The sequence below is a fragment of the Neltuma alba genome, unplaced genomic scaffold (assembly GCF_004799145.2).
Source record: "Neltuma alba isolate B1F8T4 unplaced genomic scaffold, ASM479914v2 tig00011337_pilon, whole genome shotgun sequence".
Lineage (NCBI taxonomy): Eukaryota > Viridiplantae > Streptophyta > Magnoliopsida > Fabales > Fabaceae > Neltuma > Neltuma alba.
Window position 1 is genome coordinate 951 of NW_021636039.1, and position 115,212 is coordinate 116,162.

General features: G+C 34.9%; 11 protein-coding genes, 1 long non-coding RNA gene, 1 other non-coding gene and 2 pseudogenes across 22 annotated transcripts; 8 read left to right on the forward strand and 7 right to left on the reverse strand.

The window, feature by feature from the left end:
• Window positions 1-1,352: 1,352 nt before the first annotated feature.
• On the forward strand, window positions 1,353-2,902 carry LOC114712114 (probable glutathione S-transferase parC; annotated as a pseudogene).
• A 7,939-nt stretch (window positions 2,903-10,841) lies between these two features.
• Window positions 10,842-20,327, reverse strand: LOC114712120 (uncharacterized). Its single transcript, XR_003737202.1, has 3 exons — window positions 20,255-20,327; window positions 18,755-18,763; window positions 10,842-10,852 (listed from the first exon to the last, which is right to left on the reverse strand). It is a non-coding gene; the product is annotated as an uncharacterized LOC114712120 (long non-coding RNA).
• On the forward strand, window positions 20,264-21,859 carry LOC114712113 (probable glutathione S-transferase). The gene is made up of 2 exons (XM_028896580.1): window positions 20,264-20,632; window positions 21,328-21,859. The coding sequence occupies exons 1-2, from the start codon at window positions 20,318-20,320 to the stop codon at window positions 21,670-21,672; spliced, it is 660 nt and encodes a 219-aa protein (XP_028752413.1). The 5' UTR covers window positions 20,264-20,317; the 3' UTR covers window positions 21,673-21,859.
• Window positions 21,860-28,254: 6,395 nt separating this feature from the next.
• Window positions 28,255-34,046, reverse strand: LOC114712110 (protection of telomeres protein 1b-like). The gene is made up of 10 exons (XM_028896578.1): window positions 33,807-34,046; window positions 33,143-33,279; window positions 31,579-31,768; window positions 31,086-31,153; window positions 30,780-30,868; window positions 29,509-29,790; window positions 29,335-29,411; window positions 29,167-29,225; window positions 28,801-28,953; window positions 28,255-28,504 (listed from the first exon to the last, which is right to left on the reverse strand). The coding sequence occupies exons 1-10, from the start codon at window positions 33,928-33,930 to the stop codon at window positions 28,283-28,285; spliced, it is 1,401 nt and encodes a 466-aa protein (XP_028752411.1). The 5' UTR covers window positions 33,931-34,046; the 3' UTR covers window positions 28,255-28,282.
• Window positions 34,047-35,942: 1,896 nt separating this feature from the next.
• Window positions 35,943-37,024, reverse strand: LOC114712112 (glutathione S-transferase U19-like). Its single transcript, XM_028896579.1, has 2 exons — window positions 36,685-37,024; window positions 35,943-36,482 (listed from the first exon to the last, which is right to left on the reverse strand). Exons 1-2 carry the CDS (start codon window positions 37,006-37,008, stop codon window positions 36,138-36,140), a joined length of 669 nt encoding a protein of 222 aa, XP_028752412.1. The 5' UTR covers window positions 37,009-37,024; the 3' UTR covers window positions 35,943-36,137.
• A 3,109-nt stretch (window positions 37,025-40,133) lies between these two features.
• On the forward strand, window positions 40,134-43,634 carry LOC114712127 (leucine-rich repeat receptor-like serine/threonine-protein kinase At1g17230). The gene is made up of 2 exons (XM_028896599.1): window positions 40,134-43,062; window positions 43,238-43,634. The coding sequence occupies exons 1-2, from the start codon at window positions 40,134-40,136 to the stop codon at window positions 43,624-43,626; spliced, it is 3,318 nt and encodes a 1,105-aa protein (XP_028752432.1). The 3' UTR covers window positions 43,627-43,634.
• Window positions 43,635-44,671: 1,037 nt separating this feature from the next.
• Window positions 44,672-49,767, reverse strand: LOC114712119 (kinesin-like protein KIN-14Q). Its single transcript, XM_028896592.1, has 17 exons — window positions 49,638-49,767; window positions 49,474-49,548; window positions 49,296-49,370; window positions 48,880-49,182; window positions 48,732-48,793; window positions 48,434-48,644; window positions 48,274-48,350; window positions 48,079-48,178; window positions 47,893-47,991; window positions 47,632-47,806; window positions 47,244-47,531; window positions 46,947-47,108; window positions 46,478-46,693; window positions 46,366-46,403; window positions 46,117-46,280; window positions 45,919-46,044; window positions 44,672-45,840 (listed from the first exon to the last, which is right to left on the reverse strand). Exons 1-17 carry the CDS (start codon window positions 49,726-49,728, stop codon window positions 45,025-45,027), a joined length of 3,078 nt encoding a protein of 1,025 aa, XP_028752425.1. The 5' UTR covers window positions 49,729-49,767; the 3' UTR covers window positions 44,672-45,024.
• Window positions 49,768-52,134: 2,367 nt separating this feature from the next.
• Window positions 52,135-54,661, forward strand: LOC114712118 (small nuclear ribonucleoprotein Sm D2-like). Of its 3 annotated transcripts, none has more exons than XM_028896589.1 (6): window positions 52,135-52,231; window positions 53,484-53,543; window positions 53,649-53,667; window positions 53,815-53,892; window positions 53,974-54,078; window positions 54,153-54,661. In XM_028896589.1, the coding sequence occupies exons 2-6, from the start codon at window positions 53,539-53,541 to the stop codon at window positions 54,267-54,269; spliced, it is 324 nt and encodes a 107-aa protein (XP_028752422.1). In that variant the 5' UTR covers window positions 52,135-52,231; window positions 53,484-53,538; the 3' UTR covers window positions 54,270-54,661. The 3 variants fall into 3 exon arrangements, with proteins under 3 accessions (XP_028752422.1, XP_028752424.1, XP_028752423.1); XM_028896591.1 differs by lacking the exon at window positions 52,135-52,231 and adding an exon at window positions 52,439-52,518; XM_028896590.1 differs by lacking the exon at window positions 52,135-52,231 and adding an exon at window positions 52,806-52,901.
• LOC114712159 (small nucleolar RNA Z159/U59) lies at window positions 52,373-52,461 on the forward strand. Its single transcript, XR_003737204.1, has one exon. It is a non-coding gene; the product is annotated as a small nucleolar RNA Z159/U59 (small nucleolar RNA).
• Window positions 54,662-55,371: 710 nt separating the features above from the next.
• On the reverse strand, window positions 55,372-58,725 carry LOC114712117 (uncharacterized). 6 transcript variants are annotated; one of them, XM_028896584.1, is made up of 8 exons: window positions 58,612-58,702; window positions 58,142-58,252; window positions 56,925-57,031; window positions 56,775-56,837; window positions 56,571-56,618; window positions 56,362-56,415; window positions 55,757-55,811; window positions 55,372-55,669 (listed from the first exon to the last, which is right to left on the reverse strand). In XM_028896584.1, exons 2-8 carry the CDS (start codon window positions 58,143-58,145, stop codon window positions 55,629-55,631), a joined length of 372 nt encoding a protein of 123 aa, XP_028752417.1. In that variant the 5' UTR covers window positions 58,146-58,252; window positions 58,612-58,702; the 3' UTR covers window positions 55,372-55,628. The 6 variants fall into 6 exon arrangements, with proteins under 6 accessions (XP_028752417.1, XP_028752421.1, XP_028752419.1 ...); XM_028896588.1 differs by having other exon boundaries at window positions 58,182-58,252; window positions 58,612-58,701; XM_028896586.1 differs by lacking the exon at window positions 58,142-58,252 and having other exon boundaries at window positions 58,612-58,725.
• Window positions 58,726-60,131: 1,406 nt separating this feature from the next.
• LOC114712111 (cold-responsive protein kinase 1-like) lies at window positions 60,132-64,272 on the reverse strand (annotated as a pseudogene).
• A 5,621-nt stretch (window positions 64,273-69,893) lies between these two features.
• On the forward strand, window positions 69,894-71,936 carry LOC114712116 (photosystem II 10 kDa polypeptide, chloroplastic). Its single transcript, XM_028896581.1, has 5 exons — window positions 69,894-70,097; window positions 70,202-70,260; window positions 70,793-70,848; window positions 71,457-71,509; window positions 71,709-71,936. The coding sequence occupies exons 1-5, from the start codon at window positions 69,941-69,943 to the stop codon at window positions 71,801-71,803; spliced, it is 420 nt and encodes a 139-aa protein (XP_028752414.1). The 5' UTR covers window positions 69,894-69,940; the 3' UTR covers window positions 71,804-71,936.
• A 4,104-nt stretch (window positions 71,937-76,040) lies between these two features.
• LOC114712124 (NAC domain-containing protein 21/22-like) lies at window positions 76,041-79,847 on the reverse strand. Its single transcript, XM_028896596.1, has 3 exons — window positions 79,671-79,847; window positions 77,552-77,832; window positions 76,041-76,857 (listed from the first exon to the last, which is right to left on the reverse strand). Exons 1-3 carry the CDS (start codon window positions 79,843-79,845, stop codon window positions 76,387-76,389), a joined length of 927 nt encoding a protein of 308 aa, XP_028752429.1. The 5' UTR covers window positions 79,846-79,847; the 3' UTR covers window positions 76,041-76,386.
• An 8,976-nt stretch (window positions 79,848-88,823) lies between these two features.
• LOC114712146 (uncharacterized) lies at window positions 88,824-90,258 on the forward strand. The gene has a single exon (XM_028896609.1). It carries the CDS (start codon window positions 88,914-88,916, stop codon window positions 90,081-90,083), a length of 1,170 nt encoding a protein of 389 aa, XP_028752442.1. The 5' UTR covers window positions 88,824-88,913; the 3' UTR covers window positions 90,084-90,258.
• Window positions 90,259-96,270: 6,012 nt separating this feature from the next.
• LOC114712123 (transcription initiation factor TFIID subunit 4b) lies at window positions 96,271-103,494 on the forward strand. Of its 3 annotated transcripts, none has more exons than XM_028896593.1 (15): window positions 96,271-96,489; window positions 97,644-97,730; window positions 97,838-97,943; window positions 98,526-99,049; window positions 99,143-99,238; window positions 99,345-100,247; window positions 101,173-101,291; window positions 101,381-101,468; window positions 101,572-101,707; window positions 101,801-101,856; window positions 101,933-101,989; window positions 102,071-102,211; window positions 102,383-102,448; window positions 102,531-102,792; window positions 103,021-103,494. In XM_028896593.1, exons 2-15 carry the CDS (start codon window positions 97,692-97,694, stop codon window positions 103,191-103,193), a joined length of 2,766 nt encoding a protein of 921 aa, XP_028752426.1. In that variant the 5' UTR covers window positions 96,271-96,489; window positions 97,644-97,691; the 3' UTR covers window positions 103,194-103,494. The 3 variants fall into 3 exon arrangements, with proteins under 3 accessions (XP_028752426.1, XP_028752427.1, XP_028752428.1); XM_028896594.1 differs by having other exon boundaries at window positions 96,271-96,437; XM_028896595.1 differs by lacking the exons at window positions 96,271-96,489; window positions 97,644-97,730; window positions 97,838-97,943 and adding an exon at window positions 98,022-98,443 and having other exon boundaries at window positions 98,471-99,049.
• Window positions 103,495-115,212: the final 11,718 nt, after the last annotated feature.

The following is a 115,212-nucleotide window of genomic DNA, read 5'->3' on the forward strand; positions in this document are numbered from 1 at the left end:
AAGTTTCAATTATAATGAATATGTAAGTTTTAGATACAACTGTTAGTTTATGATTGAGATCTGCAATTTATTTTTTAGGGTAAAGTATATTTTCAGTTTTTTAATTTTATAGAAGATTTTAATTTGGTCTTTTAAGTTTTTTTAAAAATTTTTTTTTTACTTTTTAACCTTAACTGTTTAAAAACACAACAATGATGTTGAGATTTTGAATATTGATAAAAAAATTTAAATGTTTATTAAATTTATTTTAAATCAACCATGTTTAATACAAAAAATCATTATGAAAACTAATGATTTTAAGGTTAAATGTTTAAAATTAAGAGGCCAAACAAAAATTTATATAAATTAAATATCTAAATATATACTTTTTCCCTTTTCTTAACACTTTTAAACTTAACTATTGTTAATTTAATATTTTAAAAATCAATATTATTTCCTATCAAGCTTAACATAAAAGAAAACATTTTTCTCCTATGAAAAAAAGGGAGAAGAAAAGTCAAAAAGGGAGAATATGCTGACGGAAGCCATGACACAGAGGTGCAATTATCCAAAGTGGTGGCGACATGGAACTCCGTAGGACAGGTCAAGACTTTTTTGGGGAGGGATCCTTTTTTTTTTAATAAATTTTTTGGATAATAAAAGGGAAGTATCCTCCCAAGGCGCATCTCTCTCCATATTATTAAATGACAATTATAACAGTTTCGCGTTGATAAATAAATTTGCCTCATAACTCAAAAAATTGTATTAATTCATAAACAGTTATAATTTTTAATCATTACTTCTTCCTATCTTATTTAGATGTTTTAAATTCAGACAAGAATGTTATCTATTTTATAAGTTTTAATTGGATTTCTTTTCTCTTAATATTAATATTTTTTTTAATTTTACCCTCAGTGATTTATTTCCTCTTATTTGTCATAATCTATCATACCATATCTTCCTACATTTTTTAATATTTTTTCTCATTTATTATTAAATTGTATTTAGCAACAAAAGTATAATATTTTAAACATATTTATAGTTTTTATCTAATTTTTTATTATTTGTGAATTAATTATTTGAAACTAAATGGGACAAAAAATTATTATTATTATTATTATTATTACTTTCCGTCTTATTTATAATACCTTGTTTATAGACGGTAAACGAAATGTATACTTAAATTATTATTATTATTATTATTATTATTATTATTATTATTATGAGTCTTTTTTGAGTATGTTGTTTATGCTTTATTGACCTGGAATTCCCCGCGCCGCCTCGCGCATACGTTGGGATCCCCAGTGTGACTGTTCCGAGCCTATAAATTGAGGCATCCAGGCCCTTCTTCCTCAGTTCTCACCTCTGCATTTCTCTCAATCGTTAGTTCTTCTTGAGCATTTGGTTATTGTTTTATCTGGCAGCAATGGCAAATGAGGTGACTCTGTTGGATTTCTGGCCAAGTCCCTTTGGGATGAGGGTCAGAATTGCACTTGCTGAGAAAGGCATCCAGTATGAGTATAAAGATGAGGACCTGAGGAACAAGAGCCCTCTACTTCTTCAAATGAACCCGATTCACAAGAAAGATCCCTGTTCTCATTCACAATGGCAAACCCATTTGTGAGTCTCTATTGCTGTGCAGTACGTTGATGAGGTCTGGAACACCAAATCCCCTCTTCTCCCATCCGATCCTTATCACAGAGCCCAAGCTCGATTCTGGGCCGACTTCGTTGACAAGAAGGTTCTTTTCTGCGCTTCATTTCTTTTCAGATTCTTCACTTTAACTTCTTTCAGATTGCTGTTATTTCTTCGCATTTTTGATCAATTGATGGAACGTTTCCACTGGATTACTTCTTGTTTGCTCATTAGCTTGATCCGGACGATTTTGATGGAATATTAGAAGTGAAATTGGCGATTTTTGCATGGCTGAGTGAATATTGAATAAAATATGGATAATATATAATATTGGAGCTCCTTTTCCCCAAAAGATTCTGCAAATCGTGTCGATTTCTCCTGTGTCTGAATGCAAATGGGAAATCGTACTTGCTGAATCTCACCAACTTATGGGGCTGATTTCTCTCATTCAGAAAGTCCTGTTTTATATTCCTCTGCATTATTTTACAGGACAAGAAGGAAAGCATATTCGGATAATTATTTAAATGTCAAAATGTTTCTGGTTCAGTACTAATAATTGCATGTTTCTATAAAGTTTTAAGGTGTCTTTAAAAGTCATCTTTGCCATACATATATAGATGCTTTTTTGTTTTCAATTTTGGCGAGAAAGCACACTAACCTGTGAGCGGCTGATTCTTTTCCCATCATAGTATTGTTTCTTTAAGAGAAAATAGGGCATTGTTGCTGTTTGATTTTCCTTCGTCTATCATTTCATGACCAAGTTCTCAACTTGAAACAGATACATGATGTGGGAAGGAGACTATGGGCTACCAAAGGAGAAGAACAAGAAGCTGCAAAGAAGGAGTTCGTGGAGTACCTGAAGTTGTTGGAGGAACAGTTGGGAGACAAGCCCTACTTTGGAGGGGACAATCTTGGATACGTGGATGTAGCACTTGTTCCATTCTTCAGTTGGTTTGAAGCCTATGAGACATTTGGTAACTTCAAGATAGAGGCTGAGTGCCCCAAATTCATTGCTTGGGCCAAAAGATGCATGCAGAAAGAGAGTGTGTCCAAGTCTCTTCCTGATCAGCACAAGGTCTATGAGTTTGTGCTTCAGAGGAGAAAGAGGCTTGGAATTGAGTAGCTTCATTAGGAGACAAATGATCTTCGAGGGATCATTGGCTTCACGTTCTGAATAGTAGTGTTATAATAATATGGCAGTTTGGTGGGCCATACTACATTTGTCTGTGAGGTGTTTGTAGCTGTTGTATTGGTACTTGGTCTCTTATACCCATTATGTGTTGTCAGTCATTATTACAATGTTGTAACTTTACCTGCATGCGTAAGAAGGCGTGGGAAGGCGGCTCCTTCGAATTAGCCCCGTAGTTACACATCTTGAGGGCTTTGACGTTTGCCGTGCGCCTGTGCCTGAACCTGCATTCCCTTCTGGCTAAAAAAGAAAAAGAAAAACAAACCCCGTATTCCTTATCGACGCAAGTTTCAGGGTACCCTTTCTCAATGAATCTTGACAAGGAGAAATAGGTATCTTTGTCATGTTTTCAAGTTCTCTTATCAGTATTACTGCTCCGGCTTTCATTTTTAATTTAGTTTTAAATATAAAGTTTTAATTTATTTTATCTCTCATGTTTATCTATTTTTTTAAGGTAGTTTTTATACATGTTGAAATTTTATCAAATGATAATTTTAATCAATACACATTATTCACAAGGGTATTTTAAAAAAGAATACATATTTATTATCAATAACTAAATTAATTCTCTTAATCTATTCAAATTACTTAACTAGAGAATCAGAAGTAGTATCACTACACTCAATAGAACGACAGTGTCATGAATAAAGGACAAAATTAAACAAAGCATGCAAGATAAGGAAAGAAAATGGGATCACAGAGAAATGCTACCTCTGCTTTTTAATGTAAGAGATATTTTAATTTTGATTTTGTTCTAAATATAATACTTAAATTTACGTTGTTTGTCATATTTATCTTTTTTATACTTGTAGTAGTTGTATATGTTAAATGTTTTTGACTTGTGGCACCCTCAAATTGCAACTTGCTTGTTTTCAGGTCCTTGTCTTAGCAGTCTCTAATCTCCGATAGTGCATATTGAATTGATTAATGAGTAATTAAGTTTTTGCTTTGAAATTATCAATTTCTCCGCTATGACTTCTGTGATTTGATAATTAGTGGGGATTGTGTGGTTATTTCAGTTGGAATTTAGAAAGGGCAAGATAAAATTTGATTTAAAAATCGTGTTATTTTTCAGTTATTGTACGTATTACTTCCATTCCATAATATAAAAGTTAAATAATTAATTTAAAGATGTTACAAAAAATTAAATTAGTTAATTATAAAGTATGTATGTTGATTTTCTTAAAATCTAAAAAAAAAAAACACTACACATAATTTACAGAGGTGCTGACAACAAATATGATTGGACTGCTTTTTTTTTTTTTAACTCAAAATGATATCATTTCAGACTTGATAATTAATATATATATATATATATGTATGTATATAACCGATCAATCCATATAAAATGCCTGATTAGACTAGACCGGTTAATTCAGTTGGATTTTAATACCATGGAAACACAAAGCCAATATCTTTTATTTTATTTTTAGTGCAATACTTATGTTAAAATTTTTTATATTTATTATATCAAATTCTCTAATTATATATGACTATGTGTTATATTTTTGAAATGTTAACATTTATATAATTTAATTATAAAGTCACATGAAATTTAAAAAAAACACATGTTTAGTACAATTGAAGAACTTGACATAATGATACAAAGAATTTGACCTACGTATTTTTTTTATTTTAAAACTTACGAGTTTACAACTGCTTTGTTAATATGTGAAACTATTTCTCTTATTTTTGTTTCAAACAACTTTTTCCTACAATATAGAACAATAACCTTAACCTTGACATATCAATAAATGTAGTGCGGTTTTTTTCACTCTGACCAAACAAATGCAATTAATTAAGTTAAGAACTAAATCTTAACATGATGCGGTAATTTCATTCACAGTTTAAAGATTCACTTCAATGATAAAGAATAATTAAATAAAAAATATACTATATTTTTAAATTATAATTATAATTTACTCAAAATATTAAAGAATAAGTTAGTGAACATAAAATTAAACACAAGGGCAAATTACTGTGAGGTCGCAAAGAAGAAAGATAATTACTAAAAAGTTCTATTTTTTTAAATTTGTACTCATTTTGATTTTATCCCTTAAATTTCAAACTATAGATTTTAGTCTCTCAAATTTACATTTATTTTGATTTGATCTCTAAAATTTTAAATCACGGGTTTTGGTCTTTCAAGAGGCAAAATGAGACAGGTTTTTATTAAATTATAGAGACCAAAACATATGATTTATGACTTAAAAGACAAATTAAAATGAAGACAAATTTGAAGGACAAAAAATTGTATTAATTTATTTTTAAAATCAAAACTACACTGTACTATGTTTACAATGAAATGATTAAACTGAGACGAGACCAGGAGGTGAAAAGAAAAGTTGTAAATCAGTCCGTCAAAGGTGAAATGGAAGCAAATTTCTCCTTTTCCTCTTCATATAATACTAGGATTTCTGACGGAAGCCATGACATTATAGGAAGGTGAACTTTGTAATTACAGTTAAATTCATGTTTGAAAACGATGCCTTCGGGAGGCATCATTAAATTATTTAGGAACTAGCGTGTCGTTTAAATATTAAGATGTTAAAAAAAATGAAATAATATTTATATTGTCTTTTTTTTGTTTATGTTTTTTTAAAATAAATTTCTTAATTCTTTTCAATCTTTAGTCAAATTTTTAACTCTATATTTTGGGAACATATACCAGAAAGTTTTATAAAATGTGAACTATAGAAAAAATTATAATATATATATTGAAAATGAAAAGAAATCATGTAAATTCATGAAACTTAAAAGATTTATACAAATTAACTTGATACGATGTGATTTACAAAATTATTAATTTATAACAAAATTATATAAGGACCTGCCAGAAGACTACTTTATGTCCCTATCTATTTTTACTTTATTAAAATAGTTCGTCCTGTAGGTATTTCGTCTTCTAATATAAGTAAAATAGTTGTTATTATTAGAGTAGTTGGTAGTGTGTGTCATTATTAGGATGGTTGTGATTATTAAATGTCAGGCCATTATTTTATCTAGTAGATGTAAGAATCAGGTATTAGGGACCATAAAAAATAAGTCATATTATCCATAACTTATAAAAAGTACTCCCTTCGAGTCTTATTATAAGTTTTAAATAACTAATTCATGAATAACGAATGATTAATTAAAATTAGCTTAAAACAATAAATATGTTAAAATATATTTTTATTTTCAATATACTCTTATAATAAATTAAAAAAAAGAATGAAAGAGAATGTGTGAAAAAAATATGACAAGAAGAAATAATTAAAAACAACATTAAAAAAATACATTAAATGTTAAGACAAATCCAAATTAAAATTTATAAAATAAACTATGCTCCTTTTCAGATTTAAAACTCATAAATAGAACCGGAGGAAATAATTTCTTATTGATTATATACTCCTCCGGTCCTTATTATAAGACCCCATTTGACTTTTTATTTGGTCCTAATTATAAGACCCCAATCCATTTGTCTCTTATATTTATGCATTTTTCCAAGATAATCCTTCTAATAATGATAGTTTTAGCCAATATACTTAATTAGCAAGGATATTTTAGGAATGACAACACTTATTTATTATAAATAACCAACTTAACTTACTTCCTTAATCTCCTCAAATAAGTCAATTGAGTCTTATAATTAGGACCGGAGGAGTACATTGATGTCGGAAAGGTACATTTTAAACTCTAAAATCAAAATTGGATCAGATTTAAAGCGTCACATTACTAATTCGGGTCTTTGGGTCTAACCCAAAAGCTAGCTCCTAAATAAAATATATTTAAAGAATATTTAAATCCTGTGAGTGTCAAGGCTTCACACAATATGGGACTAGTATTCTATTGTTATAGGTATTTTTCCTTTTTTTGGCTTGTCAAATGAAGATCGTAATGCCTAAATAGTGCGTACATGATTAGTGCAATCTATTTTTTTTAGCAAGTTGTTACAGTTAATAAGGACAAAAGAACATATATTTCAGAAAACCTTTTTTTTTTGGTTTGGTTTTGGCCTCGCCTTTTTTTTTTGGCCAAATTGGCCTCGCCCTGTTGAAAGAGCTGAATGGGAGTTCTTTATTTCAATGAAAAACTCCAAATTAGGTTCCCAAGTCGCCCTAATACAAATTGACGAATCGATGTATTCATCAAAACGTCCGAAACCCTCACTTGCTCCTCAGCCCATGCAGTGGGGACCCTCATTCATTTTTTTTTTTGGGGACCAAAATGAGAGTCCATTTTATTAATACTCAAAAAAAAAAAATCAGATACACACACTAATAGCCACTTAAGGCCTGAAAAAGAAAAAGCACTCGGAGAAAGCCTAGAAGTACAACCTAACATACAAACTAAACCAAAACACAAAGAAGAACCTAAAGTACAAGCTAGAAGAGAGAAGAAAAAAACAAAAACACACAGAGGCAAACTAAAAGCAAGAAGGCACCTTAACCAATACTAGATCTATCCAAACTGCCAAGACAACCAGTTGCATCAGTACTCCTTCGGCCAACTTCCTCCCCAACAAACTCACCTGATCTTGTAGTGCAAGCAGTACCAAACCAAGACCCCTCATCTGATAATAAGAGTTTGGCAAGAGGGGGTGGAGGTTGGATAAACAAGTTTTCTGCCATAGCCAAGCCGTCATGTGTTGCTCTCCAAATAAAATGCTGAACTTTAGGAGGTACTTTAAGCTTCCAAATTTCACTCCAAAGTCCACCCAATATCACATAGGAAGACTCAGGTCTCATCCTCCTAGTAACACACTTGCCATTTTTGAACTCAACATATCCAATCTACACAGAATAGGTACTATTCCTGCTACCTGACCAAATTGGTTTATCCCCTCTTTCCAATGAAGATAGAGGGATTTGTAGTATTTTCTGAACTATTTCAACATTAAACAGTTCATAAAGGATCTCATTCTTCCACTGTCCATCTTCCATGAGATCACTAACCAGCATTTCCGAGTCAAAAGAATTATTTTCCCCAGAACACTTCAGAGCACATTCCCCTACCCATCTATCTTCCCACACCCTCACCTTCCTACCATTTCCAATTCTCCAGGCTAGATTCTGTTTCAAGAAATCCCTGCCTTCTAAGATGCTAGACCAACCCCATGAAGCTCTCCCACCCTTGCTACCATCTAGAAAATCAGAATGAGGAAAGTAGAGGCCTTTTAGCATTTTAGCCCACAAAGCATCAGGATTTTGGACTATTCTCCACGCAGTCTTTGCTAACATGGCTAGATTAAAATCAGCAAAGTTGCTGAATCCTAAGCCACCTTTCTTCTTTTGTGATGTCATGATATCCCATGCTTTCCAGTGGATCCCATCTCCTTCCAAACCCTTCCCCCACTAGAATCTAGAGATAAGCCTATCAAACTCTTTGCAAGTTTTCATAGGCATTTTGAAGCAATCAAGCAAGTCATGGGGTAAACAGGAACAGCATTAGCTACAGCCTTAATCAAGATTTCCTTTCCAGCTTGAGTAAGATAGTTCTGTTTCCATAATTGAATCTTCTTTAGCATCTTATCACGAATGAAAGCAAGTGACTTAGCCTTTGACTTGCTCCAAATAATAGGGAGGCCAAGGTATTTCCCTGGATCTCTAGTTTCTTTAATTTCAAGCCATCGACACACACGGTTTCTTCTATTTTCATCAGTGTTTGTAGAGAAGTAAATTCCAGATTTTTCTAGGTTAACCAATTGTCCAGAGGCATTGCCATACACTACAAAAATCTTCTTTAACCTTCTACAATTTTTCCTTGAAGCCTTCATAAAGAATAGAGAATCATCTGCAAAAAGGCAATGCGATAGAATGACTCAATTTAATGCCTTCAAGTTCACCTCTTTCCACATTCTTCTTAATCATGTTGGATAACACATCCACAATCAAGATGGAAAGATAAGGTGACAGAGGGTCACCTTGTCATATTCCCTTTTTTGGAATCACCTCTGCAATTCTTTTCCCATAAAGCATTATTGAGTACCTCACTAATCTAACACAGCTCATGATACATGCAACCCATCTTGAGTCAAAACCCAACTTCAACATAACGTGCTCAAGAAAATCCCATTCAATTCTGTCATAGGCTTTGCTCATGTCCATTTTCAAGGCAAATTCAAATTTGTTGACTCCCCTCCTTCGTTTCAGATAGTGGAAAGCCTCATGTGCCAAAATAATGTTGTCATGGATCATTCTTCCTTCAACAAAAGCACACTGATTCTCAGAAATTACCTTCGGCATCAAAGACTTCATTCTATTAGTCAAGACCTTCGAAAACACTTTATAACAATAATTACAAAGTCTTATAGGTCTATACTGAGTGACTACTTTGGGTTTATCAATTTTTGGAATCATTACCAAATCAGTAATGTTGACAGGATCAATCAAGACACCATTTTCTACACAATTTTTTCACCAATTCAAACACCTTATCTCCTACAGTTTCCCAAGATCAATGGAAAAAATTGCCCAATAAAACCATCAGGACCAAGGGCTTTCCTTCCTTCCATCTGGAAACAAGCTGTCTTGACTTCTTCTTTAGTTACAGCTCTCATTAGGTGCATATTATCAGTCTATGAGATTTTATAGTCAACATAGCTGATTGCCTTAAAGAAATTCTACTCCCCAGAATTTGTAAACAAGCTTTTATAGTAATTGGTAAATTCTTCTCCTATAGCAGAATCCTCTTCCAACCATCTCCTACTTTCATTTTTCAATCTCAAGATTTTGTTTCTTGCCCTGTGCTGGACAGTCGTGATATGAAAGAATTTTGTATTCCCATCACCTTCCTTTAACCATTTAATTCTGGATCTCTGATGTCAATATTTTTCTTCCAATCTCCATACCTCTTCCAGTTCACAAGAGATTGCCTCTCTGTGTAGCAAAATTTCCTTAGTAAGAATTTGCTTGTTGCATTCTTCAAGTTTACTCATGAGAGTTTCAATCCTTTTCCTCTTATTAGGAAAAACTTTTCTACCCCACTTCTTCAATGCCTTGCTACAATTCACCAGTTTTGAAGCCAATTCATCTGCAACACTACAATTCTAGTATTTATCAGAATTCCAAGTTCTATAAACCACCCCATCATATTCCTCATGCTCACACCAGTAAGGTTCGAATCTGAATAGTCTGGGGCTTTTTTCCTGTCAATAGTTTAGGTCTACCACTAATAATTGATGGTCAGATCCCACAGGTTCACAATGACAGACCATCGCTCTTGGAAATTTTTCTCTCATGTCACCATCTCCAAAAACTCTGTGTATCCTTTCTTTGATATGATTCACTCCTAGTCTGCCATTAGCCCAAGTGAATCTTGAACCTTTAAACTCCGAATCCATATATTCACAGTCACTAATCATTTTATGGAATCCCAAAAATCTTCCTAGCAGCTCTTGGATTTCCCCCCAATTTCTCACTCTAGTTCAAAATTTCATTGAAGTCCCCAACACATAGCCAGGAACCATTTATAGAAGGAGCCAAACTCGCCAATCTATCCCAAACTCGACACCTCTAAGCTTCTTTTGGAGGTCCATAAACCAAAGTAAGGAAACCAGGTACATCTTCACTTGTGTAAGAAATCTTAGCGTGAATAATATTTGAACTGCGAGATATTAAATCAAATTTCAATTCAACCTTCCACCAGACTGCCAACCCACCACTTCTACCTCTGGGATCCATATAGAGTTCATTATGAAAGCCCAACTTCTTCTTAATTCTTCTCATGTAACTTTGATGCTTTTTTGTTTCCATAAGAAACACTAAAGAAGGTCTATATTTAATGCAAACCTCCTTCAGATTCCTTACTGCCATGGAAGCACCAAAACCCTAGCAGTTCCAAGGAGACCCTTGTTCATGTAAGTGTCCAAGAATCAATATTATTTCCATTATTTTTCTCAAAAGTAAAAATACCTGCTGCGCCATTACTTATATTTTCATCATGTCTTCACATTTTCCTCGTATCTGTGATCTTAGTATTACTTTCGATTTTTAATATAAGAACTAGTTTGGCTTTTGATTTAATCATAAATATAAGACTTCAATCTATTTTGTTTCTCATATTTATCTTTTTTTTACAAAATAATTATTGTAGTAGTTATATATGTTAAATATTCAATTAAACGGTAGTTTTAGCTAATAATATCTTCCGTCCTTAACGTAAGAGTTAGTTGACTAATTTGAATAAATTAAGAAAACTAGTTAAGTTAGTTATTTAGTTGACTAATTTGAGTAAATTAAAAGAAACTAGTTAAGTTATTTGTAATAATTAAGTAGCTGTTCTCTTTCTAACATATCCTTACTAATTAAGTATATTGGCTACAACTACCATTATTTCAAAAACTACCTTAAAAATAAATAAATATAAGAGACAAAGTAGATTGGGGTTTTATAACTAGTACCAAATAAAATTCAAACAAGCTCTTATATTAGCAAAGGTACTTTAGAAAAGACAACACCTAGTCATTGCAAATAACTAACTTAACAAATTTTCATAGTCTACTCAAATTAGTCAATCAGCTCTTATATTAAGAACCAGAGATAGATTTACTATACAAATATCCAAAACACAATAATTCCATGAGAAAATAATACCCCCTCCCACCTTTAATATAAGAGTTGGTAAAGAATTAAATTTATTTGCATGTTTATCCTCCCCGTGTGTGTTCTAATTCAATTTGTTACCTTGTTGATCAAATTTTTATATTGAAGGACCAAGGTACACAGCAAGCTTATAATGATGCTAGATGTGCCATACCCGTTGTTTTAGGTAATAAATTAAAACTGCTATTATAAGCGACATATAATAGATTTTTTAAAACAAAAACGGAATCCAGAAGAGACTCAAGTAGCTAGCTAGCCGTAAAAACTTGTCTGCAATGAGCTACATTTTTCAAAAATCATAGTTAACAAGTGTTAGATGTAGTCTAGTAGGATCACAACAACTAATTAATGTCACGTTTAATTAAACTATGTAAAGAATTGTGACTGGTTATCAATGCAAGAACTTTTTCAGTGACAAGTTACAAAATCATCAAGCACAAAACTATAGTAATGGGGACCAATAAATGAATTAATTAGAAGTTGGAGGGGCCTTCACGTGTCAACTGGAAATGCATGCCAAACACGATGGATTCTCGTAAGCATGACGTACGTGCGATTGGTCTCTCTTGTGGAGATACCTACTTCTGTATGCGCTGTAATTAACACACACAAGAAGCTGCATTTGCATGGATCCACTTACACACACACACACACGCACGCAACGAACATAGCCCTTAGGGGTGTATGTATGTACAAGGAAGGCGAATATGGAAGGGGGAAGCACTTTGGGCAGAAAATCATAGAAGACAACGATATGTTGGGGAGCGAAAGGGCAGCCGCATCTCCAAAAGGGTTTTGAATCCTTAATTGTCGGATATATATGCCCTTTGGCTTTTGGGACCTAACAAAAGGTCACATTACGTGAGCCTCCCTCCATATATATCCAATTCATCTTCATTTATTGCGCCAAACCTTTTGCCGGATCCGATCGAAACTCTTTTTGTGTTTTCATTACGTGCGCGCGCGCACACGCTCAGTAATCTGTGAGTATATATGTTTGTGTGGAGGCCGGCCGATGGAGAGAAGTTTGGAGATGATGGATGATGAAATGAACACAAGGGAGAGGGTGCCCATACAGAAGGCAACCTCAGCAAACTTTCCCCGTTGTTTGCGTAGGCATGCATACATAAGCAACCTTCAAATAAAATTCAAGTGTTGAAGGTAGCTACGTACCTATTTCCTTCACACTTGGTCCTCTCTAACATATGATTCGTGTTCCCTTTTACGTCTATATTATTATCAATGCCATGTCACCACCAAACTCAATCTCTGCTTACCCGAAAAACCGAGTTCAAACTGTGTCTTTTTAATATATGTATCATTCAAGATTCGTCTAACAGATAAATCATCTTCTCCTATTTAATTATTACTACCTCCTTTCCTTAATATAAGAATTAATTAACTAATGTGATCATATTAAAAAAATTAGTTGAGTTAGTTATTTGTGATAAAAAGATGTTGTCTTCTCTAAAATACTCTTGTTAATCATATGCATTAGTTAGAACTATCATTTTATAAAATATTTAACATGTGCAACTGCTATGAGTGCTTTCTTAGAGGAAAATGGATAAATATGAAAAACAAAATGGATTGAAATTTTATATTTATGATTAAATTAAATGTCAAACTAGCTCTTATATTTAAAATCGAAAGTAATATTTTATTTGTTTTGTAGACTCTTTCTGACCATGCGTGCAGTGTTTCTCTTTGCTTGGTGAACTTTATATGCTTTTTGTCAGTGCAACATCGATATAAAACTGATTTTATTTAAATTTACATGCCAAGACAAGGTATATTTTCTTAGAATTCTTTAAGAAAATAAACATATACAAAGCACGCAATTTATAGTTAGTGATCTATAGTCTAACAATAGTTATTATTTCTTTCTCTAATTTTTTGTCTTATTGATATTTGATTACTTGTGTCAGCTTTGAGGACAGTGAGGTAGGATTCAATTTGCACTTGCACATGCATGTTGCCCATTGCTTTCTTCGTAAATATAAGGTTCTTTAAGGGTTTTAGTTTTGTTCAAAATTCAAGGTCTCATTTCTTCTATTTCCGATATTAAATTTTTTTCCTCATAGTACCCTTGTTTTTGAAATAGTTGTATTTTTACGCATTAAATTTTAATCATTTAATGGTAAGATTATTTTTGAAAATCAAAATAAAATCAAATTCTCTACATATTAATTTCAAATAATCAACTTATAGAGTCGTTTGGTATTTACGATTTAATTGAGAGAACATTATATTTAGAATTGAAAGAGTATTATGAAGTCCAAGTGATTAAGAGAGGGAATCTCAAACATTAAAATTCCCTTATTCAAAAATTGTTTTCACCATAAATAACTAAATAACTACCACAAGAATATTCTTCTACCCATTTTTTATTTTATTACTCCCTCCGATCATAAGTATAAGACCTATTTTGTAGTATAATTTATATTAAAAATATGTTTTATATTTAAGACCAGAGGTATTAAATAAGACGTAGCTAACAATAAAAGAATAAAAATATGTTAACGATTATAATAAGCCTGGGCCTTCGTAATAGGCTTCTATACGAAAGTCGCAATAAGTATCATTTGTGGGCTGCTTTTTCTATGTTTCTTCCATTTGTGGGCCTACTCTGTCTCCTTTTATGTTGGATTTGTCATGGGCCAGACTAAATGATATCTATCCTTTGAAAACACAAGATGCTCCACCGAAAGCTAAAATGAAAAGAAGAATGTCTGTGCCTTTAAGTTTAGACATGCAGATGTGCTTACCTCACTTTATTTTTCAAAGAAAATAATTTTAGGAAGAATTTCAATTAGCCCCCACGGTAGAAATTATTTTCCAACAACCTCCACAAAATTATGAAATTTCAATGCACCTTTTAGACTGAAATTAAATTAAATTTTATGGGTGAAAACCCTTGCAAAGATAGAAAATAGAAAAGCAAATTCACAAGTGGAATGAAAGAATTCACAAGAGGAATAAGGCTAGTTATAACTGAAGTAAGGCTATTTACAAGTGAAGCAAGCGTTCAAAATAAGTTAGGGAGTTAGAATTTGCTAGTGGAATACAGAAATTTGCAATCAAGATAAGATAAGTTACAAAAGGAATAAAATATTTTACAACGAGAGTAAGGCCATTTATCGGTGGAGCTAGCATTTCTAACAAGTCTGGGAGTTATGATTCAAAAGTGGAATATGAGAATTTACACCCAAGATAAAGTAATTCACAAGAGAAATAAGGCTAGTTACAATTGGAGCAAGGTCATTTACTAATTGAACCACAAAATTAGGATTCACAAGTGAAAAAAAAATTTACAACTGAGATTAAGTGATTCATAAGAGAAATAAGACTGTTTACAATTGGAGAAAGAGCAATAATGTCTTTTCACCCATAAAATTTAATTTCATTTTCATCCTTGGAATGTAATGAAATTTCAGAATTTTGTGGAATGTTGGAAAATAAATTTCTTCTACGGAGGCTGACTAAAATTCTCCCATAATTTTAACCTTTTTAATCGTCACAATACATCTTAGTACCTTTTCTGTTGTCCCTTGGGAGACATTCGATCCGATAGTACCTAAAAGTAAACAACCTTGACTCAGATGACGTAAGGACAGAGAAAACATCCCTAGATACCACTACATTTTAGACCTGTAAAAGACTTGGTTAAATATAACACATCATCATATAGTCTGCCATAACCAAGCGGTTGAACCCGGAAAAGTGCATGCCCAAGGGAAAAAAAAAGGAAAGAAACCGAAAAAGTTTCCCTTCTTGCTGCCTTGCTACCACAAGGGTAGCTTCATCAATTAAATGCTGCAACATATCAGATGAATGCAGCTATGACAAGACCTGGCTAATACGCTCTAGCTCTGCTACTTTCCTGCAAGAAAAACTACACCTGTACTGTAGAAGGATTTGACAAACACACCATTATGAATCACCAGGACTTGAGAATTGGCTTCATTGACATGTTGACGTTTGCAAAAAAAGAAAAAGAAAAGAAAAAAAGGTTTCCAGACAATGAGCCAATTATGTGATATCAACGGGTCTTGTAATAAGAACCAATTTTTCCCTGCAAACGTTCTACTTGCTTCACCTCGATAGCTCTTCTATATTAAACTTGTCATCCCATAATTTTAACTGAATCCTTAAAAATTATGTTTATCTTAAGTCTTTTTGAAAAATAAAATTGATCAAGTTAATCTCCAAAAATTTCGTTTTATATCAAATGGATTGTGTGGAGAAGTACCTGTAGCTCCACAATGCATGCATTGCGAGCGATCTCATCATTGTGTTGGAAGTATTGGACGAGAATATACTCTATCTTATTCAAATAACTAAACTATGTAATTCAAGAAGTTGATTGAAATAAGGTAAAAATAATATATATGTATAAAAAATAATTTTCTAAAATACTTTTATTTATAGAAAGGCTAAGTGGGAGAGAGAATAAATGAAAAAAGAAATGAAAATAAATGAGTAAAAAAAAAAAAAGAGATACATATAATTAACTTGGAGTAAAAAATAGAAAAAAAAAAGTGCATCAAATGATTGACAATCCCAATTAACACTTATAAAATAGTAATTCTTTTTAAAGATTTGATGCTTATATTTTAAATGAAAATGAGTATTATTAGTCATTAGGGATTACGTGGGATTTCATTTGTACTTAGCAAAGGAATCTATTCAAACAGAATGTTTGTTTATTGATAGTTTAAGCTTTCAAGAAATTAAAATAAATTAACAATTGTCGTTAAGTGTCACATGTAAAGTTTTCTCTAATGTGATGTGTATTGTTGTTGAATAAAATAAGGTTGACGCTCCATAATACGCAAGCAATGGCGATGGATGTCGGAGTAAGGCAACAAGGAAGCCTAATACTCCTCCGGTCCTTATTATAAGACTCCATTTGACTTTTTATTTGGTTCTAATTATAAGACCCCAATCCATTTTGTCTCTTATATTTATGCATTTTTTTCCAAGATAATCCTTCTAATAATGATAGTTTTAGCCAATATACTTAATTAGCAAGGATATTTTAGGAATGATAACACTTATTTATTATAAATAACCAACTTAACTCACTTCTTTAATCTCCTCAAATAAATCAATTGGGTCTTATAATTAGAACCGGAGGAGTACTACTACAAGAAACAGCGCCAGCGACACACCCAGAAGTCTAAAGAAGCATTTGGGAGAACCAAAATGGTTGTCCTCCTCACAACGTGTCCAACGACGTCGTCGTCATCATCATCATTATTCATTCAAGACGAAACCTCGTAATAATTTGTCAAATGACCATTGATTCACAACAAGGTTACAGATGCGCGAGGAATTAAAGCAGAGTAAGTAGCGTATGTGTGTAAGCTTTGTAAGAAGACAACAGCATATAAAACTGGAGACGATCGACGATGGGTCATGAGCCACCTGGCGAAAACCAGTGAGAGATTGAAGGAGGCAGCAGGCATGGTGGGTGATAAGGTGAGGTGGGGCTAAAACAGCTACATTCAAGTCTTACCCATTACTAGTAGATCTTATCAAAGGGCACCGTACGTCAATATGTGTGCTTTGTTCAGCAGATTTGACTTTGGTGACAAGAATTAATGCTTCAATTGCACCCCTTTTCCGGTCTTAACCGCTATTGCACTTCCCAAAGCAAGTGGTCTCTATTAATTAGTAATTACGACCCACTTATTTAAAGCAGTGAAAGCCAGATCGAGACGTTGCATTTGGACCCCACTATTCGAAACATTAGCCTTTGCGTGGCATTTTCAGTCATATACCCCCCTTCTATCTCAAAATATGTCTAAAAAGTTAGTTAAAATTAATTAAAGATATGTTGGGAAAAAAATAATTAAGGATAGTAAATATATATATAAAATAGAACTTATTTTCTTGTAAAACACTTTTACTTATAGAGAGGGTAAGTAGAAAAGAGAATGAGGGTAAAAAGATAGATATAAGAAAAAACGGGTAAAAAGAAAAAGATGAGAAAGACCTATAACTAATTAGGAATAAAAATGAGAAAAATGTATTAAATAGTTAAACAAATTCAAATTGTGGCTTATAAAAGTACCAAGTAGCTTTGAAAATTTGATACTCATATTTTGTTTGAGGCAGTGGCGACACAAACACATCTTAATTGGCCCTTTGTACAAAGACCTCACCTTCCAAATTAAAACTCTGGCATCCAATTATGATATTTTCTTGAATACCCTTGTTTAATTATAATGCCTTTAAATGCGTCTAATTATTAACAAAAATCTAAAAAGGAAATTATGTTAAAATAAAACCAAACTTTTGACATGATAGTTATTTTGGGATTGAGCCAGGATAAATTTATATTATCTACATGCAAATATAACAGTACATTCTGTTAAAAAAAAATATAGCAGTACATTTTGAAACGCATGGATGTATATGTGAAGTAATTAAAGAGTTTTCAATTAATTAAGCCAACTAGAGCTGATAAAAAACAACTAAGCCAACTAGAGAGTTTTAGTTTTTTTGGTTGCCAATATGAGGTAATTAAATTGACAATGGATCATCAATGTGCATAGATACACATATGATAATATAGGGTTTTAGTTCTTTTATAAAAAGACAAAATGATCGATATTAGAAAAATATGTACAGGTAAGTTAAATAATAATGTAGAGCATTAACAACGGAGAGGTAGGACATGAACGGCACAAGCTAAAGAAGAAACCATCACTTTTTGTTGTAACAGGAAAAATTAAATAGTATAAGGATATGTATATGCTGCTGAAGATTAAAGTACTGTTTTATTACGTTGAGCAAATTAGAATCTACACATACAGCTTAAAGCAGTAGTACTCGTAGGTATAATGGTTTAGTAATGAAGTTAATGAGGCCGTTGAAGCCGATGATCAAAGGCCAAATTGGTGAAACTGAGCAGTCTTGATATTTTTCTCATGTAAAGCTTTGTTCCTCTCATGCCACGCCACATTGTGAAAAGTGATCATACTCCGATTTAGGGAGTGTTTGGATGAAACCAAACTATGGTTTGAAGAATGGCTTCTGGAGAATAGATTCTGAAAAAAAAAATAGATTTTGTGAAAAAGTGATTCTGATGTGAGAGTGTTTGGATAGTTGTTATCAGAAGCACTTTTTATATGTACAAATTATTAAAAAAAGCATAAGTTAATATGATAATTACATAAAACATAGATTGTATGATATATTTTTTATCAACATAATTAATAATACATAAAATAATTTAATTAATAAATAATTAATATGTGCATATTTATTTATAAGATATAAGATTAAATATGTTTATAAAAAATTAATTAAGGGGTATTAAGGTCATATTATTGTTGAGATTTACTCTAATAGGCACAATCATACTCTCTAATTTGAGTCAGAAGTAGAATGAATTCACTTCTTCCGAAACCATGGTTTTGGGTTGCAAAACTATGGTTTTGACCCAAACCATGATTTCAGATAATTTATGTCTATTTAGATGATTTTATTCCCAAATTATAGTTTAGAAACCCAAACTATAGTTTGGCCTGTTATTCAAACATGCCCTTAACCATCCTTTTACGAAGCCCGTTATAATATGAGTTTTAAGAGAAAGCGAGGAAAGAAAAAAGAAGAATATGGTGACGGAAGCCATGACATAAAGGCGCATATTATCCAAAGAGGTGTGGACCATGGAACTTCGTAGAACGCGTCAAGATACATTTGGGGAAGGATTTTTTTTTTTTTTTATTTTTTTTGTTGGGTAATAAAAGGGGAAGTATCGTCTCTTTGTTGCTTAGGTGTTTCCCAAGGCGCATCTCTTTATTATTATTAAATGACAATTACAAGAGATAAAACATTTTTTATCCTATTTATAAGATATTAAAAAAATTTTTATATGGATATATAATTTTACCTTTCATTTATTATTGTATTGACTTTATTTATATAAAATATATTATATATTAAATAGGGACAAAATTAAAAAATTATTGAATTTTAAATGAGAGTTAATAAAATTTAAAATTTTTCTTGATTTGTATGAAACATATTGGAAGTGTGGATCAGAGGAGTATAACACTTTCATTGATAAATAAATTTGCCTCGTAACTGAAAAATTGTATTAATTCATAAACAATTATAATTTTTAATTATTACTCCTTCTTGTTTTATTTATAAATTTTAAATTTAGATAAGAATGTTATCTATTTTATAAGCTTTAATTGAATTTGTTTTCTCTTAACATTTTTTTAAAAATTTTGCCCTTAATGATTTATTTCCTCTTATTTGCTCTAATCTATCATATCGCATCTTTCTGGATGTTTTCTTATTTGTTAGAGTATATTTAAAAGTAAAAGTATAATATTTATAACATATTTATTAGTTTTTTCCTAATTTTTTGTTATTTATGAATTAATTATTTAAAACTAAATAGGACAAAACGTTATTATTATTATTATTATTCACAAAATTATGCGTCGTTGTATATACTCCTCTGGTCTTTATTATAAGACCCAATTTGACTTTTTATTTGGTCCTAATTATAAGACCCAATCCATTTTGTCTCTTATATTTATGCATTTTTTTCCAAGATAATCCTTTTAATAATGATAGTTTTAGTCAATATACTTAATTAGCAAGGATATTTTAGGAATGACAACACTTATTTATTATAAATAACCAACTTAACTTACTTCCTTAATCTCCTCAAATAAGTCAATTGGGTCTTATAATTAGGATCGGAGGAGTATATTTTTTTAATGCTTTATTGACCTAGAATTCCGTCACCGCCTCGCGCATTCGTTGGGATCGCCATTGTCGCTTCCAGGCCCGTTCCGAGCCTATAAATTGAAGTATCCAAGTCCTTCTTCCTCACCTCTGCATTTCTCTCAATCGTTATTTCTTCTTTAGCATTTGGTTATTGTTTTATCCTGCAGCAATGGCACATGAGGTGACTCTGTTGGATTTCTGGCCAAGTCCCTTTGGGATGAGAGTTAGAATTGCACTTGCTGAGAAAGGTATAAAGTATGAGTATAAAGATGAGGACTTGAGGAACAAGAGCCCTCTACTTCTTCAAATGAACCCGATTCACAAGAAGATCCCTGTTCTCATTCACAATGGCAAACCAATTTGTGAGTCTCTTATTGCTGTGCAGTACGTTGATGAGGTCTGGAACACCAAATCCCCTCTTCTCCCATCCGATCCTTATCACAGAGCCCAAGCTCGATTCTGGGCCGACTTCGTTGACAAGAAGGTTCTTTTCTGCGCTTCAATTCTTTTCAGATTCTTCACTTTAACTTCTTTTAGATTGCTGTTATTTCTTCGCATTGTTTGATCAATTGACGGAACGTCTCCACTGGATTACTTCTTGTTTGCTCATTAGCTTTGATCCGGACGATTTTGATGGAATATTAGAAATGAAATTGGGGATTTTTGCGTGGCTGAGTGGATAGTGAATAAAATTTGGATAATATATAATATTGGAGCTCCTTTTATTGTTTTTATCTTCTTTTCCCCAAAAGATTCTGCAAATCGTGTCGATTTCTCCTGTGTCTGAATGCAAATGGGAAGTCATACTTGCTGAGTCTCACCAACTTATGGGGCTGATTTCTCATTTTGAAAGTTCTGTTTTTATACTCCTCTGCATTATTTTACAGGGCAAGAAGGAAAACATATTCGGATAATTATTATTTTATTTCAATATCAAAATGTTTCTGGTTCAGTATAATTTCATGTTTCTATCAAGTTTTGAGTTGTTCTTAAACGTCATCTTTGCTATACATATATTGATGCTTTTTGTTTTCAATTTTGGCGAGAAAGCATACTAACCTGTGAGCGACTGATTCTTTCCCCGTCATAGTATTGTTTCTTTAAGAAAAAATGGGGCATTGTTGCTGTTTGATTTTCCTTCGTCTATCATTTCATGACTAAGTTCTCAACTTGAAACAGATATATGACGTGGGAAGGAGAGTATGGACTACCAAAGGAGAAGAACAAGAAGCTGCAAAGAAGGAGTTCGTGGAGTACCTGAAGTTGTTGGAGGAACAGTTGGGAGACAAGCCCTACTTTGGAGGGGACAATCTTGGATACGTGGATGTAGCACTTGTTCCATTCTTCAGTTGGTTTGAAGCCTATGAGACATTTGGTAACTTCAAGATAGAGGCTGAGTGCCCCAAATTCATTGCTTGGGCCAAAAGATGCATGCAGAAAGAGAGTGTGTCCAAGTCTCTTCCTGATCAGCACAAGGTCTATGAGTTTGTGCTTCAGATGAGAAAGAGGTTTGGAATTGAGTAGATTCATAGGAGACAAATGATCGGCTTCACGTTCTGAATAGTAGTTTTATAATAATATTGCACTTTGGTGGGTCATGCCGCCTGTTCTGTTAGTGGGGTGTTTGTAGCCGTTGAATTGGTACTTGGTCTCCGTTATCCCCCTTTGTGTTGCCAGTCATTTTTATATTGTAGTACCTTTCCCTGCATGTGTAAGAAGACTTAGCTCGACTATAAAATTCGAAGTGCGTCTTTTTGTGACAAAAATTTTGTCTGAAGTGCGGCTCTTTTTGAGCCCCTTGGTACATCATGAAGGCTTTGACGTGTGCCGTGCGCCTGTGCCTGAACCTGTATTCCCTTCTGGCCAAAACGGAAGAAAAAGAAAAAAAGAAAAAAAAAACCCGTATTCCTTATCGACGCAAGTTTCAGGGTACCCTTTCTCAACGAATCGTGACAAGGGGGAATAGGTATCTAGTCATGTTTTCAACTTCTCTTGTCAATTTTTAATTTGGTTTTAAATATACAGTTTTAATTTATTCTGTGTTTTATATTTATTTATTTTTTAAGATAATTTTTTAATTCTAACTAATCCACATTATTTGTAAGGGTATTTTAAAAAAGACAATACGTATTTAATATTAATAACTAATTTCATTATCTTAATCTATTTAAATTACTTAACTAAAGAATCAGAAGCAGTATTAACTATGGTCAACAGGACACATGGCAAAGCACGGTGTCATGAACAAAGAACAAAACTAAACAAAGAATGCAAGATAAAGAAAGAAAATGGGATCACAGAGAAATACTATCTCTGCTTTTTAATGTAAGAACTATTTTGATTTTTAATTTAATTCTAAATACTACTTCATCCCTTATTATAAGATCTTTTTAACTAAATTACGAGATTTAAGAAAACAGTTAAAATTAGTTAAAAGCAATTAATATGTAGCAAATACAGTTTTTTTTCTAAATATACCCCTATATATAAATGGATAAATGTGAGAGAGTAATGAGATAAATAAAAAAAGAGAATATATTAAATATATTAAATTAGGGATAAAATAGGTCATACTGCATTAAATGCTCAGACAAACCCAAAGAGAATCTCATGAAAAGGGATAAACCCATTCAAAAAATTAGATTTTATAATAAAGGACGGAGGGAGTATAAGACTTAAATTTACTTTGTCTGTCATATTTATCTATTTTTTCAAACTTGCAGTGGTTGTGTATGTTAAATGTTTTATCAAATAGTAGTTCTAACTAAGACAATACTCCTCTGGTCCTTAATATAAGACCCATTTAACTAATTTGATTAGATTAAAGAAGTTAGGTAAGTTAGTTAATTATAAGAAAAGTGACACATTTTTCCTAAAACACCATAATCATCTTTCTTAATACCTCCTCTCCCTATTCTACTTAATTATGGTTGAGGGAGTATCTATAGGGGTAATTTAGAGAAAATTGATAAATATGATAAATGGGTCTTATATTTAGGACCAAAACCAACTCAAGAATTGGGTCATATATTAAGAATCGGAGGAGTACCTATTTATTATAAATAACTAACTTAACTTCTAGGAGAGACAATACATATTTATCACAAATAATTAATTTAACTAATTTTCTTAATCTTTTCAAGTTAATCAACTAGGTCTTATATTAAGGACATAAAATAGTATATAGGAGTATTTTTCGACTTGTGGTACCTCAAATTGCAACTTGCTTGTTTTCGCGTCTTTTGCCTTAGCAATCCCTAATCTCCGATGATGCATATTGAATTGATTAATGAGTAATTAAGTTTTTGCTTTGAAATAATCGATTTCTCCGCTCTGACTTCTGTGATTTGATTATTAGTGGGGATTGTGCGGTTATTTCAGTTGGAATTTGGAAAGGGCAAGATAAAATGCGATTTAAAAATCGTGTTATTTTTCAGTTATTGTATGTACCACTTCCATTTCATAATATGAGAATTAAATAATTAATTTAAAGAGATTAAAAAATTAGTTTAATTAATTAATTATAACATATGTATGTTGATTTTTTTAAAATCTGAAAAAAAAAAAAAACCACACAATCTTACAGAGGTGCTAACAAACAACTATGATTGGACTGTTTTTTTTTTTTAAACTCAAAATGATATAATTTCAAACTTGATAATAAAAAATATATAAACTGATCAATCCATATAAAATGCTTGATTAGACTATATCGGTCAATTCAGTTGGATCTTAATACCATGGAAACACAAAAGGGAAAAAGACAGAAAAATACAATATTAATTTTATAATGCCCAAAAACATCTGTTCAATTTAAAAAAATCTCATTTGGTCTTAAGAAACCAAATTGGGATTATCATATTAAATAAAAAGACCAAATTGCCCTTCAATTATTTATTATTTTTAAAATACCAAATCCCCTATTGGCCGGCCGATCACCGGAGCTCTGGCGGCGGCAGTCACCAGAGCTCCGTTGGTGGGAAAAATGTTTTTTGAAAATTTTCACAACTTTAGTATAACAGTTAACAACTTTTGTAATGCTATTAACAACTTCAATATAATAATTAACAACATGTTTTCTAGGAAATTCAACAAGGTCCGGTAGCCAGAAAATTTTTTTTGAAAATTTTCACAATTTCAGTATAACGGTTAACAACTTTTGTGACGCTATTAACAACTTCAATATAGCAGTTAACAATGGGTTTTTTGGGAAATTCAACAAGTTTCGGTGGCCGGAAAATTTTTTTTGAAAATTTTCACAACTTCAGTATAACGGTTAACAACTTTTGTAATACTATTAACAACTTTAGTATAGCAGTTAACAACAGGTTTATTGGAAAATTCAACAAGTTTCGGTGGTCGAAAATTTTTTTTTGAAAATTTTCACAACTTCAGTATAACAGTTAACAACTTTTGTGATGTTATTAACAACTTCAGCATAGCAGTTAACAACAAGTTTACTAGAAAACTCAACAAGTTTCGGTAGCCGAAAAACAATTTTTTTGAAAATTTTTACAACTTCAGTATAACAGTTAACAACTTTTGTAACACTATTAACAACTTCAGTATAGCAGTTAATAACAGGTTTTTTAGAAAATTCAACAATTGGTCGCCGGAGTTCTGGAGGCCAGAAACAATTTTTTTGGAAATTTTTATAACGTCAATATAACGGTTAACAACTTTTGTAACGCTATTAACAATAGGTTTTTCAAAAAATTCAAAAAATAGCATTTTTACAACTTCAATAATGCCGTTAACAAACTCCGTAACTCTATTAACAACTTCGGTGTAGCATTTAACATGTTTTCTTAAAAATTCAAAAAAATGGCATTTTTAAAACTTTAGTAACTACTTTTTTTTTTGAAAATTTTTACAACTTTAGTATAACGGTTAACAACTTTTGTAATGTTATTAACAATTTCAGTATAGCAGTTAACAACAAGTTTTCCGAAAAAATTCAAAAAGTAGTATTTTTACAACTTCAGTAATGCTGTTAACAAACTCAAAAACCTGTTGTTAACCGCTATACTGAAGTTGTTAATAACATTACAAAAGTTGTTAACCGTTATACTGATGTTGTAAAAATTTTCAAAAAAATTGTTTCTGGCCTCCAGAGCTCCGGCGACCAATTGTTGAATTTCCTGAAAAACATGTTGTTAACTGCTATATTGAAGTTGTTAATAGCGTCACAAAAGTTGTTAACTATTATACTGAAGTTGTTAATAGCGTCATAGAAGTTATTAACCGTTATACTGAAATTGTGAAAATTTTCAAAAAAAATTTTCCGGCCACCAAAGCTTGTTGAATTTCTCAGAAAACCTGTTGTTAACTATTATACTGAAGTTGTTAATAGCGTCACAAAAGTTGTTAACCGTTATACTAAAGTTGTGAAAATTTTCAAAAAAAAATTTTCGGTCGCCGAACCTTGTTGAATTTCCCAGAAAACCTGTTGTTAACTGCTATATTGAAATTGTTAATAGCGTTACAAAAGTTGTTAACTGTTACACTGAAGTTGTGAAAATTTTCAAAAAAAATTTTTCCGACTGACAGAACTCCGGTAAATAATTGTCGATTGGTCGCTGAAGCTCCGGTGACTACCGTCGCTAGAGCTCCAGTGACCGACTGGCCAATAGGGGATTTAGTATTTTAAAAACAATAAATAAATAGAAGGGCAATTTAGTCTTTTTATTTAACATGATAATCTCAATTTGGTCTCTTAAGACTAAAATGGGATTTCTTAAATTGAGCAGATGTTTTGAGAATTATGAAATTAATATTGCATTTTTCTGCCTTTTTCCCAAACACAAAAGCCAATATCTTTTATTTTTACTTTGGTGCAATACTTATATTAAATTTTTTAGATTCATTATATTAAATTCTCTAATTATACATGACTATATGTTATATTTTTAAAATGTTAACATTTAATAGAATTTAATTATAAAGTCATATAAAATTTAAAAAAAGACACATGTCTATATATAATTGAAGAACTTGACATAATTGATACAAAGAATTTGACCGGCACATTTTTCTTTATTTTAAAACTTACGAGTTACAACTGCCATGTTAAATATGTAAAACTGTTCCTCTTATTTTTGTTTCAAACAACTTTTTCCTGCAACTTTTTTACTCTGACCAGAACAAGTTAAGAACTAAATCTTAACGTGATGCGATAATTTCATTCACAGTTTAAAGATTCACTTCAATGATAAAGAATTAATTAAATAAAAAAATCTACTATGATTTTTAAATTATAATTATAATTTACTCAAAATATTAAATAATAACTTAGTGAACATAAAATTAAAAAACTAGGGCAAATTACTGCGAGGTCACAAAGAAGAAAGATAATTACTAAAAAGTTTTAATAAATGAGCAACAAAAACTGGCTACTATTTTATATACTGAAGCTTGTCATTACATATTGTTCAATTGTTAAATTATGATATCTCTTTTTTTGAATTAATACTATTATTAGTTTTTTAAATTTGTACTTATTTTGGTTTTATTCCTGAAATTTCAAAATGTAGATTTTAGTCTCTCAAATTTGAACTTATTTTGGTTTTGATCTCTCAAATTTTAAATACCGGGTTTTAGTCTTTCAAAAGGCAAAATGATACGGGTTTTTATTAAATTATAGGGATCAAAACATATGATTTAAAATTTCAAAGACAAAATTAAAATGAAGACAAATTTGAAGGACAAAAAATTATATTACTTTTTTTTTTAAATCAAAACTACACTGTACTATGTTGATGCAATGAAATGATTAAACCGAGACCAGACCAGGAGGTGAAAAAGAAAGTTGTAAATCAGCCCGTCAAAGGTGAAATGGAAGCAAATTTCTCCTTCTGCGCTTCATAATGCTAGGATTTCTGACGGAAGTCATGACATTATGGGAAGGTGAAATTTGTAATTACAGTTGAATTCATGTTTGGAAAAACGATGCCTTCGGGAGGGCATCATTAAATTATTCAGGAACTAGCGTGTCGTTTAAATATTAAGATGTTAAAAAAAGCTTTTTAAAAATAAATTTCTTAATTGTTTTCAATCTTTAGTCAAATTTTTGAATTTATATTTTGGGAACATATACCAGAAAGTTTTATAAAACGTGAACTATAGAAAAATTACATTATATATATATTGAAAATGAAAAGAAATCATGTAAATTCATGAAACTTAAAAGATTTATACAAATTAACTTTGATACGGTATAATTTACAAAATTAATTTATAACAAAATTATACATTCATCTTTAATATCAATTAATATAATAATATAAAACACAAAATGTATTGAGTCATAATAAATCCAAACTCCTGACCACGCGCAAAACAAATATCTAGTTAAACGCTATAAATAATCAAATCAATTTATCATTTTACCGAAATAAAAAAACAAAATCAACTTATCAATTTATCTAGTAGATGCAAGTATCAGGTATTAGAGAGCATAAAAAATAAGTCATATTATCCATAACTTAGAAAAAATGCTCCATTTGATTCTTATAAGTTTCAAATAACTAATTCATGAATAATAAACAATTAGTTAAAATTAGTTTAAAATAATAAATATGTTAAAAATAATTTTTTTCCCAATATACTCTTATAATAAATGAGAAAAAAATGAAAAAAATGTGTGGGAAAAATACGACAAGAAAGAGATAATTAAAAACAACATTAAAAAAATACATTAATTGTTAAGAAAAACCTAAAATTAAAACTTATAAAACAAACTACACTCCTTCCTAAATTTAAAACTTATAAATAAAACCAAAAAAATAATTTCTCATTAATTATATATATTGATGTCCGAAAAGGTCCATTTTAAACTCCAAAATTAAAATTGGATTGGCTTTAAAACGTCATATTGCTAATAGGATCATTTAAAAAATTGGCATGCTCGCCGTTGTATCCAACCCAAAAACTAGCTCGTGAGTAGAAGATATCAAAGAATATTTAATTCCTATAAGGGTTAGGACTTTACGCGATGTGAGACTAGTATTCTATTGTTATACTTTTTTTTTTTTGGCTTGTCAAATGAAGATCGCAAGGCCTAAATAGTGCATACATTAGTGCCATCTATTTTTTAAAAAAGTAAGGAAAAAAAAGAAGCTATTTTAACATCATTTCACACTCCTCCCACAATTTTAGTGTCGAATATTCGATATTTTCTACTGCCCCAAACATCATGTTTAGAAGTGTAATAAGACTTGATACACAATTGCACCCATGGTGGGTTTCTTAAAACACAATTCGTTACTGTACTATCATCACATGACATTACTCCCAATAACATGTTCATCTTCTGCATCAAAATGCAAGTATCAGGATGGCCATCAAATAGGGTTACCTGTCATCAATTATGTGATACTAAATGAGAAATGATCAGGCAAATAATATGGATGACAAAGTAACAGATGAGACTTGGTCTTTGGGAAAATTCCATTCCAAATTCTCAGGCAAGAACAAAGTCTTCCCTAATTGCAGCAAACAACCAACCTCTAAAAAGGAAGACAGTAAAGGATTATTTGAATGCAAGTAAAATCCTTCATGCCAATAAATAAATACGAGTAAAATTAACCAGGAAACTAGGGGAGTTGCCAAGAAGCTACCATGATGAAGAGGTACAAAAGAAATATTTCTTACCCCATCCTCAGCATACACATAAGCATGTATTCTGGCTGTAGGATCCTCTAGTGTCAGCCGCATCCTATAGATACCATGCTCAGAACGGAATTTTTCAGCTGGCCATGGCATTGCTGCTACTACTCTAACAATGCACTTAAACTTAGCTGTCACCTACTCATGCACAGAGAAGTGGGGGAATGTAACATCAACAAACGCAAATGTCTAAGATGAGAGTTATTCTTTAAGAATTAAGAACATTAACAGGCAGTAAAGATAATTTTATCAAGGAGGAAAAAGGGGAATGAGAGAAAATAAAAGGAATACCCAAGCATTTTAAACTGAATGATACCACTATTCAGGACTGAAGAAAATGCAATATGGTACCTGTGAATGGGTGAGGACATCCATTAAGGTAGCAAATGGGACATCATTATGATCAACCACTGTAGGGGCAAACACAATCATAACTTAAATTGCAAGAAAAATATCCAATATATGATAACATAATATTTAGGAAAAATCAGAAACAATGATTAAATGTGCAAGTGATACCTGTAATACATGAAGTCCAAGGTAAGCTCGAAAAAGGCATTTTTCCACAGTTTAATGACATTCGCTCCCCATATAATCTGACTCAAATAAATACAAAAGAGAATGCATCAAAACATCAACCAACTGATCTACTATATTCAATCATCTAAAGAGCCAACAGATTTGAAAAAACACCTTTCCCGTTCTTGTATGAGATTATCATCTTTTGGTGTGTACCTAAGCTTCGTAGTAGGAATAAACACACCATGCCATAGTCCTGCACGCACTTCAAGATGCATATTGACAATTTTGACCCACTTAGAAACATCTAAAAATTTTAGATGGTTCTTTTCAATGTCTTTGCCGTAAGTTATCCTCAAGATGGACCCAACAGTAGGAAAACTGCACAATAACTCTCTTGGAAGAGGTTCAGGCTCAAGATGCAAAGGAAGAGGATCATGCATTTCATCTTCCGGGCTGAAATTTATAAAAATACCATTAAATTTCCTTGGCAATAGTGCAATACAATCAGTAACTCATATATACTACACTAAAATATAAACTGATTGTGTTATTTCACATCTAGCCAAAAATTTTTATGGAAGAAATGCAGAAGTTTCTACAAGCACAACATCAATTCACCCTAGATAAAATCCCTAGTCTGTGGAGAAGCAATTGTTAGTCAAAACTCACTCGTACACGGAAAGAAAATCGAATGTAAAATTAAATAGATAAATATCTAGCAATCACCAAACTTGCAAGAACCAATATAAGTTCCTAATGTAAAATTAAACTAATTTGGGACAAACTTGAGATGCAATATCATGCAAAGCTTCTAAGACCAAAAAAAAACATTGACCCTTACAATGCAGACCTCCCAATGTGATAAACCATGGAAGACTGAAGAAACAATTAGGACCCTCGTAAGAAGTATTTCATTTGCTTTGTATTTGTGTATAGAGAAAAGTAGCTTTAAATCACTGTATTTGAACTACATCCAATAAGAAGCATGGTGCAACTCAGCAGCACTGAGGTGCCTCAGTAGCTGGTAGAGATCATCCTTCTTGAAGGTTGAGATAAGAAATGTGATTGCTTCAGATAGATGATAAAGAAGATTCACTTTTTTATGTACAGGCAACAAACATTTGCACATAAACACCCACATACACAGACATCAAGTATCCTATTACACTTTCCACAGCCTGTCAGCTATCTCAATGTTGAGCAAATTGGCATGCAGAAGCATAAAGTAGATATAAATAATTGGAAGTGATGCCCGTTGATGCCAATATCGAGCTTCTTACCTTTATAAAGACAGATAATGCAGCATAATTAAAGAGAAACTTTTTTCCATTGGAACAAGAACAAATACCAATAATAGACTTCCGTATGATTTATCCAAAATTCACACTGACATGGGACCAGGATTAAAATAGCAATATAAAACTAAATTTAAATTAACTCACTTTGCACTTATACTGTTTGGCGGCAAATCAGTGCCATCCCAAATGAAGACCATCCATTCATGATTTGCAGTCTCACAGCAATGAAGTATCTTAATTTGCAAAACAAGAAGGAGTAGATTATCACAATTATGTAATTGTGAAAATGATAAAGGTGTTTGCCTTGTTTAACCACCACAGACAGGAGAAGGGATGTAAGAGAACATTGGCATGTCCTCACAAAGCAAGCCCAAAATGTGCGTAATTAAATATTTCAACCATACAAAGGTTTCTCATAATCAGATACAAAAATCATAACACGAAAGATACCTTGCATGCCAGATCAACAAAGCAGTCTCCTTCCTTGATTTCTCTTAACATTGGAAAGTTACTGGAATCTACACAGCAAATGCAAACCTTATTAAATATTGACCCATGAAACAAGCACCAACATAGCATGTAAGGTGATGAAATCAACAAAAAACCAGAAGCTATCATCAAACCAATGACTTGTCACACATGTATTTTAAGTAGCAGGTAGTTCTTGATCGAGCAAACCTAAAGGGCTATTTCATAGTTTATCGGGTTTTGAAACCCATATGTGCACGGGCACTCGTGTGCGGGCAATTTACAGGTATTTTGGATTATAAAATTTACATTAGTCTCATTGGAGTACTGCACCACAATGTTACAACAACGCTTGATAGGATGAATTGCGAGCCTTAAACAGTATGTGCATGCATATCAAGTATAGTTTGGAGTAAACTACTTAAAAGCAATCAGATGCTTTCAAGACACATTGAATGTTACAATCACAGACTACCTTCAATAAGCTTAAAACTGACCAGCCACTTTCTGAGCTTGTCTATGAGTGCTTTGTCCATATCTCTCGGATGAAATTTTGATGAAACTTGGTAAGGGACAAAATAATCATTGTCTTTCCCATTATATAATGCAAAAGAGGAGATCCTTTTGTTGAAGATGGCATTTACTTCATCACCATGAGTTTGTATCTGCAGAATTAAAAAACATATATTAGAAATTTTAAGAACTTTGGTGTGGGGGGGGGGGAGTTGATACAATGATGCAATTAACATGGAAAACTGAATTTAAATATAAGATAATAAACCATTTGTAATCAAACAAGACTGAAATTTGAAACTAAAGGATTGAATTAATAAGGTGAACATTTTTCAAAAAATGAGTTATCAGCATTCAGTAGGATAAAGTTAAAAATAATTAATAAAGCTGAGCATATTATAGTCATCCATGGACCTTCTTCAATCAATATAAGTCCGAGATCAATGACGTATAGGAAAGTCATATGCTGATTTTATTTTTTTTTGCCCCCTTTAATTTCAACTCGCATCCCACCCATTGGATGCTCGTATGATCTTGCAATTCCGTATTAAATCATACTGTAAAGCAGCGAACATGTTTTTGTAAACTGAAATTATAAGAAAATGCATGATTAAGTAGATTTGTGTTAATATACATTCCTCATAATAAAAGATTAAATAAATAGCATGTAGTGATGAAAAGACATACTTTTAATACAGCATGTCAACAAATTAAGTAGATTATATTCAACGCTAACCTAAAACATCATCTACAGTATTCTCAAGAAGTTTCACTACAATATACATGCAAAAGTCCCCAAATGTATGTCTCTGGGATATTGAGCTTATCCACCAAAAGGTTCTCACAATTTCGAAATCTACACCCACCTACTGAACTGACAAGAATTTAATGAGTCTGTCAAATTTTGATTATTAAATTTATTTGAGGGGTTTAACCAAGCAGGCCAGTTGCTTTCTTTCACTCTTATCATTCCTTCCCCCCTTCTGTTTACTTTCAGGGGTAAGCTGAAGCATCCTCGACTTCACTAGGATAAAAACCCTCCCCATGACCCTATCACAAGGGATAAGCATCTGAGTTGCATCATAAAGCTTGCAAATCTAGAACACTAATCCTAAGAATTTAGAAAAACCCCAATTTCTTTCACGTGATATAATCTAAGGAAAAATTTCCCTTCACATAACAGATATTTCCCACCACAAAGTCCAACTCCATGCTCTAAGTCTCTCATCATCATTACCAAGCTTCAATTCTTTCCCTCAAATGCCAGATTCCTTCAAGCAGTCAAAACATGACCAACATGAGAAAAAAGCATGTGATATGGCTAATGTTGCTGCATTCATTATATAAACGACGGGGAAAACCAGCACATTGCCAAACTTCACTTAAAAGTAGGCACAATGTAACAAATACTAAATTCACAGAAACAGTGCATAAAAATATTCCATGGCCAACATTGATCCAGAAAAACAAAGCAAGCATATTTCTATAGAATGTACTATCAAACCTAGGACTAAGAAGACACTTACCAAGACATTACAAAACTGAACTACATCCCCACTTGCAACAACACGAGGAAGCCTCTCTGAACTTTCAGCAAAAATATTAACTGATATCCCAGGTTTCCCATATGATTCATCAATTATTCTTAGTGTACAACAGTAATCTGCAGAAATTATTCAAGTAAGTCAACCAGCAAGAGAAGGAATAACCTAGAACTTCTTGTTTTCAAACTTAACCAAGAACAAAAACAAAATCCTAGCCTTTTCGAGTAACATTCAGCGAAACTAAGGTGGCCTAAAAAGACATAAGCTTGGAGAAGCACAAATATGCAACAAGACACAGAAGAAAACGGTAAGGAGGAAAAGTTTTCGGAGAACCGAAAACAATCACCACTTGAACACTACTCAATGAAACAAAAGACTTTTAGTATATATTGGCATCAACCAGAGCATAATCATGAAACTGGCTGAGAACTTACACTTCTAAAAAAAAAAAAAAAATCGTCAATAAGTGGCAGCCGAAGTCCGGCCTTTGATTCATCATTGCCAGTTAATATCTAAACCGACCAAACTTCACCCTCCAAATACTGTAAAAATCCTAACGAGATGAAACTGGGGGGGGGGGGAAGAGGCGAAATTTGAATAATCCTTGCTCTGTTTTAAGCAGAAGTTCTTGGAACAGAAAGTTTACCAGTGCCCCTAGTACGCCTTGGGAAGCCAAGATCAAGTATAATGCCTGCTATGTTCACTTTTTGATTGATAAATTTCACAGCATCTCGTATGGGAAGATATTTGCAGTGGTCCGGCGTTCCCATTTCTCTCTAATTCGTTGTGTGCGCACCTCCGCACTGTGCACAGGAGGAGCAGCCCCGGCGCCTCGTTGAATAAATAATAAAATAAAAGTATGTAAGAAAAGGGATAAAATAAGAAGAAATAAATACCAATTTATTTTTCCATGGAAGTTTGACAAAATTTTACAAAGCTAGCTGAAGAGGACAGCTCCTGTAAACATATATCGCAGCACAACCCTTGACGATGGATTGCACAAATGATATTAGAAAGCATTATCGCTTTCAGAAAAAGATTAATTATCGATAGGGCATGCGATGGAGAAACACATGAAGTGCAAACATAATATCACTGTCTTCAATGCTAAGATTAATATGGAAATAAAAGGATAGACAAACTTTCAACAAAAAATTTAACACGAAACAGAGACTCATGGTCTGATAAGCGTCACAATGATGAAAGTAGGGCATTACATAATATAGCTGAAAAGGCAGGATGTGCGTAATTTGAAGAAACCAAATACCAAACAAGTACAAAATTTCAGTTTGAATCAAATTATAAGATTACACTCCACATCTGATACGACATGCTAGAGTAGTAATAGGAAGAGAAGTGAGGAGTCAGCAGGAGGAAGTTTAACTGTTTAACTTGTTCCTCAGGAAATAGAAATGGTAGCCTTCTGCACAGACTGCACTTACAAGAGCTCTTCACTTTTTTCTTTTTCTTCTTGGTGGGGGGCATCAGAAGCCTTTACTTCATCATACCTGTTTATAAGAGAATCCCTGGCAGCTATACCATATATTGATGAAATGTGGGAACATAAACTTGACCCCTGGTTGAAAGCCCATGTTAGATTATGGGCAGACTATGTCGGCAAAAAGGTTATTTGTTTGTGTTTCTGTTATCCTTCTTCGTTCCTCATGCTCTGTTTAATGATTTCATTCTTCTTCTATCTTTTCATGTCAACGTACCGTTGTCTGAAAGGCTATGTGGTGTCCTTTGCTGTGATTTTCGCGTCGGGAAAGATATACGTGCCTGTAACAAAAAGTTTTCAGGTCTGGTTTCTGGTTGGGGAGAAAAAGTAAAACTACATGAATACCAAAAAAATCAAACCCTCTGACACTCTGAGCTCGACTGGTAAACTGATAAATTATCTACTTTTGTTTTCAGTAATACTACCTACTATCCTAATTAGGGATGTTCGCAGGGAGAAAACGAGAACAGGCCCGTTCCAGTGAATAGAAACGGAAAAAGGTTTTAGTCTCGTGTCCCGTCCTATCCCGATTCAGTCCGATGGGACCAAGACGGAATCGGGACGGATGGGACGTCCTGTTCCCCTTTTTTAAAAAAAAAATTATAATTTTTTATATGAATTTTTTTTATGTTATAATGCTTATTTTTTATTGGGCTTCTAAAGATAAAAACATTATAAAAAATATTATGTAAAAAGCTCAATTATATAGTATAAAAAAAGTGTAAAAACAATACTGTAAAAAAAAATACAGTAAAAGAAACATTATATAATGGTTTTATGAATTATTTTATTGAGGAAAGAGATATTGTTGAGATAAGACTACAATTTAAGAGCTAAACATCACTATAAAAATAATTATTATTATTAATAAGTAAATTAAATAATCTAATAATAATTATTAATAAATAATTTTTTAAAAAAATACCCCGGGATGGGACAAACCCATCCTGCGTCCCATCTCGTTCCGGTCATTGTCCCGTCCCGTCCCGTATTTGTCCTGTCCCGAATTTTTTTTATCCGTCCCGAACTCATCGGAACCGGGCGGGACAAATTGAACACCCATAATCCTAATTATAAGAAATATTATAAAACCGAATGTAATAAAAATTTATCTACTTTTACTAAAAAAGCAATAAATAAAATATAGTGCGAGATATCACGTTCTCTTTGACCAAAATTTTAAACTCGGTGCACCTAGAAAGTAGGATCATAATATTTTTGTTTTTAAAATTATTTTGAAGTTGCTTACCTGTGCACGCAAATTCGACCCAATTGGCTTTGATCTTGAACTGAATGTCCTAACTTGAAAGACAAAGTGGCCAACCTTTTATTTATATTATTATAGGGAAGGACTCACAAATCACAATAACTCCAAATATGCTCAAATACACTGACGTGGACATTTTATGATTCTTTATTTATCATTTATCACAATGAATTATCAGAACAAGAAGAACACTTGGAATTGATTCAGAAATTTTACTCAACTCCAAATCTTTTCTTGATCTGCAACACAAAGTCATAGACTTGATGTGGATGAGGGAGTGCGTCTGAAACGCTCTGCCTCTGATAACACCTTGTCACCCATTCCATGAACCTCGGGCACTCCTCTTCCACGCTGAATTTGCACATCCTCTCGTACGTATAAAACCTGCAAGTGATTGGTATCAAAGCGATATCCAGGAGTCCAAAATGATGGCCTTCAAAATAAAGCTTGTCTCCCAGTTCATTTTCCAAGAGCTTCAAGCAATCTATGAACTCCTTCTTCCCACTCTCTTGTTCTTCTCCCTTGCAAGCCCACATCTTCCTACCACAATCCGCTATCTGCAAACATCAATCCATCGCTCCTCACATTAAAAAATGACCCTACATCACAAGATCTGATTTGAAACACATTTATTTTATACAAGAAATATAACAGTTCAACTCCAGAAGATTGGTAGCTATGTGATGTTGGATGCAATATTACTAGCCGAATTCTAACTATGTCAATTCATATTGATCGATCTGAGAGAGACGACCTGACCTTTTTGTCAAAGAAATCAATCCAAAACATTGCCCTGGCTCGGTTGTGAGCATCATCAGAGCAAAGACGGTATTCGTGCTTCCAAACCTCATCAATATATTGAAGGATGATGAGGGACTCGCAGATGGGCCTGCCATTATGAATGAGCACTGGAACTTTCTTGTGGATGGGATTTGATTTGAGAAGCAAGTGGCTCTTGTTTCGATTCTCAAATATATCTTCTTCCTCCTTGTACTTAAATTGAATTCCCTTCTCCAGCAGAGCGATCTTCACTCTCATCACATAAGGACTAGTCCAGAAGCCCAAGAGTATTACTTCTTCCATTTCAAGCGTCACCACATTCCTGGTTCCTCCTCTTATGGATATATAACAGAATAAAATGCCAGATTGATAGGAACCAAGTCATTTCATTAATTAAAGAAAAAAAAAAAAGTCCATGATGCATGAGCCTTTTGACTAGTCATCTCTTGGTTCTTTCTCTTGAGTTTATATAATACAAAATAAACATGCCAGATACGAGGAAGCTAGTCCTCCCTTTTTTTTTTAATGGTGTCTATCAAATGTGTCTTTGACAAGAAACTAAAGACTATGGAATGAGCCTTTGACAAGAAACTAAAGAAGACTATGGAATAGCTTCTCTGCAACTTAACATTTACAAAACTCCTATTCATGCTTAAATTTAAAATTAAAATAACTTTTTCCGAACATCAAAGATAAATACACACATAAATCCACTAATTAATGATTTGTCGTGGAAAAACAAAAGTGAAGGCCAAGTATGCAATATAATGATCTCCATCTCGATATGACAAATTTGGGATTTACTGGTACGATTTTCCCACTAATTAAAGTTAGGCGCAGAATGATAAGAATAACTGATTGGGCACAAATGATGATGACATGCATATTCACCATTATTTCATCATTACCAACAGCATTTACCACAATAGTGACACTAACGGCATTGACAAATGCTAATCCTATGGAAGCTTCCTAATATATTATAATCGAAGTTCAATCTCTTATGACAATTTAACTCTGGAGTGCAGAATTGGTGGGATCTTTTAGAGTAATAAAGTTCATCTTTTATTTTCCTTAAAATAACTATAAAGTGCCTTTTCTGTGATAACATCACATTAATCGCTTTCAATATTATTTTTATTGATAATTTATTATAATGATAAAATTGATTTTGAATTGATAGTCAACATTAAAAACCTGAAACCAAAACTGTTAGTAACCGAACATGAACATTGAATAGGATCAGGAGGCGGAGGAGGCGGCGGCTGTAGAAGTCGACAGAAGCACACTGTGATGCTCAAAGCATTTACTTGGCATAATAAGGTAGAAATGACATTATCCGACAGCTCAATCCCATAATTCTCCACTTCCTATTGTATTTTATAGTACACTTTCGCATAATTATCCATGCCCCACTATGGATGTTGTGAAAGTTCTATATATCTGGGCTTTTACATTAAAAAAGATATATTATTAATGCATAATGAAATGATGCACGCCCGCTAATCATATGGTCATATCTTAGTTCTAAATAAGCAAAAGAAAACAGAGTCATCTTGTTATCAGCGTGATGCTACCGTACCATTCTCTAAAAAAGGAGAATCAGAAACTGGTGTTGAATTTCAGTACTTGAGAATCATGCGATCGTAACTTAGTTCTAAATAAGCAAAAGCACTACGCACTTAGATATGAGATGATTAGTCTCCGAGAGACACGATTACACTGGAGACTAACAAGAAACAGAGCATAATTCGTACCAGAGTCACCATATTGTGAGGCCAAATAACAATGGTGGAGATTGTTGTGTAAGAACTGTCCCCGTTTTACGTCTGCAATCTACACAGTTCTTTCTGATCCGGTCAATCCCATCTGTAGAGCACAAAGGATAGCGTTATTAGTGCAAAAAGAAGGCATGACCATGAATTTTCTTAACAACAAAGAGGAGGAGGCGGAAGAAGAACAATCAGAACAGAACAGAGCAACTAGTTTCATATTTTATAATCTCGAAATTTAATCTCTTATGATAATGATAATGTTGGAGTGCAAAATGGGTGGAACTTTTTAAAGTTCATCTTTTGCTTTCCTTAAAACAAATTACCAGTTTTGAGTGAATTTCTTACTTTATAAAATATAAACCGACCCTTATGCTATAACATCAAATTAATTACATTCCCTATCATTGATAATTTTTTATAATGATAGTTCACATTAAATTAGAAGTGATGGTCAACATAACCGCCTTCATGAAAAAGGAAAGAAAGGAAATAAAAGGAAGAGCCTAAAATTATCTAATGATTTATGCACAGGATCAGGAAAAAGATTCATCCAAAGGGGAAGAGGAGGAGGAGGCGGCGGCTATGGCTATTGCAGTCGACAAAAGGCCATCGTGAGGCACAAAGCATTTACTTCGTCGAAAGTAGAAGATGCCAAATTATACGGCAACTGAATTCCAAAATTCTCCACTTAGTATTGTATATTTTATAGTACGCTCACTCAGACTGTTGTCCCACCCATCCAGCATCCATTAACCATTATGCTAAATAGTTTAATACAAATCATACTGTGTCGATGTTGTAAAAGTTCTATATAGCTGGGCTTTCACATACAAAAATATATATTATTGATGCATAATCGGATGATACTCAGCACAAACATGGTAATCATATCTTGGCAAAATAAAACAGTCTTCTTGGTATTGGAATGTTACTACCCCACCGTTTAATAAAACACTAAAATCAGGAATTGGTGCTGATTTTCAGTATATCACCATTATGTCAATGTAATGCAGTCGAAACCCAAGTGCATCCAAGTGCATTGGGATGAGTAGTCTTCGAGATAATTATTTCGTGAGTATTAAAAAGAAACAGAGCAAAATTCGTACTAAAGTACCATAATCGGAAGCCCATCAACAATGGTGGAGATTGTCATGCTATATCTTTCCACGTCTCAGCTCTGCGAACTACCCCTTTCGTTGTGATCCTGTCACACACAAATAATAGGTTGTCAGTGCGAGAGAACGGGTGATGGTGGATTTCCAGTAGAACGTGGCGGAGGAGGAGGAGGAAGAACAAATAGAACAGAGAACGCGATAAAGCAGAGCAATTAGTTTCACGCAGTTGGCGGTTAAGTGTTTATTAACTCTCACTATATGACTGTTAAGTTAGGTCTCTGTCACTGTATCGTCTGTCTCTGTCTCTCTGTCCATGCCATCTCGTTCGGTATGCATTGCTTTTTTAGGTCTCTATTACTCTCGAATAATTATGGACGGTTTAACTCCCTTGGGTTCTGCCTTGTCTTTCTTGCTGCTGTGAAAGATTTCACAAATTTCTGATTGTTCCATTTCCCAAATGCTTTTGATTCAAATTCAGCTGATCACTTCTTTTGCAACTCAATAAAGCCCCGTATGCTTCTCGCTTTTCTGACATAAAATGGGTTTAGAGAGGAACTTCGTCATCCAAAAGGGGTTTTACTTGATGATGGTGATTTGTGTTGGTGTTGTCCAAGTAAGTTCGATTAATGAGGAAGGTTCGATTCTTTTGGAGTTTAAAAAATTTCTTTCTGACCCACAAAACAGTCTTCACGATTGGAATTCTTCTGATTTGACTCCTTGCAATTGGACTGGTGTGCATTGCGATGATTCAATGGTAACTTCCATAAATCTTCATCAACTTAATCTATCTGGCTCTTTATCTCCAATCATCTGCAACCTTCCTCATCTGGTTGAGTTGAATTTGTCAAAGAATTTCATTTCTGGCCCTATTCCTGTTGATTTTGTTGATTGTAGTAGTCTAGAAATATTAGACCTTTGTACAAACAAATTTCATGGTGAACTTCAGAACCCTTTGTCCCAGATTACCTCACTAAGAAAGCTTTATCTTTGTGAGACTTCTATGTACGGTGAAGTGCCAGAAGAGATTGGGAATTTGAATTCCCTTGAAGAGCTAGTCATTTATAGCAATAATTTAACTGGAAGAATTCCCAAGTCAATAAGTCGATTGAAGCAACTAAAAATTATCAAGGCAGGCTTCAATAGTCTCTCTGGTCCAATACCTGTAGAAGTTAGTGAGTGTGAGAGCTTGGAGTTGTTAGGATTGGCACAGAATCAGCTAGAAGGTTCAATCCCAAGGGAGCTTCAGAGGCTTCAGAATCTGACTGCTATACTTTTGTACCAAAACCATTTATCTGGGGAGATCCCCCCAGAAATTGGAAATATCAGTAGGTTGGAATTACTTGCTTTGCATCAAAATTTGTTCAGTGGAGCTATTCCAAAAGAGCTGGGGAAGCTATCTCAGTTACAATTGTTGTATCTATACACCAACCACCTGAATGGGACGATTCCTCCGGAGCTAGGGAACCTTACAAGTGCTATGGAGATAGATCTTTCTGAGAACCTGTTGAGTGGTATTATTCCTAGAGAGTTGGGGCAGATCTCTAATCTTGGACTACTTCATCTATTTGAAAACCTTCTGGAGGGAGAAATCCCCAGGGAACTCGGGCAGTTATGGCAACTCAAAACTCTAGATTTGTCGATAAATAACTTAACAGGTACAATTCCATTAGTGTTCCAGAATCTTACATACATGGAGGATTTGCAGCTCTTTGACAATAAACTTGAGGGTAAGATTCCTCCTGAACTTGGAGCTAGAAGCAACCTCAGTGTTCTTGATTTATCTGCTAACAATCTTGTCCGTATGATACCTGCCCATCTTTGCAAATATCAAAAACTGAAATTTCTAAGCCTTGGGTCAAATAGGTTGTCTGGAAATATTCCATATGATCTGAAAACTTGCAAGTCACTTGTGCAGCTTATGCTGGGGAGCAACCGACTAACAGGATGCCTCCCTGTTGAATTAAATGAACTTCATAATCTTTCTGCACTTGAACTTCATCAGAATCGGTTCTCTGGGCTAATAAACCCAGGGATAGGTCAGCTCCAGAGTTTGATAAGGCTTCTCCTGTCAGATAATCATTTTTTTGGGCATCTACCTCCCGAGATTGGAAAATTAGCACAACTTGTCTCATTCAATGTTTCCTCTAATCTTCTAAGTGGAAGTATCCCTAATGAGCTGGGAAACTGTGTAAAACTACAGAGGCTTGATCTTAGCAGGAATCAGTTAACTGGAGCCCTTCCAGATGAAATTGGCAAGCTGGTGAATTTGGAATTGTTGAAACTTTCTGATAATAAATTTTCAGGTGCAATACCCAGCACTTTAGGGGATCTTACTCGTCTCACGGAGCTGGAGCTTGGTGGCAACTTGTTTTCAGGTAGCATTCCTTTACATCTGGGAGGACTTACTGCTCTTCAGATTGCCCTTAATATGAGCCATAATAAACTATCTGGTGTAATTCCTAACAGCTTGGGGAACTTACAGATGTTGGAATTCCTTTATTTAAATGACAATGAGCTTGTTGGTGAAATTCCCACCTCAATAGGTGACTTGCCCAGTCTTTTGGTTTGCAATGTTTCTAACAATAACTTGACTGGAACTATTCCAAACACTCCTGCATTTCAAAGGATGGATTTCACAAATTTTGCTGGAAACAACGGATTGTGCCTAGTAGGTTCCTATTATTGTCATTCATCCGAATCTCCACCTGCTACTCCAAAACAAAGTTGGACTAGAGATGGTTCTTCCAGGGAGAAGATAGTGAGTATAGTTTCAAGTGTAGTTGGATTGGTTTCTCTTACATTCATAGTCTGTATGTGTTGGGCTATGAAGCGCAATAGCCCTACTTTTGTCTCCTCAGAAAGGCAAAGAATGCCTCATATCCTAAATAACTATTATTTTCCGAAAGAAGGTTTCACATACCAGGATCTCTTGGAAGCCACTAATAATTTTTCTGAAGCTGCAATTATAGGAAATGGAGCATGCGGCACTGTGTACAAGGCTATGATGGCCGATGGTGAAGCGATTGCTGTCAAAAAGCTGAATTCTTGTGGAGAAAGAGCTAATGTTGACAAAAGCTTTCTTGCGGAGATTTCAACCCTTGGAAAGATCAGGCACCGGAATATTGTGAAGTTATATGGATTTTGTTATCACGGGGATTCTAAGATTCTCTTATATGAGTACATGGAAAATGGCAGCCTCGGAGAACAACTCCATGCAAGCCCAGAATCATGTCCACTGGATTGGAATTGTCGATATAAGATTGCCCTTGGGGCTGCAGAAGGCTTGTGCTATCTTCATTGTGACTGCAAACCTCAAATCATCCACCGTGATATAAAGTCAAACAACATACTACTTGATGAAAATTTTCAGGCACGCGTTGGAGACTTTGGATTGGCAAAGTTGATTGACTTTTCGTTTTCAAAATCCATGTCTGCTGTAGCAGGTTCATATGGCTACATTGCTCCTGGTAAGTAATTAAAAGGAAAAGTACCTTCTGTTGATTACAATTCTAAATTCTGAAGTTATATTGTTTCCCTGCCATGAGTCCCATAGCTTTCTTAAACTGAAGTTTGATCTGTTATCAGAATGACAAAAAATGGCTTTAACAATTTTGTTCTTTGCGAATATTATAATTTTGTCAGAATATGCTTACACTATGAAGGTGACTGAGAAATGTGACGTCTATAGCCTTGGGGTAGTTTTGTTGGAACTAGTCACCGGCCGTTCACCAGTTCAACCGCTGGAACAGGGTGGTGATTTGGTGACTTGGGTGAGAAGAGCAATTCAAGCAGCAGTACCGACATTGGAACTATTTGACAAGCGACTGGATCTGAGTGAACAGAGAACAAATGAAGAGATGTCTCTTATTCTCAAAATTGCAATGTTCTGCACCAGTGTGTCTCCTCTTAATAGGCCAACAATGAAAGAGGTCATTGCAATGTTGATCGATGCTAGAGAGTGTGTCAGCAATTCTCCTTCTATTCCTACATCTGAACACCCACATGATGATGAATCATCTTTCAAAGGTTAAAAAACTCATTTGGAGTCATATTTTAGATTATTAATTATTATTATTATTATGATATATGTTATCGAAATAATAAGCTTCAGTATAAAATATGAGATGGGTTCATTGAGGATGAATTAACCTCATTCATTTTGCAATAAGTTGAAATAATAAGGTTATTTCTCTGATTTTGCATTTTTGTTCCATGTTTCAGTTTCCTCGGCAGCTAATTTTCATGATTCATGTTTCAAATTTCATGTTGCAGATAATTTAGATAGTTTAGTGCTGGAAGATCCGTGATTATTGTTATATCAATAATAAATGGAAAATCACCAATGTGAAGATTGATTACAAAATGAATTATGTTATTGTTTGATGAGCACCAACCATTAAGTCAATATGTTTAGGCTTGATAAATAATGGCTCTTAGGATTTTAGTTTAAAGGAGGAGGAGGGGGGAGGGGATATAAATAATGTGAGGAAGAGCTAGTTTCAAAAGGCAATAAAATTAAAAGCCCTGTTTCTTTCTGTTTTTTTTTTTTAATGTTTTTAGAATAGTTTTATAAAATTGTTTTTTAAAATAAGTTTTGAAAAAAATTGAAAATAATGTTTGAATAATTATTCTGAAACAATTGTTCTTAAAATCAACTTAGAGAATTGACAGGAAGAGAGATAGAATGAGAACTGCAATAATGACAAATGGAAAATCGAAAAGCTGAGAATCAACATAGAAGAACAGAGCATGGTCACAGGTAAAATAAAGAATTAGAAAAAAAAATAGCAAAACAGAATTTTTAAAAAAAGCAATAAAAAATGTAAAAGTTGTTTTTGCATTTTTTTGTTTGTAAAATTATAGTATTTCTCCCTTTTTTTTTGTTTTTACAAAATACTTAAGTAAAAATTGACAACTAAAGAGGTTTTTAATTTTTATTTTAAAAAAAAAAAATTATTTCCGGCACAAGAAAACAAACATGCCCAAAACTTCCAAGACTCTCTGAAGAACGATTCAAAGTTTCAAACCAAGATAAATAAAAGAATCGTCAGATAGTAAAAACATGGCACATCAACATTAGTAGAAGGTGACTTCTTTAAAACTTCAGAGGTGAAGTCTTGGCAAATGTGACAATGACTAAACATGGAAAACTAAGACTTTTGTACATTCACAAATTCTAAATAAATACAAACAATCAATCAGATGATAGAATCATCAAAGAGAAACACATGCTTTCACACTCTAATTAGTTTGACAAAATAAAAACCTATACAAGGAACTTGTAGATAATTAAGCTGAGTCCAACTAAACACGGAAACCAAACCAACGAGGAACGTCATGTGAGATCATTAAGCCCTACACTTCTGAGACATGCACATGGTTATTCTGTATTGTTTAGTCTTTCCAAGAAATTCTCTTCAACTTTGCTTTCAAAAAGTCGATTTGCCTGTCGTTCTTGCATTCCACCCCCTTTCCTTTTCTTTTTGAATATTCTTTTGCTGTGTTTCTTCTGTTCCATTTCTTCTACCATTTTTCAGAAAACCCCTCTTTGCTATCATCCTTCCTTGACTCCCAATAGAAACTCTTACTTTCTCCATACCCACATTTACACCAACCCTTCTCATATGTTGCTGACTTGGCGACTTGTTCTGAATCTTTTTATATAAGCTTCGCCTAAGCATGCTGCTTCCTCTCTTCTTACTCCCACTTTTCATTCGTTGCTTGGGACTCTCTAGATGTGTCTGTGTAGCCAAACTATTTCCCCCTTCTTCATTGCTTTCTTTCTCCTCAGCTCTACTTTCTAGCACTGGCATTATCGTTGATGGAAGTTGAGGCACACTTGGAAGAGGTATCAGAGAGTTTCGCCTTAAAGTCGTAACTGAAGGAATACGTGGTGTAATTGTGCAGATTGAAGCTCTTCCAGTCCTTTTAGGCAATACAAGTTTCTCAACTATCTCAGGATTGTTCTCTTTTTCGGCATGATCAGTGCACTTGATAGAGTTATACAACGTTGAAGAGGGCAGTGAGGGTTGATTTGAGATATTGTTCTCCATAAGTGGTCTGGTTGAACTCATGAAATCAGTGAAGTTCTCGTGAGTTCCTACTGGTTTGTTTGCCAGTGCTGGCCTCCCAGGTGTACTGTTTTGCTCTTGATGTTTAAGCAGATGCTGCTCAGCTATCTTTGAGTCTACATGTTGGCGCGCTAGCTTTCTCTCAATCAGAAGTTGTGATTCCAACTCCCTGACCTTCAAACCAACACAAATAATGCTAAGAGAGACATTTAAAAGTAAAATTAAAATATCACGTGTTACAATATGATATACCTTATCTTGTAGACTTTTAGTTTTAATATCTCTCTCCTTCATCTTTGAATCTAATCCATGAACTGTTTCCTCCAATTTCTTGATTTGCAAATCCTTAATCTTCATCTCTTGCTTGGTTTTCTCAGCCTGACAAAAGAGAGAAATTGCTGAAAATGCAATAGATGAAACAAAAAAAGTGGATATACGAAGTAGTCATACCAATTGTTTGTATTTGAGAAGTTCTGTAGGGTCCAATTGCCTTTTTGCAGGCCCTAATTCTATTCCTCTCACTCTGCTAGCAAAGTTCAGAGAGCAAATCGTCTCACTTAAATCATTTTCATTAGGACTAATCTGTACAAACATGAGCGTCTTCGAATCTCCTCCTAAAAAGCAAGTTTATTGGTCAAATATCTGTAACATCTATAATAATATCTAAAAACGCGTTTCTATAAAAACCCGGAGAAGTACCTAAAGAGTCTTGCAGCAAGTGTGTGAGTTTGGAATTTCTGCACCGCGAACAAGACCATAAACTTCAGCACTATTTATATTTATAATCAAATCTAATATCTAGTTTGATTACCTGAAAGGAATATGTGAGCATTTTGTTGCAAGAGCTGATATAACATCTCCTAGCGCAGAGAGAGACCTATTAATATTCTGAGTTTCCTTGAGTCGTTCCCCGTGCACTTCTGTTTTTGCCACTCGCTCGCTGCCTGCCAGGTCTACAAGCCACAACTTGCTTCTTGTGCATTCCCCATTCAATAAATTCTCCCCCTTAACCATAACACAGTGAATACTGTACAGAGAAGGAACAATCTTTTATAAACACCACCATTCTAACATGACATGTATAGAAAGACACATTTGTCAGGTCTGTGTTTTCAGTGTAGCTCTTCAAATCAACAGAATTGTAACACTTAACACCTGACAAAAGTTCCAATTTATATAGACACTTAAAGAAAATAACAGCAAACACCAAAAGAAACTTGGCCAAAGTCTTGCAATTACTTAAGATTTAAGGATTTCGACTCATGAACAATAAAACCAACCAGTGGGATCGACTGCTGTGCTCATTGGCATTGGTTGAGCTAACAGCCCTAGCATTGCTGCCAGTTTGTAGCACTTCCCAGACTTCAGTCATGTTATTTACATGTGCCTCCACCAGTCCCGGAACATGGTGCATTCCTTCTCCTGCTTGCTTTATTTCAAGCCTATATTCAACCCGATATCAGTTAGCATATCCAGCTATTAATCCGAAAATCAATCAGAATAAGCTAAACAGTGGGCTCATTTGAAGGGCTTCAGGAATGAACATGACACAAATGGCAAAGTGACTTAGAAGCAACCTTCTTGCAGCTATTCCAAGCTGATTTCCTGAGACAAGCAAGTCTCTTATTTGCTCATTGTAGACTTCTAAGACACTTACAGAGACATCATAACGATAGAGCTTCTGTCTCTCCTTGATTATGTCAAACATTTTCTCAAGAGTCCTGAAATTAACCCCACGTGCCTTTTCTGTACCTTCCATTGTAAATGTTTTTCCTGTTCCAGTCTGCCCATAAGCAAATATGCATACATTATACCCATCTAGAACTGAGGCTGCAAATGGTGCCGTGTCTTCAAATATTTCGGCTATACGTACACAAAAAAGAAAAAGCCAAGGGTGCCCAAAATGAGTCTTCAACCTTAAAAACGCCACACAGGATTCATGGCATATTAATTCACAATTACCTTGATCTGCTTTGAGGCCCAAAAACAGCATCAAACTTGAAAGTCTTTCTAGGAGCCCCATTTGACAGCACAGTAAGCTCACCATCTTTTGCTGATTCAAAATCCATTGCCATTCTTGCTCCCGATGTCATCTCTTCAGCATTAAGAGGCCTACACCGGCAAAAGACCCTAATGTTCCCTGTGAGAAGTAATACTTAGTAAATCATTCTAAATTTCTCTATTACATCTGAGTTTATACTCGAGAAACATCAAGTGCATGCTTACCTTTCAACTCCAAAACCTTATTGTAAAGTTCTTTTTGTTTCCTAGCGCCTTCTAGATATTTAGACCTGAGATCTTCGTGGAACTCCAGCTGCTCATGTACTACAAAGAGTGAAATAAGAATATGTGAAAGTGCGACCATCAACTGACATAAAGATTTGAAACTTAAACTTCATCGTATTTACTTACTCTTGGACTTGATAGTAATCCCCACTTCACTCATATCTGCAAGATACTTCTTGTATGTCTCTACTTCCTCCGATAGTTTGATGTGTTCCATTTTCATAATCTGTACAATGAAATTGGTAACCAGCTTACTACGATACACGTTTTTTTTTTTAATTCTTTATTTGTTAATTAATTAATTTGTCAAAATATGAGTACCTTTACTTTTCTCATCAAGTCTCTCAGAGAAGAAAACCACCTACTTTTTTCCTTTACTTGTCCCTCAATGGCAAATGCTGCAAATTTTGGAAGTCTCATTACATCAGATGAGTGAAATATTAGCCGCAGACTCATAAGAACTGAAAAAAAGGATGCATACCCAATGATCCTACATGCATGGACTTGCGCATGAGCTCATTCTGAAGATCTTGCAAAGACTTCAATGCTTCTTGGCATTCTCTATTCTTCTGCTGATTCTCCCTTTTGAGTTCCTCCAACATCTTCCTGGTTTCCACCAGCTCCTTTTTCTGACACTTGAATTCCTTTCTCAGCTTCTGGATCTCCTCTCTTCCCTCGTTATCTCCGCTATCCTGCAATAACGACATTGAGTGCGCACTGAAACACAGTAAATTTCATCCCTAATAGGTAAAAATGGCATCGATTAGAAAGAAGCATACATCTGGAGAATCCAATTCTGCCCCCTGTGATACTTTCATATCTTCTTGCAATTCATTTTCTCCTGTACAATCTTGTAAAACAAATTAACACTGCTGTTTTCTAAAATCTCCATCCACAGTAGATAAAGCAAAAACAGATGTCACTAACTAGGAGGGTAGTCTTGAGGCGACTTATCGGTGACTTCTGGCGGTGGGAAAAGCTCAAAAGAAGCTTCGGGAGACAGTTCTTTGAAGGTATCGCACAACATGGAGAATTTCACTGTTGGAGTCTTCCGAGGTTTCACAACATCAGACCCATTAATTCCATTCTCTAAAGAAAGCTCCATAGGCGACGGCACGTTTTGACGGGATTTGCTTTCCAACATTTCAGGGGATTCCATGGCAATATCTGGTGAGCCAGTGCAGATGACCAAATCGGGGGACGTTAAAGAATATCCTAACAGTGATCGGCCTGAAAGATTCAGCCCCAGTTCGATCAGATTCTCGAGAAACCACAATTGAGAAATCTAATATCTATTTCCCATTGAGTTGCGTGGAACAAAGCAAGAAACGGGGTTCTCTTACCATCAACCACTTGTTTTGCTATTGGGTCTTCGAATTGCACGTCTTTTTTGTCAACTCGTCTTTTCCAAGAAAATTCTACACCAGAAAATCAAAACCATGATGGGTGATGAAAAACTAAAAGTTGGGTTCATCAGCAACGACAAAGTATCGATCTTGCTGATATATTACGGAGTCTTACCGTCATTTGGGCTGCCCTGCCATTCAGTATCCGCCATTGTTGGACTTTGAGAGCTCAGCGATGTTTGTGAATTGTCTGCCAAATCGAAGACAATAAGTTACCGATAAACCAAGATGGCCTAACAACAGACAGCTGAGTTTATAATCATGGTACAGAGTTCTTACAAATAGAGGGAATAGAAGAGTTTTCTTGTTGCAACGAGGCGTCTGTGAGAAGAAGTGGGTCGCAAATATGCCATTGATTGTGATCCTCCATAGATAAAATGACAACTGTTTGAATTTACAGCAATAATAACAATGAAAGCGTAGAGAAGATATTACTGCATTTACCCAAGGAAAAAAAGCAAAAAGAAAAGCGAGTTTTCTGAGATGGCGTTAATTTCGTTATTTTAGAATGTATAGATGTGTAGTTTTGGATTAGCCTTAATGGAAAAATTAGACCGTTAGGTTTTGAAATTTGAAATCTCCGAGGCGGGGAATTAAAGATTCAAGGATGCCCCGTGCAAAAATTCCTATCCACCCCCAGGGTTCACGCCACGCTGATATTAGGAACTGCCATCTGGCTTCCTGCTTAGGATTCTGGAGGGAATATAGGGAAAAGTGCAATTAATGACCCGTTGTTTAAAATATTCACACTGAAAAATCCAAAAATATTTTATAATGTTTGAATTTTGTTGGACTCATAATTAAAAAATTATAAACTTCTATTTGGATTCAACAATGTTTGAATTCCAATTTGAATTACTTAATAATATTAAATATGCAAAAGGTTATAATATTTGGTTAGAATGCATCTAATACCCTCTGGTAAACAAAAAGAAAAGAAAAAGATGCATCTAGCATCCAAAACATTTTCTCAGGTATATTCAGCATTCTGAAGTATTTTGTAGTGTACTTAGTATTTCGAAATATTTTCTAAGTGCGTCGAGCAACCTAAAGTTTTTTTTTTTTTTGACTTGGTATTGGATGCGTTAAAAAATATTTTTGAATGCTAGACACACCTAAAAAATACTTCAACATGCTAGGTTCACCTAAAAAAATGTTTCAGAATGCTAAATACACTACAAATATTTTAGGATATTGGATACACTTAAGAAAATACTTCAGAATGCTAGATGAACCATAGCCCAACATTTTAATCACATTGCATGCAAAGGTATCAGTGTAGCATACTGGATTAAAAATGAGTCAGTGTTTTTATATCAATAGGTAAATTTTTATATTTGTATAATGATGATTTGGAAATTGTTAATTTAAAATATAGTTATAAGTCTCCAAAAAGAACTTATAATAATTGGTATTAATTAAAAAGTTATATACCAAATGTTACAAAATATCAGCTTTTTAAGCTCTCTCGTTGATCTACGCATCAACGAAACAAACATCAATATATTTTTTTATTTGCCATTTCACAAAAACAATTACATTAAAAAAAACAGCCATGGTTAGTAAAAACAAAGCATTCCCAACGCTGCAAATTTTGTATCATGTGCGTTCTTAGTCTTCAACCCTAAAAAGGTCTTTTATCCTTTGTGACCCCTCACGCTAGGGGTGTGCAAAAACCCGGTAGTCCGGTCCAATCCAGTCCAACCCGAAGTAGTCTTGTCCGGTCCAATCCATTCCAAATTAACTATATAATAAAATTAGACTAGACTGGACCAGACTAGTTGGTCGGGCTGGACTGGGTTTCAGACCAAGTGATCATATCACCTAGACTGGTCTAGTCTAGTCTAGGTGAATTTTTTATTTTTTAATAATTTGTAATTTAGATGGTGCCTTTGATTGTTTTTAATGTTTTTAGATATTTTTATGTATTTATGATGGAGTTTTAACATTTTAGGACGAGTTTTATATGATTATAGGTAGTTTTTATTGTCTTAATTGTACTTATCATGTTGAAATCTTATTTCTCATAAAGAAAAAAATTACAAAAAAAAAAAATTGGCCAATTGGACTGCCTGGACCAGTCCACCAGTCTGGTAGACCAAGTCCAGTCCAACCCGACCTTGGGTCATCATTGAACTAGACCAAACCACAGACTATCAAACCTAGTCCGACCAAAAAATCAGACTAGACTTCGGATTGAGCTCTAGTCCAGTCCAGTCTGTCCATTGTGCAGCCCTACCTCACGCTATCATGAGATGTTTGATCAAGTATATAAAAGTTATCTTCCATGATATCAGAGACTTTAGCTTCTTCTTCTTCTTTTTTTTTGGTCAACTGTGGGAGACTTTAGCTAAATGGTAAGTAAATATAAGATCTTTTTTATATGCATGGCTAGACAAAATTTGCCAATTTTTAAGACTTGTTTGGAGCTCCGTTCAAAATAGATTTTTAAACAAGTTCACATAAATTAAGACAAAACTCTTCTCATATGTTTACCTTGTATTATGTAAATCACTTCTAAAAAACTATTTATAAGTCAATCCAAATAAGTCCTAATTGACCTAACATCATTAGTAAAATGCCCCTAGTAATCAGCGGCCTCTTCAGATCATTCTGGTAAATTATTTTGGACAATTCCGTGACCCAACTTTCAACAGACAAAAAGGCAACCCAGAAGCACGTATGGGCCGGATCTCCAATTGGACTAACCGGATATGACCATGCGTTTCGAGGTTTAGAACGAGATTTCAAATTATAGACAACCGAGCTAGGGTTTTGCGATTTATCAGCATAACATCTCCCGGGAGCCCTGGCTTCAAGTTGGTGCGACTAGCTTTCAAGATCGACATTTTTTCTTTTTACTCTGAATTGAGGTATGCATCATTTTTAAGCTTCCATCTTCTTGTTGTTGTTGTTTCTTTTTTCTTTTCCCTTTTCTTCGTTGCTTACTTCGTGGGAAGTTTCGGCTTCTGTGCTGGTGTGTTTGCTTTTCAATTTGATTTGAACAAGCTTTCGTCTCTGATGAGGAACAAACTCAGTAAACTTTCGTTCTTCTGATTAGTTGTTCATGAAGAATGCTTTTGGAGACCTGAACTGAAGAGACATATCGGAAAGCTTCTGCGTTTCTCTTAATTGAAATTTCGTTCTCAGTCACACTAATGTTTGTTAGATTAATATCTTTTCTTAATTTATATTCTTGAGAAATGTTTCTGGATGTATGAGTTGCCGATACTTATTTTAGAAACATCCATTGTTTCTCTCTCGTTGATTCCTTACCATTTAGTGGATGCATTCCGAGACTTGAAACTGATGTTTGATAAGCGCTTCTTTCTCTTGTTTCGTGTTATTTTATTTTTGTTCGTTTTTAAAAGCTTAAGACCTGGTTCTCTAACTTAGGCTCCTAGAGCATGGCAGTCGATGGCAACTGGCGACTCTGCTCAACCTACATGAGAATTCTGGTCCAATTATTATTTTCAGAGGCGTGAGATATGCATAGATGAGGATTTGGGGATTTTGAGACTATCTTGGGCCCAAGCCATTATGGTATTGTATTCTTGTGAGGAAGGGGTTGGGGTTGTTTCTGTAAGCAATGCTTCTTATTGCTTCCTAAACCTCAACCAAAAATGGAAAACAATGTGATGTTTACCAACTAAAACACCTTTTGGGATAATCAGACTTAACTTTCATGTTAAGTTGCCAATGTGAAAATTTCTGGGGTTCCTGAACTGAGGAGGCCTTTAGGTCTTTCCTCCTACTCCGTTGAAATTCTTGTCGCTAAGCAAAGCATAAGGTTTATAAGTTTCTCTTTTTGGGCTGGGTTTGAATTTGATTGTATTTTTTTCTGGTAAAAGGAATTTTAGATATGAAACTTATCATTGATCTACTCACTTTATTTTGATATATGTTTATCTCATATGCTGTATAAATATATTATCAGAGCAAGCTTTCTTCTCTTTCTCCGTTATAACATGTCTTGCTCTTTTTATTATTTCTAAAGAATGGAAACTTATTTGCAGCTTATATGATTCGATTTTACGTCCTAGCCCTCATAGTTTACCGGCAATCCGTCCTTATATTCTTGTTTCTTCTTTTACTTTATGGATTGATTGACATGTTCTCTGGCAGGTCAATTTCTGCTATATTTGAAGAATTGTGCAACTGAACATCAGTTTTATCCAAAATGAGGTATACTTCAGTTTTCTATTGGTCATCTTGATTGAAAATTAAGTTATCGTGAGATTTTTACTTAATCACTAATATGGTTTTCTCCTCCCTTTTATCTCTTTTCAGCCGGCCAATGGAGGAAGATGTAAGTTTTATCCTTTTGTGATTTGCAATCACACTGAAAGTCAGATATGGGGTCTTACATGCTATTTATACAGTATTCTTGTACACAATAACAACTCTGGAAAATGTATGCTATTGTTCAGCTTGTAATCATTCATGCCTTTTATAGGGTGGCAAGAATGAAGAGGAAGAGTTTAACACAGGACCGCTATCTGTGCTCATGATGAGTGTTAAGAATAACACACAGGTATGTTTGTTCCTATATAGCACTATGGGGTCCATGGCAGGCGTGGATTATTGTGGTTTAAATCAGATCTTACTTGTGCAGGTGCTGATCAATTGTCGGAACAATAGAAAGCTTTTGGGCCGAGTTAGAGCTTTTGATAGGCACTGCAACATGGTGCTTGAGAATGTCCGAGAAATGTGGACTGAGGTTTGTGATTCTCTGTCATGGATTTCTTTCCCTTATAAATAAATTTTAAGCCAGTCGATGTATGTTGCATCCAGGTGCCAAAGACTGGGAAAGGCAAGAAAAAGGCACAGCCAGTTAACAAGGATAGATTCATTAGTAAAATGTTCCTCCGCGGAGATTCTGTCATCATTGTTCTCAGGAACCCCAAATAGGCTGTCATCTCTCTCTAATCAACTGACAGTAACTAGTGGGAGTGATTTGTCTGTAATATTTGCCATTTTACTGATGCTGACAACGAGTAATGTGGTCGTGATGGCTAAGCTGATACCCTCCGAACATGGTTTAAATATTATCTTTGCTAGGATATGGACTATATGTTTTGATGTCAACCCTTGGCCCCCCGGGGGGGTGTTTGAGTGACTCGTAGGACGACGATAATTGGTGGAACATGTGTACTTGCCATGTACGCCGTATAGTTGATGCTTGATTTTGCCAAATGTACGTTTCTTGGGGCATATGGGAAACGCGTGTAGAGGAGATTTTAGCGAAGTTCTCAACGTTTATCACAATTTCATGCAATGGCCAAAGTTTTGCAGTTTTATTTTTTGTGAACTTGTAGATTATACATTCTAAATTCCTTTGGAAGCGGAAAGTACAATATTAGTCTTTAAGTTTGCGCGCTACCGTGTCGATCTTCCAAATCGGAATTACGAATCAGTTGTTTGAAGTTGGGGCCAAAGAAGGCTGCAATTAGATTAATTGGGTTACTGCGGCAGAGTTTTATCCAATTAGCCATTTGAATTTATTAACATACCATTTTGTTCGATATCGATTCCCACATTCTTCTTTCTGCCTGTCTTGTTTTTACACCACATTGACCATCCCGAGATACTTTTACAAGGGATCGGAGGAGAAGCTCGAACATGGTTTGAAGTAAACTATAAATTTCGCAACATTTAACAAGATGGGGCGAAGTGGATTTTAACACATCGTTAAAATACGGTATCAGACATGCCTTTTCATTTGCCAACTATACTTAATTGAATTTTTCTTCTTTTTCACACTACTAAAGCTCCACTCCACTTCCTCAATTTTCTCTCCATTTTATCCCTTCGATCTCCACTCCATAATTGTAAACATAGCCTTCAGATAAAGCCATTTTAATTCCTCCTTTCAAAAATTTCTTTCAAAGTACCACGCGTCCCATATTCTGTTGGAGGATTTCATTCCAGTTCAATCCAGTTGCTTCTTATTGAAAACTAACCACAACAAATAACCAATTGTCGCATCCAGTTATCTTAGGAGGGAGCCATATTGACTGAAATAGTACTAGTTATAAGACAAGTTACATGTCATTCTCAAGTTCTTATTGGTTTATTCAAATACCTGAAGCAAGAAGAAATGGGAAATACAAATATCTCAGTCTTGATAAGTTTTACGGCGGAGCAGTAGATTACATTCACATGTCTTCAGCCAATATAGACACATATTCAGTGCTTCTGTGTTTATTCAATCAAGCCATACCAGCTCAGGCATCGGAATAGTCAGCATATCATCAAAAGACCGACTGCTCACTCATTGGAAGGTGCATCCTCCAGCGAAATATTTCCCCCTTTTATGAAAAAAGACAAATGAGAATCTTGTTCACAATCTTTTTAAACTATTCCCAGATCAAAAACAGAACCTAAACGCAGCATACCTTCATCTGAGGGAGCACAAGGAGATTTCCGGTAACGTGTTTGCTGCTCTGTTGGCTGAAATAAAAAAGTTCCAGGCAGAAATTTGACATACACATCATATGGAAATGGCAGATATGGTCAAATTTAGATGCTCAAGGTTTCACTTTAGATCTCAAAAACCAGTTCGACGGTATTTAATTGTTTTGTGCTTTGATTCTTTTTTTTTTTTTGGCCTTTTGCCTTCTTCTTTTGGGGTTGGCGCCCTGGGGGGGGGGTGGTTTGGGGAAGACTGCCATGAATTGTCCCTTCAGCTGACACAGGCGGCATCACCATGATCCCATGGACTTGTAATCTTAACTCTGTATTCTACTCATTGCGGTTGTCGGCAAAGCGGAAAAGGCCAAAAAGGTTGGCTTCAATTATATCCAAGTGCAGAGAATAAAATAATTCTAAGTTCATTTTCCACTTGGAGTTCAACTGCAATCCCTGACTTTAATTTCTTTAAGCCGCCCCCCCAACTCCTTCCTAGCATCATGCTAGGAATTTTGTATAATAACTTTTACATATTATTAACATATTAATATATTGTTCTTAAAAAAAGAGAGAGAGAATATCGACTAAATACCTGCAATTTTGGCCGCAGAGCCTCAAGCGGTCCCTTTGGCTTCCCACCACCTTGCTGTTTCACGTGAAGGTACAGATGAGTTTAAGAGATAAATTCAAGACATGGACATTCCTTTTCTTTTTTTTTCTGTTTTTTTTTTTGGGGTATGAAAAGACATGCATATTCTATTTCATTGACATTATATAGAAAAGGCTGGTTTCTAGACATACCTTTCCAAGTGCCCAATCCGCAGAATCGAAGTATGCACGTTCATGGTCCTGGCATAGAAATTAACTTTTAAAAGAAACAAAGAGGGCGCATCTGGCACCAGATATGTATGGGCATTAGCCAAGCTGCTTACATGCACTGATGGGCATAATCCTGTAGTGATGTGATTGTTTGATAAAAGAGAAAAGAAAATCCCATGCATGTACCTTGGATATGAGAGGTGGCTTTTTAGGCATAATTCCTCCATATTTTTTCTTTACAGCTTCCTCCTGCAAGATTTATGAACTCAATAATTCAAAAAAAAATTGAATTTTCTTGGTTTAAAAAACCCTTCCAGCAACCAACGTGACAACAACCTCCTCCTGGGACGATGGCATATCAGCTGACTCATCAGATGTATTCACATTGACTCCTTGTTCTTTGTTATCCTCTATGCTAGACATAGGGTCCTTTTGCAAGTAAACTGCAGCAACAGAGGCTAATTTAGTACACGGATTTCCCCTGCATGAAATGGCATAGAAGCGAATGCGAACCTGACTACAGATATCATGAGCAATCACTCTCAAGAGTTACAAGCCATGAACACACACATCATTCCATAGGCATACAAGAAGTTAAACAAGGGTAATACATTTAAGGCGGCAATATGAAGATCACTTCATAACAAGGTGCAAGACAAAAAATAGAGACAAGGGTTAAACACAAGCTGGGGCAAAGCATAGATTGCCAATTTGCGTCAAATCTATACATGTAATTTAAAATAAGCAAATCGCACATCTAAAAACTGACTGCAATTCCTGCGCCATGGGTTTAAATGAAAAGCATACGAGTTCTTCAGAATATTGAGAGAGAGACCTTTACAGGGCAGTGCAGCATGCAAGCATCAAATTCAAATTTATTCACCAAAGCCATACCTGATAACTCAGATTAGCTATGACATGGAATTTCAGAAAAATCCATTCAATATAAACAGGAGGGACGGAGATGGTATGTTAACTGACAATACATCAATCCTAGGTTAGTGGTTAACGGAACCCTTTTTGTATACATCAACTGGAAAGAAATGCTGTGAAAAGCCATACAAAATAAAAGGAGAAAAGAGTTTAAGCTCGGATAGAGACAACAGAAATAGCCAATCCTAAGCAAATCAGATTTTAACAATCATATAATGTTTATGTTTTTAATTTTATTTAACCTATTTGTTTTCAGAAACCATACTACAGGGTTGAAAAATTGCAATGAGACTTCCCAGGAAATACTCCAACGGACAATGATTCCTCATAGAAATGCTGCGGCTTTCCAAGAAGTCAGAAGCTACAGCAGCATAATGGCGGAATCATTTCGTGGTTACAAAGGAGAAAGGTAAAAGCTAGCGCGACAACTTTGTGGCTGCCAAATGAGAGGAAAAACTCTTCTTTTTGCACCAAAAAAGTTTTTTAATAATTTTATAACACTCAACACTCAAAATTAATTTTTTGCTGACTACAGGAAGGATGAAAAGGAAACTCTCACTTGTCAAAGGATGCTGGTGATAGAAGGGAGGGAAAGGGAAAGAAGAAAGGAATGGAAATACCCATTTTCCATCAGGTCCATAGTTAGTAGTGATTGCATACCCTCGTTATCCAGGTGTCCGTAGGATTAAGAGATTGGTTCAGCTTTGTCGGGATTCATTCTCTGCAACATGCTGCACAAACAACACCCCCCTCCCCAAAAAAAAAAATATCCATCATCGGCACCAAACAATAAATTCCAAAACCAGAGGTTAAGCTCCATATGAAACCAGATATTTCAAGCCGGTGTCAAAGTTCAAGAACACCAAACAGTGAAAGCAGCAAAATCAAAGTTATCGCAGCTAAAGCAAAAAATTGGCATGGTTGTTGGAAACAGAGGCTTGATCATAGCGTTAAAGAAATCACCCAACTCTTAAACTTGAAAAAGATAATACCAGAAAATAAAATTCAAGAAAGAATAGCGATCGTCAATCCTCAGGAAAATAAAACTCGGAAATAAACGACAGATCCAATACGATGATGGAGCACATACCGCAGCAGTGGGGCCGCTACCGCGATCACCGGAGCGTCGAAACACAATCTTTGTCCCGATTGTCACGTCTCTCCCCCCCCCCTCCCCGGGCGGCAATAATCTGTCTCTTCTTCCCCTCGTCTTAATGTCATTTTCAACAATTCTTATTTCTTTTTTGGCCTTTTCTGGTCAACCGATCAATTTCCGGTGAGGTGGTGAAATGAACAATTATTTGTTTTTAGGGAAAATTGCAAAAAAAGACCTTGGAATTGCAAAAACGCAGATAGGGACCCTTGACAACTTCACTTTGGGTTTTGACAACTTCAGGGCATATTATTCTTGTCAAAACCCAAAGTGAAGTTGTCAAGGGTCCCTATCTGCGTTTTTACAATTCCAAGGTCTTTTTTTATAATTTCCCCTTGTTTTTATTCCTTTAATTTTGATTTTTATTCAAACTACTCCATTGTAAGATTTTTTTTTTAATCTGAAACTCCATTGTAAGATTCAAATCGTCTAATTTCAATTTAAACTATCATAAACTAATATTTCTTAGAAACTTGTAATACCCGATTCGTTTAAAAATAAATTGGGTATGAGATTACAAAATTATGAGATCTAAATATATTCAATTAATGAGATTTAAATAAATTCTTGATTGAGATTTGAATATATTGAATTAAATGGGAAACATTATAAATAAATACAATTTCAAATGGAGGCTCAAATAAAAAATTAATAATTAATTTTGAATTTAAATAGTATCTTAATTGGTATTTAAATATATTAAATTAAATAGAAAGTATCATAATTAAATAATATGTCAATTGGAAGCTTAAATAGTGAAATAAATAAAAAAAATTCAAATTTTTATTTATTCCCCATAAATTCCGCATCTCTAATTCAAATTTTTATTAAAATAAATAAAAAATACTCCTATTAAAAGCAAATATTCAGTTATCTTAGATAATGTAATTTATTAAAATTTTAAATCTAGTCAAATATACTAATCTGTGCATCGTACGATGGAGAAATTTCTAGTTTATGTTTAAATACTGTTTTCCCCCTAGTGTTTTATTTTTAATTTTCAATTTTTTTGGCTTTATAAGAGGCAAAATAAAAAAAAATCTTTTCAAATATTTTTATAACTTATGCAAAAATGGTTAAGATTATTATTGAATTAAGAGACAAAAATAGCATCTTTATTGAGGAAGGGCATATGATATGGGAGCACATTCTATCCTCGTCATAACGATGAGCATAGAATACTCATCGCAATTTGGATCATTCAAATAGATTTTAGATGGTTCAGATTGAATTTAAATTTTTTTTATACAGTTTAATTAAATTTTTGTTTTAATAGATATAGAATATAAAATAAATATAATATCATAACTAACATATCTTTAAAAAATAAATTTATTATTGAAAAAAATTATATATTAAAAATTTTAAATCTAAACCATCTATATTAGATTTTGGATGGTTTAGATTATATTACAATAATGAGGTGCAAAGAGAATCGCTGGACATGCAAAGAAAAGGGAAAGAATCTTCAAAATACCTAAAATACCAGCCTGATCACACATGCATTAAACAAGACTACTAGCTTGCACAAACAAACACTCAAAAAGTAAGCAACGGTTACAAAATTTACAGAAGATAAAAACCCTCGCACATGAAATGAAATAATGAAGAGGATGGGTTACATGCTTTGATCATATCGAGGCACAAAGGTTGTAGTTGCAGCGGTTGAAACAGTTGATGAAAAAGTGGTATCCTGGCTGCACAAGGCCGAGGATGAATAGTTTGAAGATGAAGCCTCAGTAATCTCTATGCCAATATGACTTGCTGGTTTTTTCCTCACTTTGAGGTCCATAAAATCAGAGATCAAGGCTGGTTTTGCTATGTCCCTCTCGTCCACACGCATTCTGCCGGTGAGCATGCTTGCCACCGAAGACATGGATGGCCGCACCTTGGGATCATCCTGCGTGCAAAGAAGCCCAATCTTCAGAAATCTGCAAGCTTCCTCAGCATCAACTCCCCATTCAGCGATTCATCTACCAGTGCTACTAATTCCTTTCGCTCATAAAGATCCCACGTCTGTAACAGCACAAACTGAAGTAAGAGCAGGTCCTCGTAGATGTAATATTAAGTTTATAAAAAGCTGCATTGTTTGTAAGTCATGAATAGTATGATTCACTTTAAAAGATTACAATCACAACAATGTCATCGAAAGCTAATTATTCATGTAAAATATTTGACAGCAAAATAGGCCCTTTGTTTCGAGGCGAGAATTCTGCCATTGAAGATGAATCCAGAGAGAATTAAAATTTATCCAGACTCCAATTATGTGATTAGTTTCCATTAAAGATGATAAGTACTATAGACGGACAAGACAGGAGACAATTTAAGAACTTGGTTATTTCATTTTAACAGCAGTTCTCTCAGCAATTCAAGCAACATAATCAAAGGTATTAATTTTGCACAGCACAATGGTAATGTCAGGGGCTCCAATGAACAATGAAGCATGAGCGCATAATGCAAAAATGGTGTGAGATACAAGAACATGCAGCTGAGGAGATAATAGTCATACACATCACACCAAATACTAAAACAATGAAAAAACATTAATGGTAAACCGTTTTGGAGACTAAGATTTATCCCAAGATAACCAACCAATTCCTCTACATCAAAAGCAACATTGTAGCAGTGATTTAAGCAATGCTTCAGTCTCCTCTTCATATCTCAACGTTTTCTATCAATGATATATCAAGAGGCAAGAGCACAAAAGGAGGATGTCATGGCCTTCTTTCTTGCGCTTGATATAGTTCGTGAATTCTAAATCGCTCAATATTGATAGTCCAAGGAAAGTCAAATGAATCTCCTATAATAATCTTCACGAAATCACCTAAATTAAGGTTTTTGTTGCCCTATTTATATGCAGAACCTGTAGCATAAGTTACAGCTGCACAAACATAACTCCTGTGTCTATAATGGTTCTAGATCGCAACACTACACGTGACATGGTACCAAGAGTCGTAGCATTGCCATAACAAACCATCAATAACAATGAGTAAGACATTTAACGCAATTCATTTCAAAAAGTATCTCTCATTCATATTGAAATATGAAAGTGAAGTTAGTGTAGTCTATCTCCTACACAAGCAGGTGTTTTTCACCAAGAAAATAAGTTATACAAGTTTTGCAAATATTTGAGATCCTCACCCTTTCTAGAAGGTACTGTTCTTCCATTGGTAACTGTGTATTTGTGTTACATCTCCCACTTACAATCTCCACAAGTAGGACTCCAAAGCTGTATACATCAGCTTTTCGTGTCAGCTTGCCTCCTATTGCATACTCTGGTGCCAGGTAACCTCTGCAACAGAACATACGGCATTAAGTCCTGACATAGGAATAATTACTTTTTATCCAAAAACAGGATATTGCAAACATATATAATCCAAGCTATCAAATCCTAATTCTTCAGAAAATAAGAAGGCAAGGGTAGTGGCTGATTATAATTGCACTGAAGCGCAGCACAGCACTGGCTATACCAAATTAAACCCTTCTGTCAATGGTAGATGAATACAAACTCCCAAGTACCAGTTACATTGAACTAAATCAAGACACGGGGTGGTAGTTATAACTGAGATCCCCAACAAGATGTGAGTCTAGCTATATTGGAAAAACGGAATAAATATATCACATTCCTTTTTCAAATGGAAACTCCTTTTTCCAATAAAAATGAAAGATCTCGAGTTTGAAACCGGAAAATTGAGGGGGAGGGATCAAGTCTTCAAAAAAATAAGAATAATTCACAGTTTGAAAGGGGGGAAAAGATCAAACAAATCAAAACCAAAAGCTTCAAGTTCGCCAGATTGTAAAATAGAAATCAAAAGCATCAGGTAATTATACTTACATAGTTCCTGCAACACGTGTGCTAACATGGGTCATGTTTGCTGGAATCAGTTTTGCAAGCCCAAAATCTGAAATCTTGGGTGTGAGGTCTCTGTCAAGAAGAATGTTGCTTGCTTTTATGTCCCTATGGACAATATGCGGTCTTACTTCCTCATGGAGAAAGGCAATCCCACGTGCAACCCCCACGCATATTCTAGACCGCGTTCGCCAATTGAATTGGATACTGCTACGCCGTGCACCTGGAAGTAAATAAATTAAAGCAACTTAATGAAATAGAATTCGTGTAAGATTAAGAGTCAGAATAAGTTAATAGAACACATTCATGTTGTACAAAAAAAATCAGGGTTGCCGTGCACAGCATTCTTCTCAAATTGGCCAAAATAAAAATAGCAAATGCCTCCTTGCAATGATTTTCCAGGAAAATAGAAATGGAATTTCAATATCTCAAACACAGAATTAACAGATTAAACACAGACAGTCATCCAAACACAAGTAATATAATGCATTTACCTATTAGCGTTTGCGCGAGGCTGTTATTCTCCAGGTAATTGTAGACTAATATTCTGTGATTTCCTTCCACACAACAGCCATATAGCTTAACTAAATTTTCATGCTCTATTTCTGAGATCACCTTAATCTCAGTCAAGAATTCCCTCACCCCTTGTTTTGATTCAGCTGAAAGAACTTTAATTGCGGCAACTCTTCCACCTTTTAACCGTCCCTAATCATTCATAGGAACCGTTCTAAGTTTTCATTCAAAAGGAAAGGAAGGAGAAATCAACTTCAAATGCAAGCAATACTTAAAGTATCAAGTTAGAATGTTTCTCAATTACCTTGAAAACAGAACCAAAACCACCCTCTCCAATTTTATTAATAGGACTGAAATCCTCAGTGGCAATTCGTAGTGCTTTGTATGTATAGAGTCTGACATTGTGAAGAGCAGAAAATTCTGTTCCCAAGTACATTTAATCAAAACCCAACAATAGAAGTAGAATTTTTTTTTTCCAAGATATAAAGCAATAAATATCGTGATTAAAGCATACAAACATGTGGTTAGAAAAGTAATCAACCGTCGTGACTAAAAGTTCTGTAATCTCTTCCGTCTCATCATCATGACTATTGCAAAACAAATATTTCAGTTACCTTCTTCAATGTCTGGATCTAGCCTTGCTGAAGAACGCGACTTTCTACCAAAGAATCCAGGAAAACAAATCATGACCGGATGAAGTACCAGTGAGCAGCTTTAAAGATAAAATCGTAACAATAGCTTCGAATGTAAACACTTCCAAAGCCACCTGATCGAACCACCAAAGTAACAAATTTCAATGTCTCAGAATATGCAAGTGGAAGACACAGACTTCTAATTGAAAAAGATAATGCATAACTTTTAAGCCTTCACATTTCATAGGAGCTGAACAAAGTACAAAAGTTTAGAGCCTCGGATAGAACATGTGAGATATAACACAGAACAATGGATATGTTAGCTCCAATTTTACCACCAAAACTACAATGAAATTGAAAGGAGGTCCTCTAATACGAGAGGTGCATCAAAAGAAACAAACGCATTATTATGATTACACAACAGGAGACACATAGGCAGAAAATTTATTATGAAAACTGCTTGAAAATTCCATAAATGTCAGGATGACCAGGAAAAAAGCAAATACTCTGAACTGTATTCTATTTTTAACGAACTTCTCTTTCACCAAGCACCATGGTTCGCATCACAACCTCTATTCAGGCGTTGATATGTCCTGAATGGCTATCGGTAACGTCTTTAGCGGCTCTAGGAAGGTAAGACTACGATTTTTTTTTTAAGCAAAATTTTCCAGAAACAGAGATTGCAGGGACAATCAGAGCCCGACAACAAAATCTAAGGCACTGAAAAAGGGAAAAGAAAACTAATGAAAATTCTGTTTGCAGCGACGGAAGATCACTGATCGCCATTTATCGCAAGCCAAAAACCAGAACACAAGTAAATTTAGCCACAGAGAGAGAGAGAGAGAGAGCACAAAGCCACAATTGAAGGCAACCCAGAAAAGGGAGAGAATGAACGAAACGAACCTCGAACTGGTGAAAACAAGAAGAGTAGAACTTGGAAGAAGTTGGTATGGAAGAAGAAATAAAGGAGAGAAGAGAAAAGAAAGAAGGCGCAGAGAGATGATGAATTGAGGAAGCAAGGAAGGAGGAAAACGAGATGTGATATCTAGTTATGGTGGAGCTGGTGAGGTTAATGGTCTTGGCAAGGTCTCCGTAGGGATACGCAGAGACCTTGACTCCAATGCTTTCTTGTTGCTCTGTGTTTCTCTCCTCTTCACGTTCGACGACCAAGTCTGGGCGCAGATGCTTTGAAAAACCGAACCGTGTTCGTCATAAATGCTGGCCAGTGTTCCCTTCCATCTTTCAAGGTTTAACACGAGTAGTAACTTGTACAGGGAAGTATCATGGTTTTGTTGCTGCATGGTAAAATTTTATTTAAAATCATTGATACTCAGAATAAAAAGAACTTTTTGGCCAAAAAAAATTATAAAAATAAAATAAAATAAATACTTTTTAATATAAAAGATAGTTGTAAAGTCAATTTAATTTGATCCTAAATATAAAACTTTAATTCATTTTGTGTCTCATATTTATCTGCTTTGCCAATAAGGGTTTTCAGCCAAAAAAAAAAGTTTAAACGTATATGATTAATAAGGATATTTTAGATAAAATAATACTCATTTATTATAGACAACTAACTTTTTTTTTATATTTACAAATTAGTTATCTACTTTTTAGATTAAAGATCAAAGATAGTATATACATAATATCAAACAATAATATATAAAGTTATAAAAAAATAATAATACTTGGTCCTTAATGTAAGATCTAGGAAACTAATTTGAAACTACTAAAAAGAAAGATATAATTATTTGTTATAAATGTGTGTTAGTTTTCTTAGACTATTCTTTTCAATTATGTGCATTAGATAATAGAAATTATTTTTTGTAATCAATGTGGATATTTTAAAAAAAGATAAGAAACAAAATGAATATTTATTGCAATCAATGCAGATATTTTGAAAAAAGATAAACAAAATGAATTAATTTCATAAAGAGTTCTAATCTTTATTAGAGATCAACTTAAATTTTTTTTAATCAACAACTTCATTTAGAAAATTAACAATTTATCAGCCTTTTAATTTTGTTTCCAATGCAAACTTTGAATAGTCTAGTCTTGAACAAATAGGCAAATAAACTAGTCAATATCTGCCTATTAATTAAATAGATGTTACCGTACTGTTCATGTCGTCCTCGTTTTTCCATATTAAATTATTAAATTATCAACTAACTATATTTTTGAAAACTCGTCATATATGGTTCATTTAAAACAAATCAGATATAATATTATGACATCTAAATATATTTAATTAATGATATTTGAATAATATTTTGATTGAAATTTGAGTATATTTAATTAAACGAGAAGCATCATTATTAAATGGGATTTCAATTGATGACTCAAATGAAAAAATTTATAGTCAATTTTGAATTCAAATGACATCTTAATTGGAATTTGAATATATTAAATTAAATAGGAAGTATCATAATTAAAAAGTATGTTAATTGGAGGTTTAAATAGAGAAATAAATAAGTAATTTTAAATTTTTATATGATCTTCCTAATTTCTGAATCTCTAATTCAAATTTCATTTGAATAAATAACTAAAAAAAAAATCACACTTCTATAAAAAGTGAATCTTGAGTTACCTTAGATAATAGAATTTATTAGAATTTAAAGTGTAAGCAAATATTCTAGTCTATGTACGATGCGGGAAAAAATATCTAGTTAATTACTATTGCTCATGTCATATTGTATCCTGTTTAAGGTTTTAGAGCACATGTTAATAAACATAATTAATAATGCATTTGGTCTTTAATACAACAACTAGTTGGGAATTGAATTTAATAATAAATATAATATCTTAATTTATTTTGTCTCTCAATTTTATAATAATTTCTTCAAAACATCCATATTAATTGTAAGGAGTTTCCAACAAAAAGTAGTATAAGAAAATCAACACATATTTATTATAAATAACCAATATAACTAATTTTTAAATTTCTCTTAATTAATTATCTAGTTTTTATATTAAGTATCAGAGGTAATATGCCATAAATCCTTTTTAATTGTTCTCTAATACTACCTCCGGTCCTAATTATAAAAACTAGTCAACTAATTTGATGAGATTAAGAAAAGAAACTAAGTTAGTTATTTATAATAAATATATATTGTCTTTCATAAAATATCCTTACTAATCAAGTATATTGGCTATAACTACTATTGTTAAAAGGACTACCTTGAAAAAAAATACATAAATATGAAAAACAAAATGGATTGGGATCTTATATTTAAAATTGAAATAAAAATCAAATAAGATATTATATTAAACATCAGAAATAATATGTTCTTTATTAATTTATTATTAGCATGTAATTATATTTAGCAAATAAAGGGGGTGAGAGAAGAAGTTGACCAAGACAACCTCAGGTAAACTGTGCGAATGCGTGCAGCGGGGGCATTCAATGTCTCTCCCTAGTCACCAGTTGGTTCAATATAAATTTTAGCCTCTCAATTTTATTTTAATTTTAATTTTAGTCTGTTAAATTTTAAACCATATATTTTAATCGTTCAAAGGATAAAATAATATTAATTTTTATTAGATTATAAAAATTAATATTATAAATAAATAAAAGACTTGAAAGATCAAAAGTTATCATTTGAAACTTAAAGAATGAAAATCAAAATCAAAATAAAAAATTAAAGAATCAAAATTTATATTAACATTTAGACTTGACCAAACCGTCTTTCTGTGCAAAGAAAACAGACAAGAAAGACATGTAATTATGATCACAGAAGAACTATATTTTGAAATGCCCATCTTTCCATGCTTTATAAAAGTCCCAAGTTCATTGTCACAGCACCGGTAATAATTGTTAAGAGAAACTGTCTTAATCATTGCTTTGCGTGTCAGCGCCACCGGAAGATGGATCCCAAAAATTTAGTCAAGATTATAACCCTTTGTACTCTTTTTAATGTTAAATGTAAGAAATAAGTAACGAATTTAGTTTAATCATTTTTAAGAAATATGTGCCAATTATTTATTTCTCTGAATAATTTGCATTTGATACTACTCTATTGATTGAATCCCCATTAATAAGTATAATTATTAGAAAGAATTTAAAAAGAAAATTACAAATTTATAAAAAAGATAAAATAAATTAAAATCTTGTATTTAAAACTAAAACGAATACTTTTACTACTTTTACATTTCAAACCGATGTAAATAATAAGTGTCGTATAAACATTATAGACTAAGATATAGTCGAAATATTAGGAAAAATTACACATAAATTCCACATAAGACAATTAATTCTGAAAAAGTCCTTGAAAATCTCCAAATACTTCCTAAGTCCTCAGGGACCTCAAAGCAAAAAAATTAAAATTATGATTACTTACTTGCCCTCACTGATTGAAAAAGGTTGTAATTAGCTGCTGTGTAGGTTGTGACTATATACTGTGCATGTTGTCATTCGGTTGAGTGTGGATTGTGATTGGCTTCAGTGCATGTTATGAACGGCTCAAATGTAGGTTGTGATTAGCTGCTATGTAGGTTGTGCCTGATGCTGTGCATGTCGTCATTTGATGAATGCAAGTAGGTAATTTCACAATTTTAATTTTTTGCTCTAAGGTTCATGAGGACTTTGAAAGCATTTGGGAATTTTCAAAAACTTTTTCAAAATTAATTATTTTTTGTGGGACCTGTGTGTAATTTTCCCGAAGGGTTATACCAATATGAAATTTGGATGGAATGATAATAAAGCTGTAAATGCACATAAACGTATCCATTATGAACAGAGTGCAACAGATACATATTTTCCAAATGAAACCCCTTTTTCCTGATCCTGCATATGAACATGATTAGGATTAAGTGCATATGCATCATGTTTGAATTTGACAATTGTATAATTAGGTATGTAAACACAAATTGACCAAGTGCCAACTAATTAAATCACATGGCCGTAGGACTTCCATTTTGTGCCGCGTTCACATTTTCAAATTGCTTTCCAAAGTTCTTCCAATTAACCTCGCAACCTTACTAGATTATAAAATATATGTGTTGAAGTTTCAACACTGAAGGAGGCTAACGCGAATTTTGACTCCTATTTATCCCCAGCCTACCAGTATTGTACGTCTTCAATATACTATTTCTGATTCTAATTATAATACTTCGGATATATACGTATGTGGAACTGTGGATATATACGTATGTGGAACTTTGGAAAAGTAATACTCCTCCGGTCCTTAATTTATGATTCAATTCTTGAGTTGGTTTTGGTCATAAATATAAGACCCTTTTCTCATATTTATCAATTTTTTCTAAATTACCCCTATGAATACTCCCTCAACCATAATCAAGTAAAATAGAGAGATGGGGTATTAAGAAAGATGATTATGGTGTTTTAAAAAAAATGTGTCACTTTTCTTATAATTAACTAACTTACTTAACTTCCTTAATTTAATCAAATTAGTTAAATGGGTCTTATATTAAGGACCGGAAGAGTATATAAACAAGGTCTTATAATTAGGATCAAAAGTAATATCTTACAACCGTGGATATATACGTATGTGGAACTGTATTTTATCTTATTTATTAGCACGTGCGTTTTGACTTCTATTCATCAAGCTAAACCTCATTCAATTAAATCATGCGAAAAAAATGACAGAAAAACATTAGTTAAATCATTCAATTAAACCTCATTTATCTTTTTAAAATTTGATAGGTAATTTTTCTATCATCTTTCTAAATTATATCTTTATAAATAGATGGAGAGGCTGAGGCAAGTTCAAACCACACACACTTATGTATATGTCACGCTATAATTTAAGATGGATACAATTTTCCCTTTTCTTTTTAAGCTCTAAAAAATAACATGACACGTGTGCATGTATGATTCCTGGTACGTAGAGGATGAAAGATATAGAAGCCCTACCAATAAAATCGAAATTGTATTTTACTTCTTATTGGTGCTGTTGGGAAATCTGCACAGATTGTTCTAGAGGATGGCTTGATGAATTGAACAGGATATATAGGGCCCGATCACTAATTGGGCCGACCCAGCATGGCCCAATCTTCTTCACTAGATTTGAGGGTGGGAGATTTTATGAGGCCAGTTAAACGAGTGGATGTAGATAGTTTGACATCGCGTGCTGTGGATAAGCCTGCGAGGATCATATCCTCAGCTCTTCACAAAATCACCGCCACGTGTCAGGTGGCAATCCCCGCTCTCCGTCGCCACTCGCAGGACTAATTTTATTATTCTGCACACTCCATTCATTAAGCACAGAGCGAGCGGTGTGGTGTGTTGTGTGAGAAAGAATATCAGAAGCTGATGGCGTCCTCTGTGATGGCTTCCGTCTCCCTCAAACCGGCACCTTTCACTGTTGAGAAATCAGCAGTGAGAGGCCTTCCTTCCCTCTCAAGATCTTCTTCCTCCTTTAAGGTCGTCGCCAGTGGCGGCAAGAAGATCAAAACCGACAAGCCCTATGGTTGTTATTCTTCATCACGCTCTAATCTATCTCTCTTCATGTTTGTATATAGTTGTAACTCTTCGTTTGCGTATATATAACATCTTGGGCCGAATCATTTGCAGGAATCAACGGTGGCATGAACTTGGCAGATGGTCTTGATTCGTCCGGCAGGAAAGGAAAGGTTTGTGCCTGCTTTGTTTTTACCGCATCATATTATTAGTTACAGCCTGCAACACCTACTAGTATTCTTAGCAACTAAACAACATATGGGCTACTCTATGTTGGATCTTGATTTCATGATATTTATGCTTCTTCCTGATTTTATGACCCGAGCCATACCATCGCCTTTTTAGTGATTAACAGTTAATAACAGTAATACCTACATCTCGGATATGTCGAAGTCACTTCATGGTTGTTCATGAACTGATGTCTCAAATGGTACCCAAAAACCTAATTGTAATTTTGAGCAAAAAGTCTTGGAAATCCATAAAATAAAGTGGGTTGTTGTCCTCCATAAAATAAATTCATGTTATTATTTTCGAAACTGTTGGCTATGAATGATGTAAATGTCTGGTCATGTTAATTAAGAAAAGAGTTTAGAATTGTGAAGGAGGAAGGGAAGCAAGACTTGATTGTGTTATTAATGAATGGCATGAATATAGTATGATAGAAGTTGATTGAAGCTGGCGGGACTGACTGTGTTGTGTTATCAGGGGAAGGGTGTGTACCAATTCGTCGACAAGTACGGTGCTAACGTGGATGGCTACAGGTACGTAATTCAATCAAATTGAGCATACCATGTTTATCGAATCTACTTCTGATGATTGTGAATGTTAATTGCTTCTCTCACATGTAAGAGCTGCTTCTTAACTAACTTGGGTAGATTAAAGAAGTTAATAAATTACTAACGACAATGGTAACATAATATCTCCAAAACATCCCTATGTAATACTATCTCTGGTTCTTAATATATGAACTCGTTTGATTTTTATTTTGATCCTAAATATAAAATCCCAATCCATCATGCCTCTCATATTTATCCATTTTGTTTTCAAGATAGCTTTATAATAATAGTGGTTCTAGCCAATACACTTGATTAGTAAGAATATTTTAGAAAAGATCACACTTATGTATTACAAATAACTAATTGAACTAATTTTTTTAATCTAGATAAATAATTCTGGGAAAAATGATGAATACAGGAGACAAAATGTGTTAAGGTTTTAAATTTATGATTGAAACTAATTCCCCTGACTAGTTTTTGTATTTAGGAGTGGAAGACTATGATCCAAGGTTTGATGCAAATTGATAATTGGATGATGAGAATGATTTACGAGAGATACTAATGTGAACTGCATTTTTTTTTGGCTCTTGCAGTCCCATCTACAACACTGAAGACTGGTCTCCAAGCGGCGATGTCTACGTTGGAGGTAGGAGATCCCTGTGTATATAAAGCTACGAAATATGAACACACCAGCACACACGAAACACGGGTTTAGCTCATTGAGTGGGATTGAAAACTTGCGATGCATGTGGTTTCTTAGGGTTGAAGTAATTGTGAGAAGATGATCATAAAAGTGTAGATAGAGAAGAGGTGTGTGAATTAATGGGTTGAAAATGATAATGCAGGAACAACAGGGTTGGCCATATGGGCAGTGACACTGGCAGGTCTTCTAGCAGGGGGTGCTCTTCTTGTGTACAACACCAGTGCCTTGGCACAATAGATTTACCATTATTCACAATCAAACGAATCATTATGTGTATCTTATAAATGTTCTGTATATGTGCTTCAGGCTTGGATTCTCGACTTTATGAAGCCTAGTTTTCCCTTCACGTGTAATTATCCTTTCCACTTCACTCTCCTTGTTTCGCTCTCCTTTATACCTATATGTTTTTTTTTTTTTTAACAATCAAAGCCATTCTAATTTATACCGGTGTTTGGATAGAAATCGTAGTGATTTTATGGTATATAAAGTAAGTATTTTTGTCTTTCCTTAATTCCAAACTCTCCCTACGAGATACCTTATTGGTCTAAATCCTAAACGGGCCACTTCTTCGGGGCTTTTTGGTTTGTCCAAATCTAATCCGGCCCAATCCTATAAACAGGAGTCTCTGAGTTTGGTGAACTATGGGTCCGTTTTTATGGTGTTGACTTTCATGGAGATCGAATTTGATTTGAAAAATGGTTTCATGTTCGAGTCTTAACGTATGCAGAAGTCTCGTTGGGAGACTCACCCACCATAGCCAGGTGCGCGACGCGGGTCGGATCTAGATGTAATTAGAGTAAAGCTCTGGTGAATTGGGTGGGCAACCAAAAAAAAAAAAAAAAGAGGCCTCACGCTCACACGAAACGAAAGCACTGACGGCCTATTTAGTCAGGGATTATGACAAATAAGATACTTCTCCTTAGGGCATAGAGGGAGCTTGTTAAAAATTATAGTTAATTAATTACTCAGGTTTTCTTCCTGGGTTTAGGACACGTGGAGATTTTGATCATTAATTTTAAAAAATGTCAGTACAGCAAATGAAGATCTTTCCAGTTCACATATTTTAATCTCTTTTCTAATGGTGAAGGAATTTGTGTGTTCTAAAGAAGAAAAAACTTTCACGTATTTTCATCAAAATTAAAAGAAGAAAATTGTTTAACTACCAATAAAAGTTAATATAATTATACATGCCTTGTACTACACCCGTTAATTGGGGGAAAATAACCTAATATCTGCACTGTCTTATGGGACTTTCGTTTAGGGTATGGGGCTCCCTGGGCAAGTGTAAACACAGCTTTGAATGTTTCTATTTATTAAAAAAACAAAAAATCAGACCAAACATTAAACTGATTGAGATAGTGGTCTAAGAGTTAGTTGATCGGATCGGGGTTAACTCGGGATCTAATCGGTCATATTAAAATAATATAATTTAATTAAAAATAAAAAAACATAACAACATTAATAATTACTAATAATAAAATATAAGGAAATATAACAATTGTTTGATTGTAACAATAACAAAGTATAACAACATTGAGAATTTTGATTTTTATAGTTCATCATTAACTAAAATTAATAATCATTGATACCAAAATCATCATTAAAATTTATTTAAATCTATAGGGGTAGAGATATTAGGAGCTGAATGAGGAAAAATAGGATCAATAACAATATAATCATCCAAACGGTTTATTATCGATTCACACCGGTTTACTCTTGTTTGACCAATTCGCTACTGGTTCAACTCTCCCCTGGTTTAACATCCAAACCAAATCAAAACACTGACTAGTTCACCAGTTTTCCGATTGAACTGACCGGTTCGGTCTCTTTTTTTTGCTCTCTGCTATTTATATTGTTATTAAATTATCAGTGCTTAACATAATAACAACATTATGTAAAGGCCTAAACTAATACTGCCTCCTATTCTAATTATAAGGTCTCATTTATAGTCTACAAATGAAGTCTTATAATTAAGACCGGAAGTAGTATCAGACTATCAGTCATGGCCTTGTGGGAAATAATAATTATTATTTGACCTAACGTTACAAATGTAAACAAACCTGGAGATCTTTTAATTGATCACTATTCAAGATGTTTTCTTTTATATTGAAACAATAATAATAATTTTAATTTTAGCAGCACGTATATAGGGCAAAAGAAAGAAAGGAAGTTAGGTTAAAGGTAGCTTTCAGAATCATGTGATGAAAAGCAAAGATTTGGAGTTGGACTTTGAGCAGCTCACATACCAAACCTAATCCCTTGCCTTTCAACTTTCTTGCATGATCACTACTCCTTGCACGTGCTGCATACTCTCTTCAACAAACTCACTATTGTCCTATCCATTTTAATTAATACTCCTCTGGGACCTAATTAGAAAATTAATGTTAGTCATATTTATAGAACCTATTTCATTGTTTATCATTTTTTTTTTCAAATTAATCCTATTGATATTCCCCAACTAATAATCAAGTAGAAGAGAAATAAAGGAAATTAAAAAGAAAATGCTTATAGTGTTTTAAAAAAAATATCATATTAATTAATTGAACTAACATCTTTAATCTATTTAAATTAGCTAATTAGGTCCTACATTTAGAGGTGAGCATTCGATTTTTCGGTTCGGTTATCGGTGATAACCGAATTAACCAAATAGAGTAAATTTTAAACACCAAACCTAAACCAATTAACCGAACCCAAAAACTGAAATTAAATTCGGTTCGGTTTGGTTTTCGGCTGCGGTTTGATTTTGCTCACCCCTGCCTACATTAATGACCGGATATCATCCCCCATTTTGGCTTGACTTCCAAGTCATCGCCCATAATTGTAGTTTTTTTTTTCTATCATAAACATTCATATAGTTAAAATGAGATTGATATCAAAGAATGCAATCCATTCTGATGAAGAAAAAAGAGAATGCAATTCATTAATTACAAGTTATAAACATTTTTTTATATTTTATTTTACTTTTGTCAAACAATAACCATATTTATGGATGTAACCTGAAGGGAATCGCTTTGAGATGAAGCAGAATGCCATAAACGCCTCACCCAATCCATCAACGATGAGCTTCTTCTCTAATCACTCGTTAATTACTATCTGTTTCTTGTCTTCTAACTACGCAAATGTCACGGGCCTAACACCTAATATATATTCCTCTCTTATATTGCTTTCTCTTAATCTCGGACATAGTATGTAAATGGCAAGTTGTCTTAGTTACAGCGTGATCCGTCATGTTTGGATGAAGTTTCATGTTCGAGCATAGCATTGATACGTTTGTGGGTATGTATATGTTTAAATCATTAAAAAAAAAAAAAAAACCTCTCACACATTACTTGTATCTAAAATTATACTCAAGATTTCTCAAGATTTTTTTTTTCTTTGAAAAAATTATCACGATAATATCTAAAGGTGAACACGAGCTATCTCACAATTCACAAGCCTTAGTTACCAAGTTAAGGGCTTCAATATAATCAGAAAAAAGAATTAGTTTCCTAAGAGCGTGGGCATGAGCCCATACGGTGGTCCGTGCTGCAAGAAATCAATGGGGACTCTTAATCCATCCGTGATCTAACCGTTCAAACATGGAGTGAAAATAAACGAAATAAACAGCCATATGTAAATCCTAATACTCCTCTGGTCTTTAATATATGACTTAATTGTTAAGTTGATTTTGGTCTTAAATATAAGACCTATTTCTCATATCTATCAATTTTTCCTAAATTATCCCTATGGATCTCTCTCAACTATAATTAAGTAGAAGAGAAAGAGAGAATATTAAGAAAGATGATTATGGTGTTTTAGGAAAAACATGTCATACTCTTATAATTAACTAACTTATCTAATTTTCTTAATTTAATCAAATTAGTTAAATAGGTTTTATATTAAGAACCAGAAGAGTATATTCCCTGAATAATTTAAAAGAACCAGAAGCCGTCGAAGTGTCACTTGACCCGCATTTCACTCCCCTAACATATGCACATATCAAATGGTGACATCAGAGAGACAGAATATAATATCAATATACAACAACGGTACTCACATTAGATTATGTCTCGATCATTCAAGTTTTACATCAGATTGGCCCATTGTGTTAAATAAACCATTAGTTTTATATTAAGGTCACAATCTTCAATATCTGCTGAATCTTTGTTTTCCCTACTGTCACCAATATATAACAGCGTAATTACATCAGCCATTATTATCTAAACGTATATAATATATATACACAAGTATATATGGTTAGCTCGATGATCATTCATTCATTAATTAGAGGTGTATATATAGTCAATTACTAATTGGGTTGGTTGTGAGATCATTTTCTTATCATATCAAATCAGAATTTTAATTATTAGTTCCGAATGAAATACCTGGTCAAAAATGTGCCTGTTTGCATGTCATCATGAGAACATACTAATTACCCAGTTGAACTCATTAAAAAAAAAAAAATCCCCACTTCTAAGAGATCGAGCAGATTCAATAGGGCAAATGAATTCAGCAAGCAGCTATACTATTATACCATTTCATCGAAATGGCACTTGGAATATGTGGAAAATCAAATTCATCGACTGTAAGCACAATGAACTCTACGTACAGATATTTATGTCTATGAACCACCAGTCATCCCATTAATTACTAGTTATAGCGGGACATATCACTCGACATCTGAAAATTAAACATACTGAGGAACATGTGGATGTGTGTAAATTTTCTTCTTCCCCTCCATGCCCTCACACACGCCTATTATATTGGGTTGAAATGGAGGAGGGAGGATTAACAATTACTCTGGAAAGGCACAGCAAGAAGGAGTAGGTAGAAATACATAATTAGCGACTGTTCCATAAATAATTGGGAAACGGCGCTTGAGATAAGTAAGTCTGAGAAGCCTGAGCCTCAAAGCTGGTAGGCGATCCTTCCTGAGTTTCCATCTTGGTGAGTTGTGTCAAAAAAGCTTTGAGAACCTCGGAGTCATGCTGGGAAAATGATCTTCCTGCTGCTGCTGCTGCTGATCCAGTTGGTGGGCCCATTAGGTTGGTATGATGGTGGTTGAAGATGGTGGTGTTATTGCTAGGGTTAGGGTTTGTTTGATGAGGAGGGAAAGCATTGGAGAAGCAGGGCACTTGCTCATGCTGATGATGGTGATGAGCTGCAGAAGAAGGCTGATCAAAACTGATGTAAGAATCCATTAGTTCAGGAAGAGATGAAGAGCCAGCGTCGTCATAGCAGCTTCCCATGCCAGCTTTTCCATTTTCTTCTTCTCTGTTCTTGTCGAATACTTTACACAGCACCCAGTCTTCCTGTATGTATATATCCATAAGATCTGTAAATTCTTCGGTTGCACCCCCAAACAAAAAATGCAGCCTACGAATATACCTACATATTATTCTCTTGTGTTTTACTAATTGTATCCCAGCATCATCGTCATCATGGGTCTCAAGATATTTTTTTAATAACAAGAATAGTACTCATCAGACTTTGACAGTATAAAAATATTTACTGGTCTGCGGTAAGTAAAGAGGCTTACACAAGGGAAAATAAAAGAGAGCATCTTAGGTCATCTGCCCAATATCATTTTCACAAGCGAGACAAATTTGGTTTTGTCAGAAAGCAAACAAATTCCATATATGAAGCATACAGCTAGCAAGGTTGATTATTGATTGTTAAATAAAACTTGACTTTTTTGAATCAACTAAAAAAATCTCTCTTCTTGCATGAAATTTGAAAACATGGAAAAGTCGTCTAGTCTACTCATCATATGTAGAGAAATGATATAGAGACTAGCTAGTAACACACACACGCACACGCACACGCACAATATTTATATAATCAAATATTATATAAAGATAAACAATGCCATATACCATATTTCAAAGGCTAGAGAATATTTCTTGCTATGAAATAGAGTTTGATTTTTGTAGTGGTGATGATTAGTTGTAAAGAGAAAAGGTAACTGAATTAAAAAGAGTAGTATGTGTATAGAGGTATAGGGACCTTGGGGAAAGAGTGAGAGAGAGGAGGAGGAGGAGGAGGAGGCTGAAGGCGAAACTCATGCATGACCCAGTCAGTCTTTTTGCCTTTGGGAGCCCTTCCTTCATAGAACACCAAAGTCTTTCTCATGCCAACCACTTTGCCTTTCCTCACCACAGTTCTGTCCTTCCCTGTGGCCTTCCAATACCCTGACGCCGTCGCTCTATTTGTTCTCTGCCCCGTCGCATACTTTCTGTCTCTCTGCGTGTAGAAATACCACTCCTTCCCTCCCACATACGCCCCTTCTGCATTCACACACACACACACACTTGTTAAATAATATTCTAGCCAAACAACCACCTCATGGTCTTTGTGTATATATAATATATGTCGATCGAGTGTGAATATGATGAGTCTGGCCAGCTGTTATATATCCAAGTCAACTATATCCATACGGATTAGAATTGAAGTTCACATTGACAAATTAAACATAATCTCTTTCTTATATATAATAAATTCATGAATTTTAATCCTCTCTTTGACGAAGAATTATATATCTTGATGATATCACCACCAACTTATGCAGGAATTCAGTAAGTTATACGAGTCTATTGCTTTTGCTTCTATATAGACTTTGATATTTATTCAACAGAATATTACATCCATAATCTAAGGGATGCACGGTAATTTAATATATGTGTGTGATCTAGAGTGTGTTTTTGTGTTGTCTGTGGTACACACACAAACAGAGAGAGAGAGAGAGAGAGAGAGTGGGAGATAGGATAATAAAGACTATCACTCTCCGCCTAAGTAATTGGCATTTGTTTGGTTCAATTATTGTATATGTGTCTGCACATACAGAAAGAGAGAGAGAGAGAGAGCCCCTATTATTTTGAGCTCCTTCCTCATATTGCTTTTGTTTCTTCTGGCGTGCTTATCCGCATTGTTTCTTTCCTAATAGGGATGTATGATATTCTCACCAACAAATTATATATCAAAATAACTTATATGATAATCTTTAAAATTAATAAAAGAATGAAAAGAAATAAAACAAAAATATATGAGACTAAGAATAAGATGCGATTGGATACAAAGAGATGATGGTGAGAGTTGAAAGTTCACTTTCTTTTAAATTTACATTCAAACTCAATATTGTTACGCGTGGTGCTGCAGTGAAGATTATTGTCTTTCATCATCATGAGAAATCAACCTCTCGCAGGAAAGGACAAGTGGAAGAGCAATGAGTCAATTTTTTCAACAGCTTTGAATATTATGTTTACATACATATTCATTTCTTTATCGCTAATTAAGTTCAAGTTGTCGTCAATTAATATTAATGCAAAACTGTTATAAACATGTAAACAAATAAATTAAATTTTGTTGATATTTTCATCAGCAATTTTCTTAAGATTAATACTTCACTTTTCTCGCCTCAATTATTGATTAACTATCTCATTTATTTAGACTAATTAATATATCCTTCTCTTGTTATTTTGACATAGGATGACTTCCCTCCCTCTCCCTAATATGAATCATATATACCAGATAAGCTTGCCTTCTTCCATACTTGATGAATCTTTTCCTAAATACGAGCTAATGGAATTAAGATGCAGATCATAATATAACTGGAAGAAAGGTAGAGATCAGGAAGCGTGCAGGCCAAGTGTGTGTTTCATGTAAATAACTAGATATTTCAAAAAGTTTAGTGATCGATTGGCTTCGATCTGTATATGGGAGTAATTGACACAAGAATTTTCTAATCAACTGAGCCATTATTGGAAAGCATGTTTCATCAAACAAACAGCCGGCGAAAGACACGAATGAAGCTTAAATAATTCCGAACTAGCTAGCGACACATTGCAAATAAAATGGCTGAAAGCAACATGTCGCCATCGTTGAATCAGAAATATCCATAAGAAACAAGACCACGTACGGATCAAACTTATCCATTAATAGCTTGGTCGACGCATAGTGTCTTAAATTAATGAAAACAAAAATGAACTATATAGCAGCAAAAAAAAAAAATGGAAACTTGGATTCAGTTTCATAGCAGACCGTCCACATATATGAAGAAACTGGAGAATGAATGATCGATGATGAGGAGATTTTAGTTTAGAAAGAGAAAGAGATGGATACTACTGACCTGGAATTTCCCAAGGCTCACACTTGTTAAGGTCAACGTCAATCATGAGAGTGGAATCGGAATTATCACAGTGTGTGACTTTCTTCATCAAGTAATCGCACACAAGTTCTTCATCTCTGGGATGGAACCTGAAACCTGGGGGCAACTTCGCCTCCACCATGCTTATATTGCTCATATTGTTTGGAACTAGGAAGGTGATCAAGCAATATATGAGAAATTCATGTGTGTGCAGTGAGAGAGAAATTGAAGGAGAGAGAGATATAGGGAGATATTAGATTATGGGGAGAGAGGGAGGCTATATATAAAAAAAGAAATTAAAAGGAGGAATCACAAAGTGGGTAAGTCAACCAGTAATTTCGCGGCAAGGAGGAGGAGGGTGGGTGGAGGAGAGAGAAAGAGAGAGTCTCTGAGTTTGATGACGTGGACAAACCAATCGCTGCCAACTTGATGACGAGTGTATCTTCAAGTGTTGGGATCCTCTGCGTCTTTCCTCTGTGCATTATTGAGAAATAAGCACACTTTCTACGGTGTTTGTTATTATATATAATACTTTAAAAGATAGTCTCTGCATAGGCATAATTAATTAATAATGAGCCAATCACCTTTAAAAAGAGGGCTCATCACTGACTGGTATGAAAGTCGTTTAATTTTGTCCAACTCTGCTTGGTCTTATGCCTGATTCATTTGGGCTAGTCCCTCTATCCCTATTAATTATAGTGTTTTTGATTTCTCTAAATTATCAGATTACTAGGAAATGAACAAGCTTTCTGCATACTTTGGCCCCAGATCATGTGAATTATATCTGGGAATTAAATAAGCTGTGTTTCTATTCAAATTGGTTGTTGATAATAAGCTGTCATCAACAGGGATATTTCAAGAATCATGACCCATAGGAAGAGTTTTATTTTCTTGTATCGGTCATTGATGAATAATTTAGATCACATAATGACAAATTACGGAAAGACATGTTGTGGCGCAAGACTCCCTTCTTTTTGCTAATCCCTGATAGGAGGATATGGGAGTTAGGACGTTAGGTTATCAATATCTTCATATATTAACACAGTTAAGCATGGGCCGGGTGATAAATAAATTAAATAAGAGTGTGATTAATTGATTTATAAATAATCTCACGTTTCTCACCTTATATTTCAATTAGGGTTAGTCATCCAACCTCTTTTTACGTCCATCGCTTGCTTCAGTAAAATCCCATTTAGTGAAATTTTCATTTTCATATTATTGTTGTGTTATACTACCTCTGGTCCTAATTATAAGTGCTAGTTGACTAATTTAAGGAGATTAAAGAAAGAAATTAAATTAGTTATTTGTAACTAGTAATTATTGTCTTTCCTCAAATATCCTTGCTAATCAAATGTATTGGCTAAAACTAACATTGTTAGAAGGACTATCTTGGAAAAAAATAGATAAATATGAGAGATAAAGTGGATTGGGGTCTTATATTTAGGACCAAAATAAAAGTCAAACAAGATCTTATATTAAGGACCGGAGGTAGTATCATCAACAACAAACTATTTGAATATATTATTCATCATCCAGAAATTCAATTTTTGAATGTCTTTTTTGGAGTTCTCTCCACTGTGTGTTTTTCATAAGGCTAAAAACTATCTATTGATAATAAATTCTCTTTGTTGGCATTCTTAGTAACGTTTTGACATATGTTGAAGCCATTTTGATGATCACCAAAATATGAGGGGAAAAAATCAAAGTAATTAAGAATCAGTGCGTATGAAAGTTGAAATGAAGAAATTAAAGCAAGAGAGAGAGTAGTGTGATATAGATGCATAGCATGCATGAATAGAAGAAGAAGAACGGAGATGAAAAGTAAGTAGTGTTGTGGGAGTGTTTGAAAAGTGATAGGATTTGTTCAAAGTTACGGATTTGAGAGAATTTAGGGGGCGGGGAGAATGTTAGGCAGCTGTCTCAAACCACACGTGAAGCTAATTTCATTGTCATTGATGCATGCAACTTCAACTTATACATTTAACTCTAACTCTCTTTTTTAAGCACACAAATCAAAGTTCTGCTTTCCTGTGCATCTATTGGGTCGTAATTTTGTTTCAATATACATATACACAATGGAGTCTTCTAAAAAATAGCAGGAGAAGATCGAATAAAATGTTCAATGAAGTGCCTTTTGATTAATAACTTGTCTAAAAAAATTTAGTTATTTGTAGAACACAATGATATTATTGCGCGATCTATAGTCGACTCTATCTAATAAGATAAGATTTGTCGTTATTATTATTGATGTTTGTGTATATGAGATAGCACGGACATAGGAAAATAGAGGAATACATAAACTATTGAAATTGTGGATGCACGGATGGCTTGTTCAAGCTGAGTATAGGGATATCTGGTGGAGTGTAGACTAAAAATTGGTTGAAAATAAGGCACTCCACTCCCTTGAAACTTGGGAAACGGACTCCGCGGATAACGACCTGTGCTTCATATTGCCACCCTCCATAGTCATAGAAGAACCATATAGTGCAGTTTTTAGAGAGAGAAGGTTAGAGAAAGGTAGGGGGAAACTTTGACTAATTGTGATGCTAAACAGAGGCTCCCTACTTTTAGGTATGAGAGTGAAGTTTGGGTTCACGTGCATATCCCATGAAACTTTTAAGGTCTTCAGCAAATGCCGCAGATTCTTTTCATTTCATTTTCTTCGCTATCTTTGTCGGTGTTCAACTTCATTATTTCACCTCCCCTACCTCCATTCAATGACTTCAACATATTGGTATTTCCACTTTTGCACCTTTAAGTCCCGTTTGATACGATGAATTGAAAATGAAGAATTGATAATGTGATTGTGATTGAGAAAAATTATTAAAAAAGCTTTTAGCATGAGTAATTACTCGTTATATGGAATTAGGTAAACCCACTGAGGTGGGATTGGAGAATATCACTTCTCCCTATAGTATTCTGCAATCCAACATATATGAATTTGCCTAATCTCATATAACAAGAAATTTTATATTAGACACTATTTTAATAGATATTTTCAATCTTAGGTATAATCTTTATTCCTTATTTTTAATACTTCGTACCAATCGGGACTTCAAATCTCTAAAATCTGAGATCAATTTATTTATCACCAACATTTCCCAAGAAAAATAAGTTGTGTTTCTTAAGTTTGAGAATCTTTACCATTATTGTTTATATACAAAACCTATATGAATATTGCTCTGATAGTGAAACGAAATGATAATAAGAACATGGTCACTGGATGTCTGTAACGGAAATGAACATGTTTGACCCAATTTTTTTTTTTTTTTAAAAGTGACCAAAATGTTCGGCTAAGTTGATAAATACATGAAAGTGATTTTTTTGGGGCAACCATGCATGAGAATGATATTGTACCTATCTAAACCTGTACAACGATTTGGTCTCGGTTCGTTTCCGGCCATTCCTCTAAACCAGACGTGGCGAAAAATAAAAGGGGGGGCCCTTAAGAGGCTGCCAAGGCCACCCACACGTGAACGAAGTTATCCAAATCTAGACTTTGAAACAGGGTGCTCACCCAAAACAAAGGCCTTCCTCACTGCCAAGCAGTCCTGGTCTTCAATTCAATTGCCTTTCAAACACCACTCAATCATTCTCCACAGCAGAAAACTTCTTACGTAATCTCGGATATCAGGAAATGCCACTTCTTGATAGAGATAGTCCGTTCTACATTAACATCATCTTCTACAGTTCAACGATGGATAATCACCAATAATGGAACACAGACAAATTTGACTGTCCCAGCCAGCACTCTGATAAGAACTTGAGAAAAAGCTGCTTGATTATATTCCTGTGTCTTCCACACACATACACACACGTGCATGCCAGCATCCTTATTTTCTCTGAATAAACATTAATTAAGTGAAACCTGCAAGCATGGTCATCTAGAGTAATGTTGCCAAAATGTTTCCAATATGTAAAGTAACTTGGGCTTCAAACGTTGGGGCCTCAACCTTTCTTCTTCATTGGGCTTTGAGAGAACATATTCTGAAGCACGGGAAAGACTGCATGTTGCCACGGCTTACTTCTCACCTCAAAAGTCAGGCATTGTACTAGAATGGGAGGGAGTATATGACATGTCTCACCTCAAAAGCACACAAGGAAGAATGTTGCCTGTAAGAATGGACTTGGCAGCTGCATATAACAAGGAATTTGAGCTCAAGCAATCTGAATTGGAACCCATGGTATCCCTCAATTTACTTTGGCCATTGAGATTTTGAGGCATTATGTAATTAATGTCATTGTAACTGCTGAAAAATCTATTTGTACGCGCAATCATTCTACCTGCTACAATCACGCACAATTGAAAATCTTAACATGAAAAAAACAGCAGATAATTAAAGGGTCAAAATAAGAACTTCCGCTCTAAAACAATTCACTCTTCATTTAATTTTGAAGAAACTGTGATAAAAAGAAAAACATAAGCATATCCAAGAAGCTGCCATTGAGGAACCAAAATAAACAGCAACCATACGCACTATATACAATGTTACCATTACTATATATGTCATCAAATCATGTCAATCTTGTTTGCAATTACGGCCCCAATCTAGGGGAGAAAAGTTGACAAACAGATTTGCGGGACAAATAGTAATCTCTGTAAGGCTGAACAAAATTTACAAAAGATGCTCTGAGAATAACAAAGCCCTGAAAAGTTATCTTTTTTAACAGAACAGGGAATAAAATATGTAGTTAAAACACACAATACATATAAAATGTGCAATCTGTTAGTCCTCCAATTGAGCAAGGCTATGAAAGAGGCATTGGGCCTAAATGACTGTTTTCCTATAGGCCAGATAAATGAGGACTCAGAGAGAGAAGAAATTCCTCAGATGAGTCAATATATGGACAGGAAGTAGCCCATGATTGGCTTCAGGAAGAAATGATTGAGAGAAAATTAATTGGAAGAAGGGGAGGATGTTAAAGAAAATTTTGGGAAGGTTTGACTTTTGAAAGATATCTGGCTGTCTTAAATTGTTATGGAAACCAACGCTTTTCTTGGTTATTTTTTCTTTTCTTTTCTTCTGCAGAGTCTCACTTTTTTGGTTACTGAGGCTGATTGGCTGAACACTGCGTAACTCTGTTTTGCTCTTTCCCAGAGTGTTGGTCACCTCTCATAGTCCAAACAAGTAACTTCAAACTTGACATCAGACGCCATTATTGATCATTTAAACTGTATCATCGAAAATGTAAAAGAGGAGAACAGTAAATCATCATACTTGGTACTGAAAAAGGAGAACCAAGAGGAGTTGGAAATGCTCTCCCAGGTAACATTTCAGACTACAGCATCAAATGTCTCATCCTAACTTAAATCCTGGTCTTTCTCAAAGGAATTTTACAGGACATGCCTGTTTTTATGGCAGTTCCTGAAATCGGATCTGCAGTGCATTCACGAAAGCAATATTGGTAAGAACTCTGCAGCAGAGAGGCTTTAACATGATCATTTCTTTGCCCCACTTATTAGGTGTTGAATGAAACGCAGTCTAGCAAAAGAACCTTCATAAAGAAGGACAATATATGCTTAGTAGAGTGGGTGAATGCGAGGGTGATTACAGTGATGCTTTGCATCCCACTCCAGGGTCCAGGTATGGCCATTACGGTAAAAACAACCAAAAAGTTTACACAAGTCTTCCACACTTGAGAATATATAATACAGTTAAATATTAGCCAAAGCTAGGCGGGGTCCTGATGAATCACAACTTTCAGAGCATTTTGCCTTCATCAATGCGAATGATTTAGGCGGATGGAATGGTGCATCAGTTTCCAAGTAACAATGCTCGCTCAGCAGCCATTACGACACACAAAGTTGGAGAAGAAATTAAGAAGGCCAAGGCATGAGAAAGTCGATGATGGCTTCGAACCATGCGAATGCTGAACGCAATAAACCAGTACTTTCCCTTTCACTCACATGAGGAAGCACATATTTGGCGGGGAAACTACAAATATATCAGTCATTGCATACCAGAGAATCTCAAGTCTGTATCTTACTCATCATGATGGTTTTGTGTCCTTTTCTTTTAGGGCGAATGCACTGAATTTTAAATTTTCATTTTACGAATTGAAAGGAGAAGACTGGCATGATTGGTCAAACAAGGCGTCATCTTGAAAATGAAGATACTTAGAAAATTCAACTTATTGCATAAGGCTGTGGGCTGAGCAGAAGCATCTTGTGGAACAGACAACGCAGAAGGTGAGAGGAAAATAATTGATGTTTGGAGTGACATGTCGCAATATCATTACTTAACTCTACAAATGTCCGTTACTTGCTTGCTTTCTTTCTTTCTTCAGTCTTTCTTCTTTATGCAAAGCTTTTGAACTCATTCAAATTCCTCGGTACTTGATGATTCATTGAAAAGGAATCAGTTTGGATTGATCTTTTTCCCCTTTCCTCAATTGGGATTTTGCAGCAAAGATTTGGGATGAAAATCATGGTTACAACAGTGGTAATTTGAAATCCAAAGGGATGTGGGGAGAGAAGAGGAGAAGAAACCAAAAATAGGAAAGACACAATGCAGGGTTCAGGTGAGGATGAAGATGCATGAAATGTTGTCGGGAAAATGTCTGGTAAAAGCTGATTAAAAGACATCATTTCTTCTCATTATCAGCGTTGCTTTTGTCCGCTTTGTCTGCATCCATTATTTTAATCACCTAATATTGTTCTTCATTTTATTCCTTTTTTATATTCCTCCACCAATTCTCCTGTATAACTTTTCGATTTTTGTTTTCTACTTCCCAAATTACTCTCATTTTTGTGTGTGCGCACGTGTCTTTTGTTTTATTTATCATTCACGGAACGGACTATAGCATTTGGGGTTGTGTTTAAATATATGTAAATTATATGAATGTTGGGCAAAAATAATAAAGTATATAAATAGTTTCTTTGAGAACAAAAAATTGCGGCTTAATTTCTGTCTGGAGCAACGACAAATACCGACACAAATAATAAAAAAATAAAAAATAAAATAGATAGGAATTTGGAGTAATGGCTTTTTTAAAAAGAAAAAAAAATTCCGGACCCTTGGTTTCCAGAGAGATAATAAACAAAACTGGTACAAGTCTTGAGATCTAAGAAAAGCATCGAACATTTAAAAATTGTATTGAATGGTTTGCATCGTATTAATGCGTTACCGCGTGTACGTACACGTATAAATAATTTAACAATTTAGGAAAAATAAATAAATTGAACAACAGGAAGTGGGAAGCCTGATTCTGCTGATTACAAACTTGGTTAGATGGACTTAAAAATAGCTTTTCAAACATAATTTATAAAATATGAGATAAATATAATAGGAGAGTTTTGTTTCGAGTCATGTGAACTTACTTAAAAGTCTGTAACTCACAATCCCTGCGTGGGTATAGCCATAGACTGGTCTTTTGTTTTCCCCCTAGACTGGTCTTTTCACCGAAAAAAAGTTGACCATAACTTTCATAAAAATGACATATGCAAGTGCATAAAATTTCAAAAAAAAAAAAGAATATATATATATATATATATAACAATTTTGTGCTACATATATAACACCATAATGCAAGTGTATGTACATTGATGATACGACATAATTATATGACATGCATGAATGATATGTACATTATTTTTCTGATACAAATGAGTTGACATGTACCTATGAACATGAAGCGTGTATAGTATTATGTATCTGATGTAATTGGCACATCTACCCTTTTGATTCCGTGATGTGATTTATTGATACTCCATCCAAAAGCACATAAATGTGCGTGCATCCTAGAAATTAAACGTGGATTGTATTATTTGACAAATACTACCAAAGATAATTCGTGAGGCACTCAAAACCCAAATTGTAATTAATACTACCTCCAGTTTTTAATATAACGTAATGTTTAATTTTTATTTTGGTCCTAAATATAAGATCTCAATCCATTTTGTCTCTCATATTTATAAATTCTTTTTTTAAAGTAACCATTCTAACAATGATAGTTCTAGTTAATACATTTGATTAGCAATGATATTTTAGAAAAGACAATACCTATTTAGAACAAATAACTCACTTAATTTATTTCCTTAATCTCCTCAAATTAGTCAAATGACTCTTATAATTAGGACCGGAGGTAGTACAATATTTTGTTAAACTAAGCACTTCGTTACCTATTAAAACAAAAATATTAAGAATAAAATGCAACAAAATATAGACAATCCAATCCTTTTCACGAGTGATGTATTCTCCATATATATAACAATGTTGTGCTATACATACAACACTTATACAATGCAAGTGTAGTATATTGATGATACGACATAATTATATGACATGCGTGAATGATACATTATTTTTTTGATACAAATGAGTTGACATGCATCTATGAACATGAAACGTGTATAGTATTATGCATATGATAAAATTGGTACATCTACCCTTTTGATTCAGTGATGTGATTTATTGATACCAAAGATAATTCGTGCGGCACTCAAAACCCATATTGTAATTACTCATTTGATTTTTAATATAAGATCTATTTAACTAATTTGATTAAATTAAAGAAGTTAGGTAAATTAATTAATTATAAAAAATATGACATGTTTTTCTTAAAACACCATAATCATCTTTCTTAATATCTTTCTCCTCTTCTACTTAATTATGGTTGATAGAATATTCATAGGGGTAATTTAGAAAAAATTGATAAATATAAGAAGTGGGTCTTATATTTAGGATCAAAACTAACTCAACAATTGGGTTCTATATTAAGGACCGGAAGAATAATACAATATTTTGTTAAACTAAGCACTTCGTTACCTATTAAAACAAAAATATTAAGAATAAAATGCAACAAAATGTAGACAATCCATTCCAAATCAAAATAGAAACACGAGTGATGTATTCTCCAAATACACAGAGTGAACGAAGTGGCCGCATTCTTATCAAACTGAATAATGATTTTGAAGAAGACAATCAGTTATTCATTGAATAATGTATAGAAAACGATGTAGCGAGTTATAGCAGGCAAGTGATGATGTGGAATTGACAATTGGTTGGAAGGAGAAGGAGAAAAAGACAAAAATGAAAAGAAGGGGACAAGGGGACCTAGTTTCCATGTAGCTCCCCACAGCAACTGTTATATAAACGTACCTTCCGAATCCTCATGGAATGGCACTGCAACTTCAGCACCGCCCCCCGACCCAACTCCTCTTCCTCTTCCTCTTCCTCTTCACCCTCCCACCAAACAAACCCTGCTCTTCTCTCTCTTTCCTCAATGGCTTCTGCTTGTGTCAACAACAACGCCATGTCGCCCGATAACTTCCTCAATTCCCCTCCCCGCCCCTCCTTCCCCTGGCTGAGTCCCGCTAAATCTCAGCCATCCCACTTTCTAGATCCTCGTCATTCCCCCTCAGATTTCGAGTTCACTCTTCAAGATCCAGTCGCCATGCTTCCCGCCGACCAGCTCTTCTCCAATGGCAAGCTCGTTCCCCTTCATCTCACTTCCCTTCCACCTTCTTCCTCCGCCAAGTTCCCTTCGCCGGACACCGCCTCAGCCGCTCATGTCCCCGGGACCGACCCCTCCTTCTTCTCCCCCAAGGCTCCCAGGTGTTCCAGTCGCTGGAAAGAGCTTCTGGGCCTCAAGAGGTTGTGTCACACCACTAATGCAGCCGCCAAGAGCGACGCCCAGAGAACGACGTCGTCTTCTATCACCAACAAATCCCTCAGGCATTTTCTCCCCAGGACCTCCAAATCGTCGTCGTCGTCCTCCTCCTCTTACTTAGACACGTCCGTGAGTCTCCCGTTGCTGAAGGAGTCGGACTCCGAATCCGTTTCGATCTCCTCTCGTCACTCTCTCTCGTCTTCGTCTTCCGGCCATGAACACGAAGATCTGCCCAGGCTGTCGCTTGATTTGGACAAGCTCAACCAGAACGCGATTTCCCTCCATCGCAACCAGAATACGGCTCGCCCGAGAATGAGAATGGTGAAGCTGAGGCCAGGATCGCTCGACGGCAATAATCAGAGATCGCTAACTGACTATCCAACGGGTAGCCGGGGCGGGAGGAGTCCAGTCCGGCGGGCTCCGGGGGAATCCGGTGGGGTTGCAAGCAGGGGAGTGTCAGTGGACAGCCCCAGAATGAACTCTTCGGGGAAGATAGTGTTTCAGAGCTTGGAAAGGAGCTCGAGCAGCCCCAGCACGTTCAATGGCGGACCAAGGCATAAGCAGAGAGGAATGGAGCGATCGTACTCGGCCAATGTGAGGGTGACTCCGGTTCTGAACGTTCCGGTCTGTTCGCTGAGGGGCTCTTCAAAGTCGGGTTCGGTTTTTGGGTTCGGCCAACTGTTCTCTTCTCCGCAAAAGAAAGAAGGCGCAGGTCACGGGGGAAGCAGCGCCAGAGGCCACCAAAAACAGAGCCACGGTAGGAATCGCTGCGATCGAAACTAATAAGAAGCAAATGTCTCTTCGTGTTATTAATCTTGACTGAACATATTGCAGATCGGGATTAATTTGCTCTGCTTTAATTAACAAAAAAGTTCAGATATTGACATATTGTAAATATTCCGGTGGAATTTTTGTGTTCTTCACGCTCAGCTTCTGCTTCACTACTCTGTTATTTTCCGGCCAAAAATATATATATATGGAATCTCCATAATTTTGCTTCTATTAAGATTTTGTTTTCAGAAAATGTTGGGAAAAAAACATTTACATGTCGAGCTTATCATCTCTGTCTGCCATGCATAATATATACATGTGATGTTTCGGAAATGATGCTAAGATTCAGATACAGAAACGGGCGAATTCAATCCAGACCTTTTTGTCTTCCTTAAAAAAAATATCACTCTAAAAATTATAATTATTTTTAATTAATAAATATATCTTTTTTTAATAAGATTACATTATTAGATGATACTCCCTCCGTTATTTATTATAAGAGACATTTGATGCTTATATCATATTCCTATATATAAGAGACACTTAAAAGTTGTCTTTACTTTTTTGTGTTGATTTTCTATTTTATCCATATTTATTGTCTCCAACTCACACTCTCTCTCCCTCCCACTTCTCTTTCTTTTAATAATTTAATTGTTATCTCTCATGCTCTCTCTCCTTATTAATGAGGGCAATTTTGGAAAAAAGATTATACTTTTTACACATTGATTGTTCTTAACTAATTTTAACTGTTTTTTTTATCAACGTAATTCGGTTATTCGTCTCTTATAAAAAGGAACGGAGGGAGTAGTTTTGATGATGGTAACAAATAATTACGAATGACGCATGTGAAACGTGCAACTATTTTATTGGCACTGTTGGGATTTGAAGGCGCAATAGTGAAGTTAGGATCAGTAATAAATGACAATAAGTGAAATTAGCGTAAAAGATGAAGATGATATTGGGAGATTAGGTGGTCGGTGGTCCACACGGGAGGAGGGAGGAAGGAAGAAGTTTACATTTTGAGAGGATTGAAGTGAGAGGGACAGGCATTCATTCTGCATCAAAGTGTGTACTTTGAAGGGAGTTTAAGAGTACATTGTGGCGTGAACAAAGTCCCATAAGGGATTTGATTACCTATGGGGTTGGAAGGAAAATGATTTCACTTTCACTATTGATCTTGTCCAGAGATTTTGATGGACACATTTGGACATAATTGTGGTCTTCCTGCTGTTCAAATCCCATGATTGCCAGACAAGATTATGGGAAGCCTCACTAATGAGTCAGATATTATAGGCCCCCTCCCTTGTTTGTTTGCAAGTTTGTTAAATTCCATTTGCTTTATATTACTTTCGATCCCATTTATAAGAGCTAATTGACTAATTTGAAGAGATTAAGAAAAGAAGTTAAGTTAGTTATTTATAATAAATATGTGTTGTTTTTCCTAAAATATCTTTATTAATCAAGTGTATTGGTTAGAATTATTATTGTTAGAAGAACTATTTTAAAAAAAAAATACATAAATATGAGAGACAAGAATTGAGGTTTTATATTTAATACTAAAATAAAAATTAAACAAGGTTTTATATTAACAATAGGAAATAATATGTTGAAAGAAAATAGTACGTGGTAGGTCCTTGTGGGGTTCGTCCAATCACCATCCACCCTGCGGGCGCTATATTATTTTCACATCCTTCGAGCCTCAGTGTGTGACCGAGAATGATTATAAGTACTGCAGTATCATAGTTCTAATGTTTTAAATGGGGCCAGACACTTTGGCCAAAAAAAAAAAAAGGGCTAGACACAGAAAGTCTTGATTAATTCCACTAAATTTTTTTTGTTTGTTTGTTTGGGAAACAAGAATTCAATTTACCAACTCTTTCAAGTCAAAACTTTATGATTCATAACCATAGGCAATTAATTATCACAATGAATAACAGAATGGTGAGTAATGATTATACTATATGCATGATTGGCGACAAAAGTAGTGTCACGATTTTTTGTTAAATATCTCACCAGTATATGTACTCACCATGAATATGGGGCAAAATCTTTATTATATTATCTTAGGTCTTAATTATATAATTTTATTTATAGTTTACAAATAAAATCTTATAAATAATATACCTCCGGTCTTTAATATAAGACCCCGTTTGACTTTTTGCTTGGTCCTAATTATAAGACCCCAATCCATTTTTTCTCTCATATTTATGTATTTTTTTACAAGATAGTCCTTCTAATAATGATAGTTCTAGCTAATACACTTAATGAGCAAGGATATTTTAGGAATGACAACACTTATTTATTACAAATAAATAACTTAACATACTTTCTTAATCTCCTCAAATAAGTTAATTGGGTCTTATAATTAGGACCGGAGGTAGTATCTGGAGTAGTATTCCTGTAAAGTTGGCAAAAAAAAAAAATTATATAAACTGTGACAGGCTGAAAGATTGATGAAAGGTGATGGGTTGTGTGTTGCAAATGTGACTATGTGAGGAAAACCATGAAATAACGATAGAGGACGGGATTGAAGTATGTGGGTGGAGTGACTGATTAGAGATTGTGCAGAGAAGGCAGAGGTTTGGAAATCGAAGAAGAAAAGAAAGGGAGGCACAGCACTATTAAAATCAGTTATATACTGGGAAGTAGCATTTTGGGGTAGGGAAGGCCTAGCCCTGCCCTTGAGATTTTGAAAGGGGGAAGAGGAATCTCATGTTTGAAAGAGAAGCTGCCACTGCCATATATACACATACATATCACCAATATCAATATCACAGCCCTATGCTCTCCAGCTCCTGATTTAACGTTTCTCCTGCCATCTTTCCCCCTTCAATCTTTCACGTGACCGCACTTTCTTCTTCTTCATCATCATTTTGCCAAGAAAAAACATGATATGCCAAACACCATCCACTTGTTTAATCTTTTGTCATTTTGTACTTTGCCAATCAAATCACTACTTAAGCAAGTGATAAGATTAGATACTTACGTTAAAAACAACACGCCAACTTACTGTTCGGCTTGCATTTCATTTGAGGCACATACCACGTAATTGAAGTACTTTATTACTATTTTTTTTATAGGCGAGAGTAAGTCCAAGACCACCCAAATCTAATCATAAAATATTGTGCCCTTAAACTTAGCATTTAATGTTCGCACTTTAATGCATGGTGAGTGAGTTGTTTGACCAGTCCTTTTAGCTTAAGTGGGTCTTCCAACACTCACCCCTCTCTCTGCTCCCTTCTGCTTTGGCCCATCTTCCTCCCAACTCAACGGATACTTGAATTTATTATTCTGGATTCCCTCTGGATATCTTACCATTTTGATATACACTACCACACATATAAATAAACACACCGCTCTCAAATTTTAATCTTGTTTACTTGATCGAAATCACCATCTTGGATTCGCTTGCATTTATATAATGTCCGGAATACATGAAGATAATTCTAGTTTATTGTGGAAAGAGAGGGGTGTTTATTTTAAAGTACAAGTTGGAAGTGCATCTTTTTCTTTTCTGACTTGTTTTTTGGTACAACTTTTATGGCGCATCAGTACTCCCACTGTCCCAGAGGCAAAAAGGGCAGCTTGGTCATTCAAGGAACACATTGTAATTAATACTGCACAATCATACACCCAGGATTTGAGGCAATAGATGAGAAAATCTTAATTGCAGCAACTACTCCGGTATTTGTTTGCAAGACCAAGACATGTTTGAGGCTACTTAAATCATTATGGACTTGTGTTGGGAGCTAAATCAGCTGAAAGAAAAAGCAAATCCTTTCAGTTTTAGTTATTTGATGTGAAATGAGAATGAAAAAAGAGTCTCCCAGCGTGAGAAAATGAAGTATGAGGAAGACCAGTTTGACACATACCAAACTTTGGAAACCAATTGCCCTCCCTTATAGAGCTCTCTTTCACCGTTGCCGCCAAAGGCAGCCCCGTTTCAAACCTCAAAGGGGGAAATGTTATCATCTTTGTGGAGTAATGTTAATGACACAGACTTTAAAAAAGAAAAAGGCTTTGAGGGATTTGGAGGCAACAACGTGATCTTGCACAGTCCTGCCTCTGCACAGATTCCCCTCCCTCCAATCCCCATCATCCCTCCCACAAGCCCTTCTGGCCTTTTGTATCTCTATATATATATATATATATTCATTAAAATGGGTCAGATCCATCGTGTAGACTAGTTTAACCTATGTATTTATTAATTAGACTACCTATTAGCTTCAGTAATTCACGAATTAACCCGTTTGACACACACACACGCTCTATAGCTGATACTGTCCTTATCTTTGGCATACGAGTAGAAGATTTTTAAGGGGCAGGCAGAGTGCGTGGATGTGTATCAGAAGAGAATACAGAGTGGACAAATGGTACAGTATGGTACGAATGTAAGGAGGGCGCATGTGAGCTATTAGAGGTCACATCACCGTATCAAATATGGCTCTCAGCCCCATCTCTTGTTTTTGGAATTTTCTGCACTTTCATCTCCACCACCTTTCTCTGCATCTGCAAAAGCACATCATCATCCACCCTTCTTCCCCCTCTGCTACAAAACGACAACACCCCCCTCCTCCCAACCCACCTAACTAAAAACTCATTTTCAGTTCATTTACACCACCTGCCTAGCCCTGTTGCTTCAACTTCTTTCCCCCTCTTTGTAGGACCCATCCCTTTGGTTTCCACTTCCCTCACAAACTAGATGGGCCTCTGCTTATTTTTGAACTGGTTACCACTATATACCCCCGGTCCTTTCATCTCTTTCCTTATAAAAAGATGTTTTCGACACCATGGCAGGATCTGGCCAGGGAGGGGCACAGATTAGGGTGGCTTGGCTTCATTCCCTATCTTCAAAATTAAGCTAGTCAATTTACCAAAAGGATTCAAGCCCCTTCAATTTCTGTTCCTTCAAAACAAGACAAGTTTATTGAGACCACAAGACTATACTAATCCAGTGAAAGTCTATACATACTTGAGCAGTTTTCTTCATTCTCTGCAGGATTAGTTGCATATAACAATTGAAGAGACACACATATGTGGGCACAAATCAAATGTAAACGATAAATACTATTTATTTTGACCTGATACGTTTCTCCAGCAGTACTGATCAGTTCTGAGTCCCAATGAGCATACAGTGCCTTAATCTTTTCCAGAGAAGTCACTGAGGCCAAGTCAAAAATACATCTGACCGACTTTCCCCTATGAAGCCAGAAAAGCCAATATGCTTTTGGACTATCTCTGACGACACCATATCATCATTATGATCAGATGATTGCCCTGCAAAATGCCAACCACAAACTTCGATCTATCTTTCTATCTGAAACGCTCATCCGTCGCTTCTCCAGGTGGCTACCACTACGCCTTTTTCTTTGAATAACACAGCTCAGGAGTACAGTTAGCAATGCAAAGGCAGTCAACGGATACTGCAGAAACTACCAAGTTTTTTCTTTCAATAACACAACTCACGCTACAGTAGTGATGCAAAATGTAGGTAGCAAATACTGCAGCAGCATGCTAGCTACTTCTAAATCACCATAGATTCTCAAGATAGTGTGCGAGAGCTTAATTATACGTACGATTATATACTTCAGTCTCTTCGTAGAACAATTTTAAGTTTAAAATTCTTCAAATGGGAACTTTCTAAATGCATTCAAATCTCATTTCTGTGTGTGAGTGAGTTTCTGCTACCATCCCCTGATTAATGAGGGCGCAAGGCTCCTCGATCATCTTCCTCTATTTTCTGTGCGCCAAAGGAAAACACAACCGAAGCTCAGGTATGCTTCATTAAAATTATGCAGGCGGGAAAAAAAACCTGTATCTGCTATGTTTATACTTTCTCAACTCAAACAAATAACTAACTCACTAATATTAAAAATAATTAAAATTAATTAGTCTTGTTAAATTTTTCACAATTAAAAATCATTTCTTAAAAACCATTTTGCATTTATTATTAATTATTAATGATAGATAATCAAAACTCCTAGTTAATGACGGCACAAGTGGAAATAGAATAAGAAATTACTTGAGACACAAGGTGTAATTCTTTTTCTCATTATAATAATTTTTATAATTTTATAGTAGAATGCTCAAGGAGGGCAAAAGCAAAACCGCGAAGACAAAACAATACGACATCGTTCTGATCATCCGGTTTAATCCTGATTTCCGATTTCCATTCGCAGAATTCGTGCATCGTTTGCTTCCTCCCTCTACGTTCCCAGCGAAGCGACTGTCCCTTCCGTCGTTCCCTCCCTCCGGCCAACAGCCACTCCACTCCTGCTGGTTGCAGCGTCTTCAAGGTTGCCGCACTTGGTCGAGTCCGCCGTTGGACGCCTTCCGCCGTTGTAAGCCTTGCGTGGGTATTTTCCGGCAAGTGTTGAAGAAGGCCCAAACCCTAGGGTTTTATCTTCTCGCAAAACTGGTGAGATTGATTTGCTAAATCCGGCTTTGAATCTAGATTTGAATTTTTCCCGATGTCATCCGTTCCCTGCATTGTTATCAACCCTGTGTCAGACGCCGTCGCATCGTTTCTTGCTTTGCGCTAAATTTTCCATTTCAATTTGGCTTTGAATCTGATCATGCAATCATTTGAGTATTGACGCTTTTGTATCTGGGAATAATGACGCTTTTGAAGCTGGGAATATTTACAGATTGAGTTTAAATTTTCTTAACTTCGATTACTAGTTTTTGCTTGAATGGTAGGTAATATATTCTGCCCTCCTCATTTTTTATTTCTAGCGACTTATATACTTTTGTATTGTATTGTTGTGCGATGTGCGATGTGCGATGTGCGATTAATGGATTTATTATGTATTGACATTCTGTTTATTGATCTCTCTCTCTTCCCCCCTCTCTGTTTATTCTAGTAACAAGCTTCATGTTATTAATAAACATAGAAGTTACGAACTAGAAACTGCTTCAACAGACTTAAAACATCATCTGCAAGTGTTCTTAACATCATCCGGACATAAAATTTGATCAGAAAGGATGCCAATATGTGTAGCTTTTCTCAATCCAATCTGAATTGCATGCAAGCAGGGATCCCCTATCACATCTTGATCAAGGACTAGAATAGTACTCCGCCTCCTGACCTGCAACGATGTCAAGAGGAGGCCACTAGATTGGTCCTTCCTGTTCTTCCATGCATTAAGCTGCCTCCCATCAAAGTATAGGGTCATCAATGATTGCCCGATCAGTTGTCTTGAGTCTACTGCCTTCTTCTGGATTGAAATTTTAATGGCCCATCAAAGCATAGACTCATTCATATTCGAACCTCTAGCCCGAACCATGGAAGGAGATTCTTTATTAATCTCTTTATATTATCATCAATTTAGAAAATTCTCAAGGTATTTGTGTACTGTCAAAATTTGGATATCCTCCCATTGCCATTCCCAGTTTACACTCTTTAGCCTGTTTGATCTTGATTTTTCTCTCTCTCCCTCTCCTGGGTATTCTATCTCCTTTTGAGTGAAATAAACTGAATTCTATTTTTAAGTCACTTGACACTGCATATATTTAAGTAGGACAAAATGATCAAATGGCTTGCAGTTAAATTTATTAATGATTCCATTTCAGTTCAACTGCTTCATTTATGAACCGAGATAACAGTGCCTTGGAATTTTTATGGACCCGTCTATAGTAAAGCTCCTTGAAGATGATGAGGTTTACTTCTCTCTTTTCTTTATCTTATTTCCATAAAAAATATCTTTCATAAATTATGGCATAGGGTTCTCTAGTTTAAATTTGCCACTGCTTTGGGATGTCTACAGGATGAAACAATGCATTCAGGGGCAGACGTGGAAGCTTTTCAGGCCGCCTTAAATAGAGACATAGGAGGAGACATGTCTACTTCTCAGCCTTCTGGTTCAGACACAGGCATGCATTACTTTGATTCATTATGTTCTGAATTTCACCTCCAGTAATTTTTGTTAAAATGTTTAATGCTTTTTTTTTTTTTGGGTTGATATTATTGGTCAGCTTGTCTGTGAGTCTCTTGTATGTAAACAATAGAAATGGGAAAAACCGAACTTGTTGATTGATTTTGAAACATCAACGTATCTTTGTTTCTATTAGCAAGTTCAATGAGCATGGCTTGATTTTTTGGAAATGCAATTTGAAAAATTACAATTTCAGGAGGTCTTGGAGTAGGAGGTGCCTTATCAATATATGAATTTATTTATCAACGGTGGCATTCCTTTTTATAATGAACCATTAGTGGTCTTTCTTTGGAATTATTTATTGCAAATATCATTTTCAGTCTGGAAGGGAGACTTTGTATTGGCTCATGAATGCTAATATATTCTGGACTGTAGTTTGATATACCAGCAGAGTGTCAGGAATCAAGGAAAAGTATTTTCTGGAAAATTATCATGCTAATTGCTGTTAATCTACACGATTTTAATATTTGCTTCGTACATTCTTACTCTCACATCTCATATACTACTATAATTGCTACAGCTTTGTCACAAGGAGACAGTAATACATTCAGTCAGTCATTATCACAGTGGCCTACCTCTAGCCATGATAATAAAACTGATCCTCAAACTCAACAAGATCCTAAAATTGCACAGCAGCAGCAATCTTCATCTGAGATGGAAATTAAACACAGTGGCCAACTGCAGAATGTTTCTTCTCAGGATGTTAATCATCCACCCTTGCCTCAGAAACAATCTCAAGATGAAGGTCACCAAGGGCAGACTGTACAAAGTTCCCTCCAAAACCCTCAAAAAACTGGGATCCAGAATCCTGGGAAAGATCCGGTTCTTAATAATGAGCCAGTCAAAACACATAATCCTAGCAATGAATCTCAATATATCAAGTTGCAGCAGATGAGTAATCAACAGGCGACAGTCACTGAGCAGCCAAGCAGCCAAATAAATCGTAGTAAACAAGTTCCATTTGGCCTATTGCTACCTATCTTGCTTCCACAGCTTCCCAAAGACAGAGCCATGCAACTCCAAACTTTGTTTGCCAAATTGAAGGTATTTCAATTCAATTTTATCTTTATCTTTATTTTTATTTTTTAGTGGAATGGGCCACAACTGATTCGTGAATGGATTCTGCTGTTTTTATAGAAAGATGAAATTCCAAAGGATAATTTTGTGAGGCTTATGAAAAGTATTGTAGGTGATCAGATGCTCAGAATGGCATTAGCGAAAGTGCAATCACAGGTATGCAGAGAGCATGGTATATGTTGTGCCTTATTTTATATTTTTTTCAAGCCAATGTGTATTCAATCAACGTCATGCTTAGAACATTGCTTTTCTAATGTTTTAGACAAGATCCAACCAAGGACCTGTGGGGCAGCAGCACCCTATCAGGATGCCTCCAGTTAGTTCAGGGGCAACACAATTTAATGACCCCCATGCATTAGCACAACTGCATCATAGAAGTGTGAACAGTCCTGCAAATCAATCTCATATTAATTCTTCAACCGTTCATTTGAAGACTGAATCAGTTCATCCAACTATGGAGAATAGTATGAAAAAATCTCAGGAATTGGATGTTAAAATAGAACCCCAAGCAGTGCAATCAAGTCCGTTACCAACTTCCGGTTCCAACTTTGGTAGCCAAGAATCAGAAAGGTCCTCCATGCATATACAAGGGCTTACTAAGCAGCAGCAGCAACATCTGCATTTTTCATCAGCACATGGAAATACTGGTTCTAATTTTAATTCTTATTCTGGGACAAGCAGTAGTCCCACATCTCTGAAAGCCCCGCCACATGATTCCCATTTGAGGCAAATTCCTCATCAAAACATTGCTCCAAATCACTTAGGGGGGCCAACACAGGGTATGAATCTGATTGGCATGACAAAACTTGATAGACAAAATTCTATCAATGATCCAAAGAGACTACAGGGAGGATCTGCTCCTCATGTTGTAAATAATGCAGGATCACAACAAACATCCAATGTTTGGCAACCTTCGAATGTTAAAAGGGAACCCAGTGAACTGTCTGCTGAGCAGCAACAGAGGCATCATTTGTCTAAATTTCATGGGCTTTCGGTTGGCACTGCTCAGATTGAACAGGGAAGTGGAAATCAAGGAACTTCAAAGGATGAGTTTTCAAGAGGTCTTCCAGCATCTGCAAATGTGCCACCTACAACTACTTCAAGTTTGTTGCATTCCAATTCTGCTCCCCCTTCAATGGTTGCTCAGATGGAACCAGGTGTCCCGGTAACCTCATTGGCATTATATGTGTTTTTATGCGTTATTGTATACGATGTCCTGATGCATGAATTTTTTTTCTTACATGATACTTTTGGGTTTGATGTTTCTGTCAGACTTTTGCCTGCATACATTTTGCAATTTGCATATTGCACGCATCTCATAATATTGTCCTAAAAATAGCTAAAATATGGATTTGCATCACGTTTGATTGTATTTTAGTTTTGGGGTGCAATGGAAATTAAATGTAAAGATATGAATGCTCACCGGGAGTAAGGTTTCACAAATAGAAATGATGTCTTTTGAACTGTTTCGGTGTTTCAAACATTGGCGCACAATGTTCTAGTTTACTTGAGAATCTTCATTCTTTCTTTTTTCTTGATTTTTCTTCAGTCGCCATCAATCTGGTATCATTAATCTTGCTGGCACCATATCAGCCACAAGTGTCCATCAATTTGACTCATATTACACCTATCCGTTGGATAGTGGTCATGACTTAACATACAGGCATAAAACTTAGGTTTTACACCCATTCTCAATCCAACGAAGAAACCTTACTCAAGCCTTTTTAATACTAGGTCTCCTGCTCTGCAAAATTTTATCTGTGGTTAGGAACAATCAAACTTTTGTATGTAATCTGTCTTTTTCTTGTAATGTTGTAATGGGCAATGGATGTTTTTCAATTGATGTCGGTTAATGGAGTAGCTGTGAGTCTTTGACTTAAAGATGTATTACAGGTTGCTACCTAGAATAACAATGCATGCAGTTGTTTCTTTTCATGTATCTTTAGGCTTCTGCTTTTTCAAGCATTACCATCTTACAATATAATATACTAAAGGAAATGGCATTTTGTGTACAGAGCACTTCTCATAATATATATTGATCCTTTATGCTTAATGATGCCTATTTATGTGTTCGTTTTGTATTTTGTCAGTCAAGCTCTCAGATTCCCTCAAACCCTTCTGGGATTATTGCAAGGGGTCCTCTGAAGAAGCCTACTGTTGGCCAGAAGAAACCACTTGAAGGACTTGGTTCCTCACCTCCTCCTCCAAGGTCATTTGTCTTATTCTAATGAACCATGATTGACTAGCTTTTGGACTAGTTTATTTTACTCTTGACACAATCTACCCATTATCCTACAGTAAGAAACAGAAAGTATCTGGGGCTTCTCTGGAACAAAGCATTGAACAGCTTAATGATGTTACGGCTGTTAGTGGAGTTGATCTTAGGGTATGGTACTTAGTCATTGATCTTGGGCGAATAATTCTAGATTAGGGATTGTTTTTCTTCTATTGTTAAAGCTCTACTGTTCCTATATTTTTCTGTTTTACAGGAGGAGGAGGAACAGTTATTTTCAGGGTCAAAAGAGGACAGTCGAATTTCAGAAGCATCTCGAAGAGCTGTGCAAGAAGAAGAAGACAGACTTATTTTGCAGAAAGCTCCATTGCAGAGCAAATTGATGGATATTAGTTAGTCTTTTTATTGTTTAATGTTGTCCATAAGTTTAAGATTCTTTGTGTATATATGTAGCCTTATGCTTCTTTTTGTTGTCACTGTGGCAGTGGTCAAATGTGGTTTGAAGGGTGTGAGCAATGATGTAGAGAAATGCTTGTCTCTGGTGAGATAAGATCAGATTTTCAATTAACGTTGTGGTAGTTTTGCATGTAAACTCATGACTGATAGTAAATGTTCAGTGTGTGGAGGAAAGAATGCGTGGATTGATAAGTAGCCTGATCAGACTTTCAAAACAGGTCAGTTGTCTCGTTACTGCCTGCATGAACTGTCTTTCATCAATATGAGCAGTTTCTTATGCTCAATCAACTTCCCATCAGCGAGTGGATTTTGAGAAGACCAGGCACCGGGTTATTGTCACCTCAGATGTTCGGCAACAAATCATGTCAATAAATAAGAAAGCAAGGGAAGAATGGGAGAAGAAACAGGCAGAAGCAGAGAAGATTCGTAAACTTAATGAAGTGAGTTCCACCTGTTGAAGACATTTTTGTCTCGTTTAAGTAGCTTCTTCAAGACGGCTCACACTGACATGATAGTAGATGTATCCATGAATTTTTCCCATAACATGCTAATGTTTCGAATGAGGTATCTGCATCTGAAACATGTTTTCTTGTCAATTAAATTTTGTACAGGCAGAGAGTAATCCTGGGGTTGATGGGGACAAGGATAAGGATGAAAGTCGTAATAAATCAACAAAGGTATTCATACCTCTTTGTTTTGTATTATATTATTCCATAGACCGTAGAAGAAATCTTTTGCTTTATTTATGGCACGTTGTAGGTAAATAAAGAAGAGGATGACAAGATGAGGACAAATGCTGCAAATGTTGCTGCTCGAGCTGCTGTTGGGGGAGATGACATGCTGTCAAAATGGCAACTCATGGCGGAGCAAGCTCGTCAAAAACGTGAAGGTGTGGCAGATGGATCATCTAGTTCTCAACCTGCTAAGGATGTGAGTCGCAAGTCTCCATCTTCATCTGGAAGAAGTACAAAGGATAATCCAGATGGGGAGAAAAGAGTTTCGGCATCTTTTGCAACTTCTGGTAGGTTCCATTCAAACTGATTATTCGGTCATGTGTGCCACTTCCTCTATTTTTTAGTCAAATGACAAAGTAATACTAAGTTATCAACATGTAAAATGTGGTCCTAATCTCTCCAATACAATTGGTCTCTCGTTGTTAGGTTCGCATAAGCATGTACAGCTGCTCTCTGATTTAGATGTCGTGCTATTTCTTAACTGCTGTTCTACTTGAATGCTGTTGTTCTAACAGGAATCGCTCAAAAACCTGGGAGAAATCAGGCCATTGCACCTCAAACTCGGGTAATTCGTAGCATCTCTGTTAAAGATGTGATTGCAGCCCTGGAAAGGGAACCGCAGATGTCCAAGTCACCACTAATATATAGCTTGTATGAGAGAATTCATTCCGATGACCTGGCTGAATAAGATGAAGGTTTTGCAGATTTTGGCCTTGCTAATTCATTGCATAATCTAGAATCGAAGTTCTGCTCCAGTCGGGCTGATTTTAGCCGTTCGGCTGGCCTGCTGCCATTGGGTTAGGTCTTCGGCCTCTTGAAGTTAATAGCAAACCTGACGTGGGAAATTAATTCAATTAAAGTTAAATTTTTGTAGAAATGGTGACAAGTTTGCCTAGCTCTCTGTCCATATACATGCCGACTTTGTAGCCAAGTTCGCCATTTTGAGCTTGAAATATTTTGACCAGACATTGGGTTTGAGCGATGTTTGATCCATTTGCTAACCAATAACACCGCATATGCATTGAAATTGAGGTTGCGTTCAGTCTGGCGGTTGGAATGATGAAAAAAAGGATCACATAAAGTGGTAGAACTGTTGAAAAAAAGTACTTGAGCGAGTCGTGTTATTTATCTGCAACGCTAACCAATTAATTACAGACACACGGCAAGCATGCGAATGGTTGACAAGTTTTCCGAAAAGGTGCTTCGCCGCAAGGTCGTGTTTTCAGTGAAAAGTTGACCTAATTTGACGTTGAAAGATGAAATGCCCAGACGGCCTCCTAAACATTGGAGATAATATAACGATAGTACTAGGGCAGTTTGTTTTAGCTATTTTTGAAAAATTTAAGAATCACCTTGTCGATAAAAAAAGAGAAATTCCAAATAGAGACCCCTAATATATAAAATTGCGATTAGGGATCTTGAATTTAGAAAATAGCTTTAGTGCAAATATGAAATATATGTTAAATGTCTGAAATGCCCCTCATTTATTTGGGGGAAAAAAAAAAAAACTTGTCCGCGCTCTTTCTCCCAACTTGCAATAACTTCCCTCTCTCTGCTTTGTCTAGTCTCTCCATTCTCTGCACTCTGTCTATTTTCACACAGGAGGTTGCTTCCATTTTCTAGTAACAGTATCGGCGAGAGGAGTATTATGTGAGAGAAGATTGTATTTGCTATGGGAGAGGCGAACGGAGCAATGATTGAGTAGTGATCTGTCGGCATTGTTGAAGGTAGGGGAGGAGGTAGAGGCATTGTCATAGTCGTGTGCGGTTATCAGAGTTAATGGCATTCGGCGACAAAATTTGGTGGTAAGTTTGAAGCTTTGGTTTGTTTGTGTTGGTTGTTGCATGTTGATACATTAAGAAGAGGGAATGCGTTTAGGGCAGGAAAGTATATATATATGTTTTTCTGTCAAATAAGTTGTGATTGATTGGCAAAAAATGCTTATTTGTGGAGGAAGATGTGCAAATGGGTTTGGGTGGGAAGGGAATGAGAAGATGAGTTAGGAGGATGACAAGATTAGTTTAGGAAATGACGACACGGGAATGGATAAAGTGAAGATTGAATTGGTTAAGTGTAAATTGATTTGAAGATACGTTAAAGTGTTTGTCTTCTGGTTTAAAATGACAATATGGAAGTAGGGGGATTGACAAGTTGATAATGTAAATAACAATTGTGTAATTGACGAATTGGTAATAGGAAATAACAAGTTTAATATAGTGAATAACAAGTTATTGAGTAGTTGGGAATAAGAAGGTTGTCATGGGGTCCTAACAAGTTAACAATAGGAAATGACAAGTTTAAAAATGACAATAACAAGTTGGGAATAACAAAGACGAGTATGACAATTGAAAAACTTTATAATCTGAAATAACTAGTTGATAATTGTAAATGACAAGTTAATGATTAGAAATAACAAGCATGACAAGTAGTTGAGAATAACAAATTTAGTTTGAGAAATTAACAACTTGCTTATATGAAATTACAAGTTCATGTTTCGAAATAAGAAGTCAATAGTGATGATGTAAGAAGGTTGTTGGTTGAAGAATAAATTGTCAACAAGGGTGATAGTTAGTCAGTAAATGTGGTTGTGAAGGATTGTATGTTGAATATTTTGCAGGAAAAAGAAAATGGCATTAGAAGGAGCCTCTAGATCGAGAAAGGCACACAATGGTTGGTTATTATTCAAAAGTGAGTTTATGACCACAATAGCGAACCTTAACATGACAGCCAAACAAAAAAAAAGATGCTACGTCAAGTGCATGGAAAGCTCTGTCCGCTAAAGAGAAGATGAAGTACACTGAGGAGGTGAAGAAAACAAGGCCACAAAAGGAAGAAGAGGAGAAAAAGAAACATGTTCTATCATTTCTAACCCGAGTGTCCTTGAAGGGTTTAAGAAAATTACTGCACTTTGTGAATAATAATGAAGACTTAAGGGAGAGGGTTGAGAGGATAGGCTTTGGGAGGCTGTTGAAGGTTGGATTAAAGAGACTATCCCGTGATCTCATTGTGACAATATTGGGATCATATGACTCACCAACACATCAATTTACAATCAGGGGCAAATCAGAGAAAATAGGAGTATAAGATGTTGAGTAGCTCTTAGGAATCCATCACGGTATGGAGGAGGTGAAAACTGAAGTTGATGATGGTGATGCTATGTACAAGGAGTTGAGAAATGAATATCGGAAAGTGTCATTCAGCAAAACACTAAAAGATATTGTTTCAGGGGAGGAGGATGATAGATTTGTGCTATACACACTGGGTACTCTGCTATGTCCAAAATCAAGCTCAGAAGTGAGTGAGAAGTTGATCAGAGTCACAAATTGCATATTGGATGAATTTGGAAAGTATGATTGGGCTACCTATATTATAAAGGACCTCTAGAAAGAAATGGGAGACTATGTCAAAGCGTATAGGTAGGGCAATGAAAGGCAAGGGAGCAACACTGTTGATGGCTGCATATACTTGGTTCTGGTACGACTATTTTGTTTCTGATTCTGTTTGCATTTGATTATTGATGTGCATAACATTAATGTTGTATATATGTGGCTGGCTTGTAGTTTTTTTTGTGAGCATTTTAACCTCAACACACCCATTGGCCGAGAGTCCACTACTGCAATTGAATACTAAACTGATGAGAAGATAAAAGAATTGGCCAGTAAGGAGGAGAAGAGTGTTAGGAGAATTATGTACAGAGAAAAAGATAGTAAAGTTGTAAAGGGAAAACAAGAAAGGATAATTATAGAGTTTTTGGACCTGGTATGTGATATAATTGGTAAGCTGAAGTTTTTACTCAGTAACCTGAACTTCTTATTTGCCATAGTTATGTTGTCATTTTCTAAACTGAAGTTGTGATTCGCTATAGTAAAATAGAACTTTGTCATTGTTAAGCCGTAATTTGGCAAACTTAAGTTGTTATTCGTTAAACTTATGTTGTGATTCGCCATATTGAACTTGTCATTCGGTATATTGAAATTGTGAACCTGTCATTTGCCATAGTGAACCTACCAGTTGCCATACCTGTTGTAATTTGGTTTACTGAACTTGTCATTTGCCAAAGTGAACTAGTCATTTCCCATAGTGAACTTGTCATTTGGCATACCTGAGTTGTGATTTTGTATACTAAATGTCACTCCCTATAGTGAATTTGTCATCTGTCATATGTAAGTTGTGATTTGGTTTACTGAAATTTTCGTTCCATATAATGAACTTGTCATTTGCCATAGTAAACCTGTCATTTGCCATACCTCACTTGTTATTTGGTTAACAGAAGTTGTCATTCGCTATAGTCAACTTGTCATTTGGCATACCTGAGTTGTGATTTCGTATACTGAAGGTGTCATCTCCTATAATGAACTTGTCATCTCTTATATTGAACTTATTATTCTATATACTTAATTGATAAATATCTTTTGCATGCAGGAGCTGAAGAAGTTACGCGAGTGCCTAATGAAGAGGATAGAGGAAGGGCAAAAGATGCTGATGAGAATGGTAGATGAGAAGCTGGTAAAGGTATAGATCCCAAAATAGGGAGATGGTGGGAAGGGTAAGTCAAGAGGAAAGGCTCAAGTTGAGATAGTGCTTACAAATATTAGTGAGTCTAAAGATGATGAGAAGGATAAGCGCAACAGTGATGACACAATTGAAGAAAAGGAGAAGGATGAAGGAGGTAGTGAAAATGAAGATAATCATGGGAAAGATGACAGGGAGGGTGACAAGGAGAATCATAGCAAGAATGAAGGGAAGGGCGAAGAGGGTCAAGGGGATGGTGATGACATGAGTGAAGGGGACAGGAAACACAAGGGTGATGGAGAGGGTGATGTATAAGCAAATATATGTAATAGAGAGTACAATACCCACAACTATTTTCCCCATGAAAATGCCATTCAATGTTGAAGATTATGATGGGGTGGGTGACATACCTGCAACCAGTTCCCTTAGAGAAGTGTCACCCAGCATTGAAGGTGATGATGCAAAGGGTGACATATTGATGGAGGTATTCCCCCGGCCATTGTTGAATATGTTGAGCCTGATCCAAAACCTGTATCTGTGGGGCCACAACAACTAAGGAGATCTAGTAGGGTTCAGTTCAGCAAGATCAAGTCTCCTTAGTTGGAGTTGAAGGCACAAGCAAGAGTGAAGAGGCCTATGGAGCCCAAGGATATTTTTTTCACCTTAGTCAGTCAAACTGTCAAAAGTGATGAGGGCGAGATGTAAGTGAAAATCCTAGCTTATGTGATGTTATTTATTGACTACATGTTAACATAACACATCTGGTAACTCATGTGAATAAGTTTCAGTCCTTTAATTAGAATGTTTGATAAAGACATCCCTTGATGATTGCTACATTCGCTTGGTGAAAATAATAGGGTGAGTAATCGAGTGATGTCATTGGTCTGTAAGGCTTTGTTGCAAGAGCAACAGGCAATTGAAGGACGCGTTAGGAGGCATATATTTGATGTAGACTTCATGGTGAGGTTTTTGTATTACTAATATACTTTGTTGATTTACAAGTTTGCAATGGAAATGACAGACCAAAGTGTGTTACAGTGAATAACAACTTCGTTTTGTGCATTTGACAAGCCATAATGATCCGTGATCCAGCTCGTTAGGATCCTAACCAGCATACACGACAAATACTTTTGCATTACGTTGGCTACAATATAGGTGACTGCGACTTGGTTCTGGGTCCTGGTCTAGTTGGGGAGCATTGGTTCTGCTTTGCTTTCAAACCGAAGACCCAGAAATTCAATGTCCTTGATTCTGTGCAAGCAAGTTTAGAGCGTAAGAAAACCACCTTCAAGCAGAAGAAGGCAGCCATACATGACCCTCAAGAATTGGCCATCACAGGCTGTGTAAGATGCTCTTGACCTGTTCATGTTAGATAGGAAAATGACAGTTTTATATTATTATCCTTTTGATGAATATGACATATGTGCAGAGGGATTGATTCGAAGACGTACTTCGGATGGTTAGACCAGATTTGATTGATAAGTTAGAAATGGTGGCATGATATACCATAGCAGAATAATTTGTGAGTTTATACACCCTATTCATGTGATATATTGTTTGGTTGTGTTGGTTTGAGGAGCTGACACTGTTAGGGTTGTGTTGTGAGCAAGAGGGACTGCAGCGTGCATGTGCTCATATGGCTCAGGAAATAGGAGCCTGATGTTCCCCTTCAATACAATGAGGTAATGACATGACCTTATTTATTATGCAATCAATAATGACCATCTGTGACTTGTTGGATAATAAACTTGTTATACAGGCTAATGTGTCCTCTTTTCGGTGTGAGCTGATGCGGTGGCTGGTAAGCCATAATGACAATGAATGCCATTAGAATGCGTACGATCTTATCTCACAACTAGAGAAGGGCCGAATAACTAAGAAAAGGAAAAAGTCTTTGTAGAGAGCATTTAAATTAGGTTGTGTGACTTTTACTAACTTTGTCAATAGATTCATTTATTGAAATTGTATGCCAATTATTATAATGGTTATGATATGGTTGGATTGATGCTATAACAGTACTTACATTTAGAATGACAAATTTCCTTTTAATTAGGCCAATCACAAGTTTACTAACTCTAACAACAAATTAACTATGGGCTATGATAACTTGTGATAAGGTTTTCATACAAATTTCATATTTTCTATTAAAAATGGCTGAATTTGCACATTGATTCACTGAATGACAATTTGATAATAGAAAATAACAAGTTCACAATGGCAAATGACTAGTTCCCATCAGGTTTCCATACATTTATAAATTTCTCTATTAAAATGACTGGATTTCCACTTCTGATAAACACAAAATGACAAGTCCACAATGAAAAATGACAAGTTCAGTTTGGTAAATGACAAGCTCCTATAACGTTTTCATACAATTTCATACTTTTTCTGCTGGAATTACACTTTGCACATTTCTAACAGCAACCATTTCTGATAAACATGAAATTACAACTTGACAACGGAAAATGACAAGTTCATAATGGCAAATGACTAGTTCCCATCAGGTTTCCATACATTTGTAAATTTCTCTGTTGAAATGACTAGATTTTCACTTCTAATAAAATGAAATTACAACTTGACAATAGAAAATGACAAGTTTACTATGGCAAATGACAAGTTCCCATAAGGTTTTCATATATTTTCATACTTTTTCTGTTGGAATTACACTTTGCACAATTCTGACAGCAACTACTTCTAATAAACATGAAATTACAACTTGACAATAGAATATGACAAGTTCACTGTGACAAATGACAAGTTTCCATAAGGTTTTCATACATTTTCATACTTTTTTTGCCTGGAATTACACTTTGTACATTTATGACAACAGCCACTTCTGATGAACATGAAATTACAACTTGACAACAGAAAATGACAAGCTAACTATGGCAAATGACAAGTTCCCATAAGGTTTTCATACATTTTCATACTTTTTCTACTGGAATTACAATTTGCACATTTCTAATAGCAACTACTTCTGATAAACATGAAATTACAAGTCCACAATAGTGAATGACAACTTACATATGTAAAATGACAAGATCCCATAACGTTTTCATATAATTTTGACAGTAACCACTTCTGGTAAATAGTAAATGACAAGTTCAAGTTTCTTTCATAGCAACAAGTTTTTTTACAACATTTAATGACAAGTGCACATTAACTTGCATCTTCTACTTAATGTCCCTTTGTCATCAAACATAGAACTAACAAAAATATATGTCCACATCTACCAACACCCTGCTCCTAAAAAAATTAAGAAGGGTGGACCCTATATATGGTGAAAAACTTAGTTGTCCCATTTGTAAGTTGAGATCAACTTCAGTTAGGATTTTTGCAAGTCCTCTTTGTATGTCCAGGTTGGTGACATCTAGTCAATGATATATTTTTTGTTCTGTAATTATGATTCTTTTCTGTTTGTTCTTGGTCTTCCGGGAGGCCTAGTAGTGATTGGGGGTAAACGTAAGGTTTTGGTAGCAAGATTCTCAAACCTATAGCCATTTAGGTCAGACATATCAATTGTCACTACTGGAACCATGCTTCGAGCATAGATTTTCTCTTGGGATGAACGTTTCTAACATTCTTCAACATAATTATATACATTTCCCCCTATGGTCTTAATGGCTGCATAAGCATGTGAGCATGGAATCCCTGACATTTGCCAAGCTCCACAATTGCATTGGTGTAGGCCAAGATCCACTCTTTGGTCTCCACATGATGTGTACACACATATTCTTCCTCCTCCATAATTCTCATAGTGCATATACCTGCTAAAATGCACATGCTCCAACACTTTTGCCTTTATTTTTGGCCCAACGTAATTTTTCTACTTAGTCATTGCCACATATGATGCATGCATCTTCCTTGCTACTTTCTCCCGATGCTCATAGATCATTTGGGCCACGTTATGCTTCCTCTCCCTTACCATCCAAGCATTAAAAGATTTAACTAAATTAGTTGTTATGTTGTCCCACCTTCAACATGGGAACTTGCTCAATGCCCACCTATCCACATCACCTTACTTGATAACCCACTCATATAACTCATGAGATATGGTTTTGAGATCATCCAAGGTGTGATCAAACTCATCCGTAAGTCTACATAAGCCACTTTATCCAGTACCTTCAATGTATCTTCCTTTGAATTTTTAGTTCTTCTTGTCCGACCTCTGTTTAATTTCATATACTTAGAACTAAAGTTTTCCTTCACATACCTATAACAGTATGCATACCTTTCACACTCAAATATTGCTTGCACAGATCCAATTATGAAATTATATCTATCTGACATAGTAGTCAATTGCATTGAACCAACTATTTTGTTTAATCTTGTGAAAAAACCACGTCTAGTCCTCGAGATTCTCTCCCTTCACCACTACTATTGCAAACAACAATATCTCATTATCCGCATCATATGTCGAAACTGACAATAACATCCCCTTATATGGACCACTTACATGAGTACCATCAACGTATAAAATAGGCCTTGTATAGTTCAAAAAACCCTCAACACATGCACCGTATGCAATGAATACACGCTCAAATTTATTACCAATAGAGGCCTATTCAGCAATCATTTTGTCACCAGTTTTCTTCAATCTTTCACATAACCATGGTATTAACATATAGGATTGTTCCGGTTTTCTATGTATTTCTTCCATTGCCTTTTCCTTTGCTTTATAGGCCTGACAATAGGCAAGCCTCATACCATACTCCCTCTCTAACATCTTCCTTATCTCAGTAGGTCGTTTTAGCATGGTCCCTTATCTCTTCAACTATTATTGATGATGTCAACGCACCACTCCCACCATAAGTCACAACCATATTGTCTTGCACTGAATGAATGTACTCATTGCAAAATATTATCACACGTAATAGATGACTGTTCTTCCCAACAACATTTACTCATATCTTCCAAGAACACCTTTCTACTTTACACCTCACATTCATCTTCTCCTTACTATCCCTGACATATCTTGCTGCAAACTTCTCTACAATACTGAACCTGTACACAGCTTCCCTAAAGGCAACAGTATGTGGAACATATTGGCCCACTCCTACAAACACTCCTGCCCATTTCATACAATTCATCTTGCCCATCAATGTTCCCTAACTCTTTAAATCACTACACTTGCTTCTCTAACTTGATCCACCCTCTTTAAAAGTCAGGCATTCAACTCCATTCTCAACATTCACCGGCTCATGTTTATCACCAATAGTCGTTTCAAATGCATTCATGTCTTGTGAAAGTTCCAATAAATTCTCAATCCTGCCACCATAATACCAAGTTAGAATGCCTATATTTAAATGACAGGTTTGATTATCACAACAACAACAATGTTAATGAATATGACAACTTTAGTTACGAATATAACTCATCTGCGTATAATAATTACAATATTAGTAAGTGAAATGACAGGTCTGGATATAGAAACTCCTCTTTTATAAAATAATATGTTTGCATATCTAAATAACAAGTCCGCATATAGTTATTACAACTTTAGTAACTAAAATAACAAGTCTACATCTATAAACTATTAGTTAGTAAAATAACATGTCTGCATAGCTAAATAACAGGTCCACATGTGGTAATTACAACTTGAGTTACCCACATAACAAGTCTCTATATAAAAACTACTGGTTAGTAAAAAAACTTCTGCAGATCTAAATAACAAGTTCGTATATGATTATTATAACTTTAGTACACAAAATAACAAGTCTACATGTGGAAACCACTACTTATGTCTAATAACAAGTCTACATTTCTAAAAGACAAGTTTACAAATAGAAATGGCGTGTCAACTATATTCAATAACAAGTTTGCATTTACAAATTACAACTTAGGACTGCAACATTGTTAGCTTGATTACAACATTTCTATACAAATTAGCAATAATATATTAGCAAATAACAAGATTTAATTCAAAAACACAATCACTTACATGTCTGGATCATTCCTTGCTCTAGGTTCCCTATCTCCCTTTCCTTTCAATGTACACATGAGCACTACTGTCATTATATCTAAACAAGTTGCAGATATCACCATCATCACAAAGATCAATCAATGTACTCTCATCAAATTTAACTTTATACTTAATCTCATATCACTACCATCATTGCCTATCCACTATGATATTATTCCACACAACTCATATACTATTATCCATTCTTTTATACCTGTTACCGTTATACTCGCTCCAATATATTTAACTACCCATTCACAATTTGCTTCAAAATATCCAGTAATGTGCATGTAACAGAACAACACCTTCCCACATCTTCTTCCATTATTGAAATTCATTTTTCACACTAACCTGCAACAAAAATTTACGTTTAGTTAGTACATCAGCTTCACTAATAAATATTTACACATTTATTCCATCAACTCAATCATTTACATACCAAAATAAAAACCACCGACCTCCTCTCTTCCCAACATCACTTTAGGGCTTCACAATTTCAACGCCAAAAGTCACGGCATCCTTATTCCCTCCTTTCACAACAACACCTGAACCTTCACACCCAAACTAATGGCCATTATCCCACCCACACTCTGCCAAACCACTACACACCTAACCCTTCACCATCGCCACCATCACCATGCACTACAAATAAGAGATGACCAATCACACTAGAAAAATAAAAATATCCCACCTCCAACTAACCACAACCTCCTACATTGTGATATCTTTAATCTTCAACTACACCTCTCATTCCCTCCTTTCCTCCAACCTACCCACCCACACAATAAAGATGAAGATGAAGAATATCACAATGCACAACTTTTAGAGGGAAAAATAGAAGAAGAGTCTAGTCAGTATGTTACTTACTTCATTGCTAATGTTGAAAGACCTTCCATCCCAATATCACACAAACATTTAGTGTCTTCCTTCTTTTTCCAACTCTCCTGCCACATTATATTTCTTGTCTCTACATTCATTAAAGAATCAGGATGGCTGAGGGAATTTCAGACATTTAACCCACATTTCATATTTGCAATTTGAGATCGGGTCCTCTGAAGCTATTTTCCAAATTCAGAGTCTCTAATCATAATTTTATATATTGGGGTCTTTATTTGCAATTTCTCCTTTTTAATATATATAAATGAAGGTGCTTTTTACCTGCTTATGGCTAGAAGCTACTATAAAGACTTTTGTGCAGAAAAACCAAGCAAGAGAGGATATCTCGCCAAACTGTGGTTGTAGCTTGCACTAAGAGACACTCTTGGCAACCCGCTTTCTCAACGTCCTTAGAGTCCAAATTGTAGCCGTTGAGATTAATCTGAGAGATGATAATTTGTCACACTATTAGCCTATTAAAAACTAAAAATAACCTTTTTTTTTTGTGTAAACTCAGAGTTTTCATAGGTCATTTTGGATTTGAGATTAATTTTTATCAGACTTTCACTGTTAAAGTTAAAATACTCCTAACAAGTGCACTTCTTGTCATTTAAACTTATATTTTCTTTTTTATAAGACTTATATCATTTATCATTTCAACTAACAGCTTGTTTATTAGTATTAAAAATAAATTTCAAGCCTCGTGTGACATTTTTTTCCAACCATGATTTTTTTTAAAATATTTTTTTGGCATGATATATCCAATTATTTGCACCTACCTAATTTCAACAAGGAAATTTATGAGATATCCAAACTAATTCAAATAATCATGAAAGGTGAAAAAACTCCACCGCCAAATATTTATATACAATTTTCTAGATCTATTCACCTTTAACGGGAAGATTTATGTCAATCCAGCCTAATATAGATTGAGTTAGATAGGATCACAAATGGTGATAAAACTATACTAAGTATCTCAATTTTTTATTTTTTAATTAAAATACTTAATGGTAGAACTGCTATTTTGCTCATGATTTATTAAATTTGATGCAATCTTACTTTTTTTTTTTTGGTTTTATGATGTGATTGGAATTTGTTTACTTTGCATGAAAATTGTTAATAATTTAATATAAAAGGAAGCAAAATTGTTAATTTTAATTGTTAAGATAAATAAAAAGGGGGAGATATTAAATAAATTAAAAAAAGCAAAATTGAATCACATTTAAAAAAACATGGATAAAATCGTACTATTAAAAAGATTACAATGGTATTGAGCTTACACGAAAATAAGATTGGGATACCAGGTGTTATTTTATTTTATTTTAAATGCTTTCTTTCTTTCTGCCTTAAAAAAAGT

Coding starts and splice junctions, on each gene's coding strand:
- LOC114712123 (XM_028896593.1), top strand. CDS start 97,692: ATGGACCCGTCTATAGTAAAGCTCCTTGAAGATGATGAG. Junction 102,449..102,530: donor GTCGTAATAAATCAACAAAG/GTATTCATACCT, acceptor GGCACGTTGTAG/GTAAATAAAGAAGAGGATGA. Junction 102,793..103,020: donor GGCATCTTTTGCAACTTCTG/GTAGGTTCCATT, acceptor TTGTTCTAACAG/GAATCGCTCAAAAACCTGGG.
- LOC114712119 (XM_028896592.1), bottom strand. CDS start 49,728: ATGGAGGATCACAATCAATGGCATATTTGCGACCCACTTCTTCTCACA. Junction 49,371..49,473: donor GCAGGGCAGCCCAAATGACG/GTAAGACTCCGT, acceptor TTTCTGGTGTAG/AATTTTCTTGGAAAAGACGA. Junction 46,281..46,365: donor CTTGCTGCAAGACTCTTTAG/GTACTTCTCCGG, acceptor CTTGCTTTTTAG/GAGGAGATTCGAAGACGCTC.
- LOC114712116 (XM_028896581.1), top strand. CDS start 69,941: ATGGCGTCCTCTGTGATGGCTTCCGTCTCCCTCAAACCGGCACCTTTC. Junction 70,849..71,456: donor GCTAACGTGGATGGCTACAG/GTACGTAATTCA, acceptor TGGCTCTTGCAG/TCCCATCTACAACACTGAAG. Junction 71,510..71,708: donor CGGCGATGTCTACGTTGGAG/GTAGGAGATCCC, acceptor ATGATAATGCAG/GAACAACAGGGTTGGCCATA.
- LOC114712113 (XM_028896580.1), top strand. CDS start 20,318: ATGGCACATGAGGTGACTCTGTTGGATTTCTGGCCAAGTCCCTTTGGG. Junction 20,633..21,327: donor CCGACTTCGTTGACAAGAAG/GTTCTTTTCTGC, acceptor AACTTGAAACAG/ATATATGACGTGGGAAGGAG.
- LOC114712112 (XM_028896579.1), bottom strand. CDS start 37,008: ATGGAAGAAGTAATACTCTTGGGCTTCTGGACTAGTCCTTATGTGATG. Junction 36,483..36,684: donor TTGATTTCTTTGACAAAAAG/GTCAGGTCGTCT, acceptor TGATGTTTGCAG/ATAGCGGATTGTGGTAGGAA.
- LOC114712146 (XM_028896609.1), top strand. CDS start 88,914: ATGGCTTCTGCTTGTGTCAACAACAACGCCATGTCGCCCGATAACTTC.
- LOC114712124 (XM_028896596.1), bottom strand. CDS start 79,845: ATGAGCAATATAAGCATGGTGGAGGCGAAGTTGCCCCCAGGTTTCAGG. Junction 77,833..79,670: donor TGAGCCTTGGGAAATTCCAG/GTCAGTAGTATC, acceptor GTGTGAATGCAG/AAGGGGCGTATGTGGGAGGG. Junction 76,858..77,551: donor TCTCTCACTCTTTCCCCAAG/GTCCCTATACCT, acceptor ATATACATACAG/GAAGACTGGGTGCTGTGTAA.
- LOC114712118 (XM_028896589.1), top strand. Junction 53,893..53,973: donor GTGTTAAGAATAACACACAG/GTATGTTTGTTC, acceptor TTACTTGTGCAG/GTGCTGATCAATTGTCGGAA. Junction 54,079..54,152: donor TCCGAGAAATGTGGACTGAG/GTTTGTGATTCT, acceptor TGTTGCATCCAG/GTGCCAAAGACTGGGAAAGG.
- LOC114712110 (XM_028896578.1), bottom strand. CDS start 33,930: ATGGGAACGCCGGACCACTGCAAATATCTTCCCATACGAGATGCTGTG. Junction 31,154..31,578: donor CAGTTTTAAGCTTATTGAAG/GTAGTCTGTGAT, acceptor TTTGCTGTGTAG/ATTCCAGTAACTTTCCAATG. Junction 29,412..29,508: donor CTCATACAAGAACGGGAAAG/GTGTTTTTTCAA, acceptor TATTTGAGTCAG/ATTATATGGGGAGCGAATGT.
- LOC114712117 (XM_028896582.1), bottom strand. CDS start 58,179: ATGCAATCACTACTAACTATGGACCTGATGGAAAATG. Junction 57,032..58,142: donor TATGGACCTGATGGAAAATG/GGTATTTCCATT, acceptor CTGTTGCTGCAG/TTTACTTGCAAAAGGACCCT. Junction 56,416..56,570: donor CGGATTGGGCACTTGGAAAG/GTATGTCTAGAA, acceptor CACGTGAAACAG/CAAGGTGGTGGGAAGCCAAA.
- LOC114712127 (XM_028896599.1), top strand. CDS start 40,134: ATGGGTTTAGAGAGGAACTTCGTCATCCAAAAGGGGTTTTACTTGATG. Junction 43,063..43,237: donor ATATGGCTACATTGCTCCTG/GTAAGTAATTAA, acceptor TAATTTTGTCAG/AATATGCTTACACTATGAAG.